Source organism: Balaenoptera physalus (assembly GCF_965194825.1).
Source record: "Balaenoptera physalus genome assembly, chromosome: 3".
Lineage (NCBI taxonomy): Eukaryota > Metazoa > Chordata > Mammalia > Artiodactyla > Balaenopteridae > Balaenoptera > Balaenoptera physalus.
In genome coordinates this window covers 13,286,404-13,401,770 of record NC_138890.1, presented here as the reverse complement: position 1 = coordinate 13,401,770, position 115,367 = coordinate 13,286,404, and the positions used below count along the sequence as shown (strand labels likewise).

Genomic DNA, 115,367 nt, shown 5'->3' with positions numbered 1-115,367 from the left:
AAGGACACACAGTATATGATTCCATTTGTACGAAATGTCTGAACAGGCAAATTCATAGACATAAAGCAGATTAATGGTTGCCAGGGGCTGGGGGAGGGGGACAGGGAGTGACTGCTTAGTGGGTACAGGGTTTCCTTTTGAGGTGTTGAGAATGTTCTGGAATGAGAAAGAGGTGATGGTTGCACACATAGTTAATGTACTAAGTGGCAGTTTAAAGGGGTAAATTTTTTGTTATATATTTTACTGCCAGAAAAAGAGAGAAAGAAAGGAAGGAAGGAAGGAAGGAAGGAAAGAAGGAAGGAAGGAAGGAAGGAAGGAAGGAAGGAAGGAAGGAAGGAAGAAAGAAAGAAAGAGAGAGAGAGAGAGAGAGAGAGAAAGAAAGAAAGAAAGAAAGAAAGAAAGAAAGAAAGAAAGAAAGAAAGAAAGGAAGGAAGAAAGAAAGAAAGAAAGAAAAAGAAAGAAAGAAAGAAAGAAAAGAAAAGAAAGAAAAGAAAGAAAGAAGGAAAGGAAGGAAGGAAGGAGGGGGAAAGGGATAGGAAAGGGAAGGAAAAAAGAAGAGAAGAGAGAAGTAAATAGTTCCTTGAGGGGTCAATGGACACCTGGGTGCAGGGCCACTTGCAGGGTCAAATGTGTGACTGCAAAACACTGCTCAGATGTGCCCAGAAGATGGGCACAGTATAAAACCCACCAGACCAACTGAAACGGAATCATCACAGATGAGTTAGAGGACACTGCATGAGGTTCCTGCAGCTGCTGTAACAAAGTATCACAAACTAGGGGGTTTAAAACAACAGAAATTTATTCTCTTGCAGTGCTGGAGGCCAGAAGTCCTAAATCAAAGTGTCGGCATAGTCACACTCTATTTGAGGGCTCTAGGGGAGGATCCTTCCTTGTCAATTCCAGCTGCTGGGGGCTCCAGGCGTCCTTGGCCTGTGGCCGCATCACTCTAGTCTCTGTCTTTACATCACCTCCTCCTCTTCATCTGTCTCTTTTTTTTTTTTTTTTTTTTTATTTATTTATGGCTGTGTTGGGTCTTCGTTTCTGTGCGAGGGCTTTCTCTAGTTGTGGCAAGTGGGGGCCACTCTTCATCGCAGTGCACGGGCCTCTCACTATCGCGGCCTCTCTTGTTGCAGAGCACAGGCTCCAGACACACAGGCTCAGTAATTGTGGCCCACGGGCCCAGCTGCTCCGCGGCATGTGGGATCTTCCCAGACCAGGGCTCGAACCCGCGTCCCCTGCATTGGCAGGCAGACTCTCAACCACTGCGCCACCAGGGAAGCCCCCATCTGTCTCTTATAAGGACACTTGTCATTGGATTTAAGGGCCACCCAGATAATCCAGGATGATCTCATCTTGAGATCTTCAACTAAATGACACCTCCAAAGACCCTTTTTCCAAATAAGTTCATGTTCACAGTTTCCGAGAAGACATATCTTTGGGGGACCACCATTCTACCCATTGAACTATCGCTTACACTTGCAGAGGGGTATCTAAGACTCCGAGGAGCGAAGCCACTTCCTCAGGGCCCCTCTGGCAGCTTCTCACTCAGACCTGGGCAACACTGAAGTCCCCAGGAGGTGAAGTCAAGGCCCAGTGACATTCACAAGGCCAGCACGGCCCGCTAGGCCTGCACACCGAGGCTTGAGGCCCAGGAGATCAGAGGGGTTTGTGGACACCAGCAGCCCAGCATCCCCGAGTGAAGGGGTGCAGACTGCCTGGCATCAGCTGCCAGTGCGTGTTCTCTGAGCACCTCTGCGTGCTGGGTGCCCTCAGCCCAGGCTGGGCAGAGTCTGTGCACAGAATGCTCAGATGGGCCTGGGGCAGCAGCATTGTGGGTGGTTTAAGGCTGGGGCTTCTGGGTTTGAGTCCTGACCCAGCCTCTTCCTGATTTAGGAGGCTGTCTGCACTCTTTCCTCACCCATCAAATGGGGCAAAATCAAATCCTTCATGTATGAGTCAAGATTCCCCAGAGAAACAGAACCAGTCGGTTACATATAGATGTATAGAAAGAGATTTATCATGAGGCTGACGTGATTATGGAAACTAAGAAGTCCCACAATCTTCCATGGGCAAGCTGGAGCCCAGGAAAGCCAGTGGTGTAGTTCAGTCCAAACCCAGAGACCAGGGGAGCTGATGGTGGAAGTTCCAGCTGAGTCCCAAAGCTTGAAAACCAAGGTGTTGATGTCTGGGGGCAGGAGAAGATGGAGAGCCCAGCTTAACAGAGAGAGAGCAAATTCACCCTTGCTCCAAGTTCTTGCTTTATTCAGGTCCTTACTGGAGTGGGTGATGCCCACCCACACTGGTGAGGGTAAACTTCCTTACTCAGTCCTCTGATTCAAATGCGAAGCTCTTTGGAAATGCCCTCACAGATGCAGCTAGAAATAATGTTTTCCCACCTCTCTAGGGACCCCTTAGCCCAGCCAGATTGACACCTGAAATTAACCATCAAGAGCTAAAGGAGAGGGCTTCCCTGGTGGCGCAGTGGTTAAGAATCCGCCTGCCAATGCAGGGGACACGGGTTCGAGCCCTGGTCCGGGAAGATCCCACCTGCCGCGGAGCGACTAAGCCCGTGTGCCACAACCACTGAGCCTGCGCTCTAGAGCCCGCGAGCCACAACTACTGAGCCCACGTGCCACAGCTACTGAAACCTGCACGCCTAGAGTCCGTGCTCTGCAACAAGAGAAGCCACCGCAGATGAGAAGCCCATGCACTGCAACCAAGAGTAGCCCCCGCTCGCCGCAACTAGAAAAAGCCTGTGCACAGCCACGAAGACACAGTGCAGCCAAAAATAAACAAATTTAATAAATAAATTAAAAGAAAAAAAAGAGCTAAAGGAGAGGGACTTTCCTAGTGGTGCAGTGGTTAAGAATCCACCTACCAATGCAGGGGCCACGGGTTTGATCCCTGGTCCAGTAAGATTCCACATGCCGCAGAGCAACTAAACCCGTGCACCACAACTACTGAGCCTGCGCTCTAGAGCCCCCGAGCCACAACTACTGAGCCCGCACGTCTAGAGCCTGTGCTCTGCAACAAGAGAAGCCACCACAATGAGAAGCCCGTGCACTGCAGTGAAGAGTAGCCCCTGCTCACCGCAACTAGAGAAAGCCCGCGTGCAGGAAAGAAGACCCAATGCAGCCAAAAATAAATAAATAAATTTTTTTTTTTAAAAAAAGAAAAAATTTTCAGCTCATAAAAAATAATAAAAAAACAAACAAACATGGATATCTGTGGAAGAAGTGTACTCCAGGTGCACCTAGGAGGGGTTAGATGTGCTAGAGCAGTGGTCCCCAACCTTTTTGGCACCAGGGACCGGTTTTGTGGAAGACAATTTTTCCACAGAAGGCAGGGGGATGGTTCAGGCTGTAATGCGAGCGATGCGGAGCGGCTGTAAACACAGATGAAGCTTCGCTCGCTCGCCCGCCGCTCACCTCCTGCTGTGCAGCCCGGTTCCTAACAGACTGTGGACTGGTATCAGCCCGCAGCCCAGGGGTTGGGGGCTCCTGTGCTGGAGGTTTATTTTGGAGCCAATGGAGGCCAGCAGGGCCATCCAGACAATGCGGGTGTCACTCTGAGAAGAAGAGAGGGAAGGAAGGAGGATGCGGAGAGGCTCAGGTGGGAGCAAGGAGAAGATTCCTGCCAGGTCAAAGGACTCTTCCTGATTAGGTCCTGCCTGATGTCAGCATTGGTCTCTGTTGCTGATAAGCTGGACCTTTCCAGAAGTAGTGGTAGCTGAATCATCATGGTAAATGGGGGTTCCTGCTGATGGCCTACATGTCACCCCTTCTCTGCCCCGTGGCCCCTCTGTTCACATGCCCATCACGTGACAAATGACAAATGTGGCTGACATCGCTTGGCTGAGTCATGTGGTCTCTGTGGTTGTTCCAAGCCTTTGTGGTGGATGAGTTCTGGAGGATGTTGATGCTGATACAGAAATCCTCGTGTTTCAGGCCACTCCTGATTGTCCGCTGATGCCTCTACCCCAGACCTCCTTGTCTTTGATCTTCCAGATCTTTTTAAAAAATTAATTAATTAATTAATTAGTCTGTTTATTTATTTATTTATTTTTGGCTGCATTGGGTCTTTGTTGCTGCACACGGCTTCCTCTAGTTGCGGCGAGAGGGGACTATTCTTCGTTGTGGTGTGTGGGCTTCTCATTGTTGTGGAGCACGGGTTCTAGGCACACGGGCTTCAGTAGTTGTGGCACATGGGCTCAGTAGTCGTGGCACACGGGCTTAGTTGCTCTGCGGCATGTGGGATCTTCCCGGACCAGGGCTCGAACCCGTGTCCCCTGCATTGGCAGGTGGATTCTTAACCACTCCGCCACCAGGGAAGTCCTCATTGTGGTTTTGATTTGCATTTCCTCATGTTGAGCAGCAAATAAATTTTTTTTAATTAATTTATTTTATTTATTTATTTATTTATTTTTGGCTGTGTTGGGTCTTCGTTTCTGTGCAAGGGCTTTCTCTAGTTGCAGCAAGCGGGGGCCACTCTTCATCGCGGTGTGCGGGCCTCTCACTATCGTGGCCTCTCTTGTTGCGGAGCACAGGCTCCAGACGCGCAGGCTCAGTAGTTGTGGCTCATGGGCCTAGTTGTTCTGCGGCATGTGGGATCTTCCCAGACCAGGGCTCGAATCCGTGTCCCCTGCATTAGCAGGCAGATTCTCAACCACTGCGCCACCAGGGAAGCCCCGCAAATAAATTTTTAGGATAAGTATTTTCCATGTAATATTTCGGACATACTTATCCTAAAAAATTATTCATTGTTGATCTGAATTCAAATTCAAAGGTGCATCCTATATTTTTGTTTGTTTGTTTGTTTTAAATAAATTTATTTATTTTATTTTTGGCTGTATTGGGTCCTCGTTGCTGTGCACAGGCTTTCCCTAGTTGTGGCGAGCAGGGACTACTCTTCTCGGGGTGCACAGGCTTTTCACTGCGGTGGCTTCTTTTGTTGTGGAGCACAGGCTCTAGGCGTGTGGGCTCAGTAGTTGTGGCTCGTGGGCTCTAGACCACACGCTCAGTAGTTGTGGCGCACGGGCTTAGTTGCTTAGTTGCAACAATGTGGGATCTTCCTGGACCAGGGCTTGAACCCATGTCCCCTGCATTGGCAGGTGGATTCTTAACCACTGCGCCACCAGGGAAGTCCTGTTTATTTTTTAATTGCAGTAAAATATACATAAAGTTACCGTTTCAACCACTTTTAAGTGTGCAAATTCATTGCCATTTAGTACATTCACCATGTTGTGTAACCACCATCACTATTTAGTTCCAGAACTTTTTCATCACCTCCCCAAACAGAATGGGCATCTGTAGCTTTTCGGGCAATCCTAGCCCTGGGGCAAAACTATAAATGCATATCCTGTCTATCTTGTGGGAATGTGAACTGTTTCTGGTCCTTCTTTCTAATCAGAATAGAAAAGAATGCATCCAACAAACCAGTGGCCACAGGCAACATAGCTGAAGCCTCAGGAATAAGCTCTGTCAGAGCCACCCCCTCTACACAGCAGCTGGATGGGGCACCCACTTGGTCAGGCCTGAGGAAGTCCATGGTCATTCTCCAGGGCCCATCTGGTATCCTCAGAGGCTGACTGGAGAATTTGACTGGAGAATTAAACAGAGATGTGATAGGGACCCTCCCCTGTGTCCTTTGATGGTGACGGATCTCTATGGATGTGATATTGTTTGTGTTTTACTACTTGGCTGCAGGTGGGGACAGATTTAGAGGTTTCTTGTGGCCTTCCCCACTCTTATCCTTCAGGCCTCAACAGTGAGAGGAAGTTCCTCCAACTTCCAAGTATATCTGTTCTCATCAGCTCTACTTATACACTCAGGGACCGCTGAGCTGGTCCACCATGAGCTAGACTTTCTCCAGGACTTTGTTCATTACCTGGCCCCCCCAGCCCTCTGTCTGCAGGCAGCCATGGTGACTCACTGGTTTCTGAGTATCAGTGTCAGCTCAGACCCTGTGTCTGATAGTCCTCAAAATGTCTGGGCATCCAGGTTCTGCAGTGGACGGCCACTTGAGTACAGGACCACAGGTCGCTGTGAGAAAGGACTGAGGATTTGTCAAGGAAAGAACTTCCCAGAGTCCTCCCTCCTCGCACCTGACCAGCTCTTCAGGCCGGCTCAGGTCTGGGAACTGGGCAAAGGGATTGAGACTCAGCATCCCGCTTTAGTAACCATAAGTTTGTCCTGACCACTTTAACTAGGGTCTGGTTTTTTTTTTTTTTAATTTATTTATTTATGGCTGTGTTGGGTCTTCGTTTCTGTGCGAGGGCTTTCTCTAGTTGCGGCGAGCGGGGGGCCACTCTTCATCACGGTGCGCGGGCCTCTCACTATCGCGGCCTCTCTTGTTGCGGAGCACAGGCTCCAGACGCGCAGGCTCAGTAGTTGTGGCTCACGGGCCTAGTTGCTCCGCGGCATGTGGGATCTTCCCAGACCAGGGCTCGAACCCGTGTCCCCTGCATTGGCAGGCAGATTCTCAACCACTGGGCCACCAGGGAAGCCCTAGGGTCTGGCTTTGTTCTTGTGTTTTCAGATCGTGGTTGTTAATTATGCGGTATCCTTGGTAGCTGCCCACCCATCTCACCCCAGGGATATTCTATTAGCCTTATTAATCATCTCCACAGCTTGCTGGGGTCAAGCCCCCTTCCACCTTGCCTGTCTGTATCAGCCAGTTTCTCCCAGAGATGGAGCTATTAGGACATGTATACATCAAAAGACTTACGGCGAGGAATTGGCTTATGCAATCATGGGGGCTGGTGAGTTCGAAATCCAGACTGGCAGACTGGGGATTCAGGCAGGAGCCCACAAATTGGTCTCCTTGACCAAACTCAAGCCAAACTCCTCTGAGCCCGCTTCTCAACTAGGCTCCAATCTTGGCTGATAAAGACTTGAACGAAAAACTAACATGGTATCCAATGGCTCAAGGTCCCTTCCCTAGAATGACCCTAGCCCCTCTTTTTTTTTTTTTTCCTTTTTTTAATATTTATTTATTTATTTGGCTGTGCCGGGTCTTAGTTGCCGTGTGCAGGATCTTTAGTTGCGGCATGCAGACTCTTTGTTTCCCGACCAGGGATCGAACCCGGGCCCCCTGCATTGGGAGCGCAGAGTCTTAACCACTGGAAGCCCCGACCCCAGCCCCTCTTAAAGTGCCTGCCTGAGAAAACTCAGGGCTGCCAAAGGAGTTGACCATTTGTTCCAGTCAGCTCTCGGAGATGGCACCCGGGTCTCTCGGCCTCGGTGGGAGGGTGGAGGCCAAACTTTGAGAAGCACCAGTTGGCAAACCTAGATGGGTCTCACGTGGAACAACCCTTCCTTCCTGCTTTTTGTCATTTTCACTTCCCTGCCTCTACAGAGCCCCCCTTCACCCCCACTTCCATTCCCTCATTCTCCCTTTAAAAAGCCAAATCAAAGTTGAGTTCACGCCACATTGAACCTTTTTCCTTATGGCAATAGTATGTTATGGATTAAAATCTCCCCTGACCGCTTTATTTTATTTATTTTTTTATTGAAGTATAGTCGATTTACAATGTCGTGTTAGTTTCAGGCATACAGCATAGTGATTCAGGGTGTTTTGTTGGCTTTTCTTTTTTTTTTTTTGCAAATTATATTACATTACAGGTTATTGCAAGATATTGGGTGTAATTTCCTGTGACATCCAGTACATCCTGCTGCTTATCTATTTTATGTGTAGTAGTTAGTATCTGTTAACCTCATACCCCTAATTTGCCCCCCGCCCTGCACCTTTGGTAACCATAAGTTTGTCCTGACCACTTTAACTAGGGTCTGGCTTTGTTTATCTTGGACAAAGTGGAGTTTCTCTGTCCTTGGGGAAAACTTAGGTTTGCTCCTAAATCATCTCAGCTGACTGGATAAGACCCACCCTGATTACTTAGGGTCAACTGGATATGGAAGTGAACCACATCTACGAAATACTCCACTGCAACCCCTAGACTGGGGCTTAAGGGATGACTGCGCACAGTCTAGCCAAGCTGACGTGTGAAACTAAACAAGCTGACGTGTAAAACCATGGTACTGTCTTAGAATAATTGCGGGTTCTGGCTCTTGGCGGTGAAGTGCCCACCCAACCTCGTACTTGGAGCATCATGCCCACGGCTCTGTGACCACCTGCAGAAGACACCACTACCCAGCTCCCTCTTGGCGCTGGCATCTCTCTCTGACAGCCTTGGGAGATGGCGTGCCCTCTGGGCCCTCCCATGGGACACCATCCTCTGGGATGCTTCCATATATGCTTCCATTGCCCTCAGCCGCTGCCAGGGCAGCTCACCCAGGTAATTCCACTCCTCTCAGCCTGGGCCAGCACTTTCTCCAGGCTTCTAAGAGCCAATTCAGCAACCCAGCTGGCCCGTCATCCTCTGAGTGCTTGCCAGGATGTTAAATCCTGTGTCCCAAGAAGGTGCCCCCAAGCCAGTGCACTCTCGTTCCTCTGGTCTTACATTCTGGCTCCCGGACAAAACACCTTCAACAAGAAGTGAAAGCAGGGACTTGAACGGATGCTTGCACACCTGCTCTCACCGCAACAACATTCACAGAAGGCAAAAGGTAGAAACAACCCAAATGTCCATCGACAGATGAGTGGATAAGCAAAATGTGGTGTATCCACACAATGGAATATTATTTAGCCTTAAAGAGAAGGAAATTCTGACACCTGCTACAATGTGGTTGAACCTTGAGGACATAATGGCGAGTGAAATAAGCCAGTCATAAAAGGACAATACTGTATGATTCCACTTATATGAGGTCCCTAGAGCAGTCAGATCCATAGAGAAAGAAAGCAGAATTATGGTTTTCAGGGGGCGGTGTGGGGGAGGGGAAATGAGAAGTTAGTGTTTAATGGGGACAGAGTTTCAGTTTTGCAAGATGAAAAAATTTCTGTGGGAAGATGGTGATGACGGTAGCACCACATGTGAATGTACTTACTACCACAGAAATGGACACTTAAAAATGGTTAAGATGGGGACTTCCCTGGCGGTCCAGTGGTTAGGACTCCACGCTTCCACTGCAGGGGGCCCAGGTTCAATCCCTGATCGGGGAACTAAGATCCTGCAAGCCGCGTGGCACTGCCAAAAAATTTTTAAAAAGAAATGGTTAAGATGTTAAATTTTATGTTATTTTACCACAATTAAAAAAAAGAGAGAGGGGATAAAAAGAGACTTAAGGGAGACGACAACCAAATACGGACTTTGTTTGGAACCTGATTCTAATACACCAACTGTAAAAAGTCATCTTTTGAGACAGCTGGGGAAATTGGGAGATGCATGATGCATCGTGGGTGCCTATGAAAATCCCCATCATTTCTGGAGCCAAGTGGCAGAGAAAGAGAAATGACTCGAGGCCTGGGAGTGCTTTAAAATATTTCAGCAAAATAAAGTAAAAATAAATTGAAAATAGAGTAACCTTGAAAACATCATGCTGACTGGAGGAAACCAGCCACAAAACCCCTCATAATGTAAGGATCCATTTATATGAAATGTCCACCACAGACAAATCCATAGAGACAGAAAGCAGATTAGTGGTTGCCAGGGGCTGGGAGAGGAGAATGGGAGTGACTGCTCATGGGCACTGGGTTTCCTCTGGGGGTGATGGAAATGTTCTGGGATTAAACAGAGGTGGTGGCCGCATAACACTGTGAATATACTAAAAACCACTGAATTGTGCACTTTAAAAAGGGTGCATTAGGGGCTTCCTTGGTGGAGCAGTGGTTAAGAATCTGCCTGCCAATGCAGGGGACACGGGTTCAAGCTCTGGTCTGGGAGGATCCCACATGCTGTGGAGCAACTAAGCCCATGCGCCACAACTACTGAGCCTGCGCTCTAGAGCCCATGAGCCACAACTACTGAGCCCACGTGCCACAACTACTGAAGCCTGTGCGCCTAGAGCCCGGCTCCGCAACAAGAGAAGCCACCGCAGTGAGAAGCCCACGCACTGCAACCAAGAGTGGCCCCTGCTCGTCACAACTAGAGAAAGCCCGCAAGTAGCAACGAAGACCCAACACAGCTAAAAATAAATAAATAAAATTTATTTTTTAAAAAGGGTGCATTAAATCAAAACTACAATGAGGTAACACCTCACACTGGTCAGGATGGCCATCATTAAAATGTTTACAAATAACAAATGCTGGAGAGGGTGTGGAGAAAAGGGAACCCTCCTACACCACAGATGGAAAGGTAAGTGGTGCAGCCACTATGGAAAACAGTATGGAGTTTCCTCAGAAAGCTAAAAATAGAGTTGCCATATGATCCTGCAATCCCACTCCTGGGCATATATCCAGACAAAACTCTAATTTAAAAAGATACATACACCCCAATGTTCATTGCAGCACTATTCAAAATAGCCAACACATGGAAGCAATGTGATGTCCATAGACAGATGAATGGATAAAGAAGATGTGGTACACATATACAATGGAATACTACTCAGTCATGAAAAAGAATGAAATAATGCCATTTGCAGCAACATGGATGGACCTAGAGATTATCATACTAAGTGAAGTAAGTCAGACAGAGAAAGACAAATACCATATGATATCACTTATACGTGGAATCTAAAATACGACACAAATGAACTTATTTACAAAACAGAAATGGACTCACAGACATAGAGAACAGACTTGTGGTTGCCAAGGGGGAGGGGGTGGGGGAGGTGTGGATTGGGAGTTTGTAGTTAGCAGATGCAAACTATTGTATATACAATGAACAGACAACAAGGTCCCACTGTATAGCACAGGGAACTATATTCAATATCCTGTGATAAACCGTAATAGAAAAGAATATATTAAAAAAAGACTGTATATATATATATATATATATATATATATATATATATATATATATATATGTATGTATAACTGAATCACTTTGCTGTACAGCAGAAATTAGCACAACATTGTAAACCAACTATACTTCAATAAAAAAGCGAGGGGGCATTGCAGGCTGTGTGAACTCTATCTCAAGAAAGCTGTCTAAAAATAGTGAAGAGAGTCAAGGAAGCCAGTGAGGCCAACGCTTGATAATTTAGAGTCTGAGAAATGGGTCCATGGCAGGCGTAATGTATGATTCTCTCGATTTGGGGGTATGTGTGAACATATTTATAATGAACAATGGGAGTACTTCGTGGAGGAAGATGGGAATTATTAAACCAGAGGTTCGTGCCTGCCCTGCCGGAGCAAGACCCGAGTAGCTGGTGCTCTCCCAGTGAGGTGTCCAGGTGGGAGGTGAACCAAGGGCTCGCTCTCGGCCTCAGGATGGGCTGACTGCAGGCCCCAGGCTGATCGTGGATCCGGCTTTCCCCCCAGCCTTCTGAAGCTGGGATGTAGACTCCAGTCAGTAGGACGGGCCGGCAATCACCCAGGCCTGAGAGCTCCCTGTGCCAACGGGGTTTCAGCAGAATGTTTGCTGAGATGTGGAGGGAATTACTGCGGACACATCCCAGGCATGCCGTCCTGGGGCATGTCAGCCAATTTCCTGGACAACTGGTTCTGTGTGGGTCAAGGTGGCTTCTAGGGTCTGGACTGTCCAAAGAAAGGTCCGTGTGCTCCTGGTATACCAAACACAGCACACTGAACCTGGCTTTGCTGCGGAAAACTGGTTTGAGGTTTCTCAAAGAGTTCCACGTGGAATTTCCACATGATCCAGCAATTTCACTCACAGGTGTAGACCCAAGAGAACTGGAAACAGCTGTTCAAACCAAAACTTGTACACGCATGTTCAGAGCAGCACTAGCGTGGAGACGAAACAACAGGCTACTAAAAAACCAATGGGTTGGGACTTCCCTGGTGGCGCAGTGGTTAAGAATCCACCTGCCAATGCAGGGGACACGGGTTCAAGCCCTGGTCCGGGAAGATCCCACATGCCGCGGAACAACTAAGCCCGTGCACCACAACTACTGAGCCTGTGCTCTAGAGTCCGCGAGCCACAACTACTGAAGCCCGTGCGCTTAGAGCCCGTGCTCCGCCAAGGAGAAGCCCGTGTACCGCAATGAAGAGTAGCCCCCGCTCGCCGCAACTAGAGAAAGCCCACAAGCAGCAACGAAGACCCAATGCGACCAAAAATAAAATTAATTAATTAATCATTTTTTAAAAAATGTCTAAGGGACATTAAAAAAAAAAACCAGTGGGTCAACAATGAAATTAAAGAGGATATTAAAAATATCTGGAGACAAATGACAATGAAATCACAACCATACAAAATCCACAGGATGAAGCAAAAGCAGTTCTTATAGCAAAGTTCATAGTGAACAGGCCTTCCTCAAAAAACAAGAAAAATCTCAAATAAAAAAATTAACCTACCACCTAAAACAATTAGAAAAAGAAGAACAAACAAAACCTAAAGTCAGCAGAAAGAAGGAAATAATGAAGATCAAGAGGAAATAAATAAAATAGAAATTAAAAAATAGAAGAAAATAGATAAAACCAAGAGCTAGTTCTTTGAAAGGGTAAAGAAAATTGACAAACTTCTGGCCAGGCTCACCAAGAAGAAAAGAGAGAGGCCCCAAATAAACAAAATAAGAAATGAAAAAGGAGAAATAACAACCGATACCACAGAAATACAAAAAAAATAAGAGAATGCTATGCCAACAAATTCGACAACCTAGAAGAAATGGACAAGTTTCTAGAAACATACAGGCCACCAAAACTGAATCAAGAAGCAACAGATAGGGGTCTTCCCTGGTGGCGCAGTGGTTGAGAATCTGCCTGCTAATGCAGGGGACACGGGTTCGAGCCCTGGTCTGGGAAGATCCCACATGCCACGGAACAACTAAGCCCGTGAGCCACAACTACTGAGCCTGCGCGTCTGGAGCCTGTGCTCCGCAACAAGAGAGGCCACGATAGTGAGAGACCCGCGCACCGCAATGAAGAGTGGCCCCTGCTTGCCACAACTAGAGAAAGCCCTCGCACAGAAACGAAGACCCAACACAGCCAAAAATAAATAAATTAATTAATTAATTTAAAAAAAAAAAAAAAGAAGCAACAGATAATTTGAACAGACCGATCACTAGCAGTGAAATAGAATCTGTAATTTGAAAAACTCCCTACAGGGACTTCCCTGGTGGTCCAGTGGTTAAGAATCCATCTTCCAATGCAGGGGACGCAGGTTGCATCCCTGGTCGGGGAACTAAGATTCCACATGCCATGGGGCAACTAAGCCTGCATGTGCTACAACTAGAGAGAAGCCCGCACGCTGCAAAAAAGAGATCCTGCGTGCCGCAACTAACACCCAACTCAGCCAAAAATAAATAAATGAATAAAATATCTTTAAATATAAAAAATTTAAAACTCCCTACAAACAAAAGTCCAGGACCAGAGCAACACTAGTCACAGTTGCCAAAAGTGGAAACAACCCAAATGTCCACTAACAAAACATGGTACAACTGTACAGTGGAATATTACACAACTGTAAAAGGGGATGAAGCCCTGACACACCCTACATCGCGGATGAACTTAGAAACCATTATGCTAAGTGAAAGACGCCAGACACAAAGGCCACATATTGTATGACCCTATTTACGTGAAATGTCCAAACAGGCAAATCCACAGAGGCAGAAAGCAGATCAGTTGTTGCCAGGGGCTGGAGAGTGGGGTGGGAGTGACTGTCAATGGATAAAGGTTTCTCTCTGGGATGATGAAAAAGTTCTGGAATGAGACAAAGGTGATGGTTGCACAACATTGTGAATGTACTAAATTCCACTGAATTGTTCACTTTAAAGTGGTGATTTCTACATTTTGGGAATTTCACCTCAGTTAGACAAAAGAAAGGCGTCTTTGGAACTGCTCTGCCTATGTTGGTCTCTGCCCCTCTGCTTATTCCCTGCAATGTCTGCCACCTTCCCTGCCCTCCTTTATAGACCTGTGACCTGGGGGTACTCTAGTGCCCCTTCCCACCTGATTCTGGTCCCCACTCTAGGGCAGGACAGGTCCCACTTGTTCCTGCTGTGTCCCCAGCACCCGAAGGAGACCACACAGTAGGAGCACAGCAGGCGTTTGTTGAATGAATAAATGTTGGAAAATACATTAGCTCCAGGCTTTATCCTGAGCCTCTATTTTGCTGGAGAATTTCTCCCCAGTCCGGGGGAAGGGGGCGAGGGGGACTTTGCTTGGCTAGGAAATCCCTGCAGAACCCAGGCCTCTAAGGAGGGCACAGGAGGCAAGCAGGATCGAAGCCGCTCTGCAGAAGGAACAGCGTTGTGACGAGGCCTTTCCACTGTGCGGTCAGACTCCCAGCCCCGAGAAGCATAAAACAGCCCTGCTCGGACTGGAAACATTTTCTTTTAATATATTCCTTGAGGCGTTGGCAGGGCCTGTGAGGAAAATTCCAGGGGAATAAGGAGAGAGGTCTTTGGCATCCACCAAGGGCCTGGAAGGGGTAGCCAGGGCTAGGGCCCTGGGGGGACCTTGCTGTTCTTGGGGGAGGCTGAGGGGCCCAGGCAGGGCCAGGTGGCTGTCAGCACGTTATCTGGGTCTGGGAGGCTCCTGCAGACCGACAGACCTCCCTGAGTCCTGTGGTGACGGATGTGGTGCGTGGCCCCACCAGTCGGAGACAGTTCTCCACAGGAATTTGTATAAAGCTGCTTCGAGATGTTCCCAGCAAACATGAGCAACCCACAGGGTGCTGACGTCTGAGGAAGGAGGCTCCCGGTGCCCAGCACAGGGCAATGGGGTCCACACACCTCCCATGGCTCCCTATTGTCCCAGGATGGAATCCAGACCTCATTGTCTGGCCTGTCTAGTTGTATCGCCCTGTGTCCCCTGCCCCCATGTGAGCCGGGCCCCACCACAGCCAGGTCCAGGAACACTGCCTTGTTCTTGTCCCCTCCGGCCTTTGCCCACACTGGCATGTATTGAGGGTGAAATTCTTGATTATAAATCCTGGGGCATTGCTGGGGGAGGTCAGGGGGACTCAGAGGAGTAGATGTTTCTCAAACCTTGTCATTGGGGCTCATATGTCCCTTTGTCCCCTAGAAGATAGGACCCCACCTACTATGGGCTGGGCGTGATGGTACATGCTGGAGGTAAAATACAGTTTGTATTTGTATGAACATACACACAAAGAAGATAATTTCAAAGAGTGAAGAGTGTTTGGAAGAAAGTTGAGTGAAGGTATTTTTGCTCAGGGGTTGGGGAGGCCTCCTGAGGTTGGTGATATTTAAGCTGAGATCTGAAGGACAGGAAAGTACTGTGTAAATATGGAGAATGAGAATTTCAGACAGAAAGGATGGCTTGTGCAAAGGCCCTGGGGTGGGAAAGGACGTGGCTGTTGGCAGAACAGTGAGGAAGCCAGTGTGACTGGAGCAGAGTGAGGGAAGGAGGAGACAGGCAGGAGGGATGGGATGAAGTCAGATTGTTTGGGGCCTTGCAGGCCACAGAGAGGAGGTGGAATTTATTCTGAGAGTAATAGGGAGCCATGGAGGGTGTGTGAGCCAGAGAGGAACATGATCTGATTTATGAATTTGAGACATTCCCTGTGGCTACCCTGGGGAATGTGGGGCAGTGTCCAGACAGGAGTCAGCGGGGTGGAAACCCGGGCTGGGCTGCTGGGAGGGGCAAAGCGTTTGGATTTGTATGTTTTGGAGGCCGAGGGGACAAGAGCTGCTGACAAACTGAACATGGCGACGGGGGGCGGGGTGGGGGGGAGAGAGGAGTCTCAGATGCTGCCCAGGTCTCAGGCCCAGCACGGAATGGATGGTGGGACCATTGCCTGAGACAGAAAGCCTTGGAGAGATGACATCAGGGTACCAACGGCTGTGCCTTGGCCGTGCAGTCAAGGTGTCTGGTTGGAACCACATGCCTGGGCCAGGCTGGTCAAGCTCCAGATGGAACTGTGGACCTTGTGGGCGAAGAGTGGCCTTTGACATCCAAGCCTGGACCAGGTCCACCAGGGAGAGGCAGGCAGGGGCGTGACCCGAGCCCTAAAACCCCAAGCTCTGTGTAAGCAGTCAGGGCCCAAGTTTTCCCCATCCGGGTTCTTTTGTTTCCAGCTGGAAACTGGGACCAAGTGGAGAAATCCAGATGTGGAGTTGGATGCAGCCCCAAGACCATGCGGTCTGGGGAGGCCCAGCATCCAGGCGTCCAGTGGGTCAGGCCTCCGTGTGGCCTCTCTGGCCATGGCCCGGCCAGGTGTCGGGGGCAGGACGGTTTCAGCTTTGTGTCTCTGGCTGCAACTGCAAAGTTTAAAAAAATAATCCCAGCACCGAGGCCTCACCCTTCCCGGTGTCAACCCAAGCTCCGGGTGGAAAAACAGGCCCCGGGCCCCCCGCCAACCCACAGATCTGAGACCCGCCCAGGGACCTGTTTAGGAGCAGAGGCAGGGGTCAGGAGGGCAAAAGACTGGCTCCCAGCATTTCTCTAGACATGAAAGTTGACTCAGTTTTCCATCTGGAAAAGGGGGCATTGCTCTGGACTCGCATCCACATTCAAGGTCTCCTGAAGCACCAGCTGTGTGCTCAGCCGAGGGCCACGCACTGGAGACCAACCCCTCAGACAAGCCATGGCCAGCCCTGCCCAGAGGGCCTCCCAGTCCAGCGGGACGCGGTGTGGGTTCGCTAGACAACAGCTGTCACGTTCCTGGGCCTCAGTTTTCCATCTCTGCAATGGGGAGAAAAACAGCCCCACCTCAGGGAGTCAGCATTATCCCCAAGACAACTTCCTCATTTCGGACCATTCATGACCCAGCTTGGGGCCCCATGGACAAGATCTCAGCGGTCTCAAATCTTCTAGATCAGGGGCACAAGTCAGCTGTTTAAAGTCAGCTGGGGTGGGAACTGGCTTGAATCACTTTCAGGTCTTCTTTTTTTTTTTTTTTTTTTAAGAATCTATATCTTGACACATATGGGGGCCCAAATACTTCCTTTTTTATCTATTTATTTTTATATTTATTTTTGGCTGTGTTGGGTCTTCGTTTCTGTGTGAGGGCTTTCTCTAGTTGCGGCGAGCGGGGGCCACTCTTCATCGCAGTGCGCGGGCCTCTCACTGTCACGGCCTCTCTTGTTGCGGAGCACAGGCTCCAGACGCGCAGGCTCAGTAGTTGTGGCTCACGGGCCCAGTTGCTCCGCGGCATGTGGGATCTTCCCAGACCAGGGCTCGAACCCGTGTCCCCCGCATTGGCAGGCGGACTCTCAACCACTGCGCCACCAGGGAAGCACACTTTCAGGTCTCCTGATCCCAGTCACTAGGAGGAAGTGGTTCAAGTGTGGCCTAAGAAGTGGGGACAGGTGGCAGGGCCGGGGAGAGGGCTGGGGTGCTGCTTAATGGGGACAGGGTTTCAATTTTTCGAGCTGAAAGTATTCTGGAGATGGATGGTGGGGATGGTTGCCCAACAATGTGGACACACTTCACGCCACCAAACTGTGCACTGATTAAGATGGAAAGTTTTATGTTATGTGTTTTTACCACAATAAAACATAATTTTTAAGAAAGAAAAAAAAAAAGATGAAGACAAATCAAATCTGCCTCTCATGTACTGCATGGCCTGAGCGAATGTTTTGCCCTCTCTGGGCTCCTATTTGCTCCCTCCCTCCCTTCCAGCTCTGGATCATATAATTCCCTGTTATTGTGCATTTCCCCCATTTCAACCCTTTGGGGCTTGAAGCAGGGCTGGGGAGCAAGAGAGATGAACGTCAGTTGAGCAGCCTTGAAATGAGTGATGGGGTGAGAAATTAGTGAGTGTGGGCTCCTCTTGCCACCTGCCAGCCATTTGGAAATAACACATTGGCGATGGCAGCCGTCCCGGGCAAAGCCTGTTTCCTTGTGATGCTCAAGGTTGCCTGGTACCCAGGGGAGGTCAAGAGGCCAGCAGACTAAGGAAGGGCCTTGGCTGGGCCTGGAGCTTCCTCCAGCGGCAGCCTTCCAGGGAAAGCCTGGGCCAGAGCTGGGACCACCACCATTCCTGCAGGCAGAAGGTAACAAGAGGGGCCTTGAATGTAGCGTTTGGAGATGGAGGCAGACGATGGAGGCTTGGCGTACTGCCAGGGTCACCTCCATTAAAGCAGGTGGTGTCCGACAACCTGTAATCCAGAATGCTCACTAAGGCAGGAGGCAGGTGGCTGATCCAGTCTCCATCATTTGCATCTGGTGGCATCCAGCTGGGGCTTACCCCCTTCCCCACCCCGAGAGGATGACTTAAGCCCCTGGCCTGTCCAATCAAAACCTTCCATCTACAGACCACAGTGACTGCTTCCGGGAAGGGCATGGAACCTGAGCTGGGCCAGTGAGCCTCAACCCTGAGATCTCTACTGGGCCTAGCAGGGGGAAAGGGGCTCTGCTTCCGCTGGACCATGGGGCTGGAGAAATGTAAGCCTGGCCCATCTTTGCCACTCCAAGAAGCAGGAAGAGGGCTGATCAGGGAGATGCAAATCAGAACCACAAAGAGACATCACCTCACACCCACTAGGATAGCCATAATCAAAAAAAAAATCTAAAAAACGGCATTGGCAACGGTGCAGAGAAACTGAAACCCTTGTGCATTGCTGGTGGGAGTGTCAAATGTCGCAGCCGCTGTGGAAAACAATGTGGTGGTTCCTCAGAAAGTGAAACATAGTTCATCATCATATGATCACAAGATCCAGCAATTTCACTCTAGGTATGCACCCAATTGAAAACAGGTGTTCAAACAAAAACTTGTACACACATGTTCATAGGGTTCTTTATTCACAATAGTTAAAAGGTGGAAACAACCCAAATGTCCATCAGCTGGTGAATGGATAAACAAAATGATGAACCCTGTAGACATACTGAGTGAGAGAAGCCAGACACAAAAGGACACATGGTGTATGATTCCATTTATATGAAATGTCTAGAACAGGCAAATCCATAGAGACAGAAAGCAGATGAATGGTTGCCAGGGGCTGGGGGAAGGGGGAACGGGAGTGACTGATAAGGGGAACGGGGTTTCCTTTTGGGAGAAGATGAAAATGTTTTCGAACTAGATAGAGGTGATGATTGCATGACATCACAAATGTACTAAAAACTACTGAATTGTACACTTTAAAATTGTTGAACTTATAAATTTTATGTAATGTGTATTTTATCACAATTTTTGTTTAGAAAAGGGAGAAGACAGCTGACAGAGAGACACAGATCCTGAAGGCATCATTTGGGGTTCTGGATCCAGCCATAGCTGAAGGTAACCCTGACGCTAAGGTAAGGCAGCAAGGGATGGGCTTTCCCTCCCTGTAACCTGGTATTTCAGAAAATCAGCTGCTTTTGTTCATACCCACGTCCCCATCATGATGAGAAGAGCCCTGACTGAAGGTGCCGGGGGCCTCAGGAGGCTGGAATCCCCTCCCTGACCCTCTGCTTTCCCATCTATAAAATGGGAGGAAGGGAAAGTTCCTCCATGCCAGCAATACAAGGTCCCAGTGTGCACTCATGTTTGATCATGTAAGATCATGTTTCGTCCCCATGGCAGCTCTGTGAACAAGGTGTTCTGAGTTCAGCAAAGGGAAGAAATTGCCGAAGCCCACGCTCCTGCCTTCGACGCTGTGTCACATCTGGAAGCAAATAGCTGTGGCCCCAGGAGGAGGGGGGTTAGGGCTCCCAAGAGGAGGCTCAGCTGGGTGGTGACAAGCTCCCTCTTAGCATCCAACAGCCCTGAGTTCGAGTCTCAGCTCTGGCCCTCTGTGATCCCGGGCCAGTGGTCTTCACCTCTGGGCCTCGGTTTCCCCTCTCCAAAACAGACTGGTTATTCTGGGCGTCAGGTGCCGGGTCTGCTGGGTGAACAGTTGCTGTCCTGGGAGAGCTCATTAATACACGGATGTGTCTGGTGGAATCCGAGCTGGGCTATGACTCCTGGTGTTGGGCAGAGGCCAGCGCTGGGGGGCAGCTTACCAGTTTACTGCCATCCGGAGGCGACACAGCCAGGATACAGCCTCCCCTCCATGCCGTGTTGCTGTTGGCTTTTAAGAGGATATGGATGTAGAGGGAACTTGTTGATCCTTTTTCCACTTGCTGCTGAGCACTCGGCGTCCCGGCGCGCCTGGCCGGAGGCTGGCACTGTTTCCCGGCACTTGGACAGCCTCGCTTGGCCCTGGCAACAGGGACTCGCTGAGTGTTTGGCGGCTGGCTGGCTCCAGGCATTGGCGATGGCGTGGTCCTTCTCTCCTGTGGCTGCCCCAGAGAGCACCTCAGAGCTCCCGTGGCCTCTGGGAGCCTCCCTGGACAGCCAACAGGTGAGGGTGGAGCAGAGAGGGTGATTCTGATGGGATCACCTCTGAGACTCCATCCTGTGGCATCTCATACGTGGGGCTCACCAGTGTTGTGTCTCAGGCTCCCTGGACTCCTGTGGCTTCCACCATCCCATGGTTCTGTGCTTCTGTTGACTGGTGACCATATCACCTGCGTCTGTGGTTTTTAGCACTGCGATCCCATGGCCCTAGGATCCCACAGTGCCATGGCTTTAGCATGTTGTGGTCCCATGTCTCCATCAACCCATAATGCTATGACTCTGTCATTCCTTAGTTCTGTGGCTCCTTGTTCTGTGGTCTTGTGACTCTTGGATTCATTGGAACTTCCTGACTTTACTTTTTTTTAATAAATTTATTTATTTGTTTGTTTTTAGTTTTGGCTGCGCTGGGTCGTCATTTCTGTGCGCAGGCTTTCTCTAGTTGCGGCGAGCGGGGGCTACTCTCAATTGTGGTGCGTGGGCTTCTCATTGCGGTGCCTTCTCTTGTTGCGGAGCATGGGCTCTAGGCGTGCAGGCTTCAGTAGTTGTGGCACGTGGGCTCAGTAGTTGTGGCTCGCGGGCTTAGTTGCTCCACAGCATGTGGGATCTTCCCGGACCAGGGCTCGAACCCGTGTCCCCTGCATTGGCAGGCGGATTCTTAACCACTGCACCACCAGAGAAGCCCCACTTCCTGACTTTAGAAAAGGGTAAATCATCTAACCCAGCGGGAAACAGAGTCAAGAAAACTCATGGGGTGGGTGTTGCAATGACCCCCCCCTCCACCAGCACCATGTGGGCCAGCGGCAACAGTGGCATCACTCCTTTTCCAGAGGGTTCCATGTGGCTGTCATCGTCCCATAGCTCTCTCACAGACGATCCCAACAGCTGCTGTAGTTTGGCCATTCCTGGGAGGGTTTGAATGAACACCTCAGTCTCCTTCTGTGGGGTGAGAATAGGGACACACAGGCCAGCCAGCCTGGTCCGGCCTGAGGGAGTGAGCTTTAAGTTAGGGTAAATAGGGGTCAGCCAGGTAAAGAGCAGAAGGAAGAGTGCTCCAGGTGGAGGGCACCGCCTGTGCAAAGGTCCTAGGGTGGGGAGAAGCCTGAGAGTAGGAGGCACAGGGAGAGGCAGCCAGTGTGGCTAGAGTGAGCCAGGCCAGTTCACTTCCCTTTGTCTCATGTAAGGTAAGGGAGACAGAGACTGGACAGAGGCACCTGCTATGTGCTTCACCTTCACTGTCTGACTGACTTCTCACATGACCTTTGAACGGGCTTGTCACATAGCTAGAGAGGCCCCAAGGGGGCGTCCATTCATTCATCCATCCATCCTACCATCTGTCTATGATACACCCATCCACCTATCATCATCCACCCAGCCACCCACCCAGCCACCTATCCACCAACCCATCCATCCACCTCCCCACCCATCTGCCTGTATATCAGTCCACTCATTTAGCCATCCCATCTATTCATCCCTCCATCCACCCATCCATCCATCCATCCCCTGATCCAGCCAGCCAGCTATCATCTATCCAACCATTCATTCATTTGTCCATCCATCCATCTGCCTTCCTTTCTGTGAGTCCGTACATCCACTCACCCGTTTACCCATCCACCCACCCACCTACCCACTCACTCATCTATCTGTCCATCAATCCACTCATCCATCCATCTACTCACCCATTATCCATCCATCCATCCATCATTCACTTACTCTAACATGTGTATGATGCTGGAGATATGGTGGGACTCAGTGTGATGAAGGATGCAGCCACATAGCCATGTAATCCATCTGTGCCCATTCAGTATGGTCAGAGCTGTGACAGATGATACTCAGGGCACTTTGGAGGCCAGAGGTTGCTACTAACCCAGCTGGGACGAGGAGGAGTGAGCGATGTTAAAGGGGAAGGTGGACCAGGGAGAATCACAGCCCAACTAAGGGCCCGGAGGGCAGAAAGAGATGGGGCTGGAGAGGCCCGTGAAGCCCAAAATGGTTCATGGCTCTGTCCCGTCCAGCCCTCTCCCCTTCCATCACACCCTCACCCCCCTGCTCCAGCCACACCTGCCTCCTTGCTGAACCTCCCATACATCAGGCACATCCTCCCCCCAGGCCTTCACCCTTGCTGTGCCCTCTGCCCGGGATACCCCTCATCAGCTGGAACCCATTCACCTGTTCAGGTCTCGATACTAACATCCCACTGCAGAGTGGCCTCCCTGACCCCTGGGCTCTGTTTCCACAGCCCAGCCAGCCCCTACTTCCATGAAGCTTGTGTGCATTTGTCCACCTTTGAGGCTACCTACCTACAGGGCTGAGGGGCCGAGACCACCTCCTTCCCATCCGCTGTGCAGCAAGGGGTCAATGCTTGTGCAGTGGATGGAGTTATTTAGTTTTATCCTATTGATTGCTAAGCATTTATTTGGCACATATTGTATGCAGCCCTCCCAGTTCAGGGCTGGGGCTCTCCCCTGCCTGGTAGCCTCCCTCCCCCACTGGCCCATTGAGCCTGGGCCTCTGCCTGCCAGGCGGCCAGTGGGTAAACACACCCCGCCCTCGCCCTCGGCCTCCCGCCCGTCACTGGCTTGAACAAGGGCCTCCTGTTAATGAGCTGCGGTGGGGGCTGGAGAAGGGGGGAGGAGGAATTGGGGGCAGGGCTCTGGTTCCTGTGATCTCTCCTGCCTACCCACCCGCAGAAATCTGAGTGGGGGCACTTCTCCCCACGGCAAGGCTGTGTGTCTTCCCTCTCTGAGCATCCAGTTCCCAAATCGAGGAGGCACGACGAGCCTGCCACACTGAGCCTCAGTTTGCCCATCTGTAGAGTGGGGAACGTTGGCAACCACCAGCATCAAAAAGTGCCGAATGCGCTTTTCATGGACTAATGTATTCGGGTCTCATGATGAGCCTAAGAAGTTGGGGCTCTCATTGTCCCCATTTCACCTGGGTTTTTAGTGCTGCTGGTATAGGGCAAAAAAACTTTAAGAATTTCCAATTTTCACTTCATTAGACAGAGAGGCAGACCGACAGACAGACAGACAGACTGAGGGAGAGAAGGAAACCACTTTAGTGAGACCACAGGCAGTCTCTCTCCGCGTAACACAGACACAGGTTTGTTTTGCTGTTACCTACAAAACTCTCACTAAATGCGAGAGGAAAGGAGAAAAGAGCAGGGCAGTCATTTGTCCTGGCACAGTTATCCCTGGAAAATTATGAAGATAATGGTGGTGTAAAATCATTCTCAGAAATCAGTGCCCATACAATGCCACATTGTTAAATTCCAGTCACTTCCTAGTGAAGTCCTTTCTCCCCTAAGGCAACTCCATAGTCCATTCTCTAAACTGGAGAAGTAAAAATTTACATTATAATAAACTTTTGAAGGTGTCCTCCCCCACCCTGTCCAAAGAAAAGAAAAGAACACACACACACACACACACACACACACACACACACACACACACACACACACACTGCGAGGCACAGCGATGTTAAGCAACTTGTCTCAAGTTGCACAGCAGAGCTGGGACATGAAACTCAGGGTCCTGGTGCCAGAGACCAAGACCTTCATGGCGGTGTCCTGCTGCCTCCCATGATGATGAGTTCCTGCCTCCTGAGGCTGCGGGGAGAGTGGGCAAAAAAGGAAAACCCACAAAAGTGATGTGGCAAGGTTTCGAGCATTTGGCACTTGCTCAATAAAATTGTAGTCACTATATTTATTGTTATTTTCTTCTTTCTTTATCATACCTTTTGGAGAGCCTGAGACAGAATGACAATAGAGCCGGGGCAAATGGAGAGTGGGAGGGGAGGCAGGGCTTGCTGAAATTCACAGAGCAAGTCAGGGTGGGTCTGCCAGACCCCAGTGCCCAGATGGCACCCTATCTGTCCCCCTGCCCCTCTTCCCATCACTTGGTCCTTCTGGAGAGATGGGTCCAGTCGGGCCATCCAAGGCAGGCTGGGTCAGGCTCCTCAGCTGCGGATGCAGCAGTGGCTAAGTGGCCTCCCTTGCTGCTCTAATGAATTCCCCAGACCCTGGGCCTGTGGCCGGGCCCGCCCAGGGCAGGGCGGCTGCCTTCCCGACATACTTTCTCTCTGGATTCACAAGGAGAGGCGGCTGGGGGAGCTGGGGGCACCCACATGTCTCCTGGCCCAGCAGGACTCTGCCAGGAAGGGCTCAGGGGCCCCTTCACACAGGCATTAGCCCCTCTGCCCCAGCCTGGCCAGGTTCCTGGAACCACTGGGTCCAGCATCATGGGAAGGGGGGCTGTTTGGGGCTCCAGCCAAGGGCTCAGGCCAGGAGGTCCCAGGAGGCTCCAGGCCAGAGTCTTCACAGCTAATGATGGGCCTGGGCTAGCATTTCTCGTCTGGAATCTGTGGCCAAGGGCAGACAGTGGGTGGTATGAAGGCCTTAGGGGTCCTGCCTTCTCCTGTTTTAATGCTGGCTGTGTGACCTTGAGCTGTCTCATGCCCACTCTGAGGGAAATGTGAATAAGAACGATCTGAGGTATAAGTGGACATAGTGTATAAATTACAGATTATATAATGAGGCTAACACAGGAGGCAGACATGGGGCACGGGTTAGCTCATTCAATCCTCTCAACAGTGATCACTCCCACTTTCGAGGTGAGGAAACCGAGGCACAGAGAAGTCAAGCAACTTGCCTTAGGTCACACAGCAAGGCTATGCCCGGCTGACATTCGAACCCAGGCCATGTGGCTCCTGAGTCTGTCCTAAAGTACAGTGGTAGCAGGGGTTACTATTATTAATAGTAATTACGTTACATTAATTATAAGGAATAATAACAATGTTACACTAATCATGGCAGGTGCTCTTTGCAGGCCCAGTGGCCCCCAGGGTAGGAGGAACAGAACAAAACACAGACATTTCCAGTCCCCCTGGTGAGGCCATCCCAACTTTCTCTGCCAGAAATATTCTGTCAGGCATCCTAGAAGAATGTCACACAGGCACCAGCCCCTAAGCCCTGCCCAAGAAGAGCAGGGAGGTCTTCCTGAAGGAGGGGGCACCAGAGCCAGACCTTGGACGATGGAGGAAGGTGTTCAGGATGGTGGGGGGCAGCAGGTACAAAGGCCGGAAGGACACTCAGAGTGAGTTATTGTGTAATGTGAGGCTGCCGAGGTGTGCATGGGAGGAGGGGGTTGCTGCCTGGAAGGGGGATTTCAGGGCCGACAGGATCCAGGAGGCAGGAGCATGAAACCAGATTGCCCATGTCTCCAGGCCTCTGTTGTCTGATCTGCAGACTGGGGCATCTTAAGGGCCTCTGCCTTTGCCATTCCCTCTGCCTAGAATGTCCTTCCCCGCATCTCCTCATAGCCGGGCCGTGAACAAGGCCACGTGTGTCCAAGCCGCAGCCCCATGCCAAGCCTGTGGTGGGGGCCTGGCTTCCATGTGCCCTTGTCCCAGCTGCATGAGGCACACGCAAGCCCACAGCCCTTGCTGGAGCCGTGGTTTTCCCAAGAATTCCAGCACCAGCCGGGAGTGGCCCCCAGGTGTGCTGGACGCCAAGGAAAACAGGAGGTGAGCTCATGGCCCTGCCACAGGCATCAGGGCACGGGCCTGTGGCACTTCACTGGAAGTGCCCAGGCTGGGATCGGCTGTTCCTACCCAGCCTCCCCACCAGACCCACCACTCCTCACTCACCCTCTGTGGCTCCCCATTGCCCTCAGAAGACAGTAAAAGCCCTGCCCCACTGGTATTGCTTCTCCTGAGCCCCAAGATTTCTCTACCCTGAAATCAAACTGTCCATCAGACCAGGCTCATTTTTGCCTCAGGGCCTTTGCACATGCTGTTCCTCTACCTGGAATGCCTTTCCACCATCTCTTTATCTGGCCACGGCCTCCTCACCTTCCTGGTCCTAGCTCGGTGTTCCCTCCTCCTCTAAGAAGCCTGCCCAGATTCCCCCTGCCACCCCAAGCTGGGTCAGGCACCTTCTTGGAGCTCCCACTGCTGCCTGTGCATCCCCCACCACAGTCCTGGCCCCTTGGGATGATTACATGTAGCTGCTTCCCCACCAACCTGGGTTCCCCACGAGGGAGGGGCCCAGTCTGGCTTGTTCACTCTGTGTCCCCAGCGTCCTGCACAGGACATGGCACACAGTAGGTTCTCAATGCATGTTTGAGAGTAATGAATGTGCCTGAAATTTCCCCACCTCCAAGCTCCACATGCTTCCCTCTGCCAGAACTGTCCTCACCTTTTTGTCTCTGCTGATCTGAGTCCTCCTTTCCTTTAGGTTTCCTTGCCACCTCCTCCAGGAAGCCCTCAGTGACTTCTCTGCAACCTCCCATGAGAACAAATCTGGCAATGAACCTACCTTGGCTTCATCCTTGCCCCTCGCAGTGGCCCTAGGCTAGTCACTTCCCCTCTCTGGTCCTCAGTTTCCCTGCCTATAGAATAGAGGCTGCAAACGCTGGAGGGTAGGGGCAAAGAGGGTTAACTCCAGAAAACAGAGGTGTTTTGTAGCTTAAGAGCATGGCTGGGCTGGGAGGATTTTCCTGATTAGCAGTAATTTCTATTTTTATTACAGGCTGTTCCCACAGAGCTGGACCGGAGCTCGGATGGTACGGCAAAGTCTCGACAAACAGAAGCACAGGGCCTCCTCCGCTCAGCTCTCCTCCAGCCAGAGCCCTTTAATTTGCTCACCCTCCTGCTGGGGAGGGACACACACACAGCCCAGTGCACAGATTGGGAGACTGAGTGGGCTCCGGTCCCTGGGCGACCAGGCTGCCCCCCTCCCCTACTCACCAGCCAGAGAACCGCAGAGAGAGATCAGAAAGGGGCTGGGGGAGGAGGTGAGTCCTAATCTTTAGCCACTCTTGACTCAGTTTCCCCAAGTGTGAGCTGAGGGGAGCCACTGTGGGGGGATCACTTCGTTCCCAGCTATGCCCGAGTCTTGGCACGCAACCATCACTCAGATAAGCGAATGAGAAGGCTGGAGGGCGGTCCCGCTTGATTCCCCGCCCCACCAACCCCGGCACAAGCCCCCCCGTGACTCAGTTTCCCCGCCGGATCCGGGTTCAGCCGCGCTGGGCGGGGCCTTGAACGCGGAGGCCAGCGCCGTCTGTTTACCTTGAGGCTGGACGCTGGGCAGGGCCGCCGAGGGCCGTCCCCGGGGCCGGCCGCGCCGCCGGCATAAATAGGCAGCGCGAGCCTCGTGGGCGGCAGAGAGCGAGACGCTGTCCAGCTCCCCGCCGCCGTCATGGTCCTCACCGCCGCCCGCGTTCTCTTGCTCACCTTGGCTGCCCTCGGCGCATCGGGCCAGGGGCAGATCCCGCTGGGTAAGCCGCCCCTGACCCCCAAACGGACAGGACTCGCGGGAGGCCTGGGGTCGCGGCTTCTTGGGAGTCGGGGACTGTTCGCCGGGGCGTACGGGGCGGAGAAAGCAGGCAGCGGGGCAGAGGCTCAAGAAATGGGGTGGGCGTCAGGGGTCCCTGCGGCGGCGGTGTGAGGGGTGTTGATGGGGGTCTCCGGTCCCCGACGCCCCACCAGCGCCCCCTGTCAGCGCAGGTGCAGACCTGGGGCCGCAGATGCTCCGCCAACTGCAGGAGACCAACGCGGCGCTGCAGGATGTGCGGGAACTGCTGCGGCAGCAGGTGCCTGCCGGGGTTGGGGGGACGGGGGTGCCGGGTTGGCACTGAGAGGCTTGGAAGAGGGGAAGGGGGTCTCGGAGGTGGGGAAGTGTGGGGGAGTGGGAGGAGGACCGGAGAAGGGGATCCTGGTGGAGGTGAAGAGAGCCCAGAGTTACGGAAAAGAGGAAAAAGAGGGGTCCCAGGGACAGGGGGTTCCGCGGGAGAGGGGTAGGGATCCGTGAGGGGGGAAGGGAATCCCAGGGAAGGAAGAGAGGGGCTGGGAGAGTAGGGATCTCGGGGTAGGGAGTCCGTGGGGAGGGGGCCCGGGCCGAGTGGGTGGGTCTGAGGGAAGGGAGTTTTGAGAGAGGGAGACGGGAGACCCGACGGGGGAGGAGAGGGATGGACCCGCTGACCACACCCCATCCCCCTTGCACCAAAGGTCAAGGAGATGACGTTTCTGAAAAACACGGTGATGGAGTGTGACGCGTGCGGTGAGCGCAGCTGGGGCGGCAGAGACTGGGAGGCGGGGGGAGCGAGAAGAGATGGGGAGACAGAGAGAGAGAGCGAAGGACAGACCGGGAGGAAAAGAGGCAGAGGAGAAGATGGAGGCTGACAGAGATGGAGAGATTGGATGAGGGATGGAGAGAGAGAAACAGGAAGGGGAGACAGAGACTATGGGAGGGGGAGACCCCCAAAGGGCCAGAAACCATGCGAGAGATGCTGGGAGGTGGAGAGTCGAGGAGGGAGAAGCAAAAAACGGCCGGGCGCAGAGATCCAGATACTGGAGAGACCTGGCGGGCAGAGCGCTCAGTACGAGGCGGGGTCGCAGAACAGCCAGGATCTCACCACGCCCTCAGGGGGCCAACCCCCCCACCCCGGCTCCACCCCTGGGCGTGACCCTAACCATTCCCGCCCCACCCCCCGCAGGGATGCAACCCGCGCGCACCCACAGCCTGAGCGTGAGGCCCCTAAGCCAGTGCGCGCCCGGCTTCTGCTTCCCCGGCGTGGCTTGTACCGAGACAGCAAGCGGTGCGCGCTGCGGACCCTGCCCCGCAGGCTTCACCGGCAACGGCTCGCACTGCGCCGATGTCAACGAGGTGCGTCCGCCACCACCGCCCCGACGATCCCCCAACGCGTGACCCCACAGCTCCCCACCGCCCCGACGAACTCCTCATCCGCTGGGGGTGCTCTCCCGGAGAGCCCCCTCATCTCCAGGGGCGCAGGTGCAGACGACCTCCCCACCGCCGGGGGACACCCACCGCTACCACGCCCCTCTCCACCTGGGACGCCCATCCCGATGACTTCCTCCGTAGCCGGCGACGTCCGCCCCGACGACTCCCCTACCGCCGGGAGTGGTCCGCCTCAACGAGCCCCCTCACGGCCGGGAGCCGCCGACCCCAGCCACCCTTCCACCACCGGGGGGCTTCCGCCCCGACAGCCTCCTCACCGCCGGGCACGCATGCCCCGACGACCACTTCCCGCCTCCTCTGGGGACACCCGCCCTCAAAATGTCTTCCCCCGCCCATGAGCACCCAGCCCACCGGGTCCCAGGAACAGATCCCCTCAGGCACGCCCTGTTCCCCGCCTGGTCTTGCCCCTTCCCACGTCAAGGCTAAGCCGCCTGTGACCCCTGGGACAGTGGCCTCTGCCCCACATGGCACTCCCCAGCCCCCAAGAGCTAGCTGATCGCCCTTGCCTTGAACTTTACAAGTACAAGCCCAATAAGCCCTGAGGCGCCTCTCTCGGGGAGGCCCAGCTACACCTCCGTCCTCTGACCCTCCGGGGCCCTTCCTCCCCCAGTGCAACGCCCATCCCTGCTTCCCCCACGTCCGCTGCATCAACACCAGTCCGGGCTTCCGCTGCGAGGCTTGCCCGCCGGGGTACAGCGGCCCCACCCACGAGGGCGTGGGGCTGGCCTTCGCCAAGGCCAACAAGCAGGTGAGGGCCGTGGGGGGTTGGGGTGGGGAGCCAAGAGGAGCATTTTGGGGTGGGGGGCATTCTGTTGAGTAAACTCGACCTCCAGCCTCGCAGCCTTTTCCTGCCTCGCTCCAGCGGGAGGGCATAGGGACCGGAGTCTGGGGAATAGAGGAAGTTAAGGGTCCACGTCAGGGATGGTCGGGGTTGGAGGCAAGATGTAGGGGAGAGGAAGGATTCAGAGGAGACGTGAACCGGGTGGGAGGTCTGGGGGTATCTGCGTGCGAGCAGTGACCTCTGCCCTCCCTCCCACCCAGGTTTGCACGGACATTAACGAGTGTGAGACCGGGCAGCATAACTGCGTCCCCAACTCCGTATGCGTCAATACCCCGGTAAGGCCTGGGAGGAGAGGGGAAGGGCTGAGAGATGGAGGATGGGACGCGAAGTGCCGGGCGGCGGGGGCTGACCTCCTGTGGCCCGGGCTCAGGGCTCCTTCCAGTGCGGCCCGTGCCAGCCCGGCTTCGTGGGAGACCAGGCATCAGGCTGCCGTCGGCGCGCACAGCGCTTCTGCCCCGACGGCACGCCCAGCCCGTGCCACGAGAAGGCCGACTGCGTCCTGGAGCGTGATGGGTCGCGATCTTGCGTGGTGAGTGCGAGCGGGCCAAGGAGGGGCGTACGATGAGGGTCCGGGGGTGGGGCCGCGCCGGAGCACCCACTCACTCCCCCCACCCGCAGTGCGGCGTCGGCTGGGCTGGCAACGGGCTCTTCTGCGGCAGCGACACAGACTTGGACGGCTTTCCCGACGAGAAGCTGCGCTGCTCAGAGCGCCAGTGCCGAAAGGTGGGCGGGGTCTGGAGGGCGTAGCCTGGTATGAGGGTGGGCGGGGCTCCCTGGCAGCGCCCCTCATGCCCGCCGCGCCCACCCCTAGGACAACTGCGTGACGGTGCCCAACTCAGGGCAGGAGGACGTGGATCGCGACGGCATCGGAGACGCCTGCGACCCGGATGCCGACGGGGACGGCGTCCTCAACGAGAAGGTGGGGCAAAAGCGGGGGCCTAGGCGAGACTAGATGGGGTCTTGGCTCGAGTGAGGGGTGTGGCCTTAGAGGCTGATCCCGCGGGTCCCAGAGGGTTAGGGGGTTCCCTGCAGAGGAGGCGGGGCCTCGGAGATGGACAGTCTGGGGAGTGACATTTGCCTCTCTAGGCCTGACTACTCCCAACCGGCCCTGACCTCTAGGACAACTGCCCGCTGGTGCGGAACCCAGACCAGCGCAATGCGGACGGCGACAAGTGGGGCGATGCGTGCGACAACTGCCGGTCCCAGAAGAACGACGATCAGAAGGACACAGATAACGACGGCCGAGGCGACGCCTGCGACGACGACACAGACGGCGACCGTGAGCTCTGTGGCAGGGGGGCGGGGAGAGGGAAGGGCTGGCACCAAGGGGCGAGGCTTGGCTGGGGGCGGGGCTCGGCCTCCCTTGGAAGCCGGAGCGGGTATGCTCGCCTAGGCCTCCAGGGACCGTGGACCATGCTCCGGCGGGCAGCAAAATGCAAGCTGGGATATGATGCCGAGGAGAAAAGGAAGGAACTTTTGGAGGAGGGGAAGGTGGTCCCTGTGTTAGATGCTGCAGGGAGGAAATAAGTGGACAGAGACGTGAGCCTGGGGTTTAGGGCCGAGGAGGTACCATTTTTACATCTGGGCAGAGACTCGAGGTGGTGCATTCGCAGAGCTAGTCCCCTCACCGCCGTCCATTCATTTAGTCTCTAGGAGGCTGGCGGCTGGGCACGAATACTTGGTTTAACTTTGTAGTTATTGGGAGCCAAAGTTGCGGTGGGACTCTGTCCCAAGCTAGCCCCAGGTCTGCACCTGCCCTGCTGAAGTCAGCCTGGCCCCGTGCCAATCTTGGGATCCCGTTCTGTCCTTCTGCTTCCCGCAGGGATCCGCAACACGGTAGACAACTGCCCCAGGGTGCCCAACTCAGACCAGAAGGACAGTGATGGCGATGGTGTAGGGGATGCCTGTGACAACTGTCCTCAGAAGAGCAACGCAGACCAGGTGAGGGCAGGCCAGACCCCAGCTGGGTCAGACCCCTGGGGGGAGCCCCAGGCTGATTAACAAGACTCCAGACCAGTCCGAGCAGCCTGGGGGGCGGGGGTGTTCCTCCGCGTCAGGAAGGACCTTGGCTCTGGAACTGGGGGTGGGCGGGAGGCTTCTGAATTCTTCTGCCCTGATTATGGACACCTACATCCTTCCCCCGCCCCCAGAGGGATGTGGACCACGACTTTGTGGGAGATGCTTGTGACAGCGACCAAGACCAGTAAGGAGGACATCTGGGGCTGAGGTGGGGACCCAGGGTGGGCAGCCCTTGATCCAGCTTTCTGGGGTCTCATTGTCTCTGCCCCACCCACCCACTCTAGGGATGGGGATGGGCACCAGGACTCGCGGGACAACTGCCCCACAGTGCCCAACAGCGCCCAGCAGGACTCAGACCACGATGGCCAGGGTGACGCCTGCGACGACGATGATGACAACGATGGGGTCCCCGACAGTCGGGACAACTGCCGCCTGGTGCCCAACCCGGGCCAGGAAGACGTGGACCGTAAGGCAGGGTGCAGGGCCTGTGGTGGGGGCGGGGCTAGTGTGGAGCCACTAGGGTGAGATTTGGGGTGGGCATGGTGGGGCCAGTGGCATGTGTGAGCGGAGCTGGAGACACGGTGTGGGCAGGGCTGGTAGCCTGTGTGGGCGTGGCCAGGCCTGGGGCGGGGCCTGGAGCTGATTCTACTACGGTGGGGGGGCCTCCCATCTCCTCTCAGGGGACGGCGTGGGCGACGTGTGCCAGGGGGACTTTGATGCAGACAAGGTGGTGGACAAGATCGATGTGTGTCCGGAGAACGCTGAGGTCACCCTCACCGACTTCCGGGCCTTCCAGACGGTCGTGCTGGACCCCGAAGGCGACGCGCAGATAGACCCTAACTGGGTGGTGCTCAACCAGGTGGGGGCGGGGCCCAGGCGGGAGGTGGGGGGAGCCCAGGACCGCCACAGCGGGTCCTAAGCTAGGGGCGGGGAGCCGAGGGCACACACGGCTGGCCTGAGGCCTTTCTTCCTTTGAACCCCACCAGGGGATGGAGATTGTGCAGACGATGAACAGCGACCCTGGCCTGGGTGTGGGTGAGACATGGGGAGGGGCCAGGCCGTGCAGGGGGCGGGGCTAGAGGAGAGGTGGGGCGGGGCGGGCCTGGACTCAGGAAAGGCGGGGCCAGGTTGGGTGGTCTGGGCTCAGGGGTCGGGCGTTCTGGACTCTGGAGGGGCGGGGCCGGGGGCGGATCTGGGCCCTGGTGCGGCAGGGGCTAGCGTCCCTTCCTCTCCCCAGGTTACACGGCCTTCAATGGCGTGGACTTTGAAGGCACGTTCCACGTGAACACGGTCACGGATGACGACTATGCGGGTTTCATCTTTGGCTACCAGGACAGCTCCAGCTTCTACGTGGTCATGTGGAAGCAGATGGAGCAGACATACTGGCAGGCAAACCCCTTCCGTGCAGTGGCGGAGCCTGGCATCCAGCTCAAGGTGCTGGGCCCGACCTGAACTCTGGGTCTGAGTGCCAACTCGGAGGCCCCAAACCCTCCCACAAATCCCCAAAGCCTTACAGCCCCCAGCCTCATTCTATGGACCTCGAAGTCTTTCTACCTAGTTCCTCCCACAGGCCCTCAAACACTCCCCCGGGATCCCCCAATCTTTCTGTGGGCCCCAAAGCCCTCTCACAGAGCCCCAAACTTTCCCTCAGGTTCCAAATCCTCCTGCAGGCCCCATAGACCCCAGTATTTCACTGAAACCCTAGAATTCCCCAAGTCCTCTAGACTCGAGTTTATCCCACAAACCATTGCTGCCCCTACAGCCTGCCTGCAAAGCTCCACGTGGCCCCCAAGGCTTCCTCGTGGGTCTCCCATCCAGGCATACTGGGGGCCCCCACCACTCCTCTATGACTCACAGCTCCTTGCCTGTCTGGGGGCTCTGGTGGCCTGTGTGGTCTCTGACCCCCGCTCCCCTGTTCTCCGGCGTGGCAGGCCGTGAAGTCCTCCACAGGCCCTGGGGAGCAGCTTCGGAATGCACTGTGGCACACGGGGGACACAGAGTCACAGGTGCGGCTGCTGTGGAAGGACCCCCGCAACGTGGGCTGGAAGGACAAGACGTCCTACCGCTGGTTCCTGCAGCACCGGCCCCAAGTGGGCTACATCAGGTGGGAACCCGCCCTCTGCCAGGGGGCCCGGAGGCCCTGCTCTATCCTGGCTCTTGAGGGAAGGGGGGAGTGCTTCAGGGGGCCTCGGTCCCCTTATCTGTAAAATGGGAATAATACAGGCAGTTAGAAATACTGTCTGGCCCTGGGGCATGATACCCAACCCAGGACAGGGGGAAGGGCCAGGCCGTGCAGGGAGCTGCTCAGGGGGCAGGGCCAGAGGAGAGGTGGGACAAGGGGGGAGCCTGGACTCAGGAAAGGCGGGGCCAGCTTGGGTGGTCTGGGCTCAAGGGTCCGGTGGTTCTGGACTCTGCACACAGCAGTAGGTGGGGTCTCACTCACTCCCGGTTTCTCAGTCCCCACTCTGCGCTGCCAGGAAGTCCAGGCACTATGCTTAGCACCTACTGTGTGCAGGGCCCTAGATGTCCATCCTCTCACACAGGGAAACTGAGGCTCAGGTCAGGAGCCCCCTCTGCCCTGAGCATGGCCCAGGCAGGGAGACATATGGCCCCCTCTCCTAGAGAGGAGGGGGCCTAGCTCATGGGGCAGGACGCTGAAGCTCTGAGAGGGGAGGCGGCACCTGGCCCAGGGCCCCGAATCACAGTCCCTTCCTTCCCCGCAGAGTGAGGTTCTACGAGGGCCCGGAGCTGGTGGCGGACAGCAATGTGGTCCTGGACACGACCATGCGGGGAGGCCGCTTGGGAGTCTTCTGCTTCTCCCAGGAGAACATCATCTGGGCCAACCTGCGCTACCGCTGCAATGGTAAGAGGACCCTGTTGGGGAAGGTGGGGAGTCCTTACCGCCCAGCCTCACCCCCCTCTCACCTGCTCACCCTCTCTCCACAGACACCATCCCCGAGGACTACGAGGTCCAGAGGCTGCTGCAGGCCTAGGGACACAGGTGGGGACCCGCCACTGGATGACGGCCACCCTCACAGCTGCCCTCACTGTGGAAGGCCATCAGCACCCGGCCCCAAGAGGCAGCTGGCCTGGTGGGGAGGGAGAGGGGCTCAGAGAGGACCAAATAAAGTGTGTGTGTGGCGGAGCAGCTGGTTGTGGTCTCTGCCGCGGGGAGGTGGCAGGGTCGAGCCTCTGAGGGGAGGCCAGGGGCCCCAAACTCAGGCCTTGGGAGAGTTGGGGGCGTGCCACTAACTCCCCCCGTGACTGGCTGGGGCCCTAGGAGCCTGACTAGGAGTGTCCGGCCCTGCTGCATCCCACTCACTCGCCTGGGGCGTCTGCCCCAGGATCCTGGGGTGTGTGTGTGAGGGGCTCACGCCTGCGTGTCCATGTGTGTGTGTTTGTGTGTGTGTGTGTGGCCCCTGTGTGGCTTCTGCCTGGTGCACCTGCAACACCCACAGTTCATCCTCCAGAGGGGAGAAGAGGGCAGGAAAAAAGGAGAGGAGGCAGAGATGAAAACATTGGATTTTTATTATGTTTCATTACAAAGGATGCAAAGGTACACAGACGATAGCGTCCACGCCAGAAAGGATGGGCAGGGGCCAGCCGAGTGCACCCTGAGCGCCCGCCCCCACCCGCCGTGGGCACCCACGCGTGCGGCCCACGGGACATCTACAGCACAATGTACATGCTGGGGGTGGGGGCAGAGCCAGCCTGAGGGAAAGAGGGACATGAGTGGGACAGGGCTTGGACTGGCGGGTTTGCATATATCAGTGGTACCGCCCAGTTCCTGGAGGGGCAGGGGCAGTTTCCAACGGAGGGCATGGCGGGGCCAGTGGACCTTGACTGCCAAAGCCCTCCCTTCCGGAGTCTGGTGGCAAATGCCACAGCTGTGTCCCCTTGTCCCCGGTTGGCAGGAGGTCAGAAATGACAGGCTGGGCATCGATTACCCCCAAATTCCACAACCCTGCAAGATGGGGGCAACCCAAGTGTCACTGGCTCCTCGGGACAGGGTGCTGGGCACTGGCCAGGAGGGCAGAAGGCAGAGGGAGCTGTCTGGAACCAGCCCCTGACGTCCAGCCCCTGCCTGGGATGAGCCTGGGGCCCTGAGACCCGTGGGCCTGAGCTAATGACAAGAGGGAACTGAGGCCCGGGTCACAAGGGTCTTGTCTGCCCCCCGGCGCCTTCAGGAGTACCCCAGTGCCCAGGCCTGGGGGTGCAGGTCACCCCACCTCCATTGGGGAAGAACTCTTGTCTGTGGCCAGCCACCTGTGGCACACCAACAGTTATGAGAGGTGCCTGAGCCCCACACAGCCAGGACCCCCAAAAGCCGAGGAAGCCAAAAAGAGTTGGTTCAGGCCAAGCTGGCCGGGCAGGGCCTGACAAAGGAATGTCCCAAGGACCCCTGTCATATGCTGTGAGACCCCCAGGGGATAGGGGCTCAGGGTCCACGGAGAACTCGGGCAGAAACAGACCTGGCTGCCCACTCACCCCAGGCAGGCCTCCCAGGGTAGGCGAGGTGCCAAATCCTCCCCCCAGCTCTTCAGGTCACGTGGCGGGGGGGGGCGGAGCTCAGGTGGCCACAGCTCCCTCACCTGAAGCGTCACCTGCAGGGGTGGTAGGCCAGGCCCAAGAGCAGCAGGTACCCTTGACCTTGCACCCCTGTGCCCCAACACCACGCCAAGGGCACCCTGAGGACTCTGACTACAGCTCCCTCAGAACCCAGTGAGGGTGATGGGTGCTGCTACTGCTGTGTCAGGGCTGGGGGCGGGGGCAGGGGAGGTGGAGGGTCTCCTGACCCCACCAGGCCTCACCACACCCAGCGTGCACCCTGGGGTGGGGATGCCTTCTTTGGAAATGCAGAAGACTCAGAATTCAGTTGGGGGCAGGAGTTTGGCAGCAAGTTTGGTTATGAACTAGCTCAGGGTCAGCTGAAATGTGGAGGTCTGGGGAGGGGTGCACCATCCCAGGCATTCTCAGCTGCCTGGAGGCCTCCAGGTCAACAAAGTCTTCGCTAGGAGCAGGTGATGAGGGGGGCTCATTAGGCCCAGGAGGCTGGACAGAGGGGGGTTGCCCCTGCTTCTTGAGTCCCACCCAGCACCTCCATGGGCCTCGTACCTACTCCCGTCCCCCGAGAGCAGGCCGCAGCCAGCACCCGGCATGCACGCGGTCCCCAAACTGGACACCCACCCCAGCAGGATGGATGGACGACACGGGACGTCTCGCCCTCCATGCAGGAGTTTCACAGCATCTGATGGACGGACAGATGGACAGCTGTCCTTGCCCGCCCCACTGTGACATACAGGCCTCACGACGGGCCCACTTGGCTGGCCGCCCTCCTGGGAGGTCGGCCGCCTGAAGAAATCAGGCCAAGCACACCTACGACGTCAGAACCCTCCTGCCCAGCCCTCAAAACCCACAAGGAGATAACAGCACACAGGCCGCAAAGGCCGGCCAAGCACCCCCAGTGCATACCCCCTGGGCGGGCAGGCAGGTGGCCCTGAAGCCAGTGGGGAGGCTGGAGGTGAGCATGGGGGCGTTGCTGGGGAAAGGGCTGCAAACACACACACCTGCCCTTGCCTTCCAGCCTCGCAGGCCTGGTCCCAGGGAACTCCGTGGACTGCAGTGGGGTTGGGGGCTGGACCCAATGCAATTAGGGTCCCTTCTGCTGTGTACTTGTCCCCACAGGGAAGCCTGACTGGTTTTTGGATACCGCTGGCCGTGGGCCTCCAAATTTTGCTGAAGGGTCGACCTGCCCCCTGAGCTTTCCACTGAGGGTCTCAGGGCCCCCTGCCCCAAGGGACTGGCCCCTACCCTTCTTGCCCGGAAGAGCGCTGGGGGGAAGCAAGGCGTGCAAGGAAAGCGGGGAGGGGGCGGCAGGGTACCCCAAACAGTGCTGCCTGTCTTCCCTCTGCTAAGGGCACGGTGTGGGTGGAGGTCCTCACGGGTACCTGTGACAGGGACGTGATCCCCATGAGACTCCTCCTTCTCCTTCCCCAAGTCAACCCCGGGCACTGCAGGGGTGATGCTGACAGGTGGGGGGTGGGGACCAGGGGCATGAACTCTCTTCTCTGGGGGACACAGAGACAGGCTGACCCCAGGTCTCATCCTCGGCCCATGGAGCCTCATGGGGGAACAAATTTACCACCCTGGGGGCTCAGAGGACAGAGGGTAAACTGAGGCAGGTGGGGACACGCTGGTTGGCTCACGCTCCCGGAGGAAAGGTTTGCACAGCTGAGGGGGGCTCGGCCACAGCGAGCGGGTCTATATACACGATGCAGGGGCCCCGGCTCACCCCTCATGGCGCAGCTCGCCTGAAATCACAGTATTTTCACATCACAAGTCAAAGGGCTGATTCCCTTAAGCTGTCCTGTTTCTAAAAGTCTTGGCAATTCATATTCAACATTTAGTAGAGAAATGATACTTAAGAAAAAAACCAAAATCCCCTGTTGTAGACCCCCAGAGGCCTGCCCAGGCCCAGGACGGGGCAGTGAACCCTTTGAGGACACCTGGCCGCTGGCTCCTGGCTGGATCCCCTCCCCGGGAAAGCTCTGCACCTACGCCCCTCACGGGCTGAGGCTGCCGTGTTAATACAGTATCACCTGTGCTCCTGGCCGAGGGATGCTAGAAACGGGCCATGGGGCTGGACAGCCCCTCCTTCCCTACCCATCTGCACCAAGAACCCAGTGCTGGGCAGATGGGAAGTGTGGGCTGACGGGGCTCCCTCACGGGGTCCCCAACTCCTTGTTTGAAACTGGCATCCAGGAAGGTTGCTTGTAATTTTATTAAGGCCATTTTTTTAAAAAAGTTCTACATACAAGTCTAATGGTAATCAAACCCTTCTATGTACATACATGTAGTTTTTCTTTAAAAAAAGAAAAAGAGTCCTCACTCTTTGCCCCCAGCCCTGGAAAGAAGATGGGCCCTTGACCTGGATGGACTGACACTAACCCTAACTCCAGTCCAGACAACAGTGGCGGAGGCCAAGTGACCGAGGACAGCGGGCTTCCCGACTGTGGGGCCACGCGGCCACTTGGCCACGTGCTAAGAGCCCGGCCAGGGAACAAGAGAGAGGGATGGTCACTAGGATCAAATCTGGCTCCCACAGAGAAGAGGCGGGAGCTCCCAAGACCCCGACGAAGGTGGAAACGCACCAGGCAGGAGGTGCCAGCCCTGCTGGCAGGCGGAGGAGCGAGTAAGAACTCGAGATGTGATGTTGGAGAGAATGAAACGGACGTTCCTATTCCAAAGCAACTGACAGAACACAAAGCCAGCCCTGTCGCCCCCCTCGCAGGGCCTGTAGGGCAGAGGGATGGCCTCTGGTGCGCCAGTGAGCCCCGATGGATGGTCACCTGGGCCTCCTGAGGCACTTTGAGAAGCACCTGGAAACCAGCCGCTAAAATGCACACTGCTCTTTGCCTCCAAATCCAGCCCTGCCAGGAAGGGCTACGAAAGAGATGGCGGGATGGTGGGAGGGGATGAATGTTGGCTGGTCCTTGGGATGGGGGTGCTGAGGACAGGCTCATCTCCGGGGCATCTCAGGACAGAGGGGCCGCAGCTGCTGCCGCCAGCCACGGGGTCTAGGACAGGCCTGCCCTGAGGACTGGCTGGCACCTTTGGGAAGGCCGGGCAGAGCTGGGTCTTCACGAGACCCCTGATGGAAGCTGGGGCTCCTTCCCAGAAGTCTGTTAGGGATCAGAGCGGAGGTCCCTCTGGCCGCTTCTGCCAGCTTCTGCCAGAGTGCCCACCCAGCCCAGCGAGCCCAGCCCAACCTCATGTCCTTCTGTTTTGGGATAACGGAGTAAAAGTAAAAAGGCCGGAGATGCAGCTCAGACCCGGGCAGGCAGCAGACAGCTTCCAGTTAGCTTACAAATATTGTAACGTTGGATTTCTAGAATAAAAACATGCTCTCAGCAAGTGTTGGCTTGAAGGAGTCAGTTATTCATCTACAACCCAAATGTAAATACAAACCGAAAGAAACAAACCAAAAAATGCCCCGCCGCCTCCACCACCCCACCCCCGGCCATTCTTTAAATAATAGTAACAGTGACCACGGTACAGAGAAAGAAAGATGGAAACAAGTCACAAAACCCCCTAGAAATAATCCCCGCCTCCACGTGCATCCCCGACAGGCCTGGGTGGGGATTTCACAGCAAAGGTGGCCACCGAGGGGCCTAGCTGCGGGTGGCGAGGGGGGGGCGTGGGCTTCCCTACTGGGCCCCGGGGGAGATGTAGCTGTTTCGCATGCTCCGTTCACATGTTCGCATCCCACCTCCGTGGGATGGAGTCTAGTGTTCTATGTGTGCTCAGAAATATAAAAGACGGCAGTCCAAATAGTGTTTATTTCCACTTCATGTCTGCCCACCCCCTGCCCCCGGCGCCTTCTCCTTTTGGCAGGGTGGGGCTGGCTCGCTACCTAACCAAGGGCTGGGGGCGCGGGCGGGTGGGGGGACCGGGGACAAAGGAAGGCAGTGAGAGCTGGACAACAGTCGCAAGGTGCACCTCAGCCCACCACCGTCGCAGAGCACGGCGCCCCCCGAGGCCGGCGGCCCTGCCCAGCACGCTTTCCGCATCTTACAGGGGGACGAGAGAGCAGGGAGGGTCCGCGGGGGCGACGACACGCGGCCTCACGCGGGAGGTGGACGACCGGGGTGGGCAGGCGGGTGGGCTGGGGCGCTTGGCGGCATTGCAAGCTCAGAATCACAAGCTCGGCCGTTTGCGAGGGACGGAGCGCCGCCGTCCCCAGGCTTGGGGGGACGCCGTGGGGACCACTGACCGGTGGGGTGACGGAGCCGGGGGCTGGGCGGCCGTGTGCCGGGCGTGCGGCTCACAGACGGTCCATCCGGAAGGTGTCCTCGGTGGCCGGGTCGGCCAGGACCATGTCTGGGTCATTGAGCATGTGCAGTCCGTCCAGGGTCAGGGGGTCAATCTTGAGTTCGTCCAAGGGGAACTGGTTGTCAGAATCGAAGCTGACGTCACCGACCCCGGCCAGCGTGCTGGTCAGTTCTTTAGAGAGGCTGGGAGGGGACTCTCCTGTCACTGGGGGTGGGGGGTACACACAAGAGGCTCAGCTTGGCCCTGGCTCCCCGCACCCCGACTCTGCGCCTCCACGGCCCCCATCAATGCTCAGGCCATACCAGGGAGCTCACCTGAGCGGTCTGTCCCCCAAAGGACATTTGCGATGTCTGGGGACATTTTTAGTTGTCACGACTGGAGGGAATGCTACTGGTATCAGGTGGGTGGAGGCCAGGGACGCTGCTCAACACCCCACAGCACACGGGACGGTCCCGACCCAGATGTCGGGGTACCAAGGCCGGAAAGCCCTGGGATGAGGGCTGCGACACAGACTTCAGTGTGACGTGGAGGGAGCAGGGGGCTCTCAGGCTCTGCCAGGTTCTGCCAGGCAGTCTGCTCCGTGTGCATCAGGGGCCTCCCTGTGGGTTGGAGGGAAGCCCGGGTTTCCCTGCAGAGACCCAGGTTCACACCTGGGCTCCTTCCTCTACTTGTGGTGAGACCCTGGGCCTCAGTTTCCCAATCTGGGAAACGGATATGAAAGTTTTGTTCTTTCTGGGCCGTTGGACAATCACAGAGGCCTGATCCTTCTCACACAACCTCCAAGGCCTAGGCTTCTGCACTCAGAGCATCTCCTGCAGACCCTTGGGGCGGGGAGGAGGCACTGGGTCTGCACTCCGGCCGTGGGGAGCTCTGGGCAGGAACCCCTTCCATCCTAGAGATGTCAGTGGGGACTGCTGAGAGGGTCTCACCCTCAATTCCACGACAGCCCTGGCTTATGAGGAAACCGCCTCCTTCTTTGATAAAACCTAGAACCTTCAGGGGCATGACGAGGGGTGGGGGTGGGGGACTGCAGGGTCGGAGCTCTGCTGGGAGAAGACTCACTCAACATGCGCGTGCGCAAGCCTGGGTGCCTGGGCACTGTGCTCAGGCCGCTCGGGGAGGCCCGACGCAGCATGCGCGAGCTCTTACGTGTCTGTCAGCTGCACGGGACAAGCCCCAGCAGGCAGGGCCCGCCCCACAGTCACGTGCATCCCCGGCACGCTCAGCTACTGGGGTTCAGGGGACTGGGCAGGAGGTGAAGGGCTGAGGGACTGGTTTCACCCTGTTCTCACTCTTGAGCCTGGGACACCGGACACCTGGTCCAGGGTCCAGTGTGCGTCCCCCCAGCCTGTGTCCTGTAAGCCCAGCGGTGAGTCAAGGTTGGCGGGTTCTGGCCTCCGTGGGCAGGGACACCTGGGCCCCGTCGCGCCTCACCCTGCAGGGCTGGGACTCCATCTCCCGCGGCCTCTCACCTGTGAGGATGATGTTGGGTATGCTGCTGTGGCTGGGGAAGCTGAGCTGCTGTGTGTCCGGCAGGCTCCCGTGGCTGCCCGTGAGGCCCATCATGGCCGCCTGGGAGTAGTTGAGTGTCGAGCCCGGGCTGTACAGGCTGCTGGAGCTGATGGCATTCTCTATCATGTTGAACTGCTCCAGCTGGGAGAAGAAGCATACAGGTGTGAGGCCAGCCCCCCGAGCTGGCCGCCCTGGGACTGCGGCCGTGGTTGGCTGGCCGGCCTGCCTGAGACCGCCAGCACCTCCTCCCCTAAGGGACGCCCAGCACCCGTGCCAAGGTACACTTGGCGCTGCCAAGCATGAGTCCCTCTGCCTTGGGGTCTCCCCGTCTCCGAACCTGCCTGGGCCTGCCGGCACATGGCCCCCTCAGAGCTTGCTGGATGGATGGATGGATGGATGGATGAGTGAGTGAACAGCTCCAGGCAGCAGCCAACCCTTCCCGTGCCCACACGCCCCCAGTCCCGGCCTTCACGCACTGCCACTGCAACCTCCCGGCAAACCCACGTGCACGGCCCACACCAAGGCACCGCTGTAACAGCCACTGCCCGTCCCCACCAGCGTTCACCACCCACCCTTCCTCCCCCTCCGCTGGCGGCCTCTTTCTGCGGGCAGGGTGCAAACGCCAGGAGAGGCCAAGCCAAGCCACCCCCTCCAGGGCCTGGGCCTCTGCAGCCTGGAGACTGGAGAGGCTGAGAAGCTCATGCAGAGGAGCGGGCCGGGTCTGGCGAGCATCTGCGGTGGGTGCCCGCTCACCTGGTGGGACAGAGCATTGGCCTGCCTGGCCGCCATCTGCTGCTCATAGAATGAGTCCCCAAACACGCCGCCCAGGGTGGAAGAGTGCTGCAGACAGAAGAGAGGCCCACTGTCGTCAGGGTTCCCAAAACCAGGCAGGGGGTGCGGCTGCTATGGGGTGGGAGGTGCTCCCACGGGCTGGCTGCACCCATACCCTTCTCCCAGGACCTCACCACCGGCCTGGGCTGGGAGAGGAGGGAGGCCTCTGGAACTTCCTGGAAGATGCTCAGGACGTGAGAGGCTGATGACGTCTACCTCAGGGCTCCTGGGAGAGCCCACACCCGCTGGGGTGGAGGGGTGCACCCCTAATCTCGGGATGATGGCTCCTTTCCACCGCCTGCTCCTGGGGGAGGGGGGCCTCTGCCGCCCAACTTCCCCCAAAGTGCCATCCCATCTCCTCTCCTTAAGCTCAGGTGTGGGTGAACCCGCTGTCATCAGGTGGAAGACGAGGGGCCACAGGGACCGGGAACCCCACCTGACAGGCCCCAGAGGAAAGTGTGTGAGTGGGGCAAGGCGGGAGACACTCTGGGTGTTCAGGGTGGGATGCGTACCTTGTCAGACACGGGAGACGCGGGACAGGCAGCAGGCCACACACACGTGGGCAGGAAGGGTGCACAGAGCGAGCACGGGACAGGTACACGGAAAGCCCCTGCCCACCTGTCCAGCCGTGGCTGCCTGCCTGCCCGCGAGGCCCTGGGGCCTGGGCGATGGCAGGCAGCCCCACTCCTGTTTGCCCAATGCCAGTTGGGGCAGAGGGACGGGGGCTGCCCCTGGGAGAGGAGCAGGGGGCTGGGGATCCTCTGAGGCAGTGGAGATGCCAAGAATAGGAGTGTGGAGCTCCTGCCCATTCTTGAGATGCTGCCAGGGAGATGGCAGGACAGAGTCTGGCGGGATGTGGAGGGGAGGAAAGGGATGGCCGTGTGTGTGGCCAGGTCACACAGGAGACAACAGACCTTGGGAGACAGATGCCCCGCCCAGGGCCCTCGGCGTCCCCGAGGCTGGGAGCTCTGGCCTGTTTCCTCCTCTGTAGAACAGGGTGGCCTGCAGAAGTCGCTCCCCTGCGGCCGTTTCCAGGTCAGAGTCTTCACGGACCACAGGCCCTGGACCTCCCCCCTTTGAGCTCTCTATTCTACAAAGGTCCCCGTGTTCTCTGACAACTGCCAAAGCTTGACACTCAGGCCTCCATCCCAGAGAGGAGTTGGCCACGAAGCCCCCAGCCACTCTGGGTGTTCAGTGGACTGACCGTAGAAAGGGACAGCCACTCCGGCCGGTGCGGTGGCTCCTGGGGATGGACATTCCATTCAAACACCAGGAAAGAGTTAAAAATGTGAAAGGAGTAAGAAGGAAAAAAGACAATGTGGCAAAAAGGCCACATTTGCCCTAAAAATCTCCAGCTTCAGGTTTGGAAAAGGGAGCTGTGAGGTTGCTGGGTTTACCTGTGAAGGAGGCAGATGATGGCCTTCACTGAGGCCGGGGGCAGGCTGTTCTGGGGCACCTGACCCTGTCCCCATGGCCTTGGCCCCAGAGAGGCCTGGCACACACAGGAGACCCCAGATATGGTTTCTCTTGTGAAGCTACCATGAGGGTTTGCCAGAAAGGTCTGCCCAGAATGGAAGGGCTGGGGCGGGAGGGGGCAGCACAAAGGAGCCAATTCCAGCTGCCTAAGGTTCAGGGTGCAGCTGGACACACGCGACATCCACTTGAGGCCAAGTGGGGCAAGGCGGCTGCCTCGTGTGTCCAGGGGAGATGCTGGCTGGGCCGGGGAGGCGTGGGGTGACCCAGGCCCATGGGCTGATGAATGTGTCCCCAGAGATCCAGCTGTAGTGGGAAACCATGGTGTGCTCCCAAGCGAGCCCCTGGTTGGGGCCAAACAGCCTGCCGGCCCCGTCCTCACATCTGAGTGAGCAGCCTGCCTCCCTGGCCAGTGCCCAATTGACGGACGGACAAACCAACACACAGACACGGGCTTGATGAGACAGCAACACGCTTTCCGCTCAGAATGGCCCACTTTGGTTCAGGAGAACCTCTCCTGAGAGCGATCTGCTCCACCCTTAAATTCCTGTCCTGCCTCACGTACACCAGCCCCAGGCAGGGCTGCCCACCGCGGGCAGGCGCCCCCTATTGCTTCCCCTGCCTGGACCAACTTCTCCCACTCCCGCGTCCCCTCGGCACCAGGTGACGAGACCAGACGCGAGAGGTCAGAGCCAACAGGGATGGACGGAGAGCATGCAGACACCAGGCTGACCCCCGGCTGGCCCCGAGCTCACTGCACCTTCTCTGCCTTCTGCAGAGTGGGGGGCTGCACGCCGACAGTCCCAGCGGGACCCCTGGCTGCCGTGGGTGGTGGAGGGAGCGCCCTGGGAGAGCCCCTCGTGTATCAGTGAGCCATGAGAACAGCCTCAGGTCCCCTGAGGGCTAGGCCTACTGTCCTGACATACAGGGCCTGGCTCGGGGTGCATGGCTGCGAGCCTGGGAGACGGACAGCGGGGCATGTCGCCGGGGACAAAGGAGCCCACGTCCTGCCTGGAGGAACAGCTCTCCTCCCTCTGCTCTACCCGGGAAGTAAGGCCCTATCGTCCCTTGGCTGAGAAGGAGACTTCCCGGTCTTGGGCATTGCAGTAGCTCCTGAGGTTTCTCAGCTTGGTGACATTCTGGGGATGGGGTGGTGGGGTCCTGGGGAGGCTCTGCTGCTACAGCGAGAAGTCTGGGGCCTGGATGTCAGTTTTGCAGGAACCCCTTCTCCTCTGATGGAAGGTTCCGGACAGAATGCAGGCATGAGTGGAGCAGAGCCAAGAGGGATTCTGAGGAACCTGGAAGGGGTGTGTGTGTGTGTCTGTGTCAGAGATCGGGGTCCCGTGGTGCCCGGTATGGAGGGAAAACCTGAGTCTGATAGACATGATCTAGCCCTGCCTGTTGCCTGGGGCAAGCCTCAGTCTCCTCAACTGTGGGAAGAGGACGAGGACACTGGATGGGCTGCTTCCTGTGCTGGGGGTCTGAAGGCGAGAGACACGCCATCCTAAGGGGCGGAGGGGGCTGAAGAGTCAGAGCCCCCATCACAGGCTGGCCGTCACCTCAGCTGCACCCTGACGCAGGGGGAGCACGCCTCCACCTCCAGAAGCCTGGAAGCAGGAGGCCTCAGGGCGGGCAGACATGGGTGGGGACGGGGGCACGGGCTGCTCGATGCCTGCTCTGAGCTGCACACTGGGCTTGGCATCCCAGCCACGGGGTGAGGAGCTGGGGCGAAGCCGACACCAACATCGCCGATGTGAATGGGGGGCCCGCCAACCCCACTTGGGGCTTGGCGTGGACCACAGAGGCGCCGAGGGAGTGTGACAGCTCCGGGAGGGGGTGCCTTCTCCTTGGCCACTGCCCAGGGTGGCCGCCCCTCACCGGTCCCCACCCCGGTGGAGTGAACAAGATGGGGTGGAGTGAGACGGGAGGCACAGATGGTGGACAGACAGGTAGATGGGGGACACGTGGGGGGGGTGCCAGCTAGGCTGGAGTGGGGGAGGCCGGGGAGGGGAGGCGGCGTCCCTTACTTGTGGGGAGCTCCCGGGGGAGAAGCCTTGATTGGAGACGGGCGAGGTGGGAGACTGGTTGGCTGGGGAGCCGGCGCTAGTACGGTACTGCTGCAGAGCCGGCGCCTGTGACGACAGACAGGTCAGGATGCTCGCGGGGCCCCAGGCCTGGCTTCCCGGGACTAGCTGTTCGCTGCTGACACCCCCGGCAGGGGCCCCATCCCTCAGGTGAGCTGAATACCCAGGGCACCTGCAGGAGGGCACCGGAGCCCAGGGCCTCAAGGGGCCCTACCTCCAAACCCACCTCTGGGAGGGGTGGGGGCATTCGGTCAGAGAGCCTGGAAACCAGCCTCACAGAATCGCCCTGGGGGGCTGGGGAGGGGTGGAGGGATCAGCCTCTACTCAGCAGGTTTTAGAGCACTCACACGAATGCACACCACACCCACATACGTGCACACAGCTGCACACGTGTGAACACGCACACCCGCACGGGCAGGGAAGGCCCAGGGCCAGTCAGATGCCCTCGGGCTAACAGCCAAGGCCGTCTGGGGCACACTGCAGGGCTCCTGGCTCTGGGCAGTCACTATCACTGGTATTGCTTGGGACAAGTCCGCCGGGTTATGCTGTCCACAGACTTCCAAGGACGGCCACCTCCTCACTCGAATGACAAAGGGTCTTGGCTTCTTATCAGACTCCTGGGGGGCAGGATGGGCTAGGCCAGGACCTGGATTTAGACCCTGCTCTGGTCCTACCCAGTGAGCCCCTGCTGTGTGCCTCTGGGCAAGCTGCCTGACCTCTCTGAGCTTGTTCAATGAGACCCAGCTGGCCGGCCCAGGGCTCCCTAAGTGCTATGTCTCCTTCATTGCCTCAGCGGCCTGTTCTGAGCAGTTTGGGATGGCGGTTGAGCCCAGATGGGGCAGAGGGCTCGTGCAGCAGGGTGTGGGTGTCAGAGACACCAGCGTGGTCACTTGGCAATGACCAGCTCAGGCCTTCTTCGGGTTGGAAAGAGGAAAATGACCAGAGGGACATTCTCCTCGCTTGGGTGGATCTACAGAAATTCACAGAGGAGGCCACTGGAACCCGAGCCCCGCGGGAGCCACCACTCCCACGGAAGGGGAGGGGGTTGCCTGACAACAGCACCCTGACCCGAGAGCCTGGCCTGGATAGCCCATGTCTCCAATGTCCCCCCAGCTCCACAGCAAGGCACCGCCATGGCAGGGTGTCATGGAACTGGGTGCCCCAGGCAGCCCCACTGTCAGAGCCACCCCCATACCTGCTGTTTCTGCCCAAGGCAAGGCTTGGGTGCAGTCCCATCCAAGGGGAACCCTGAGGTCTGCCCTCTGAGGGATCAGAGCAGCCTGGAAATGTGGGTTTCTACCTGTTGGGTCACCTGCCCACCCTGGCCAGCTCGGGGGGAGCCTGTTCTTCGCAGAACACATGATGTTCTGATGACATTTATCCTGGGGCTGGCAGCCATGGGCCAAGTGAGTGGGGAGGGCTGGCTGGGCCCCAAACGTGGGTCCCTGTTCCTCTGGATGTGGCCAAAGGTAGCTGTGACCACTCCCTTCCCATCAGGGCAACCTGGGTGAAAGTCTGAACAGGCAGGAAGGTTTGGGGTGCAGGGGTCAAAACCTAGCACTTGTTACCCCAAGCCTGGCCCCAGGCAAGGGGTCCCATGGTCTGAGCTGCAGGCCCCCGGCCCAGGGCACTGTGCTGTATGAACCACAGAACTGGCTTCATCCCTTCTTCTCCTCCAAGTTCAGCTCCATCCCTCTGGCTCTCAGAAGTCCATTCCCTAGGCCCTGAGAGCTCCGTGTTCTCCCTGCCTCCGAGGAAGCCCTGTCTTGGGTGGGAAGGGCTGAGCGGGGCAACCGGGGCCATGGGGGAGGGCTTGGCAGCCAGACGTGGGGTGGCCCGTCCTGGGTGAAGTCTGGGGCACCTGACCCCTGCTTGTGCCTCAGTTTCCCCATCTATACCAGGGTGACAAACTTGGCTTGAGGATTCCAGGGAGAATCCCCCACTGAGCTCCCAGCCCCAGGCAGTGTTTGCCTCAGCCCCAACCCCTGGCCAAGTTGGCCTCAAAGTGGAGCCTCAAGGTGGCTGCACGTAAAGCCAGGCACCCTGACACTCCTCCTGCAGGTCCGATGGGGGTCTCCCACAGCCCCTGGGCTCCTCCTGCACAAGCCCCACCCCCACCCCCATCAGGCCCCGCCCCGGGCTTACCGAGGCAGTGTCGATCCCCATTGGCGGCTGGCCCGAGTTCTCTGGGGGGGACTGGGGGAGAGAGGACGGTACCGTGACCGCAAGCGGGGGCAGTTGGGGCCCCCGAGTCAGGCTGGCGCTCGGCATCAGGGAGCCGCCCTGGGGGAGGCCGACAGGCACCTGCGGGGGCGGCGGGGGTGGCTGCTGCTGGGACGCAGGCGGCGGCGGGGGCGGGGGCTGAGGCTGAGGCGGCGGCGGCTGCTGAGAGCCCGCCTGGGTGAAGAAGGCGTAGGGCAGCTGCTGCTCCAGAGACAGGGCGTCCATGGCCACGGCCTGAAGGGAGAGGAGGGCATCAGGCGGGACACATGCTCAAAGGAGTGGGCCGGGCAGGCTGTGAGCACCTGGCCCCCAGGGGACCCCCATGGCCTGGCGTGATTGACACTGAAGTGAGAGATGAACAGAGGGATGTCCAGACCCTGGACCAGGGAAGCGAAGCGGGCTTCCCCCAAGGCCCACGGAGGACTGGGCCGCAGCTCAGTAGGCCTGCCCCCCGTGAGCCTTTCTCACTGCACACCCTTCCACACTTGCAGAGACTCAGGATGCTCCACCCCCATCCCCCGCCTCTCTGAGCTGGAGTTTCCCCACTGTGGGCAGGCACAGGGCACCACACTCTGGCAGCCCAGCGGGGAGCCAGCACCTAGCCCCTGTGGGGTCCTGCCGGGGAGAAGGAACCCCCTCCCGCCACCCTGCAGCCTGGGCACCAAGGGGAGGCTGGAAACGCTGGGGCTGATGGAGGTCCCTGTGTGGTCACTCGGCAATGACCAGCTCAGGCCCCTCTTGGAGTTGGAAAGAGGAAAATAACCAGAGGCAAGTTTTCCAGGCTCACGAGTCTGCGCGGACAGTTCCTCAGGCAGGCAGGCAGGCAAGGGCTCCTGCCCTCTGAGGGAGGCTGGATGTGCCCAGGAGCTACAGGATGTAAACACTTAGCAGAACGCCGGAAAGGAGTTTCCGGAAAGGGAAGGCAGGCCTCAGGGGTGGGGCGTGGCGGGGAGGGAAGAAGAGGCTGGGGTCACGGATGAAGAGACTGAAGACACAGCCGCTAGGAGCCACGCATGGCTCTGTTTGGATCCTAATCTGAACAAGAACTGTACAAGAGACAGAGACACGGTGGGGAGCCGAGACCAGGCCGGGCAGTGGAAGGTATAGAAGAACTACTGTTAATTTCGTTGTGGGTGGATAAGACCATCGAGGTCATGTTAAAAGCCAAAGAAACAATATTATCTATCAGGGACTGAAAAGCAGACAAAATGGACAAATTCCTCAGAACACACAAACTACCGAAACGGACCCAAGAAGGAAAAGGACGTCTGAGTAGGACCAATATCGAGTAAGGCGTTGGGATCAGCCACCAAAAACTTTCCAGTGAAGATCCGCCAAGACCGCAGCACCTTCACTGAATTCTACCAAATGTTCAAAGAAGAATTAATACCAATGCTTCTCAAACTTTTCAAAAAAATAGAAGAGGAGGGAACACTTCCTAACTCGTTCTACGAGCCTGGATTGACTAAAAAAGAGAAGATTCCAATTATGGAAATCGGAAACGAAAGGGGCAATATTACTAACCACTTTACAGAAATAAAAACGATTATGAGGGTACTACGAACAATTGTATGCTGGCACGTGGAATAACTTTGATGAAACGGACCAACTCCTAGACACACACAAACTACCAAAGAAGCAGACGAAGCAAACATGGTAAATTGGGGAAAAAAAAAAAACACCTTCTCTAAACATTTTATTTTGGGAAATTGCAACTAGATCCTAAAGAAGAGAACAGCATAATAAAGAATGCCCGGTCACAGGGGCACAAGCTAACGGCCATGATGGGCACAGGGGAATCCAGGCCACTGATATCTGCATTCCCCGTGTGTTTGAAAATTTGACAACAAAAAGCAAAAAAAATGTTGGCAAGATTTTCAGGATTCTGCTCCCTGGAAGGAGCATGAGGCCTCCCAGAGAAGCAGAGCAGGGCCCCACCTCCCCCGCCCCCCTGAGCCCTCGCACCTGAGTGATGGGTGACAGTGGGGAGAGAGTGGGCGACACCTGCTGGGCCTGCTGCCGCCTTGCCTCCGTGCTCAGGGACAGCGGGCTGACGCCGGTCGGGCGGTGCTGTGGCGAGGAGCCAGGCGTGCTCATCCCTGAAAGGAAGGGAGGGTGGGCGTGATTCCAGCCACTGGGATCATGGCAGGGGGCACTCACACACCCAGGGTCATTGCTGAGGACAATCCAATCGCTAGGACAGACGCCAGTGGGCACATCCGGATCACCAAACCCGGGATGTCCCCTCTGAGGTCCCAATACCCTGGCCTCAGGGTCCCCCAGCTCTGCATGGGCTCCCACCTCCAGTGCTGACCAACACTCTCCCCACAGATCCTGCCATCCCTCCAGGAGGGGCGTGTCCCGCAGGTCCTGCCAATCAGCGCTTCCCCACCTCTGGGCTACCGCATGATTGGCCCCCAGATGGACACGTGACTAGGCTGGCCAAATGAGACCCTGCCCAGGGGCTTTTGATGGAACTCCAGGAAGGGAGGTCCAGAATTCTGTTGAGGAGGCATCCTGGTAACCACAAGGGAGCTGAGGGGGCAGAGATAGCACCTGAGCCCCAGACCCAGCACGCTGGCACTTCCCTGGTTTCAGAGACAGTCCCCCCCCCTTTTTTTTTTCCTAAAGTGGCTTGGGTTTTGGTTAGCTCCAACCAAATCGGTGCTGCCTGATGCTGCAGTTTCTTCTTGAGCCTCATCGTTCCCCTCACCCTCATTCCGTGAACGTGCCCCTTCCCATAACTGCTCCTTTGGCCAGATCTCCCCTTGGCCCCTGACCTCTGTATCTGGCAGCCCTTCCCCCAACACCACGCACCCACAACCTTCTCCTCCCACCTCGTGCACTCCCCATGCTGCAGCACCAACCCCACCAGGATGCCCGAGCAAGAAACTCAGTTATCTTCTTCCTGATGGAGTTCTTGCTGGGGGGGGGCTCCAAGTCACCCCTTCCCTCACCCTGGCCCCCTCCCCCAGCAATCTGATCCCTGGATGTGTCTGCTGTGAAGGAGCTAAGTGAGGTCAAGTTCAGTGTGTTGGGGCCTGCCAGATGATCCTGGGGCACTGTGCCAGGGAAGCAACGGGCCCCCTGATGCTGGGGGGGAAGGGAGCCCTGGGAGCCTGGCCTGATCACCCCAGACTCAGTTTCCTTGTCCTCTCCAGTTCACCGTGAGGAGAACTGAGAGGTCGTGAGCAGGCTCAGAAGAGAATCTGGCCCGCAGTCAAGGCCAGGTGAAGGTGCCTGACTCACCGGGGGAGCTGGGCCCACCCCGCGGAGGGCACCAGATCAACCTGGTTCCAGCGGGTGAGGTGGCCGGTTCCAGGGCTGGCAAGAACGCACCCAGCATACACTGAGGGGAGATGACAGGCAGCCTTCCCTCCACCCCAGGCAGCTGTTCGCTGGGGCTGTGTCATCTGTGCAAGGCGAGCCCGGTCACGCCTGCACTTCCCCTCAGATGCCCTGGCAGCTCCACTCGGCTGAGCACTGCTGGGGGGGCCTGGCACCGTCGACAGCTCCTGTAGCAGAGCCCCCGGGGGCCAGTTTCTGCACAGACCTTGGGCCCAGAATCAGGCTGCTGCAAACACAGCGACATCAAGGGAGCCATCGACAGAGGCCTAGTCAGGAGGAGTCCGGAAGATGCCTGCTGAGAGCACACTGGGAGTCGGGACCCTGCACTGCTCCCTCGTCTTCTCTGAGCATCCGACGCTTCATGTGTCCGGCGGGCCAAGGAACGCTCAACATGCACGTCGGGAGCAGATGTCGGGGCTCAGTAAGCAGCAGAGGCAGATGCCAAGAGAGAGGGGGACAGAGGGGCGACGGGGACGGGAGGGGCCCGCAGCAAACTGCAGTGCTCTAGCCCAGCTTGAGGCACACGACCTCGACCCACCATTGCTGGGCCTGACTCTTCAAGAGAAGCTGGAAACCCAGGTTTTTACATGCATATTTGAATGTCAATTCAAAGCATCACACACACAATCATAGGCCAGCCAAAATATACTGGGGGGCTGGATTTGGCCCTTCGGCTGCCGCCTCTGACGTCTGTCCTGAAGACAAGGGAGTTTTTAATCCTCTGCTAGCCTGTAACGTGAGCTCCTGGCCTCACATGGGGCGGCCACCACCCCCTGAGACACCAGTTGGGCCGGGAGGGCTGAGGGATGCCTTGCTGTTGAGTTCCTTTTGACAACCTGGATCAACTTCAGGAAAAGAAGCGGGGCCAGCTGGAAGGGAAGCCTAGCGTGGGCAGGGAGAGCTGCCAGGGGAGGGCAGCCCAGGTGGCAGGAGCCCGCCCCAGTGGCATGGAAGCCCTGTGCACGGGGCTAGCCGGCCACGGAGCTGTGCAGGAAAGGAGGACCTCAGCCTGCCCACTTCCCGCTTCCGGCGCGCAGCCAGGGAAACGACTTTGGCAAACTTGGAAGGAGATGAGAGGGGCCACTGTCTCCCTGGCGGCGGAGGCCTCCCTCTTGCTCCTCCACCGGCTCACGTCCTGACTGCAGGGTGGGCCGGGTGGCGTGGGGGGGCGATCTCCATGTGTGCCAGGGGCCAGCGGCTCTGCTTGATTTAAAACACGCCCGGAGAGTGAGGCCCCTGCCAGGCAAGCTGCTGGAGCGGCAGGTTCGCAAACAACCGAACACATGTCAGACATTACCGGGCCGAAGCTCTGAGCCAGGCAGGCTGGGGTCTGGGCCCCACGCTCGGGGTCTGCACTCGTTCCCGCATCTATGGTTTTCACATGTGTTGTGTTTTCCTGTACTTGTTTAGACTCGGCGTGGGCTGGAGGTGCGAGGCTCCCGGGCGGGCCCTGGGGGGCTGCCAAGGGCCCTCCAGCAGAGGGGGTGGTGCCCTGGAGGCTGCTGCCAAGGCGTGAGGAGAAAAACGGGGGCCGGGAAACAGCAACTCTCTGCTGGAGGGCCAGCAGCCCCAGGGCCGGCCTTCTGATTTCTTGCCTTGCACAGGCATCTGTGGACGCTGCCCACCCACTGGTGTCTTGGGAGGGCCACGGATCTGGGACTCCCCTGAATCTGCTCGTTTTGCCTTCTGGGCCTTCCCTGGAGGTGTGGGTGGGTGAGTGGGGTGCACACGGCCAGGGCCAGTATCCTCTGCCCGATGGCTGAGCCTCAGTGGGCACGGGGCCAGGTGCATGGGAAAAAGAACACAGCCTGAATGGCATCAGGCAGAATGTCACTCTCCTCTTCACCACTCTGGCCTCTATCTCCTCGCCTAAATACCTAGGGAACGTCTGCACCACCCTCAACAACCCTCACCTGGCCCTGGCCCGGTCAGCACCAAAGCCAGGAATGACTCCGGGCTCCTTGCTCTCCTTCACTCCCTGAATCAACCCGGCTCCAAGGCTGGCCAATTTCACCCTGAAATCTCTCTGCAAAGCCCCCAATGGGGCTCTGCCCTGGTCCAGGGGCTGCCGCCCATTCCTCACAGTCAGCTTCTCCCCGGGGCAGTCAGAGGAAGTGTGGCAAACACAAATTTGAGTGTGTGATTCTCTCTCAGAAAATGCTGCGCGGCGCTACCCACCATGCTCGGGGCGGAGGTGCCGTGGGCCTGTGGACGGGGTGAGCGCTGACCTGTGCTGTGGCTCCAGGACACAGTGAGGGCACAGCGAGGCAGTGCTCTCACCGACCGCCAAGTCCGGAGATTTGTGGCGACACACGTGAGTCCCCACGGCCCCTCCTGCCCGTCCCACCACCAGGCTGTTGGGGGCCCGTCCTGTCTCCTCCCTGGGCGCAAACCCATGCCTCCCACAGTCAACGTGGGTAGAGGGGTCAGAGCAAGGGTGTGGGAGATCAAGGCCCAGCCCAGAGGACAGACGAAAGAGCAAAATAGTGACTCAACAGCAACACGGTGAGTGCAGAAAAGCAACCCAGCGTGAGAGGGGGCAGGGGCATGGGCAGGGAGTCAGGAAGGCCTGCAGAGGGGAGGGGAGGCGGTCTGCGTAGGGAATGGGGTGAGGAGCCTGGAGGAGGAGCGCTGTGTGGGTGGGGTGGCATGTGCAAAGGCCCCACGGTGGTCAGCGGTAAGCCTGTTGGCTGGAGAGGAGTCGGCATGGGGAGCAGGAATTAGGGGGCCCTGGGGGTCTCAAGCTTTCACTAGGGAGGAAATTGAGGTGCTGTGCAAGGTCCTGACCAGAGGAGGGCCACGAGCTGATGGCCCTTCTGGGTGGAGAAGAGGCAGGGGCTGGGCGGGGAGCAAGCAGATGGAGGCCACGCAGGGGAGAGGGTCTGAGTGGAGGAGGACACCTCCAGGGTCCCTGCCTGAGTCATAGGAGGACGGTGCTGCCAGAAGTCCCGAGGAGGAACAGGGTTGGGGCAGCACCGGGGGATACTGGGACAGGCCAGGGGCCCATGAAACGCCCTCAGGGGAAGGGGCCGGGCTGGAGCATCCTAAGCAGGCAGCCATGGTCGGGGGATTGGGGGGTCGGGGTGGGGGGAGTGGGAGAGGTGGGGGAGAGGAACAGATCAGGCCTGTCCCTTGATGAGGGGCATGAGGAAAGCCTGGCCCACCCGAACTCTCTGAAGCTCCCAGCCCCCCCTAAGAACCATGGTCCCATCCCTGGGGGCATGAGCTTTCCCAGCCCTGGTCCTCTGCCCAGGCTGTGCCCTCTGCCCAGATGCCTTTCCCCTTGGGTCAGCCTGGCAACCCTGAACCCCCCTGGTGGACTCTGTGCTCCACCCCCATGCCTGGCATTTTGGACGTGACCCTGCTAAGTCATCATTCAAACACACTTGTCATTCTCACTAGACAGTGACCTCTGTCAGGGAAGGGAGTGTCCCCGCCACCCAGCCCGGCCTTACCCTGGCCGGCACCGCCGATGCCCAGGTGTGTCAGGTTGGCTGCGAGGTTGCCGGTGCTGCTGGAGCTGCTCAGCGCAGGGAAGGTGGGCTCCTCGGGGTCCAGCGGGGTCGGGAGGGGGGAGGGGAAGTGGATGTTGGTCAGGTCAGGCAAGGAGCCCCCCGTGTTGTGGGTGGCAGGGATCAGGGCTGTAGTGTTTTCCTGGTCAGCAGATGGAAAGATGCTGGGGGGAAAGGCCAGACAGAGGGGGCGGTGAGCTCTCGGGGTGGCGGCTGGCCTGTTCTCCCACGAAAGCTGTGGCAGGGGCAGGAGAAGGCTGGTGCAAAAAAATTCGCAGGCGCAAAATGACACCCCATAACTAGGCACTGCCCTGCTGGAGAAACGACTGTCAGCACCTCCAGTGGAACCTCAGGAAGCAGCCTATCCCTGTGGGATGGGGGCCGGGGTGAGGGTCCTCCCACTGCCCAGGAAAAGGGTGTGTCTGAGGGGTAAGTGTGCTGGGACTAGGACAGGGGCTCTGTCATCTCAGGGAAGGAGGGGAAGGAGTGTCCCCCTGCGGTGGGGCTTGCTGGGTGGCTGCCAGCGGCACAGTTCCCCTCTTGTCAGGATTTGTAGCCTCATGAGTGGAGGGGAAGCCCTAGCATCGTCCAAGCAGCCCAGGGTGGCCTTGGGCACACAGGGTGGGCCCTGCTGAGACTTACTTGATTCCAGGGACCTCGCAGGACTTGGGCCTGGACCCCGTCTGAAAGAGAAGACAGCAGAGGCTGAGCTGGCCTCCTCATGTGCGCTGCTCCTCCTCACAACATGGCTTCTCCCCACCAGGGCTAAGAAATGCTCAACAAGAATGGAGTTTACCTGCAGATGAAGAACACGTGGCCCCATGGGATTGGGGGGGCCTGCCCCAGACACACCCAGGGGCAAACCAAGAGTTGTGTGGAGATGGTCTTTCTACAGCCCCCTCCCAGCTTCGACTCTGTCTACCTGTGGGCACAGCCCAGGGGTGGTGTGGTCCCCCGTGAGAGCAGGCATTGGGGAAGAAGAGGAAGCTTGCCCACTCTTCACATCTGAACCCCCCAGGGCTGTACCATGGCTGTTAGCAGCCAGCCGGGGGGCAGGGCCACTGAAAACCCAGGGGCCTCCAGGCTAACACCCTGTGTCACTCCTGAATCAAGGCAGGCAGGGCTCCAGTGGCAGGGGCTGCCTCTGTTTTGTGCGCCTCTGTCCATGGCAAGGAAGGACACCACGTGGAGAAGCCTGAGGAGGCTCAAACCGCATGCCCTAAATCACACAGACGGTGCTCCCCACGCCCCCTGCTGACCCGCCTTCCAGCGGTGCGGTGCCCCAGAGCTGCGACTCCCACGGCGACCCTGGTGCTGACGTGCTCCCTGGCCCACGCGGCCCAAGGACAGAGACCGTGGCTGCCCTGGAGACCAGCCCCGGGGAGAGGGTCTCAGAGAAACCCTGTTTCCCCTTCTGTGAACCCGGGACACTATCGCCATCCAAGAACTGCAGGCTCCAGGCAGGGTCCCCAGACCTGTTCAAGGACAAAGGAGGAAACTCTCTTCCGATAGCAGCAGACATGACTGAACAGAACCTGGCATGCCAGTGGAGGGCTTGGCTGTGTCATGTTCCCTTATTCCTCTCTGCCTCTCGGGCCCTGGGGCAGATACTCCTGGCTGACGCGTTACAGGAGCGTGGACACACCGGCGGGGGGGCTAGGCCTGCCTCCCATGCACACACCCAGTGCGGTGGGGTTGGGGAGGCCCGACTGGCAGTGACTGGGGAGCCTAAGGGGCGACATGTGACCAGCAGGCATTTAGCCCCTGCAGGGAATGCCGGAGGAACGGGTTTCTACTTGGCCACAGGCTCCTTAATTCCGTGAGTAAACACTCGCTTCATTACCAGATTTTTTACAAAGCACTTTGACAATGACTTTTTCTAAAAAATCTTTTCAAAAGCATTCCACGAATGTTATGGGATCCTAATAGATTTCTAAACAGTATTAAAAATTCACCCATCACCCCCCACCCCACCCCCAACGAATCCACAGGAATTCCTTTACTGACATCCTCACAGATGCATCGTTTCGAGCAGCAGTTAAAGGAAGTCTCGCCAAGATGCTGGGCTCTGCCACCATCTTCTCACTCCCAGGATGCTGGGGCCGTCCCCCTCCCCAGAGTCACGACGCTGGCCATCTTCACTTTCTTTATGGCAGCACCACATTTGGGCATGTGTAGGGACCCTGCTGTCCTTACTGACGCACCTCTCTGCAACTAGACGTTTCAGTTACTTTTTGACTTTGTTTGGGTTGTTAGAATTTTTAAGTTTTTCCCCCCACGTCTGAAAATCATATGCGTTCCTTGTGCAAAACTGGAACATGCAGATGGCGATTAAAAGGCCAATAGTGCTGCTCAGAGCTGCACTCGGGTCTCCCCCAGAGCCTGGTCCTGCACACCCAGGGATCTGTGGGCATCTTTACATGTCTTGTGCCTTTCTAAACAGCTTTATCCTGCTCTTTCCACATACCAGTTTTATCACAAGTCTCTCATGCCTTTAAAATTCCTTCAAAGATCCCAACTCATACACACAGAGCTTTCCACACGAGGGACTGAGGACAATTTCCTTATAAATCCCCTACTGTCGAACATTCAGGTTGTTTCCTGTTGATTCCAAACGTTCTGAACACATGCCTTTGAGGAACATAGTGCTGTTTGCTCATTCATCATCTGCCTCCGAGTTCCTGACAGGGACGAGCAATTCTCGTTGCTGCCCCTTCACCGCAACTTGACCGGCAATGGGTTTCAATTTTTTTTAAAAAAACATTCAAAATCGCTTTAGTGTTAAATGCATTTTTGTTCTATTCAAATTCGTTGAAATCTGTATTCATGGCACGAATTCTATCTTATCACTAGACATTTTTGTAGGCTGAACTTGAGAAATTTGTTTCTGGACCTGGAAATAACACAGAAATCCCAATCCAATTGGGAATTCCAAGCAGACTCTGTACTCGAATAAAAGCTGCAATTATTGTGCAAGTGAATGGAAGTTTATGTTTAAGAATGACGACAGGGAATTCCCTGGAGGTCCAGTGGTTCGGATTCCGTGCTTCTACTGCAGGGGGCACAATTTTAATCCCTGGTTGGGGAAATAAGATCCCGCGTGCTGTGCGGTGCAACAGAAAAAAAAAAAAAAGAATGACGATAAACGATGATAATTACCCAATACTGTGGGTTAGTAGAACGATCACAGGCTAAAAATTAGGAGGTATACGTTCTAAACCCTAAGTATCTTCACAGCCTCGGGCAAATCACTTAACTTCCCTGGCTTCAATTTCTTTCTTTCTTTTTTCATTGAGGTATAATTGGCATATAATATTAGTTTCAGGTGTACAACATCATAATCCGATATTTGTATATACTGCAGTGATCACCACAGTAAGTCTAGTTAATAGTTAACATCCATCACTACACATAAAAATATGGAACGTTGTGTGAATCTGCACGTCATCCTTGTACAGGGGCCATGTTAATCTTCCCTGCACTGTTCCAATTTTAGTATACATGCTGCCAAAGTGAACATAGATTTTAATTCTTTACATGGTTTTCACCAGCATAACAGGCCTGCCATTAGTATTCAAGGCTTATGCGACTGGTCAAAACTGAATGAGGTTTAGGCAATTCCCTGGTGGTCCAGTGCTTAGGACTCCGAGCACTCACTGCCAAGGGCCCAGGTTCAATCCCGGGTTGGGGAACTAAGATCCCGCATGCTGTGCAGCAAAGCCAAAAAAAAAAATTGAATGAGGTTCACACTTCAGGGAAGGCGACGCTCCCCCAATGTGCTATTCCACCATCTTCACGTGGGTTGTGCTATTAAAAAAAAAGATCAAGAAGGAAAACCACTTCCGAAAACCCTTAGGCTCTTACCTTCTTGGTGTCCCATGCTTGCTTGGAAAGGTTCTTGTCCATCTCTGATGTGGTCTCCTCCATTCCAGGGACTGTTAATAGTAAGACTGGGGTGGGGTGGGGTTGGAGAAGAAGGAGAAGCAGAAAAGGAATCTTTGCAGCTGCGTGGGGGCACCAGGAGGGCACTTCCCTGACCTATAGAGTCACGACCGTGATATGAATGTAACTGCCCCAACAGTAACTTCTGGGGATTGTACTAAAGTAAAAAAGAGTTTCCTTAAAAAAAAAAAAAAAAGAAGGAAAGAAAGAAAAAGAAAAGTTAAAAAAAAAAAAAAAGTCAGAGAACCTGTGACTTAAAAAGAAATGAAAATGAAAGCTCTGGAGCTAAGGATGTGTGTCGACTCTGCCTCTCACAGGACCCACTCGGGCCTCGGGCTGCAGAGAACAGCCAAGAATCTCTCCCCGTCTCCCATGACTGGTCGCCTCACCCCGTGCACACCACCTACAGCCCTGTGGACACCTGCCTCCCCCTCTGGGCTGTCAGCACCCAGAGGCCGGGCCCCTCTTGGGCTTTTGGCACCAAGCCACGTAGCTCAACGTAGTCTGAGGTCGATCCAACCATGGTAGCTACGGCTCCGTGAGTTAGCTGCAATGCCAACCAGTCCCAGAGGAGGAAAGGAGGAGAGAGAAGGTCTGAGGGACTGGATGGGCATCGTTCGAGGCCCTGGAACCAGCTGTGCCTGAAGGCCCCTTTCCTTACAACTTTCAGTTAAGGTGAGATTAAACACTTTCTTTATGAGATCCAATTTCTTTATGCCTGTTGGAGGTTCAGTTTTTCACCTGCAATAGCACCACTACGAACACAATTAGAAGGACGAGGTTAATTCCTCCTTCTAGAAACCTGGACTGGGGGATGGGAGGACAGCCAGGCTAACACCAGACTTCATTACTGCCTGGGCCCCTCCTAGAGGAACGGGGAGAGGTGATGTGTTCCCCCCCCCCCCCCACCAAGGACAACTGGACTCTGAGCTGCCAGGGGTCCTTTCACGGTCACAAAGAGTCCCTGGGGAGGGCAAAGCCCACTCACCCACTCCCAAAGTCCCAAGTTCCTGGAGGACCCCCCTCAGGATAGACAGCACCCTCTGAATTGCCCCCAGCATCAGGAACAGGAAGGAAGTGCCAGGTCCATTCTCGTCACCCCTAGGCATTTGGAACCCTCGCCTTTATTATGGAGACATTCCCTTCTGCAATCTCGCCTTTGATGCCCAATGAGCTGGAAAGATCACATGAGGAGAGCCCCTGCCCACCAAGGGGTGAAGTTCTGGTTGACCATCCTTCTTCTATCAGCAAAATCTCCCCGGTATGTTTACATACTCGCACAGTGAAATGCTACCAAAAAAGTGGTAAACGTTTGGACCTGCAGTGTAAATGATTAACTGTCTGGTTTCAGTGTCTTGGAGCAGATCAGGCCCACATGGGTTTCTAGGGCTGGCCTCACAGCGTCACACTCCCCTCTCTGGGTGACACTGCCCCAGTTTTTAAGATGCCATGTACCTTCCTGGAAGGTCCCAGGGATGCTGCCTCCATACCTGGCTCCAAGGAGGAACTGAGGCCTGGGCACAGATCTGCCCCAACTGCAGGGGTGTGTGCATGACCCAGTTGGAAAGGAGGCTCTGGACAAGAGTTAGGGAACAGTTAGTCTCTTTTCCACCCACTGTTGCCAGGACAGACCCTGTGAACCAAGAGGTTCTGAGCATCAGAGCCGGGAAACAATCCAGTGTGAAGCCCTGGATCAAACGGTACCTGAAGCTGCACATCTAGTTCCGACTGTTGGTCACGAGCTGATAAATGCCCCTTTTCCCCGGGGTTGCTGCTCCCAACATTTGAAAGAATCTGCAAGGCCCCCAGACTGCACGGCCATACCCTGAATCCATAATCAGAAGCCAATCTGAGTTTGCAGGGACTGTTTTCTCTGCCTAGAAAACTTCTACCCACTCCTCAAAATCCAACTCAAATAGCGCCATCTCAAAGTTTCCCTGAACCCCTCCCCTTGACCCACAGCACCTGCCGAGTCTTCCTTCTCAGGTCTGTCCACCTACATATTTGTGACCTCTGGGAGCACAGCGGTCACCCACTGGACTTGCCTGACCCCAGGAAAGACACCCATGGGCCCTGTTGATACCTTTTTTCTGGTGTGCGTCCTGGGACCCACCCGTAAAAGGCTCTGGCTGGGCGGGCGTCATTGTGCTCTGGTGCAGGGCAGAGTCAGAATTGGTCCTGGGGAGAGGAGAGAGACAGTGAGCCTTGGCCCCAAAGGGGACAAAGGGACAGTCCTGACTCCACTCTATCTGGGACCCACCCGATGGAACAGGGTGGCAGTCATGGGTCATTTTTGTGAGCTGCATACCTGAGCAAAAACCCTGAAGAACCACAACAGTGACTGTGGTTTTCGTCTGCAAAGGCTGCAGCACAGCTGTCCCTCCGTTCCTAACCAGCCCCTGCCCATACCTGCCCCTTCGATGGCCTTTGCGGCTTTAGGGAAAGGGTAGTGCTTTCCTGTTGAAACCCTGAAGAGAGGGGGCCTGACAGTCCCACAGTGGCCCAGCCTTGGGGGTATGAACCCATCATTGAGTCCCCTACTGGTGACCAACGGCCAAGGGGGGTCTTGCTCCAACCAGCCCAGTGCTCCCAGGAGTCTGGGAGAGGCTCCACTCTCTGCCCCAATAACACAATCTGCCCCCAGCTGCAGGTGCCTGGAGGGAGGGTCCCCAGAAAAACCCCTCAGCTGCCTAGGAAACCAGGCGCAGCCATGGGGAGCTGGGCAGACACGCAAAGGGCAGGTCCAGCTGCATAGCCAATTTGGGGAAAGAGCCACACACACTCAACGGGGATGTCCCAGACACTGAGAGTGACGCGGAGGAAACTTGGTTCAAGGACAACAGCAGGTTACAGAGGACCGGGCTGTCTCTGACCCTGGGGCCAGCTGAGCTGTGAGGAGGCAGGGGGATCCTGGCTCCCCACCAGCTGTCTGTCCCTGAGCAAGTGTTCTGACCTCTCTGTGCACTTTCTTATGCCTAAAATGGGGAGGATAACAGCACCAACTCCACAGACGTCTGTGCGTCTTACATCAGTTGATGTATGTGATGGTTGAAATAGGACCTGGTATATGAACACGTGCTTGGTGGGCACTTAATTACATTATTTTTAAAATTTATTTATTTATTTATTTATTTATTTTTGGCTGCATTGGGTCTTCGTTGTTGGGTCTTAGTTGCTACGCGTGGGCTTTCTCTAGTTGCGGCGAGCGAGGGCTGCTCTTCGTTGCGGTGCGTGGGCTTCTCACTGCAGTGGCTTCTCTTGTTGCAGAGCTTGGGCTCTAGGCACGCGGGCTTCAGTAGTTGTGGCACGCAGGCTCAGTAGTTGTGGCTGACGGGCTCTAGAGCACAGGCTCAACAGTTGTGGCTCATGGGCTTAGCTGCTCCGCGTCATGTGGGATCTTCCCGGACCAGGGCTCAAACCCGTGTCCCCTGCATTGGCAGGCAGATTCTCAACCACTGCGCCACCAGGGAAGTCCCTAATTACGGAAGTCCCTAATTGAATGATATATTTTGTGCTGTGTTTTTTTTTAACAGCTTGCTTACTTTGGGTCTTTGTTTACTGAAGTCACCTACATATGTTTTTTTGTGTATGTGTGGTAAAATAAATACAAAATTTGTCTTTTTAACCATTTTTAAGTATACACTTCTATGTCATTAAGTACATTCACACTGGTGTGCAACTATCACCTGTGTTATTGTAGGTATTTATATTAACTATATTATTGTTGTTATCTTAGATCTTCCTAGACGATCGCATTATGGACTTTTTTTTTTATCTTCTAGATGCATTCATGTATTTTCCTAATCTTCTAGTAATAAATATATAATACTTTTCCAATCAAATTTTCTGTGGCTTTTCAGGAATGTGGGAAACAATCATAACAGAGCATTAAATTAAATAAAGCAAGTGACAACACTGAATATTCACTACAATCCCAACTTTGTTTAAAAAAGAAAAGGAAAAAAAAAGTCATAAATAGAGGGGAAAAAAAAATCCCTGGAAGACCCCAAAACTGTGACCTCATTGTTTACAGGGATAGAGCTGATTTCTAGAAACTTCTGGATGCTTCTAAGTTTTGTCATTTTTAAGTGACTGCGTATTGGTTTTCCAAGCACGGCCACGATGAAAGTATAGTTTTGTTTCCAATGAGAGGGCTGGGGGTTGGCTCTGGGTCACTGACCTTCTCCAGCTGGTGTCTGCAGGTGGCGAGAGGTACACGGTGCCATATGGGCAGCTGTCCGCGTGAGTATGAGTTAAGGGGATGGTGCTGTCGTCTGAGGCCCTGCCCTGAGCCCCAAGAACCCTGCGCTGGCCAGCCCGAGTAGCCAGGCTGCTGGGAGCCGGCAAACAGCTGGGGCCTCGGGGCGGGGGCCTTTCCTGCCTGGCTGCGAGCAGCCCCCAGGGTGCAGCCCCATCCACCTAGCACTCAGCACTCACCCCCTGCAAGCGCACGTGCAGGCTGCACCCCTTCCAAGAGGGGCCTCAGCTATGAAACGGGGGCCCGCAGGGGGGGCTGCAGGGAGTCTAGTTCAGCTGACCCCAGTCTTGACTCTTTGGGCTGACGGGGTGACTCCCAGGGCCCAAGGGCTTGGTCTGGCGCCCAGTTGCTCAGGCTCCCCTAGCCCATGGAAACGAGAACCAGGAAAGAACAGACTTCTCTGTTCTAGAGAGCCGGGGTTCCCAGGAGCAGCCATTCAGACCCTAGTGGCGGGGGAGCCTGGCTGGTTAAGTACCAAGGGGCAGCCAAGTCAGTGGTGGCGGGGGGGCATTCCTGACAACCTCTCTGCTTGGCAGAGGTGCAAAGGCAAATTCTGTGTCTTCAGATCAAGCCTCCCTCTGATCTGTGTCTGGCTCAGATCCCCCTTGGCCCCACTGCCTTGGCTCCATATGGCCCCCAGAGGGGTCCACCACCATGGCCCTGACGTGTGGGTGCCCTGCTCACAGCCTTCCTGGGCCCCACTGCCCAGTCAGGCATCTGAGCGTACCCTCCTAACTCTCATCTCAAGCTGTGTGCTCCAGTGGCCTCCTCTGTGTCATTGTTCCCTGTGATCCCCTAGCCCCCGCCTGGCTAAAGGCTCCTCAGCTTGCACTGCCTCCTCCAGGAAGTCTTCCAGGGTTGCCATGCAATGGCACCCCCTCTTGGTGGGGCCCGGTAGCCCTGGAGGACTGGAGAGGCCCTGATTCTATCACAGAGCTGGCAGCAGTCAGGTCCATCAGCTGGATGAAGTGGTCCCCGCCCCCCCCACCCCCATCCTCTGGGAAAAGGATATCTGCCTTCCATGTTTGTCCACTGACAGGGGCCGGCGATGTGGGGAGCCAAGGCGGCCACGCTCCCGGTACACTCTGTCCACTAGCCCATGGTGCCGGGTAGTTCGGCTGGTGTCCAGGCCTGAGGACTGGAAGGGTGTCTGGGGGTGGGGAGGGAGGAGAGGAAGAGATGGAAAAAAAGAGAGGAAACCCAAACCACGGTTACCAGCTGTGGTCCAAGATCCGACCCCAGCTCTGCCCCCAGGATCTGACCTCAGGGTCCCTCCACAACCCCCCTGCCCAGTTCTGGAGGCACCCTCGGCTACTCCAGACGGGCTTCCTTTCCTCCTCGGCCCCTGCCCCCAGCCTCCGAGCACTGTAGGGGTGGCGGCGAGCTGGGGTTCCAGGTGCCGGGGCGGCAGGCGTGCAGTGCAGCTGGCATGCACGGGCCAGGCAGAGCGGCGCAAGCTCGGGGCCCGGAGCCGGCCAGGGTGCCAGGGGTGCAGACGGCCCGAGCACCCCCTCCCAGCCTCGCCAGGTGCAGACAGGCCTCCGCCCTCTCTCTCCGGGCCTGGCCGGCCTCCTCTCCCCACCTACGTCATCCCTGGAGGGGCCTGCCAAGAGACAGCCCCAGGGCTTCCAGCCCAGGACGTCAGGGGCCCACCTGGCCAAGTGCTGGCTCCCTGGAGGCTCCTCGTGGAGCCTGGGGCTGGTCCTGATTGAAACTCGGCCCCCACGCACTCTCCCCCACGGCCTTGTCCCAGCACCACCAGCAGCCAAGTGCAGGCACTTTCCGGAGCCCTGGCCCACAGCTTGGCTGGACGGGGCTCCCTTCCAGCACCTGGGGCTGGCATGAGGCCCCCCAGTCACGGCCAGTTCCCGCTCCTGGCTCCATGCTCCTGAGGCCCCCAGGAGCCTGCTCTCCGCCAGCCCTGGTGCCATGGGCCCCTCACCATCTGACTGGGGCAAGACTGGCAGCCTTAGCTAGCTCTGGATGCAGCTACCAGCCTCCTACCTGGCCATCTGGCCCTCGGGCCCTTCTGTCTTCTCTGGGCAGCCAGGCAAAAAGCAATTTCCTCCGGAAGACTGCCACTGGCTGGCTCACTGCTCTTCTCCACCTGTCCGAACACCTCGGCTAGCATTCAGGGCTGACTTCTCTCCCTGGCGTCCGGGGACCCCTGGCGTCCGGGGACCCCGTCTTTCTCTGACCCAGCAAGGACGCTGCCAGCTTGGGTCTTTCTGTGCTTCTGCCTCCAAAAGGCTGTGGGGCCCGGGAGATGGCAGTGACCGAGGGAGGGTAGGAACCTTACTGTCCAGGCACAGACACCAGAGGACAGGGGCCGTTCATCTCCTCCCAGAGATGCCTGAAAGCCCAGAGGGGAAACCAAGGCGGCTGAAGCAGAGCCAGAGGCACAGAGAAGCTCGGGCCCAGCCACAGCCCAGCTCGCCAGGCCGAGTCTAGGATCCACGCACACGCGTGTGTGCATGTGTCACAGGAACGAACCATGCAGCGTTGGCACGCATGCTAGGATCCCCCGGGGAAGGGGTCTCTCGACGCGACCATACGCACTTCCCCAGACAAGGGGGTGCAGAGCGAATCTGCTTCCGTTTGGCAGACGGGACGCCTCCCGCTGGGCCACGGGGGCGGCCGCACAGGAATACCCAGCGCCCACACACGTGCCGGGGATGCCGAGGCCTCAGCCCAGGGGCTCATTTACCAGAGAGACAGGAGCCGCTGCCAGAGCCTCCCCCAGATATCCGCTGGGCTGAAAATGCAAAGAACCAAGACTTTGAGACACTCCTGCCTCGCCTGGCCCCCCAGTGGGAAGCCCAACAGGCCCCCATGCACCCTCGGCCCTCGGGGGCTCTACAGTGGCCTCAGGCAGGGCCAAGCTTGGGGATGCCCAGAGAGACACTGTCCTTGACGGAGGAGGGGATGGGGAAACGGAGGAAGAGGGGAGCCAGGGAGGAGAGGAGAAAACCCAAACTAGAAAGGGCCCTGACAAAGAGGTGAGGCTTTTGGAGCATGTCAAGATCAGCATGACAGCCCCATGCATCTATCTGCTCTGATGTGGAGGCCATCTGAGGAGGGCCGTGCTCCAAGAGGCCCTGGGGATTCAGAGCTGAGCCAGCCGGACCCCAAGCCAGCCTGCGGGACCCTGGGCTGGTGCCCTGCCACATCCCAGCAGCAGTGTGGGAGGACTACAAGCAGGGGAATGACTGCGGGGTGGGTGGGGACTGAGCTCCCTGTGGGACCGACCCAGCGCCACCTGGCCTGTCAACATGCTAGCGGACGTGGCTGTTTCTGGGGCTCTGTCCCAGCAACGGGACAAGTGCGTGGCTGTTTGGTGGACCTGTCCCTGCAGAGTCCAGACATCGTGCTGGAGGGGGGGACCCAGCTATCGGCCCAGTTCCTGGGCCCACCGTGCCCCCACTTCCACCTGCAGACCAGGGTCGAGGGACATGGCCTGGGAGAAGAGGCCGGCCCTGCACCAGGCAGGCGGTGGACCTTATCTGTTCTTATATTTATGATAAGGACGTGCGCGGCAGCTATGCGGCCTGCGGGAGCCGTGCTGTGTGGGTCTCTGCCAGAAAACGTTTGCAGACAAGTGGGGTCAGGCTGAGGGGCCTCCTTCTGAGAATTGCTGGGCTTGCGGATTAGTGAAGCGGGACGGAGCCAAGCCCCAGAGGCCCTGAGCGGTTCCCGCTGCCGCACAGCCGGCCAACAGGTGTAGCGGCTGCCGAAACACTCACAGCCAGACCTCGGCCTCGCTGTGGGCTCTGCTGACAGGGGATGGGAAGGAGGGATCCGGGTGAGGCCTGGCCAGGCCATCCCAGGGGAAGGAGTAGGCGGGGGCCGGGTGGGCGGCGGCAATTGTCCGGTGACCCCAGCTGTTCACAGGCTGTCATGCACGCTCTCTTGCTCTGTGGCCAGGGCCCAGACTGCAACACACTCCAGGTGGGAGGTGGTGTGGGAGAGGAATGGGGGCTCACCTGGAAGGGCAGATCTACGGTGCCGCTCCCAATCTGGTTCACGTTGGGCAGGGATCCACCATAGTACTGGCCACGGCTTGGGCCCAGCTGCAGGTACTGGGACTTTTGGAGCTGGAGCTGCAAGAGAGAAACCGACAGCTATAGCGTGGGGGGAGCGGGGGGGTGGTTCCTGAGCACACCCTGCGGAGCGCCATTCCCGAGGGCCCCAAGTAGTGGAGTCAGTGGCACCAGGCACAGAGGGTGTGGCACCCCATGACTCAGATTCTCAAAGGAGCCATGAATCTCTCCACCAAAACCAGCAGAATCAGAGACCCGAGACGCCCAGGTGGCCCTCCCCAGGCAGGGAAACTCGCCCTGGGGGCGCTGCCTGAGGGGGCGTGACCAGCTGATTCAGACAATTTGTGAATAAGCAAGAGTATCAAGTGGACCTGGAGCCTGGAGCCTGTACAGGAGGCCCCTCACCCACCCGGGGGAACCATTTCTTATCACGCCAAAGGCTGCGTTCCTGGGGTGCGGGCCAGAGGCTGCGAATTTACGCCCGGACACAGGAGGAATTGTCTTTCCACTGGCCTGAATCAGAGAGGCCAGCTCAGAAGTGCAGTGCTGGCTTTCAAAGTGCAGCATGTACAATCCCTCTGACAGCACACACAGGGCGAGAGGGTCTGCCAGACCCCGCCTGAGTTCTAAGGAGTCCTGCCCAAGCCCCCAGGCTCCTTCTGCCTGTCCCGCCAGCCTCACGCATTACAGAGCCTTCGTCTGGGGCGGCTGCATCCCTGCACAGTCCTCTGCCCATCACTCGCGTGGGGATTCGTCCCGCTGGGCCCGGCCTCAGAACCAGGAGTCCAGGGCTCCCTGACCAGCCACGGCTGCCTTGGAGCAGGGCTGGAACCTGGCCTTTGCTCGCTGGAGCATCGATTCCACTTTGCCAGGAATAGCAGATGCTCGTGACCTGGTTGACACCACCGGTGGCCCTAGGCCCTCAGCCAGGTCCCCAAAGCCCGTCAATCTGCCCTGGCTGGGATGCAGGTGCTGTGACGGAGGGGTGGCAGCTGGGCACCCGGGGAGGGGTGGGTGTCCGCTCCAGCCGGCTGGGGCGGTTGCTAGGGTCGACACTGTGTACACAACAAGACCGGCTCACGTTCCCTCACAAACAGCTCCTGGCAGCGCTCCGTTTGCTGTCCGCCCACACCGCCCCGCTCTCCCACGCCAGTCCCGGCTTCCTGGGGGGCCTCCGACACCGGAGGGGGAAGTGAAGCTCGGGAACTGGCTGCTCGCCCAGCCGAGCACCTCACCCAGGTAAACAGCTGTTTCCTGCGAGCCGCGGTGGAGCCGGGAGGGAGATTGACCTTGCTCCGTTCCTCCACGGGTGGTTCTCAGGCATCTGCAGGGTCCGGCCCAGGCTCTGTCTCCAGTGGCTGGAGACGCTCACCGTGAACACCCCACTGTGTCCCTCCCTGCGGTTGCATGAGATGAAATAGGCCAACCCCCGGTCAGGAGGGAGGGGGAGGCCAAGCAGGATGGGCGATGGGCATGGGTTACCTTGGACCTGAGACCCGCCCCCCCGCCCCTTCTTGTGTCTGAGCCACGTGGCAGGAACTCGCCTTACAGCCACCTCTCAAGAACCACCTCTCAAGTACCATGTGGCCTTGGGGGGCTACAGCACCCTTCTGGGCCTCAGTTTCCCCCTCTCTAGAGTGGGTGGTCCAGGTGAGCATGTGTGCACAAATGACAGGTGTGTGATACAGGAAGTGCTTATACCACACATGCTTCTGTCACAGGCTGAACTGCCAGCTCTGGAAACCCCGGCATCCAGGAAAGTACTCTGCAAAGCTGTCACGTTCCGGGCCAGAGGGAGCCCAGACTGGGGACAGGCTGCTCACGGCTTGTGCGCTGCTGCAACACCAGCCCTCCGGTGGAGCCTTTCTTTCCCTCAATGGTTCCCAACCCCCATCCACTGTGCTTTGGGAATGTCAGGCTTTGTGGTGCGGCCTCTGGAGTGGACACAGTGCGGGGCTCCACTCGTCCTTTGGGGGACCCCTGTGCTCACCCTCGGTTGTATGTGGGGCTGTGCAGGAGAGTTAACCTGGCCCAGGGCAGTTTGACCTTTGCCCCCAGCTCCTGGGAATTGAAAGCCCTGCCTGATAAGAGTGTTTCTGTTTGCCTAGGTCCTCGGGCCACTCTGGGTATCTATGCCAACAGTGTGACTTCGGGTGGAGGTCTCAGGCCAATGCAATACCAGCTCACCCTCTGCAGCGGCTGGAGATAGCAGTCAGCAGAGTCTGCGTGGCGAACCCCAATAAAAACCCTGGACACCAAGGCTTGGGGTGCATCCCTGGTTGACAACCCCCATGTATGTCATCACAGACTGGTGCTGGGAGAAGCAAGCACTGTCCATGTGATTCCACGGGAAGGGACAACCTGCAGCTCTGTGTTTGGAAGTCTCCTGGCCACCGCCCCATGCCAACTGTGATCTGTGTCCTTTCACTGTAATAGACCGTGACCATGAGTATGATGGTTTTCAGTGACTTCTGAGTCCTTCCAGTGAACTGCCGAGCTGAATGCAGTCTTGGGAACCCTCAAATTCTGCAGTTGGTGTCAGATGTGAAGGTGGTCTTAGGGACCCCCTTAACTTTTGCAGGGGCTGACTGCCATCCCAGGCCTGGCCAGGAAACCCCAGGAGTAAGGTCCTGGGATGAGGAGGTGCCAGCCTGGGCTCCACCCATGGACCTGATGCCTCAGAGGGTCCACAAGGAGGACAGCAGAGTGACACCACCAGTCAGGGTCTAACAAGCTGCCTGACGTTGAAGCTCATGCCTCTTCCCGCTGTCAAGCCACAGTCCCTCATGCATCCCTCCGCCCAGTGGTCCTCACTCTGTACCCCCTCGATGGCACTTCCTACCCTACCCTACCCCCAACCTTGACATAAACCTGGCATCCAAGCCAGGGTCTAGCACTCAGCAGCACCTGCTGGTGGAACAAAGGAACATAGAACACATGAGTGAATGAATGAATCAATGAATGAACACCACTGTTCCCACTCTCAGGAGCTGACTTTCACCAGCCAGGTGACAGTCCCATTTGGAGGCCACATAAGAACCTTTCAGGACACCAACGTAACTCCCGATGCCCTCAGGAGGCTTAGGCCGCCCCTTCCCCTCACCCCACCCTCATGGGTTTTGGCAGAGGCGGGTGCAGGCAGGGCAGTGAAGCCTGGACAAGACCCACCGGCTCAAAGGAGCTGTGACTCCCAGGCTCCCCCTTGCTTTTCGCCTGTGGGTCAGACAGCCTGGGGTCCAAGTCCAGGCTCCCCGACTGTGAGGGTGGACCCCACTCCAGATGCTGAGGGCAGGCAGATGGTCCATCACCCACGCTTTCACTGTGGCCTCCTTGCCCTCTGCTCTCCCCACTCTTCCTCTGGCCACCTGACCCCAAAGCACCCCAAGTTTGTGACCCCCCCCCAGGGCCTCAGCCTGTGACAGCTCCCCCTCCACACCCATCCTGGAGGGGCCTCCCTGACACCCCACCCAAGCAGCAGGCCCCCCCAAGCCACCTTCACACTGGCCTCTGGCTTTGTTGTTGTTTTTAATAAAGTTTTTGGTTCACAGAAAAACTGCAAAGATGGCACAGGGAGTTCCTGAATCACCCTGCCCAGCTTCCCCTAAAGCTACCCTCTTCCTTTACTGGGTCAAAAGGAAGAAAAATGACAGCACCACTGACTGACCCAGGCCTTTTCCATATGCCTCTTGGTTTCTCTAGCCACGTTTGCCTCATCCAAAACGCCTGGCCCATGAACCCTACCCACCATCCCCATCCTGTACCCACCAGGTGGCGGGCTCCCGACATTCACGGTCTACTGGTCACAACGTGTCTGGTGCCAGCACTGTATGGGGCCACGCCGGACCCCCAGGAAGTGCTGCTGCATGTCTGGCCTCGCCTCCCACCAGCATCCTGCAGCCCCAGATCTTTCCAGAACAGTCCAGTTCGTGTCTCTCAAATCCTCTTGCTCTCAGGTGTGAACCAACCAACCAACGACACGGTGCCACACCCTAGGGGTCAGAGGTGTTTCAGGGTTGAGGCCGATGGGGACACAACAGATGACCAGGAAGCACAGCATAGACCTTAGGCACCCTCTGAGCCACCCTCCCACCCCAAGTGTTGCAGACGGCACCCCTGAGCCCCCGCCATGGGCCACAGAACCCTTCTCAAGTCTCAGCACATGTAAGCATCACAACTGCCCTGTCTCAAGTGTCCTGAGGCGACCATAACAAATTACCACAGACTGGGGGGCTTATAACAACAGGAATTCACTCCCTCACAGTTCAAGAGGTGGAAGTCCAAGATCAAGGTGTGGACAGCGTTGGTTCTTTCCAGAGGCTCTGAGGGAGGATCCGTCCCAGGCCCCTCCTGGCTTCGGGGGGCTCCAGGCGTCCTTGGCTCACAGCTGCCTCGCTCCGATCTCCGCCTCTGTCTCTACACGGCCTTTCCCTCTGTGTCTGTGTCTCAAATCCCCCTCTCCTTTCTCTTAGAATAATACCTGTCATTGGATTCAGAGCCCATCCTAATTTAGAATTAATCTCATCTTGGGACCCTTAATTACACCTGCAAAGACCCTCTTGCCAAGTAAGGTCACATTCCCAGGTTCCAGGGGTGAGCACGTGGACATATCTTTTTTTGGGGGGTGGGGGGGCGCCATGAGGCATGGGAGATCTTGGTTCCCCCACCAGGGATCAAACCTGTGGCCCCTGCAGTGGAAGTGTGAAGTCTTTTGTTTTTTTTTTTTTTTTTTAAGTTTCCTTGTGCATCTTTGTAATCTCTTTTTTAAAATTAATTAATTAATTTATTTATTTTTATTTTTGGCTGTGTTGGGTCTTCGTTTCTGTGCGAGGGCTTTCTCTAGTTGCGGCAAGCGGGGGTCACTCTTTATCGCAGTGCGCGGGCCCCTCACTATCGTGGCCTCTCTTGTTGCGGAGCACAGGCTCCAGACGCGCAGGCTCAGTAGTTGTGGCTCACGGGCTTAGTTGCTCCGCGGCATGTGGGATCTTCCCAGACCAGGGCTCGAACCCGTGTCCCCTGCATTAACAGGCAGATTCTCAACCACTGCGCCACCAGGGAAGCCCGGAAGTGTGAAGTCTTAACCACTGGATCACCAGGGAAGTCCCCAGGACACATCTTTTGAGGGGACACAATTCAACCTAAGACAGGCCCTTTGGGAGTTCCCTGGTGGCCTAGTGGTTAGGATTCCAGGCTTTCACTGCGGTGGCCCAGGTTCAATTCCTGGTCGGGGAAGATCCCACAAGCCATGCAGCGAGGCCAAAAAAAAAAAAAAAGAAAAAAGAAAAAAAATAGTAATAAGACAGGCCCTTTGAGGAGGTTACTAGCACACTCCACTTTCCAGATGGGAAAACTGAGACTCAGCAGGCAAGGGAATTGCCCAGGGCCATCGAGCTCAGAAGTGGCCAAGTGGGCCATGGACTCCACTCCTGGAACCTGACTCTCGCATAACCCTGTGGACCAGCGGGTGGCTGGGACCGCAGAGTGTCGCAGAGGCCACATCACATCACAGATCAGAGCACGCCAGCTCTTCTGGGAGCTTACAGTCAGAGCATCAACCCAACCACTTCGGCTCTGTCAAGGGGGACCCAGCACAAGTCTCACTATAAAAAGCCACTTCAGGTCCTGCTTTCACCCTGGGCCCCTCGTTTCCACACAGGGTTCCCCTGCCCCGGCCCCTGACACAGCCTGAGCGAGGACCGGCCCTCCCACCCCCATACAAAGTCCTTCTCCCCCACCCGACCCCCGCTCCTCCTACAGAACCGTGTATAAATGGGTAGCTTCTCCAGCCTCTCCCAATCCCCTTGCTGACAGGACCCCACAGGGACAGAGTTGCCCAGCACAGTGTGCATCCGCAGTCTGTGTCCACATCCCTACTGGGCACACACCCCCCGATCCTGGCAGCGTCCAAGGGACTGGGAGGAGTAGGGGTCACAAGGCCGGGAAAGAACGGGGGCCCGTGGCCCTGGGAAGGCATAGCATGGCAGATGCAGTCACTTCTCCAGGGCAGCCCCCATCCTCTGGGAGCCCCACAGGATACAGCAAATTCCCATCTGCCAACCCCTCCCAGGCCTCGCTGTCTAGAAGGAGCCGGCCTCGGTCAGGCCCATCAGCAGCCACCATGGCAATTGGCCAAGTTTCTAATGAAATTAAGGGGAGTAGCTGAAGGCTGAGCTCTGTCTTGCAAAGCCAGGGCAGGCATGGGGGCCGCAGCAGAGCGCCAGAGAGGAGCTGTGAGCTCTCAGCAGACCTGTTTCCCCCTCTCACCACGAAGGCCTGCACTGTCTGGCTCTCTGCTCTCCCCCAACCACTGTGCTCTACCAGCTGAGGTAACTGCCTCAGGGCCTTTGCACTGGCCCTCCCTCCTCCAGAAGGCTCTTCCCACTGGGCCAGCCCAACACTGCGCACCTCTCCCCCATGGGGTCACCTCCTTCCACGGCTCACTATCCAAAACCACCTGACCAAGGTCCATCTCCTCCCATTAGACTGTCAGCCCTGCAAGGACCCTGGCACAATGGAGTAGCTTGGCACTCACATGGGGACTGAGAGACCAGATAACAGCTGAACATGTGAATGCAGGAACAACTAACTGTTCGATGTGCTCAGAATCCCAGGCAGGGACAATGTTTCTCCTGCGCCCACGTGGGACAGCCCACCCCCCGACTCTGGGGAAACTGAGGCCCAAGGAAGAACAGACAGCTTCCCAAGTACACAGGCAAAGAGCTGCTCGTGAGAGGGAGGTGGAGAGTAAATCCCATCTCAAGTGCAGGATCCTCCTGGGACCTGAGTGCTGAGCAGGACCCCAGGGGATTCGCACACCCTGGCCCAAGCACTGCCCCTCAGGGCTCCCCTAGGTGGAGTCCTCAGGAGGCTGCCAACAGCAGAGGGGTCACCTTTGGGTGTTATTCCCTGGGAGGGAGAGACCAGGGCTTCATCAGGTTCTCCAAGTATTCCAGCAGCGGTAGGGGCCTGTGGAGGGAGCCCCGCAGAGCCCCTGAAAGGGTCTGATTCTGAGTCACGTGGAGCTGCCAGTACATTTTCCGGGGCCAGCAGTCCCTGAGAGGTGTGTGCACCCCAGTCAGTTTGGCTGTGTCCCTCCAGGTTCCTTCCAAGGCCTGGCCCCAAGAGGCTACCTGGTCTTAGCTCGTGCACCAGACGTGTTTGAGGAGGGGAGACGGCCCCTCCCGGGCTCCATTCACAACATCTGTGGGCCGTGCCATCTCTCCCCACACCTCTCCTGCCCGCTCTGGAAAGGATCGGAAACCTGGGGCTCTGGGGGAGACGGCTGTGCCTGCACAGGTGCCCAACCAGGAAGGCCCGGGACCACTCTTCTCCCTTTTTAAACTTTTTTTTTCTTTGTTATCAAAATAAAAGTCACACAACATAAAATGAACCCTTTGAAATTGTACAATTCAGTACCATCTAGTACATTCACAGTGTCGTGGGATCATCACCTCTAGCTAGGTCCAGAGCATTCCCATCACCCCGAAAGAGACCCAGCGCTCATTAGCAGTTGCTCCGCATCCCCCCACCCAGAGCCCCGGCAACCACTAATCTGCTTTCTGTTTCTATGGATTTGCCTGTTATTGATATTTCATATAAATGGGATCGCACACTATTTGTCCCTCTGCGTCTGGCTTCTTTCTCTCAGCATGGTGTTTTTAGAGTTCGTCCACACGGCAGCACATGTCAGAGGTTCATTCCTTTTTATGTCTGAATAATATTCCACCGCAAGGATGGAGCACATTTTGTCCATTCATCTATGAACGCACGTGTGTTGTCCCACTTTTTGGCGACTGTGACTAGTGCTGCCGTGGATGTGCATGGACAAGTATCTGAGTCCCTGTTTTCAAATCTCTCAGGTATGTACCTCCAAGTAGAACTGCTGGATCACATGGTAACTCCGTATTTCTCTTGTTGAGGAACTGTCAGACTGTTTCCCACAGCTACTGCACCATTTTCCATTCCTACCAGCAGGGCACGAGGGTCCCAATTTCCCCACATCCTCATCAACACTTGTTAGTGTCTGTTGCTTTGACAGTAGCCATCCTGATGGGTGGGAGGTGGTATCTCATTTCGGTTCTGATTTTCGTTTCCCTGATGACTAGTGATGCTGAGCATCTTCTCATGTGCTTATTGGTCACTGTACATCTTCCTTGGAGAAAGGTCTATTCAAGTTCTTTGCCTTTTAAAAAAATTGGGTTGTATGTCTTTTTCTTGTTGAGTTATAAGAGTCCTTTATATATTCTGGATCTTAATCCCTTATCAGCTATATGGTTTGCAAATATTTCATTTTCTTGACAGTCTTTTGATGCATCGAAGTTTTTAATGTTGATATGCTCCAATTAATCTATTTTTCTTTGCTTGTGCTTTTAGTGTCACATCTAAAACTCCATCACCTAACCCAAGTCCAGGAAGATTTACACCTATGCTTCCTTCTAGGAATTTTACAGATTGAGCTCTTACATTTAGGCTTTTGGTACATTTTTAATTCACTGTTGTTGGGAATTCCCTGGTGGTCCAGTGGTTAGGACTCTGTGCTTTCATTGCCAAGGGCCCGGGTTCAATCTCTGGTCGGGGAACTAAGATCCTGCAAGCCGTGCGGTGCGGCCAAAAATAGTAATAATTCACTGTTGTTAACTTTGTTGCTGCCCCAGTCCCACCTCACCATGGGCCCCCACGCCAACTGACGGCTCCACAGTGAGGAGAGCCAGGCTGCCCCCCCAAAGCGTGCCCGGTACACTGGAGTTTCTCATTACACGTCTACCGAGCACGGGAAGGAATAATGAATGAACCTGGGAATGAATGAAAGCATCACAGGCATGTGGCCGAGCGTGGATTCCAGGCTGAGTCACCCCGGCCCCCGGCCCCCTGGCCGACTGAGACACTCCCCAGCTGCCTCCTCACTCGTTCCCAAAGTGTAAATACAGAACCAGATACACAAACACCGAGTGCGCCTCGGAATGCCTTTAATCAGGCTCTGCTGCCGCTGCCAAATCCCCAACCCCGGCTGAATCAGAGGGTCCGCTCTGAGCATGTTTTGTTTCCCTCGTTGGTGGCAGTTGTTGAGCACAGACGGTCGGGCTGGGATGTAGGAAGGGTCCCTTGGGGTCTGAGTGCAGCACAGCTGGCTCCTGGGGGGCCTCTCTCCCCTGCCTGCCAGCCAGGCACCCACTCTGGGTGGGGCCTTGAAGCAGCCCTGAGATGGGGAGACATGGCTTCACCTCCGTTTTACAAGGGGGGAAACTGAGGCCCGGGGGGAATGACTGGCTTGCCCTGAGGTCACCTGGGAAACGGGACGGGGCCTCGGTTACAATCCAGGCTCTTTTCCTGGCAAACCTCAATTTCCCGGTGGCCCACAAGGCCCTCCCCTGCCTCCTGCCTCTGGACCCTTGCACCCACCTCACCCTTTTCTGGAACCTTCCATGGAGCTCCTTCTCATCCTTTGGGTTTCAGCTCAAACATGACAAGAAGCCTACCCTGACCCCTTACTTCCAAAATAACCCTCTGTATTAACTCGGGCCGCTGCAACAAAATACCACAGACTAGGCGGCTTAAGCAGCAGACGTGTACTTCTCAGAGTTTCGGAGGTTGGAGGCCGAGATCAGGGTGCCGGCACAGCCCCTGGTGAGAGCCCTGTTGTTGGCCTGCAGAACGCTGCCTTTTCCCAGTGTCCTCACGTGGCCTTTCCTTGGGGTGTGTTCAGCGAGAAGTCTCTCTCTCCCTCTTATAAGGACACCTGTCCTATGGGATCAGAAACCTTCCCTTATGACCTCAGTTCACCTCAATCACCTCTTGCACGCCCCATCTCCACATATGGTCACACTGGAGGCTAGGGCTTCCACACAGGAATCTGGGGAACACAGTTCGGTCCGCAGCACCCTCTCACGGGTAAGCTGCCGGCCTGTGTCTGTCTGGTGGGCCAACAGGCCCTGACAGCTGGGGCCCTGCTTGCCTGGCCTCCGTAGGTGCCTCAGGGACCAGCTCCCATCCTGAGGAAGCAACCGTCAACAGCTGTATCTGTTGTTGTTGTGTTTTGTAATATTTATTTATTTATTTATGTGGCTGCGTCGGGTCTTAGCCACAGCGCGTAGGCTCTTCGTTGCAGTACGCGGGCTTCTCTCTAGTTGTGGCGCTCCAGAGCGCATGGGCTCAGTAGTTGCGGCTCGCAGGCTTAGTTGCCCCGCATGGCATGTGGGATCTTAGTTCCCCGACCAGGGATCGAACCCGCATCCCCTGAATTGGAAGGTGGATCGCTAACCACTGGACCACCAGGGAAGTCCTGTGTTTTGTTTCATTTCGCTGCACTGCACAGCATGCGGGATCTCAGTTCCCTGACCAGGGATGGAACCCACACCCCCTGCAGTGGAAGCACGGAGTCCTAACCACCAGACCACCAGGGAATTCCCAACAGCTGTATCTGGAATTGGGAAGCCCAGAACCGCTCCACACCCTGAGTCCTCTGGGAACACCCACAGCTAGCCAGGCCCAGGCGAAGCCCAGGGACCCCAGGACTCTCCCAGCAGGAGCCCCCAGGGTGCAAGGTGGGGTGGCCTGCGAGGAAAGGTCTTCTCTGGACCTGTCCCGGGAGTCAGTGAGGCGGAGGTGACAAGTGGTGCGTGCTGCCCCGGGGATGCTGAAGACAGAGATGTGATGGGTGGACAATCACGCCTGGTGTTTCCAGAATCAGTGGCCCAAATGTAAAGTCATGTGCCTGTTCACCAGGGTCACGGGTGGGGGGCCGGGTGGGGGCACGTGCAAGGCAGCACGGAGGAGCAGGAACAGTCCAGGGTGAATCAGCTCAGCCACTATACGGGGGCTGCATGTCCACCCAGAACCTCAGGATATGACCTTGTTTGAAAATAGTTTTTGCAGCTGTGATTAGTTCAGGCTCTTGAGATGAGGTCATCCTGGATTTCGGGAGATCCCTAAATCCAATGACTAGTGCTCCTCGAAGACGAGAACACAGAGACAGACAGGGAGAAGGCCGTGTGAAGGTGAAGGCAGAGATCGGAGGGTGCAGCTACAGCCAAGGGTTACGAGAAGCCACCAGAGCTGGGAGAGGGGCCTGGGACAGATTCCCCCTGAGAGCCCCCAGATGGATCCAACCCTGCACACACCTTGATCTGGGACTGCTCGTCTCCAGAACTATGAGGGAATAGATTTCCGGGTTTTGTTTTGTTTTTCTTCTGTTTGTTTTTGGTTTTGTTTTGAATCTCTGGTATTTTTTGATCCTTATATTGTTATTAAATTCTTTTTTTTTCCAAAACAACTTTTTTATTGAAGTAGAGTTGATTTACAATGTTGTGTCAGTTTCAGGTGTATAGCGAAGTGATTCAGTTACACAAATATATATATAGCTGTTCTTTTTCAGATTCTTTTCCATTGTAGGTTATTACAAGATACTGAATATAGTTCCCTGTGCTGTATAGTAGGTCCTTGTTGTTTATTTATTTTTTTTATTTTTTATTTTTTGGCTGCGTTGGGTCTTCGTTGCTGCGCGTGGGCTTTCTCTAGTCGCGGCGAGCGGGGGCTACTCTTCATCGAGGTGCGCTGGCTTCTCATTGTGGTGGCCTCTGCAGAGCACGGGCTCTAGGCGTGCAGGCTTCAGTAGTTGTGGCTCGTGGGCTCCAGAGCGCAGGCTCAGTAGCTGTGGCGCACGGGATTAGCTGCTCCGCGGCATGTGGGATCTTCCCGGACCAGGGCTCAAACCTGTGTCCCCTGCATTGGCAGGCGGATTCTTAACCACTGCGCCACCAGGGAAGTCCCTGTTTATCTATTTTATATATAGTAGTGTGTATCTGTTAATCCCAAACTCCTAATTTATCCCTCCCCCTCCCCTCTGGCAACCAGAAGTTTGTTTTCTATATCTGTGAGTCTATTTCTGCTTTGTAAATTCATGTGTATTATTTTTTTAGACTCCACATATAAGTGATGTCATATGGTATTTGTCTTTTTCTGGCTTACTTCACTTAGTATGATAATCTCTAGGTCCATCCACGTTGCTGCAAATGGCATTATTTCATTCTTTTCTATGGCTGAGTAGTATTCCATTGTATAAATATACCACATCTTCTTAATCCAATCATCTGTTAATGGGTACGTGGGTTGCTTCTGTATCTTGGCTATTGTAAATAGTGCTGCTTTGAACATTGGGGTGCACGTATCTTTTCAAATTAGAGTTTTCATCTTTTCTGGATATATGCCCAGGAGAGACTTGTTGTTTTAAGCCTCCCAGCTTAAGGTACTTTGCTACAGGAGCCCTAGGAAACTAACTCTGGGGACCTAGAGAGGAGGCAGGGCCACTCAGAGCCAAGCTTGGGGGAGGTGGGGACCCTGCGAATGGATGATCGGGGAAGGCCGATGATGGGGACCCTCAAGGTGATACTCCAGGGTGAAGAAGTAAGGGTCTAGGCAGAGGGAACATTAGGGGCAGAAGTGGAAGCCCAGGAAGAGAGGCAAGACAAGGTCAGGCCAGCTCTGATGGGCAGTTACGGCAGAGTGGTGGGGAGGGAAGCACAGGTGCCCAGTCCGTGACAGCACAGGGAGGCAGTGAACGCCCAGCTGGAGACCCAGGGGCTGGTGACACCATAGTGGACTCGCCAGGCGGGGCGGTCTCGGCACACTGGGAGCTGAAGAAGGGCCCCCCCCCAAGACACGCCCCTGGAAGGTCCTCAAGGCACCCCTCCCCAAAACTGCCAATCCCACCCCAAGGTCCTGGGGGCTGTACTAGGTGGGACAACAGGGACATAGGGTCTTACTGGGCACAGAGTTCCGCTGGAGCTGCACACCTCCCTCTGGCCTGCACCTCGGCACCGCATCCCAGCGGGCTGGGGTGGGATCAAGTGAGCAGGGGCCTCAGCAACGTGACTGCCCCCAGCCCCTTCACCACATACTGACTGCAGGGCCACAGCCCGTCACCGTCAGGTTCACGGGGTGGGAGTCGGCGGGGAGGGTGTGTGCAGCAGGCCAGGAGGGCCCAGTGTTTGCTCTCCTACCCCTGCCCTATACAAGCCCTGACAGGTCCTAAAGAGGTGTGAGGGGCCCCAAGTGGGAAGCAGGGGAGCCATGCTTTGCAGGCCCAAAGGCAAAGCCCAGTGCTGCCAGCAGGGCCAACTGGAGACGCTGCTCCCCTGGTTCCACAGCTTGGCGAGGAGAGGAGGCCGGCTGCCCCACAGGCACAGGACGGCCTGGGCACGAGCGCCAGCCCCGACCCCTTCTGTTTGGGCAGCAGGTCCCCACAGCGTGGCTGAGCCTCCCCCAAGGCAGGCGGCCGAGCCTAGCACACAGTGAGGCCCCTTCCAAATGGCCAAACGCACCTGGTTTCACCTGTGACCTCAGGAAGCTCTCCCGGCCTCCACAGGGGCTACTCAGCCCGGGCCCAGCAGGAGGCTCTGGGGGGAGGCCCCGGGGCTGGGGGGCTCGAGGCCAGAGGGGCTTCCAAGAGTGAGGCCAACAGAATAATCGAGTGAACTTCGAAAGCAGATCAGGCTTGAAGAAGTTACTTGGAGCTGCCCATTTCTACTACGTTACTTGATTTCTGGAGCTGATAAGATCTAGATCTCTGATATGTTTAAGTCCAAACCCCTTAGACACTGCAGTTCTTTCCCGGTTTTGCTTATCCACAATTCATTCTGTGCAGCTAATTAAGCTGGAGAAGCCTGGGAATAAAGTTTGGAACCAGGTTAATAAAGTTCCCTGCCTAGTAACAAAAAAAAAAAGAAAGAAAAGAAAAGAAAGAGTGGGGTGGTGGTTCAGGACAGTGCACACTCCTGACCCCTGGCAGCCTCGCCACGTGGCGAGGTACAGCGGGAAAGGTGCTTCTGTGGGAGCAGGAACCCTGACCCCAGGGCCCTCTATGTCCACCCCCCACTCTGGGGCACTATACAAGTTTCCTGGGGCTGCCGTAACAAATGATCAAAAACTGGGTGGCTTAAAAAACAGGAATTTATTCCCTCACCGTTCTGGAAGCCAGAAGTCTGAAATCAAGGTGTGAGCAGGATCGGACCCTTCAGGAGGCTCTGAGGGAGAATCTGTCCCAGGCCTCTCTCCTGACTGCAGGTGGCTTTCGGCAGTCCATGGTGTTCCTGGGCTTGTAGATGTGTCACCCCAATCTCTGCCTCTGTCTTCACATGGCCTTCTCCCTATGTGACTCTGTTCTGTCTTCTTGTAAGGACCCCAGGCACTGGATTCAGGGCCCACCCTATTCCAGGATGACCTCACGGTGACTTGATGAGATCTGCAAAGACCCTATTTCCAAATAAGGTCCCATTCGCAGGTTCTGGTAAAACATGAACTTGGGGGAGAGGGGACACTCTTCAACCCATCAGAGTCACCCAATCCTGTGTCCCCTCGAGTCCCACACTAAGAACCAGCCCATAATGGCAACACCTCAAAGCTCAAGCCCCAACCCTGCTCCTGCAGCCCCTGGGCCCCCCGGGCCGTGCTCTCTCCTTCATTTCCTCCACTGTCACCCAGGGGCTGAGGGGTGAAGCCAGGTCGGCACACAGACCCGCCCAGCACACGTCAGCTGCAGAGGAAATGACCCAGACCCTGAGAGGCAGGTGGCCGGCAGCGTCTGCAGAGCCATTTGGCTGCACCCATTGGGAGCCTGAACGATGTTCCTGCCCTATGACCTGTAATCCCACTTCTGGGAAGCTCTCTTGAGGAAGATGGTCCAAAAGGCAGATTTATGCACAAGGATGTTCCTGCCGCGTCGATAAGCAGAGCGAGGAGCCCGAGCCGCACGGCAGGATCCTCCAGAGGAGAGCAGGGGACACACGCCCCCCCCAGGGCTGGAGGTAGATGATGGGGAACCCGCCTTCTGCTGCAATTTCTGGACCGTCTCTGTGGCTGGTCCGTGTAGGCAAAGGCTGACCCGGGAGAAGGCTGGGCTACCTCCTTTCCAAGGACATCCCCAAGTGGAAACAGGAGCTGGAGTGTGCAGGCTGCAGGGTGGCCGGCAGCCCCAGAAATGCCCCATGGGACATGGGAGGAACTCCAGGTCAAAGGAAGGGCCATGGCAAACCGCATAACCAGGGTGACTGGGGCCACCTGGGCTCGAGTGGGGACCCAACACTCCACGTTCGTCCTCTACAGGCCAGAGACTGACATGAACCCGAAAACAGGCCAACACAATGATCCTGACAGTGAGGGGTTCTGTGAGGGTTGGGGGCTCCCTGGAGGCCATGGGGAGAGACGCCCCAGCTGCATGGAGCCAGGGAAGGGGAGGCTGCTTGAGGTGCAGAGGCCCCGCAGAGGTCAGAGGTCAGAGAGGAGGCTCCCCCCACTCAGGCCAAGGGGCTTGGGGAGTGATGGGAGCGTGATCTCACATGCAGACAGTGAGTCACAGATGTCTACCCAGTGTACCTGGGGGATGCAGAGAGGCATCCCCAGCTCCGGGCAGGCCCACCAAAAGGGCATGGGAGGTAGGAGGGACAGAGCAGGCGTGCTGGGGTGACACAAGGCAGGGCTGGGTGGGCGACAGGGTCAGAAGCCCCTAACTGACAAGGGCAACGAAGATGGTGACAGCAAGACCTAAATGGCACCTTCCCACGCCCCACCAGGTGCCGACCAAGCACCTGATGTGGCTCAGCTCAGGCACATGCAGTGGGTTCACTTATGTCCCTAAAAACTCAAGTCTACATCCTCACCCCAGAAACCTGTGACTTTGACCTTATTTGGAAAGAGGGTCTTTACAGATGTAATTAAGGAAAGTATCTCAGGACGGAGAAATCTTCCTGCATTATCCAGGTGGGCCCTAAATCCAATGACAAGTATCCTTATAAGAGACAGAAGAGGAGACACACACAGGGAGAAGGCCATGTGGAGATGAGGCAGAGACTGAGGTGATGCAGTCACACACTAAGGAACGGGGGAGCCCCCAGAAGCTGGAAGAAGCAAGGAAGGCTCTGCCCCCAGACTTTCAAAGGGAGCCATCGCCCTGCTGACACCTTGATTTCAGACTTCTGGCCTCCAAAGCTGTGAGAGAATAAACTCCTGCTGTTTGAAGCCCCCCAGTCAGTAGTACTTGTTACAGCAGCCCCAAGACACTCATACCCACAGATCGCCCAAGCCAGGACAGATGCAGCTGTCTCCCCTTCCCAGGGGAAGCTGAGGCTGGTGGGTGGGCCCTGAACCCCTCCCCCACGCACAGATGGTGCCCTATTACCTCTCTCTTTTAACTTGAAAACGAAGTTGAACTCCAGCAAGCACAAAGAACTACATACCACATATCCACTCCCCCAGTCTAAGACCTAATAGCTGTCACTGCTCCGTCATCTTGGCCTCTCACTCTGCAAAGTGGACAACGGAGCCTTGAGGAGGCCACCAGGGCACCCACATTACTGCCATGCTTCCCACCGGGTGACACTGGATGCCATCACCCTTGACGCACTGACTCACGATCTGCCTTCTGGGGGCTCTGAGAGCACCAGGGCCTCTGAGGGGACAGAGGCTACTTGGGGACCATCTAGTTCCATCAGGGCCCCACACCCCTCTCACTAACAGGCCCCTCTGAGCATCCAGGTCACACGGCCCTCTTAGGCACCCCCCGCCCCCAAACAAAGGGCCCAGAGGCAAAAGACACCAAACAGATGAGCACATGCCCCGGCCTTCCAGAGTTCCCCCCACAAGGTCCTCCGCCCAGCAGGTACCAAGCCCACTACTGGAAACACTGCCCCAAACCCACCACAGGCATGAACTTCTGACACTTTAAACCTCACGGTGGTGCCACCACATGTCCCCAGAGGTCGGACAATCCTACGGCTAGAACCGGCAGAGAGACAGAAGTGGGGAGACTGAAGGTCATATGTAAACACATTTACAAACCGCGGATGGGCTGTTCACAACTGCCAAAAGGCGGAAACAACTAAACGGACGAAGGGATAGAAAAAAATGTGGTCCGGCTATACCATGGAATATTACTCAGTCATAAAAAGGAAAGAAGCACTGACACAGGATACGACGTGGATGAACCTCGAAAACATCAGGCTGAGTGAAAGAAGCCAGACACAAAAGGCCACACAGTGTAGGATTCCACTTATATGAAAATCCATAGAGACAGCAGATTAGGAGTCACCAGGGGCTGCAGGGGGGGTGTAGGGAGTGACTGTTAATGGGGACGGGGTTTCCCTTGGGGATGATAAAAATGTTCCGGAGCTAGACAGACATGACACTTGTCCAACACTGTGAATGCACTAAATGTCACTGAATTACTCACTTAAAAACGGTGGATTCTATGTTATGTGAATTTCACCTCAATTTAAAAATTGGTGGCTGCTGGTAATCCTTGGTGTTCCTTGTCTTATAGCTCCATCACGCCAATCTCTGCTTCTACCCTCACACGGCCTTCTTAGAAGGACGCCAATTACTGGATTCAGGGCCCACCCAACTCCAGGACGATCTCATCTCAAGATCTTTGACTTAGTCACACCTCCAAAGACCCTTTTTCCAAAGGTCACAGTCACATGTTCCAGGGGTTAGGACTTGGACATACATGTTTGGGGGACACCATTCAACCTACTCCACCAGGGTTGCTGTAAGGCTGACAGCCTGTGTCTGTGCCCACCCTCCTACTCCCCAAACCCCTGGACTGCTGCTTTCCAGCTAAGGGACCATAGGCAAATCTGTAACCTCTTGGCCTCAATTTTCTCATCTGCAGCATGGGGCTGGGAGTGCCTCCCCGGCCGGATGGAGGAGGGGTCGGGATGATTCTCACAGGGAAGCACTTGCGGGGTGCCTGGGATGCAGCGAGCCTAGGCAGGGACACCAGGGGGCCGCAGTGCACGTCCACAAACCCCCGGCTCTGTGCCCAAACAGTGAAGACCCCACTCACACGAGGCTGCGCCCCCATGTGCTTGAGTGAAGGCAGGGCAAACCACTGCACCTCTCGGGGAGCTGGCGCCTCACTGAGGGCCAGTGGACCTGCTTGGTGGAGGGTCTGCTGTGGGTTGAACTGTGTTCCCCTAAAATATACATCCACGTCCTAACCTCCGGTACCTGGGAATCTGACCTTATTTGGAGACGGTGTCTTTGCAGGTATCATTAGTTAAAGCGAGGTCGTACCGTAGTAGTGTGGGCCCCAGTCCAATGACTGGTGTCTTTAGAAGATGAGAAGCGACACAGACACACAAGGCAGAAGGCCACGTGGAGACAGAGGCAGAGACTGGGATGATGCGGCCACAATCCAAGGAACATCTGGAGGCACCAGAAGCTGGAAGAGGCCAGGAGGGATCCTCCCCTAGAGCCTTCGGAAGGAGCACAGCCCTGCCACACCTTGCTTGGGACTTCTGGCCTCCAGAACCATGAGAGGAGATGTATTTCTGCTGTTAAGTCACCCAGTTCATGGTCATTTGTTACAGCAGCCACAGGACACCAAGACGGGCCTGAGGTCTTACATGTGCGTGCGTACTGTACACGGGGAGAGACGGGGGACTCTGAAACTCATAGTTTTTCCACCTTTACTCCGAACACACACCACTTCTGGAACATGTGAGCACGTGTCTCTGTTTACAGCCGAAAGAATGGACCCTCTGCAGTTTAATTTTAAACCTCATCACCAACTGGAGAACACAAACCACCAGCTGGGATGCCGGCCACTGGAAACCGAGGCTGCCTCCCAGCAAGCAGCCCCTCGGCCCCGGCATGAAGAGGGAGCCGGACTCAGACGGGGCCATGATGGGTCCCGCACCTCCCTCTGCCCGGCCCACCTTGAAAACATCAGACTGAGTTTCTGACAGGTGCCAGATGCAGCAGGGAGCACAGCCTTCTGCACGCCGTGGGGGTCAGCACCTGCCGGCCTCCGGGATCCCCGGCGCCGCGGGGCAGTCTGCCAGCAGCTGCTTCGGGCCGATGCCAAACGAATGACTTTTAAAAACGGCCTCCACACAGAACTCAGATTCTGGGTTGAAACCGCCTCTCGCGAGTGGCTCCTTCAATGCTGCCTCCCCCTACGATGGCAGGGGCCATGGGAAGATAAGACAAAAGCGAGATGCCCTCATTACCACGGGCCCAAAATAGCTTTTATGCTCCATTTTTCAGACATAGCACAACTCTGGAGTTACATATTAACACTGCACGCTGGTTTGTGGTCTGGGAGGCAGGATCCCGGGCCTGCCCAGGCCCACCCTGTGCCCCTCGGGCGCTCTCACAGCCCTGCCTGAGCCCCTAAGACCGCCAGCCCCCAGCGGGGCCCTGGGTGGCACCTGCTCCGGGCATGGGGATGGGCAGGGTCAGCCCTAGGGCTGCCTCACTGCCCTCAGACCACAGTCGGCCTGGCAGGGTGGGCCCCACTTGGAATTGTGTCCAGTGGACATGTCCCAGGAACCGTCACCAGCCCGGGGCCGTGGTCCCCCCGCCCAGGGAAAAGAAAGCAAAGACAAGGGCTGAGAAAGGTGAACGCCAAGGGCTTGTAGGGACGAGCAGCTAGGCCGGGTGACATGGCGAGGAGACCATGAGAAGGTGAGGCCAGAGAGGAGGCTGGGCCGGGCTGGAGAGGGCCTGAGTGCAGGGCCGAGGAGGCGGGGGCAGGCAGGGGAGTATCCCATGGCTTCCCCTTTCCCTCTCCCCCTTGTTGTTTCTGTGAGCAAGTCCCAGTGGCTCCCCCTCCAGGGCCCCTGTGTGCCCCGTCCACAGTCCCAGCCTGGGTCATCTTGCACCAGGATGCCCGCACAACCTCCTCCCCGATCCCCCTGCCCAAAGCCCTCTATGCACACCGCTGCCAGGAAAGCCTTTCTTTCCTTCTTTAATTAAGTTCAAATTGTGTCACGCTCCTGTTTTAAACACACCAGTAGGTTGCTATCCTATTTAAAATCAAAGCCAACCCCAGTTTGGCAGTTCCTGAACAAGTTAAAAAGAGTTACCTCGGGATGTAGCGGTTCCACTCCTTGGTACGTGTCCCAGTGAAATGAAGACCTACGTGCACGCTGACACTTGCACGTGCGTATTCACAGCGGCCAAAAAGGTGGAGACAACCCAAGTGGCCATTGATGGGAAAATGGATAAACAAAACATGGTTCATCCACACAATGGAACATCACTCAGCCATAAAAGGAACAAAGCACTGACACACGCTACAATGTGGGTGAACCTCGAAAACATCATGCTGAGTGAAAGCGGCCAGACACCAAAGGCCACGTGCTGTATGACTCCATTTAAGTGAAATGTCCAGAACAAGTAAATCCACAGAGAGAGACAGCAGATTAGTGGTTGCCAGGGCCTGGGGGAGGGGGTGGGGAGTGACTGCTCACGGGGCTGGGGTTTCCTCTTGGCGGGGGTGGGAATATTTTGGAACCAGATAGTGGTGGTGGTCGCACAACATTGTAAATATACTAAATGCCATTCAACTGTTCTCTTTAAATGGTTACTTTTATGTTACATGAAATTCACCTCAGTAATCAATCAATCAGTGAAAACTGAACCCGACCCTGGGGGGCTGGCTTCTCCCTTGCCCCCCTGCCCGCCACCTGGGTCTTCTTCCTGCTCCCCGAGGTGGCCGAGTCCCTCTCCCCCCACAACCTCTGTCTGTCCATCCCCTTCTCCTGCCCACACTCCCCCCAATTCTGGGAGCAGCTGCATCCCGATCTGGGGGTCCCATGCTAAGCCCCCTCCTCCGAGAAGCCCTGATCTGCTCCCTGCCCAGCACTCGGCCCTGCCTCCTCCCCTGGGCCCGGGAGGATGGGAGCGGCGTCTGCAGGCCTCCGAGCCACCTGGGGTCAAGTGGGGCTGCCGATGAGGAGGGGAAGACCTGGCCACTGGGCTGTGGCAGCCCGCAGTGAATCCACCCCAGCATGCGGTGTGGGGTTGCAACCCTGATCCTCTTCACGGGCCTCCGAGAAGACGGAGCCGGGCTCCAGGGCGCACTTGACCCCAAGGGCCACCGCCCAGAGACCGATAAGGGGGAGGAGCCCTCCCCTTGGCTCCTGACTGAAGTCCACTTGGACCCTGACTCCCCAATCTAGCAGCCTCGTCTCAGCCCCCATCTCACGCTTGTCAGGATTCCCTCAAAGCTCTCCAGATTCTGACTTCCAACCCAGCGCCCGCCATCCTCACAGAGAGGCTGCACAGACATCACAGGCGAGACACGCACACACCTTGCTCACATATGTGTGCAGAGGCAGGCATGCATGTCTGGGCACACACACTCACACGAATGTGTTCACACACACCCAGTACTGAATGCACACACGTGCGCACACACTCACCCACACACTCGTGTGTGCACACCCATCCACACGTACGTGTGCTCACTCACTGGTGCACATGCTCACACCCCTTCCACCCGGAAGTGCATCTCTCAGAGACACCCTCAGAAGCTGAAAAGGCAAAGAAGGATCCTCCTCTAGAGCCCAAAGAAGGAACCAACCCTGGCAGCATCTTGATTTTGGACTTCTGGCCTCCAGAACTATGAAACAATAAATTCTTGTTGTTTTAAGCCACTAGGTTTGTGGTCATTTGTTGTGGCAGCCCCAGGAAACTAATAAACACAGTGCTTGAACTGTCCCTGAAGATTCTCAGGGGGCCCTCCCCAGAATCGCCCTCCAGGTGGGTGCAGTGGCACCAGAGCCCAGTGGTAGCAGGAAGGGCCCTGGAAAGGTGCTGAGGGAAGCATGGAGGTGCAGGCAACAGGATGCAGCCAGAGCGGGGAGGTCCCCGAGGTCACCTCCACCCCTCCAGATGTGGGAATAACATCCCAATCCCTAACCCACCATCCTGAAATACAAAAGCTCTGCAGAGACCCTTCTGGTGAGCGTGGTACAGGCCTACCAGCAGTGACACGACCAGTGGATGGGAGGCCATTCCTGTTTGTTCACAGAGCATCAGTTTTTCTGCGAACATGTTCCAGGTCCATACTGTGAGGCTGCCCAGACCCCACCGTGTCTGTACACGCACAATGCCATCTTCCTAGAAACAGAGCCAATATGATTCCCAGTGATTTCTGGGGCACCCTTGACCCCCTGCTCCTCACAGTCTTCCTGGGTGTGTGTCGCTTGCCTGGTGTCACAGTGCAGGCCAGTGGGGGGACTGCATGGGCCCCAGTGAGCACTGCCACTCTGCTGCCTCTGGGTGGGCCTGGGAGTGAGGGAAGGGGTCCAGCACAGGCTGCCCACAGGAGGCACGTGGCTGCTATTTTCAGGGTGGGTTTCCACACTCGCAGGCCAAGCCACCGGCACAGGGAGTGGACTGTGTGGGTACAGGGCACAGCAAGGCGGGGGACTTGCTGGCAGCCACTGCAGAGGCATCCAGGGGCACCTCCTTGGGCATGCAGTTAGGTGTGCACAAAGGAGTTCCCTGCTCTGGCCCACACCCTGGGGCTCTGTGCCTGGGCGTGTTATGCAACATCCCTGTGCCTTCACGTCTTTGCATATAAATGTAACATTCCAGATGGACCAGGGCAGGAATCCCAGCCTGCATCGAGCCCCCAGACACTGAGCTAGAAGCAACCAGCGGTGAGCCTCACGGTTACAGGACTGTGTGCAAACAACTCAAACCTCCACAATATAAAATAGGACAAGCCCAATAAAATTGGGAGTGAGTGGGGAGGGGAGGTGAAGGACCGGTAAGTGGGCACAAAGCCCCAGATCCCAAGCTGGGATGCAACAGAGAACATGGAAAGGGTGGTTTGCAAAACCAGTTGGCTCTTGGAAGATGGTCTGGTGGGTCCTCGAAAAATGAAACATAGAATTACCACATGACCCAGCAATTCCACTCCTAGGTTACAGACCCAAAGAACAGAGCTCAGGTGTTCCAACAAAAACCTGTACAGCCATGTTCATAGCAGCACAAGTCACAATCACCAAAAGGTGGAAACAACACCCATGTCCACTGACTAATGAATGGATAAACAAACTCAATCCATCCATACAATGGAATATTACTCAGCCATAAAAAGGGATGAAGCACTGATACATGCTACAACATGGATGAACCTTGAAAACGTCATGCTATGGTACTGGCAGAAAAACAGCTACAAAGTTCAATGGAACAGAATTGAGAGCCCAGAATTAAACCCTCGCATATATGAATAATTAATTTACGACAAAGGAGCAAAGAACATACAATGGAGAAAGGACAGTCTCTTCCATAAATGGTGCTGGGAAAACTGGACAGCCACGTGCAAAAAAATGAAACTAGACCACTGACTCACACCATATACAAAAATCAACTCAAAATGGATTAAAGACTTGACTGTAAGACCTGAAACCATAAAATTACTGGAAGAAAAGACAGGCAATACACTCTGTGACATCAGTCTTAGCAATATTTTTCTAGTATGTCTCTAGATAGGCAAGGAAAACAGAAGCAAAAATAAACAAAAGGGACTAGAGGAAACTAAAAAGCTTCTGCACAGCAAAGGAAACCATCCACAAAATGAAAAGACGACCTGCCGATGGGAGAAGATATTTGCAAAAAATATATCTGATAAGGGGTTAATATCCAAAATATATAAAGAACTCGTGTAGCTCAACAACAACAACAAAAAACCCCATTTAAAAATGGGCAGGGGAGCAGAATAGACATTTCTCCATTTCTCCACAATGAGATATCAACTCACGCCTGTTAGAATGGTTATTATCAAAAAGGCAAGAAATAACAAGTGTTGGTGAGGACGTGGGCAAAAGGGAACCCTCGTGCACTGCTGGTGGGAACGTAAGTTGGTGCAGCCACTATGGAAAGCAGTATGGAAGTTCCTAAAAAACATTAAGAATAGAGAGCTTCCCTGGTGGCACAGTGGTTAAGAATCCACCCGCCAATGCAGGGGACATGGGTTCGAGCCCTGGTCTGGGAAGATCCCACATGCCACAGAGCAACTAGGCCTGTGCTCCACAACTACTGAGCCCACGTGCCACAACTACTGAAGCCCACGTGCCTAGAGCCCATGCTCTGCAACAAGAGGCCTCCGCAACGAGAGGCCACCCCAACGAGAAGCCCGCGCACTGCAACAAAGAGCAGCCCCCGCTCGCCGCAACTAGAGAAAGCCCACGTGCCGCAACTAGAGGAAGCCCACGCGCAGCAACGAAGACCCAACACAGCCAAAAATAAATAAAATAAAATAAAATTAATTTTTAAAAAATTAAGAATAGAACTACCATATCAGCTATTCCATTTCTGGGTATTTATCCAAAGAATATGAAAACACTAATTCAAAAATATACATGCAATAATACTGAATCACTTTGCTGTACACCTGAAACTAACACAATATTGTAAATCAACTATACTTCAATTAAATAAAATATAAATATATATCAATATATGCACCCATTATGTTCATTGTGGCATTATTCACAATAGCCAAGATACAGAAACAACCTAAGTGCTCATCAATGAATGAATGAATAAAGAAGATGCAGTGGGGCTTCCCTGGTGGCGCAGTGGTTAAGAATCTGCCTGCCAATGCAGGGGACACAGGTTCAAGCCCTGGTCCGGGAAGATCCCACATGCCGCAGAGCAACTAAGCCCGTGCGCCACAACTACTGAGCCTGCACTCTAGAGTCTACGAGCCACAACTACTGAGCCCACGTGCTGCATCTACTGAAGCCTGCGTGCCTAGAGCCCGTGCTCCGCAACAAGAGAAGCCACCACAATGAGAAGCCCGTGCACTGCAACAAAGAGTAGCCCCAGCTCGCCGCAACTAGAGAAAGCCCACGCGCAGCAACGAAGACCCAACGCAGCCAAAAATAATAGGTAAATTAAAATAAATAAATTAAAAAACAAAAGAATCTGCCTGCCAATGCTAGGAACATGGGTTCGAGCCCTGGTAAGGGAAGATCCCACATGCCGCAGAGTAACTAAGCCCGTGTGCCACAACTACTGAGCCCACATGCCACAACCACTGAAGCCCACGTCCTACAGCCCATGCCCTGCAACAAGAGAAGCCACTGCAATGAGAAGCCCACACACCGCAGCGAAGAGTAGCCCCCACTTGCTGCAACTAGAGAAAGCCGACGTGCAGCAACGAAGACCCAATGAAGCCAAAAATAAATCAATGTTTTTAAAAAAAGAAGCTTTGTTTGGTTTAAAATAAATTAAATAATTTTTTTTTAAAGTCCCCTCTTAAAAAAAAAAAAAAAGAGGTGGTGCATGTATACAACAGAATACTACGCAGCCATAAAAAAGAATGAAATTTTGTCATTTGCAACAACATGGATGGAACTTGAGGATATTAGGCTAAGTGAAATAAGTCAGATGGAGAAAGACAAATACCCTATGATTTCACCTGTATGTGAAATAGTAAATAAATAAGTAAATAACCAAACCAAACAAAAACAAACATGTAGATACAGAGAACAGAGTAGTGGTTACCAGAGGGGAAGGAGTCGGGGGGTGGAGAGGGTGGAATGGGTAAAGGGGATCAACTGTCGGATGGTAACTAAATTTTTGACAGTGAGCACACTGTAGGGAAGGCGGAAGTAGTAACATAATGTTGTACACATTAAACTTATATAGTGTTATAAACCAATGTTACCTCAATAAAAAATAAATTAAAAAGAAAACATGACAGAAGCCAGACACAAAAGGCCACATAATGTGTGATCCCATTTATATGAAATGTCCAGAACAGGCAAATCCACAGAAACAGAAAGCAGACTAGTGGCTGCCACGGCATGAGGGGAAGGAGGGAGGTGGGGAGTGACTGCTCATGGGGACGGGTCTCCTTCTGGGGGATGGAAATGTTCTGGAATAGACAGAGGTAGCGGTTGCACAACATTGTGAATGTGCTAAATGCCACTGAACTGTGCACTTTGAAATGGTAGATTTTATGTTATGTGACTTTTACCACAATAAAACAATATGTAAGAGAAATGAAACACATTCCCAAGGTTCTGGCCAAGCGCAAAGTGCACGTCAGCATGGAGGTGAGCGGTGGGTGAGGCCCGGAGCGACCTGTCCCGAGCCCCCCGACGGCAGGACAATGGCGTGGGTGGGGGGATGGTCGCCAAGGACCACGCCCCTGCCCTCAGTGTTGTCTAACTGGGAAGCCACCACGGCCCCACATGTGTACGCAGAAGAGGAACACAGACTGCCGATCGGAGCCCCTAGGCCACGTGGCTTCTTGGCCATGGCACATCCCCTCTTGAGGCAGCCCAGGGTCAACCTGCCAGGCACCCACCCCAGGAGGGACACAGCCGCCCACGCACTGCCAACCCACAGCGCCTTGGGGGTCCATCGGTCCACGTCAGAGCCTGTGATCTGGCAGGCAGGAGCACCGAGGCCGCAGCTGTGGCCTTCTTGAGGTCTAAGAAGCATTTCGAAAAATGCAAACTAGTGGCCAACTTCTAAATTTTTTTTGAAATTAACTTAAACATCAGAATTGCTGGCTCCTCCTGTAACACTAAAAGTGCCAACAACTTGGGGCCTGGATTCCTGGCTCGTGATTTATTAACAGCCAGCGCAGGGCCACATTCCCCACACTGAGACAAGGGGGCTGCACAGGTCCCCTCACGCCCCATGTGCAAGTCTGGGTTCCAAGAGGGTCAGCAGGCCTGAGGTCACCCAGCTGGCTGCAGACCCAGGGCTGCCAAGCCCAGCTTGTCCCCGCTGCCCCTCCCTCCAGCTCAGCAGCTGTGTGGACTGACCCAAGGCCTGGAGGGAGGAAGCCCCCACCCCACCCCCAGAAGCAGGCCAAGTGGGACAAGAAGGTACCGAGCTAGGATGCTGCATGTGGGCCAAGCGAGGCCCAGAACGCAGGTCTCACCCTGAGCCAAACCCCAAAGAAATCCACTGCTGCCCGTCCAGCATTTAACTATGAGCAGCCCCAGGCAGAGTGGACACCAAGAGGTCTGCACAGCCCTGGGGAGGGGACAGAAGCAAAGGCAAGGGGTCAGCAGTCAGGCCCAGGCCCAGGCTGGCTCAAGAGCCAGGGGTTCCTTGGGGAGAGCCCACACTACACTGCCTCCCAGAGCCCCCACCTGAGGGAACCACTCAACACAGCCCAGAAGCCCCGCCACCCTCACTGGCTCCTGTCTTCACCCTCTAGCAGTCCCAGAAAACCCTGTATGTCTGGCCCAGCCGGCGGGGCTAGTGCCCTCCAGGGAGGGTCCACTAGGCATTGCCTGGGGCCAGAAGGACAGGAGGCCTGAGCAGGCAGTTGGAGACACGGGGAGCCCGTCGCCTGAGGGTGCTGGAAAGGAGGCCGGCAGGGAAGCCAGCAGGGCCAGGGACGAGCTCTGTGGCTCACGTGCTCACCCACCAGCAAAAAGAGGTCCTGGGGCGCTCCAGGTACCGGGCTGGGTGGAGGCTGAGGATTTCTGAGTGAGAGGGGCTGTGCAGAAAACAAGCAGGAAATGGGGTCGGGGCTGGGGGAGCAGGTGGCAAAGGAGGTGACACTGGAGCTGGGAAGAGCACTCCAGGCAGGCGGCCCAGTGAGTGCAAAGGCCCTGGGGTCAGAGTGAGCATGACAGGCGGAGGGGAACGTGGGGGCAGGCCAGGCCACCCATGAGTGAGGAAGGAGCTAGGGGGAGGAGGGCGCAGAGCCTCACGGGATATCACTCTGAGCGTGATGAGAAGCTACGAGAAGAATTAAAGCCAGTAACCTAGGCTGCCTTCCCTCCCACAGAGTTCCCATGCTCGGAGGAGGTGGACAGAGGAGCCAGTGTCGCGCTGGCAATGGGGGAGCAGACAGCCCATCCACGGCAGGCAGGGCACAGGGCAGGTGGAGACTAGGCCCCTGAACTCAGCCACCTTCCAGGATGGGGCCCAATGCGACACCTGGACAGATGAGTGGCTGTGCAGGCACAAGGAAAACCCCCCAGGGCAGACGGGACCTGGAGACTCACCTGTCCCAGGGACCAAGCGCTCCCAGGTGGCACCCCTGGGTGCACTTCCAGCTTTCCAGCAGGTCCCAGGAGGGTGCTGAAGGCACACCGGCTCACCCCAATTATCATCCATGGCCCCTGGCTGGTCCCCAGGCTCTATCTGTCCCTCTCTTGTCCCCACGAAGGTGCTGGCCAGCCTTCCTCCCAACGTCTCCCTCCTTCCCATCCAGACCCCAAGGCGGGGTCTGATCCCCTGCTCCAGCGGCTGTGCCCCTCACTGCAGGCTTCCTGCCATGACCCTCAGGATGAAGTCCCACGTGCCCGCAGGAGCATGAGGCCAGGACAGGCGCTCTCAGGATCCTGTCCCCTTGGTCCCCACCTTCTCACAGGCAACCCCCACCCCGTGACGCCAAGCCTCTGCAGCTGCTGTGCCCTCTGCCAGGTGCACCCTCGCCCGCACCCCCAGGCGAACCTCACTCGGGGCACCACAGGGCCCAACATGGCTCCCCCCATGCCCCATCGGGCACCCACTGCTCCAGACGCAGCTGTAGCCCTGCACCTCCAAGCACCATGAAGGCTCAGAGCAGGCACTGCTGGTCAGGCCTTTGTCGACCGGGGGTGCCTCTCCAGCCTGGTGCCCGTGGCTACCCTTGCGAGGGAACCCCCCTCTCTCCCCGTTACTTCGCTCCTCTCCCAGCCTCCGCCCTGTGGTCCCCTCCCAGCTCCCTCCAACACGGCTCTCTTAAGGACTCAGCCCTCTGCTTCTCACGTGTCACCCCTTCTAGGGCTGCCCCGGATGCCGAAGTCAGCCAGCAACTCCAGTGTGCCACCTGGCCTTGTGCTCGGAACGCTCTCTGTGATGCTCACAGGAACCTCCTCCATCTCAGCAGCCCCTCACGAGGCTCTTGTCCTCCTGAGTCCTCCACTCCACACCCCCACTCCTCCTGGCCCTGGCAGATGACACCATGCTCTTCCCCATGCGGCAGCCAGAAACCCGGGGGTGGCCCCGTTCTTCCCTCGGGCCTCCCCGCCGTGGCCGGCATGGCGGTCACCTCTCCTCCACAGCTCCTGAGCCCCCAGATTCCCCTCGCCCCACAGTCGTGCCCCAGACAATCCCCTGCCAGGTCTCTGTGCCGCAGGACATGCTGTTCCTCCTCCTCCCAAAGACGCTGTCACTCCCTACCCACCTCCTGTCCCACCGCAGAGCTCTCCGCCTCCAGGCAGCCCTCCCAGCTTGGCCCCACCCTCCAGTAACCTCTTCTCCCCTCTAAGTCAGTAGCTCCTCAGGGCAGTCAGCAGATGTGATTCCCTCCACAGGGCACCAACTGTGTGCAGGTACAGTCCTAAGGGTTGTTCACACACTGACATGGTTAACCCCCTCTACAGCACATCTTAGGAGCGGTGATGGGAAAACTGACAGGGGCCAGTTATGTGTTTGCCCAGGGTCACACAGCTGGCAGGAGAGGAACAGAACTTCATACTGTTAGGATGGCAACAATACCCAAAGCAACCTACAGAGACAATGCAATCCCTATCAAAATCCCAACAACAGGGGCTTCCCTGGCAGTCCAGTGGTTAAGACTCTGCGCTCCCACTGCAGGGGGCACAGGTTTAGATCCCTAATTGGGGTAAGATCCTGCATGCCGCACAGCGTGGCCAAAAAAAAAAAAAAAAAAAAAAATCCCAACAACATTTTTGGCAGAAATAGAAAAATCCACTGTAAAGTTCGTATGGAATCTCAAGGGATCCCAAATAGCCAAGACCATCTTTAAAAAGAACAAAGTTGGAGGACTCATACTTCCCGATCTCTAAACTTACCACAAAACTACAGCAACCAAGACAGTGTGGTACTGACATAAAGACATATAACACCAATGGAATAGAATAGAGAGCCCAGAAATAAACTTTCACATATATGGTCAAATGATTTTTGACAAGGGTGCCAAGACCATCCAAAAAGGAAAGGACACTCTTTTCAACAAATGGTGCTGGGAAAACTGGATCTCCACATGCAAAAGACTGAGGCTGAACCAATACCTTATACCATATATAGAAATTAACTCAACATGGATCCAGACCTAAAGCTAAAACTATAAAACTTTAACTATGTAACTAAAACTATAGAAGCTAAGACTATAAAACTCAGAAGAAAACAGAGGAAAAGCTTCAAAACATTAGATTTGGCAATGACTTCTTGGCTGTGACACCAAAAACACAGTCAACAACAGAAAAATATATATAAATTGGACTTTGTCAAAATTGAAAACATTTGTGTATCAAAGGACACCATCAACAGAGTGAAAAGGCCCCATTCCCATGGAACGTGAGAAAATATTTGCAGATCATGTATCTGATAAGGGATTAATATCCAGAATATATATGGAACTCCTAAACCTCAACAGCAAAAAACAACTCAATTCAAAAATGGGTAAAGTAACACAAAAAAACTAATTAGAAAACATATATGCATCCTTATGTTCATTTCCACACTATTTATAATAACCAAGATATTGGAACAAACTAAGTGCCCATCGATGGATGAATGGATAAAGAAAATGTTTTATACATATGTATTTATACATACACACACACACATACACACACACTGAGTACAACTCAGCCATAAAAAAGAATGAAGTCCTGCCATTTGAGACAACATAAATGGATATGAGAGTGTTATGCTATGTCAAATAAGTCAGATGGAAAAAAACAAATACCATATGATTTCGCTCATATGTGGAACCTAAAAATAAGAACAAACAAAATAAAATAAAAACTCATCGATACAGAGAATAGATTAGTGGTTACCAGAGGGAAAAGGGGTTGGGGGTGGACAAAATGGGTGAAGGGGTCAACTGTATGGTGATGGATGGTAACTAGACTTGTGTTGGTGATCACTCTGCAGTGTACACAGATGTTGAACTACAATGCTGTACGCTTGAAACTTACATTTAAAAAAAATAAAATGGGCAAAGGACCCAAACAGATATCTCTCCAAAGAAAACATACAAATGGCCAACATGTGCATGAAAAGATGTTCAACATCACTAATCATTAGGGAAATGCAAATCAAAACCACAATGAGATACCACCTCACACCCACAAGGATGGCTATAATCAAAAAGCCATAAAATAGAAAGTATTGGTGAGGATGTGAAAGAGTTGGAACCTTTGTGCACTGTTGGCGGGAATGTACAGCCGCTGTGGAAAACAGTGTGGCGGTTCCTCAAAAAATTAAACACAGGATGGCCACATGATTCAGCAATCCCACTTTTGGGTATACACCCCCCAAAAAAATGGGAGCAGGGATTCGAACAGATATTTGTACAGCCATGTTCAGAGCAGCATTATTCACAATGGCCAAAAGGTGGAAGCAACCCAAGTGTCCAATGAAGAATAAATGGATAAACAAATGTGGTCCATCCATACAATGAAATATTATTCAACCTTAAAAAGGAAGGAAATTCTGACATATGCTACACCACGGACAAACCTTGAGGACATTATGCTAAGCGAAATAAGCCAGTCACAAAAGGACAAATATTATGAGTCAGTCCATTTACATGAGGTCCCTAGAGCAGTCAAATTCATAGAGACAGAAAGTGTTTAATATGGGAACAGAGTTTCGGTTTTGCAAGATGAAAAGAGTTCCAGAGATGGATGGTAGGGACAGTAGCACCACAATGTGAATGTACTTAATGCCCCCGAACTGTACACTTAAAAATGGTTAAGATGGTAAACCATTACGTATATTTTCCCACTTCATTTATTTACTTATTTGGCCATGTCACGCGACTTGCGGGATCCTAGTTCCCTGACCAAGGATCTAACCCGGGTCCGGGCAGTGAAAGTGCTGAGTCCTAACCACTGGACCGCCAGGAAATTCCCTCCCACAATTTTTAAAAAGAAAAAATACAAAAAGAAAATTAGCATTTCACTCCTATGGAATTCCTGCCAAAAACACACCACCTTAACCCAATGGCAAGAAAACAGACAAACCGCCCTGAATGACATTCCACAAAAAGACTGAGCAGTTCTCTTCAAGAGGTGAAGGTCGTGGACGATGAGGAAACCCTGAGCATCATGGATTGGAGGAGACTGAGGTGACCCAACGACTAAGTGCAACGTGGGAGCCTGGACAGAACCTGGGCCCAAAAAAGGTCACTGAGGGACATCTGGGGACATCCAAACACAGACTCGAGTCTAGTTAATAGACCTGTGACAATACTGCTGTCCTGGTCCTGTGACACGTTCATGGTGAGAGGCTATGGAAACTGTACTGTCTTTGCAACTTCCCACTAAATCTAAAACTCTCTCAAAAGAAAAAGTGAAAAGAAATGAATATTCCCCCCCCAATAAAACTGAACAGACAATTCCTAAACTGTTTCTTGGCATCTGTCACATGTCAAGCCGGGGCACATGGGTGCAAAGTGTAAGACCCTGCCCCATGGGGCACCCTGATGCCCACCGGCATGAGGCTAAGCGCTTAGGGTGGGCATGTCATCTAATCTGTACAACTCTACACATGGGAAACTGAGGCACAGAGGAGGAGTCATTTGGGGGAAGCCGGCAGAGGCAGGGCTTTGAGCCCCAATAATAGCCACTTAGACTTGCAGGGTGGGAGGGTCGCCATGGGGCGGGCTCTTGGGCACAAGTGACCCCCAGAAGGCCCCTGCTATTGACCCTCAGGGCTCCTCCCTCTGCATCTGCTGAGCCAGCAGGGATGAAATTAGCATCTCCTTGGCACCTCGGCTGCTGGGCCCATAAATCACTCCTGAGGCTGTGCATTGATTCTGTGATGATTTAATGAGCTGCTCCCATCCTAATTACAGCTATCAAAGCCCTCCTGCTCGGGAGGACAGAAGGGATCAAGACAACACAATGCTCACGGGTACAAAAGGACCCATGGAGGAGGGCCGCAGGAGTTTGTCTCTTCTGAACTTGATCACTGAACTTGATCTCAATGTGAGAGAGGCTCTTTAGCCGGCAGGGCATGGACACAGCAGCCCCCTGGACGTTCCGGCAGGGCGGACAGATCTCGGTCTTTGTGGGGCACGCTCCACCTCCCCGTGTCCCCAGCCCGAGGACTGGCCAGCCCTGCAGAGCCAGCCCTGGGCACTCTGCCTGGCTGGGCTGACACTTCCTCCCTGAGATTTCCAGGCGAACGACCAGCTGGCATGCACCCACCCACCCTCCGCGCCCAGGTGAGCTGTTGTCAGATGCACGGAGGAAAAGGGAAGTGCTTTGGGTTTTCTGTTTTCAATTCTCATCAAAGTTTTGAGACATAAACAATTTCTTTTATTATTGAAAAAAAAAAAGTGTGGCAGAGTGCGTCCCTGCAACCCCAGCTGGCAGGGAAGGGCAGCCCTCAAAAGCTCTCACAGGGCTTCTCCCCTCATGAGCGTCCTTGCAGGAGCAGGGCAACTCAGGAGGGACCACCAAGCTCCCAGGCTGGATCCAGGAACAGAGGCTCAAACGCTCAACAGCCAACAAGGGAAATGATCTGTCCTTCACAACAGAGACTGACCCCTCTGGATAGAATGCTGTGCCCCGGCTTTGGGGTGAAACCCCCGTGACCAGTGGGGTGTCAGGATGGGACCACCTGACAGAGAAGGAAGTTCACATATGAAATTAGGACTCAAGGTCTCTTCTCTGCTGCAGAAATGCCTTTCCTCATTACGGGGGCCACCAGAGCATAAAGTGAAAGCTATTTAATATAAACCTCCCCCATCCCCACCCTGGGGAATCAGATTCCCGATTCTTGGGTGAAAGAACTTCTGCCAAGTCAGCAAGTCCTGGTCTGTAAGGAGTCAGCGTGCATTCCCTCAGCACCCACCACCCCTTGGGGATGCCTGCCCTGGTCCCCTCCCAGGGGACTAGTCCACCCCAGACCCCTGCATCCCCTGCCCTCACTCTCCCCAGGCCTGTGCCCATATGGTGGCTGGAGGGATCCTTGCTAAACCTACATCGCACATCACTGCCCTGCTCATAGCCTTTCTGGAGCACCCCACCACCCCAGAATCAGACTCCGACCCCTCACGGGGGCCCATGACACATCACCCACGGAGCTCGGCCAGGCCAGGCTCTCCCCAACAACAGGCCTCACATCCCCCAATCCCATGGCTCACCCTTGTGCCCCGGGGCTCAGCCCAAACACCACCTCCACCAAAGGGCCCCCCTACTCCCATCCCATTTCACTCTCTCAGAGCCATGACCTTGGGGCCAGGGACCAGCTGGCTGCTGGCATGGTGTCCCCCCTGGGGCAGGGGCTCCTGGTGACTTGTTCTGCAAGGTGTCCCCAGGGCCCAGCACAAAGTAGGCGCTCAATAAATACTGACTGAAGGACTAGACTTTCCAGTCCAAACCCTGGCCACTGCAGGGAGACCTCATTGGGGGACCCGGTGCTTCCTACATTGCCCAGCCCAGGGTACCTGCAGGGCCGAACAGGCACCACGCTGCGCCAGGCCCGCCCTCCGGAGCCCACAGGGCTCTGCCAGTCCACTCCAGACCCCTGCGTAGTCAACACAAACTCCAAGTTTCTCCCTAAAACTGTTCAGAAAACTGTAGCTCTGGGAAAATCCCACTACCCACCTGGCTCTGTAGCCACTCGGCACCTGGTACACATTCCCAGATGGAAAACGGGACCCCACGCCACATTCCCACTACTTAAGGGGAGAAGCCTGACTGTGTGGTGGGAAACTGGCCCTTTTAAAGGACACGTGCACCCAGAAGATCCTAAAATGAACTAGAGAGAGGCCTGCCCTCGGGGGGGCACAGTCCAGTATCTGCTTAGCGCCTGTCGAAAACCCACTCTGTGCCTGCTGAGTGTCTGCTGTGTCCACTCCATGTCTGCTGCCAAGTGCCTGCTGAGCACCTGCTGCGTACACCCTGTGTGCCTGCTGAATGCCTGCTGTGCACCCACCAATGGTCCGCTCTGTGTCTGCTGAGCACTTGCCGGGTATACTGTGTACCTGCTGAGCAGGAGCCGAGTGTCTGCTGAATGCCTGCCATTTGCCCACCCAGTGCCGCTGAGTGCCGCCGCGCGTTCACTGTGCACACGCCTCCAGAATCTTAGCAGCAGCAAGCACGCAGCGAGCATCTTTGTGCGAGCCCCATTCCGGACACGCTACCTGGGTTAACCCGTCTATGTCTCACCACAATCCTATGAGGCAGACACCACTGTGACCCCCGCTTCACGGAGAGGGAGAGGAGCCCAGAGGGGACTCCCAGGTCTAAACTCACTCAGGAGGAAGCAGGGAGAAGCCCAGCAGCATGGTCCCAAGCTGGGTACCAGGTGCTACAGAACCCCCTGACCCCGCCCCACCACCCCAAGCACTTTCTCCCCTCCATGCCCATCTGAGAACCCTGAGGAGGAAGCCCCAGCCGCGCCTCACTTCCATCTGGCAAATAATAAATATTGACTCTCTCTGAATCCTTGGCCCGAAGAGGCAAGCAGTGGCTTCCTTGTTTGCGCACCTGGACCCCCATCCGGCCAGCGGCACCAGAGCCACCCCTGGCCAGGGCAGGGCACACCCACCTCTGCTCTGGGGTAGAGCTGGACATGGTGGAGGGAGGGAGGTTAGGAGAGGGGGTCAGAGATGCCCCAGCCAGAAATGGGGGGCCAATCCATCCTACAGGCTCCAAGATGAGGTGAGACTCTCCCATCCCCACCCCTTTCTCACTGGTTCCCACACCTCGCTCTCCTTCCTGTTCACCTCTGAATAAACCCTGTCATTATTACCTCTGAAATGTCCCAAATCGGCCTTCCCTCTGTCCTCACCGTGGCCGAGCCCAAGGTGCTACAGTCCCCTCCCTGCTGCAGGGGGCTCAGAGACAGACACACAGGTGGGGCAGGCACAGAGAGGAACACAATGAACGCCTGATTTGCAAAACACCAGGGATGACCGCCATGGTCATCAACAGAGTATATGAATCTAAGCTCAGCCTCCAACAGGGTCCCTTATGGCTGCATTAAGAAAAATGTGGGCCCCAGATTCAGACACAGGGTTGATCCCAGCACCTCCACACACAGCAAACCACGTGACCCGTCATGCCTTGGTTTCTCATCTGTGAACCAGGGGAAGCAACAGGCTCTTTCTCGGGGTGACCGCCACAACTTGCCGGGTGTACGCACCTGGGCTCTAGCAAGTATGGCCCCTGCCACTCCCGCACCTTCGTGTCACTCACGTCACCATCCTGCTGGAACCTTCCATGACACCCCATGGCCCACAAACAGGGCCTGGCCTAGGGCCCTCCATCACCCGCCCCGCCTCCCTCCCCAGCCCTCTGCCCGTGCACAGTCTATGCTCCTCAAGCCCTTCCCTCCACGCACAGGGTTCCAGCAGCCTGGAAGGCTCTGCCCCACCCCGAGCAGCTGGCCAACTCCCAGAGCTGCATGAGACAGGGGAAAACGTGTGGTGGCCTGGGTCTGTCCAAAGGGGTCAAATCCCAGCTCTCCCACCTCGAATGTTCTGTGACATTTGCTCTCTGAGCCATGGTTTCCCCCTCAGTAAACCCAGGAGGATGCCATCAGCTGCCTGGGGTGTTGTCATGTCGTCAGGCTCAAGGTCTGCACCTCAAGGAACCGGGGGCCTCTACCGACCCCTTCTCGCCTGCACAATCCTGGCACGCGGGGGAGCACAGGAGCAGGGCTTCTCAGCCTCGGCACCCACCGACATCAGGGGCCTCGTGCACACTGCAGGGTGTTGAGCGGCATCCCTGGTCTCCGTTCACCAGATGCCAGGAACACCCACCGCGCTGAGTCATGACAACCCAAGATGTCCCCAGATGTTGCCAAATGCCCGCAGAGGCAGAACCGGCCGGGGTGAGCACCCTGCGGCACCCATTTCTGACACTTCCCCACCGCTGCCCTCGGGCCGGTCTCTCCCCAGGCCAGGCCCCACCCCTGGCACCCGCATGGCATCCTCCAGAGGGTCCCCGTTAAAAAAGAAATCCCCAGCACCAAGGACTCTGAATCCCAACCCCTGAGGCGCCGGTGCCCTGTCTCACGGAACAGCACGGAAGGGAGCCTGTACCACTGAGCTGAAACCAGAAGCTCCCGGCGCCGAGAGCGGCAGAGGAGGCCCAGCACTCAGCCTTCGGGACGCCCACAACGGCCCAATTCTGACCCAGAGTAACCTAAGTAACCCCGAGCAGGACCAGAAGACCCACTGCATGGCCAAGAGTCACCTGGCACTGTGCCCCCGGGCCAGCACTGGGGACAGGGACAGCAGAACCCTCCCTGGTGGTACGGACCAACAACGACCACCAGGCCACCAACCAAGGGCCAGACAGCCCACTCACCCCTCTGACGGAGGCCAACCCTATCCCTCCACCTGGCCACAGCCCTGGTGACCCCGGTGTCCGGGCCTCCCAGCAAGGCCCACATGGCAGGGTCCTCAGATCCCCACTCAGAACTCAGGTCCCCACCCAGACCTCCAGAAGCAGGATCTTGGGGGAGCCCAGAGTCTGCATCCTTTAGTTCCGAGGTGGTTCAGAGACCCCCAAGAGTGACAAAACCACTGCCCACCATCCTCCCAACCTTCCTTGTTGCTCTTGGTCAGTGGGGCTCAAACTGTGGGTGACAGCCATTGGCCCAGGGCCAGCAAACTCCTGTAAAGAGCCAGATGGTAGATATCTCCACCTCTTTATGCCATCAGATCTCTGTGGCAGTGACTCAACTGCCACAGACAAGGCATAAATGAATGGGCGTGGCTGTGTTCTAATAAAACTTTATTTACAAAAAACAGGTGTAGCTTACTGAGCCCTGGATTACTGGGTTATGAAACCAATTCAGTGGGTCCCTGGCATTTTATAATAAACAGAAGGGAACCAATTATATCAACTTTGCACACACACAGGGAGGGCTGGACTCCTTGGAGAAAACTGTTTCAATTGTATGTTTGTTGGTGGCTGCTGTTATGTCACGAAACACAAATTTCTAACAGTGGGTCACAGTCAAGGAAATGAGAAGGCGGCCTCGGAACTAAGCCCTCAGCTTCCATGCCTGTCCCTCAGCCAGTGACACCCTCCCCTCACCCAGCCATAGACACCCCTGGTTCCACACCTACTGCAGGTCCAGGAAGCCCCCCTGGATTCCCCAGAGCAGGTGGGCCCCAGCACCGCACACCCTGAGCACCGGCCACCACCTAGTGAATCAATATGCCCGGCAATTCCACTCCCGGGCATGTGCCCACAAGGTGAAATCAGGGGCTTGTGCAAACACCTGCACACACATGTTCACAGCAGCACCATTCATGACAGTGAGAAAGTGGAAACAGGCCATATACCCATCAACAGGTAACAGATAAACTAAATGTGGTCCATCCACACAACGGAATATTATTTGGCCACAAAAAGGAATGACACTCTGACACATGCTACAAAGTGGATGAACCTCACAAACGTCATGCTGAGTGAAAGAAGCCAAACACAAAAGGTCACATGTTGTATGGACCCATTTACATGAAATGTCCAGACACGCCAATCCATAGAGACAGAAAGTAGATTAGTGGTTGCCAGGAGATGGGGGAGGGGAGGATAGGGAGTGACTGCTAATGGGGATGGGATTTCCTTCTGGGGTGATGGAAATGTTCTGGAACTAGACAGAGGTGATGGTTGTACAACACTGTGAATGTGCTAAATGCCACCGAAATGTGTATTAAAATGGTTCATTTTATGTGAATTTCACGTCAATTTTTTAAAGGCTTTTTTCAAAAAAAGGTCACTCAGCATGGTTCTGAGGCCCGGGCTGGCCATGAGCTTTAGGAAGGTTCTCTACACAGGACCCCAGGCTGGCAGGGCCACGCAGCAGTTCCCTGTGGGAACAGAACCAGGGCTCTCCAAGAAAGCCTCTTTCCAAATGACAACTGGACCAATGAACCAAGAAGCGTGTCCCGTGCCAGCCACAGAGACTTCGGCACCCAGCCTGATCTAGACCATGGCTTTTATGGGGAAAAGAGCCATGGGCCATGCACAAAGGTGTGTGTGATGGTGTCCCAAGGCGGCCGCCTCCAAGACGAGGACAATTAGTGACAGGAAATATGGAGTCCAGGGCCCAAGTCATGGGAGAAACAGGGGCGTGGTTGGAGAAACTGAGTCACGGTTCGGAAAAACCAAGGCCCCCGTGAGGCCAAGCAGGCTCTGGCGAGCTACTGAAGGTTCTAGTTTGTGTTCTTACTTCCTTGTTTCGGACACAGCGCGTGTGCTCATCCCAGAGCTGAACGTCAGTTCTGCCTCTTCCCAGCTGGGATGCGGCTCTGGGCCTCAGCTTCCCCATCGGCACAATGGCAAAGACGACACCTCCTCTCCGGTGGGGGAGGGGTTGAGCAACAAGAATGGGGTTGAGTGAAAGCCACACGGTGCCCAGCAGGGAGCAGGACCCGAGAGTGCAAAGGACAAACTTTACCCCCCACCCCACTGTGACCGTACTCTGGGTCAGCTCCTGACAACAAGATGCCCCCTCCTGCCCCAGGGCCCTTGCTCTAGCTGCTGTTTCTCAGGCTTGTTCACCATCACCACCAGGCCCAGTACAGAGCGAGAGTCCCTACCTAGTTCCTGACAATGGGTGTGTGACGGGCCCACTCAAGGCCTCGAGGGGAACATGACCTGCCAGAGAAGGCCAGATGTGCACATCTGCAGACAACCCTCAGGCCCACCGCCCCGAAGCGGGTTCCGCATGGTACTTGGACTCTGCAGGCTCTGTCTCAGCCCAGGGGAGAGTGTCCCGGGGCTGCCATCACAAATGACCACCAAAGTGGGGGGGGGGGTGCATAAAACAACACAAATTTATTTTTGCACAGCTCGGGGGGCCAGACATCCAAAATCGAGGTGTCGGCAGGGCCACATTCCCTCTGGAGGCCCTAGGGGAGGATCCTCCCTTGCCTCTTCCAGCTTCTGGGGGCTCCACGCATCCCTGGCTCGTGGCTGCAACACTCCAATCTCTGCCTCCGTCATACACGGCCTCTCATATGTGAGTCCGGGTCTTCTCTTTTCGTGAGGACGCCAGTCATCTGACCACCCTAAATCCAGGACAACCTCATCTTGAGATCCTTGCCCTACTCACATCTGCAGAGACCTTTTTTCCAAATAAGGTCAGAGTCACAGGTTCTGGGAGTCAGGATGTGGGCATATCTTCTTCGGGGCCCCCATTCAACCTATTATTGGGTGTGACAGATCACAAGCTGGAGAACACTGAGACTGCTGGGGCTTTCTGGAGGTGGGGTATGGTGTACCCCATCCTCTCAACAGAGCAGCTCGGCGAGTCCTGCGTGCATGTGTGTGTGTCAAGGCTGCAGATGGCACCAGACACTTGAAGCAGCCGGCACAGAGGCAAATGGTGCCAAAGCCCAGGATGGAGGCCAGGACTGGGGGCGGCCTCCACGCTCAGCTAACCCGAGCCCCCGCTGCGCGGTGCCTGCGGCCCAGAGGCCTGTTTTCCAACAGCCTGTGCAGAGCCACCCCCGTCACAGGGTAGGGTCGGGAGAACACCCTCCTTCAGCGCAGCCAGAGCCGGCAGCCCTGGCTGGGCCACCGTGGACTGCTTTGCACACGGCCTTTTTCTGGCCCAGGTGCTGCTCCCTGAGATGCTCAGTGATCAGTTACAGGCAGAGCCTCCTGTGCCCTGAGCCCCTGGCAAGTGGGTGACACGCCCCCATCTCTTCCCCTCACCTCCCACATCCGATCCACCCACACGTCCAGTCACCTCTGCTGCCAAAATATCACCAAAATCCACCGCTCTGGTCACTGCCACGGCCACCTCCCTGCTCAAGCCACCTTCTCCATTCCCCAACCGGGATGCTACAGCGGCCTCGCACCATCTGCCTGCTTCCCTTCTCACCCCGTTGCCCACTCAGCTCACAGCCATCTTTGTAAGACACGAAGCGTCCTTGAATGATTAAATGGAGAGTTACCATTTGAGAGTTACCAGCAATTCCACTCCTCGGCATATACACCCAAGGGAAAGGAAGACCTGCATCCACACAAGCACTTGGACACAAACGTCCACGGCACCACTATTCACAGCAGCCAAAAAGGTGGAAACAACCCGAGTGTCCACGGATGAACAAATGGATACGCGAAATGCAATGTATCCACACCATGGAGTATTATTCAGCCTTAAAGAGTAATGAAGTAATGGACAGTGGTGGCTACACGACACTGTAAAAGTACTTAATACCACTGATCTGTACACTTATCAATGGTTAGGATGGTAAATTAGGGACTTCCCTGGTGGTCCAGGGTAAGACTCTGAGTTCCCAATGAAGGGGGCCTGGGTTTGATCCCTGGTCAGGGAACTAGATCCCGCATGCCGCAACTAAGAAGTCCTCATGCCGCAACTAAAGATCCCACATGTCGCAACAAAGATACTGAGTGCCGCATCTAAGACCTGGCACAGCCAAAATAAATAAAATACATAAATGTTAAAAAAAAAAAAGGTGGTAAACTGTATGTTTTGTATATTTTACCACAATTCTTAATAAAGAAAGGAAGGACTGATACACCCTACGATATGGATGAACCTCGGAAACATCACGCTGAGTAAAAAAAGTCAGACATAAAAAGCTACGTGTTATATGATTCCATTTATATGAAATGTCCAGAACAGGCAAATCCACAGGGACAGAAAGTAGATTAGTGGTTGCCAGGAGTGTGGGAGGGGGAATGGGGAGTGACTGCTAAGGGGACGGGGTTTCCTTCTGGGGTGATGGAAATGTTCTAAAATTGACTGGTGATGGTTGCACAACTCTGTGAATATGCTAAAAACCACTGGATGGTACACTTTATTTATTTTTATTGGCCGTGCCGCGCGGCTTGCGGGATCTTAGTTCCCCGACCAGGGATTGAACCTGTGCCCCCTGCAGTGGAAACTCAGAGTCTTAACCACTGGACCACCAGGGAAGTCCCTAGATGGTACACTTTTTTTTTTTTTTGGCTGCGTTGGGTCTTCGTTGCTGCATGCAGGCTTTCTCTCTAGTTGCGGTGAGTGGGGGCTACTCTTCACTGAGGCGCGCTGGCTTCTCTTGTTGCGGAGCACGGGCTCTAGGCACACGGGCTTCAGTAGTTGTGGTGCGTGGGCTCAGTAGTTGTGGCTCGCGGGCTCTAGAGTGCATGCTCAGTAGTTGTGGCGCACAGACTTAGTTGCTCCGCGGCGTGTGGGATCTTCCTGGGGCCAGGGCTGTCCCCTACATTGGCAGGCGGATTCTTAACCACTGTGCCACCAGGGAAGTCCCAGTACACTTTAAATGAGTGGTTTGAATGTATTGGGAATGATAGCTCAATAAAGCTATCACAAAAACAAGCAAAGGATCAGACCACTGACCATCACAAACCCCCCAGGGCCCCGCCCTCAGGGGCCAGCCGCATCTCTCCTCTCTCTCTCTCAATATGCCAGCCCCAACCTCGCCAAGCCCTTCCCACCTTGGGGCCTCTGCACCTGCCTCCCTCACAAGGGACACCCTTCCCTGGCATGGGGTGGGGGGGGGCCTCTGTCTCACTGTCCAGGCGTCAGCCTCCCGCCCTAGCCAGTCCTAGCACATTGCTTTGCTTCTTCTCTCTGAGAGCATCTGCCTCATTTATCTGTAGCAATTCTCTCCTGTCCCCGCTAAAACCATGCCGGCTCCCCAAGAGCATGGTCCTCACATGCCTCATATGCTGCTGGCTCCCCAGTACCTAATACAGTCCCTGGGACGTGCTGGGCAAATAAAAATGTCATTTTGTGGAATAAGCAAGCTACCCTTGCTCACAGATCAGGATTCTGAGGCCCAGAGAGGTTAAGAAACCTGCCCGAAGTCACACAGCAGAGCGCCACAGCCCTCTCTGCACATCAGGCTGCCCAAGTCTGAGGACGAGAAAGGAACATTCGTGCACTCACCTCTCTACTCTGCGACCCGAAAGTGGACGTCACACCCCATCCCCCACCCGAACTAGCCCTTGGGGTACCTGCCCCTGGGTGATGTGACAGCACGGATCTACTCATCAGGCTCAACATCTGCTGACCTTCACAAGGGAAGGCACCGCGGGTGCACCCATCACGACCGAGGACCGCGAGCAGACACACATCGACACGAGTGTCCCCGCTCGCTCCAGGAGTGGGCATGCTGACCTGTGGAATTCCCCTGAGAAGAGCAGGGACCAACTGGGCCACGTCCCACCTGTTCTCAGGTGAAACCCTGGTGTCTACCGCAGGCGGAGGCAGCGCGGAAGGCTGCAGCCACGGGAGGGTGAGCAGGAGGGGACCCTGCATCAGGCGGGTTCACTCACCTGCACCAAACACTGCTGATGTACCACGTGCCACGTGCAATAGCCGGAACAGGCTGGGAAAGAGCTTGCCCATCCTGGTCTCAGGTGCAGGCAAAGCCATCAGCCTGCCCACAGTGGCACAGCCGTACTGGTGGGTGCGGAGTTTTGAACGATCTGCCCGGGTGCAAAGCTCGCACCCCTGCCCACACAACGTTTCCTTCAAACTGAAGGTTTCTCGGCCTTGACACTGCTGACACCTGGGGCCGGATCACTGTCTATGGTGGGAGCCGTCTATGCATCGTGGGGTGTTGAGCAGCATCCCTGCTCTCTACTCACTAGATGCCAGTAGCAGCCCTTCCGCTAGTCGAGACAACCAAAAATGTCATTGCCAAATGTCCCCTGAGGACAGAATCACCCCCAATAGATAACACTGCTCTGTCTGTAAAAATCTAGTATAAGCGCACCTCCGCCCAGGGCCCAAGCCCACCCTACCTCCCCAATTCCCCAAGTAAAGGAAGGCAACCGGGAGAGGGAGGAAAGAGATGGGAAGCGGTTACCAGGGGCCAAGAGAACTGCTGTCTGTGAATCTTAAAAATCTTTTCTACACCCATCAACCAATGAATGGATAAGCAAATGTGGTCCAGCCATACAAAGGAATACTACTCAGCCATAAAAAGGAAAGAAGCTTCCTGATACACGCTACAATGTAGATGAACCTTTAAGACATTAGGCTGAGCGAAAGAAGCCAGACACAAAAGGCCACATCTTGTATGATTCCATTTATATGAACTGTCCAGAACAGGTAAATCCATAAAGACAGAAAAATTGGTGGCTGCCAGGGGCTGGGGGGAGGGGCAAATGAGAAGTGATTGCTAATGGGTGCGGAGTTTCTTTGAGGAATGATGAAAACATTCTGGAATTAGACCATGGTGATGGTTGCACAACTCTGTAAATGTACTAAAAACCACTGAATTGTACACTTTAAACAAGTGAATCATATGGTACTATCTCAATAAAGTTGTTACTTTAAAGATATCTTTCCAACAACAATTCAAAAACAAACAAACAAAAAAAGCCAATAATTCATTTCCAACCCTAAAGCAGAAACCAGGCCTCCGATCATGAAGAACTGTCATGAACCAGTGTGACCCCTTCTTCTTGTCATACCACATACATTTGACACCTACTGCATGCTAGCACACGCTACATGCTGGAGACAAGATGAAGTGGACACTCCTGCACTCAGAAGCCCTGACGTATGGGCAACACTCAAGCTACCATTCATTCATTCATTCACCAACCACATCCTGAGCGAGGCCGCAAGCTGCTGGAGCAGGGATAAGCAGCACCTGGCCGACAGTGACCACCCGACTGATACAGCTGAACAAATGCATGGAAATGAAGACACACACTCTAGTCTTAAGGTCATGATCTCAAAGAGAAACAAGCAACTAATTAAAAAATGTCACCCCAAAAGCCCACCTGAGGAATCAGAAACTGAGGCTCACAACATGGGAGGTAGATCTGCCTAGGACAGTCAGATCGGACGCCAAATCCAGAAACCAGCGAGGTGGGTGTCTGCAGCTCCCACTCAACCCCTCCCCGAGGCCCCAGGGTACAGCACAGGGGTCCCATCGCTCTGCAGGATGGAAGCAGAGATTTACTGCCACCTGTGCTAAGCATGCTCCCCTCCCTGACCCACAAGTAAGGGCTTGCTAGACACGCTCCACAAGGGAGGACACCGAGACCCAAGGAGCTTGGCACCTCATGGTGGTCGCCAGAGAACTGGGGCCCAGAAGAAGAGCCAGGACCCCCGACCCCAGCCACAACCAAGCCCCTGCTCCAGGTCTACAGCGGCTTCCCAGGTGAGGTTAGCAGGTAACCGGGCCTGCCCCTGCACACCAAAAGCACCCAGCCATCTGAAGAACTGTCCCTCCATCCTGGTCCTGAGGGGCCAGGGGCCATCTGTGGCCAGCTGTACCTTGTCCTAGTGGGAGGAACATCACCTGGTCCCCACCATATGGGCTGCATGGGGAAGGGGCAGCTGTCTGCACTTCAAGCTCCAAGACAGCCCAATCTGCCTTCCTGATCCCGCCCAGGTCCCCACAGTGGAGGCCAGACCTTTCCCTCAGGTATCCAAAAGGGAGAGATACCTATCCCATCTCAGCTCTGCAAGTGGGGGTACCTGTCCTTCCCCCAACACTCAGGCAGTGAGTGCACAGGTGACAATGATGGAGAGACACCTGTTCCTTCAGGTAGCAATGGTGTGGGGGCAGCTGTCCCCCTCAGGTACCAATGATATAGGAGCACCTATCCCCCCTCCCCAGGTAACAGTGATGCTTGCAAGCAGCACCCAGTTCACACACCTCAGTATCACTGCCCTAGGTAGCAGTGATATAAAGGCACCTATCCTCCTCAGGTAGCAGTGTGGGGACACCTTTCCCCTCTCAGGTACCAATGATGTAATGGCACCTGTTCCCTCCATGTAGTAATGATGTAGAGACCCCTGCCCCTACAGGTAACAATGATGTAATGACACCTGTCCCCCACTTCAGATAGCAATGATGCAGGGACACCTTCACCCCTTCAGGTATCGATGATGTGGGGGCACCTGTCCCGCCCACGACGCCCGGGGCGTGGGGACACCTGTCCCCTTGGGCCGAGCCAAGTCCCGCCCCCGCCGCGCGCGCCCCGCCCCCGCCGCGCGCCCCCCACCCCGTGCACGCGCCAGACACGCGCCCCCTGCCTCCCTCTCCGGCCCAGAGGGGTCGGCGCGGGCAGCCCCCTTACCCGCGCGGCCCGCGTCAGGCTCAGGTCCTTCATGACCTCCTCGAAAGCCGCCGTCTCCTCCGCTTGCTTCTGGTTGTGCAGAGCGATCTTCTCGCTGAATTTCCGCGGATTGTTCGAAGTCGCCATCTTCTCGCCGCCTCCTCCTCCTCCTCCTCCTCCACCTCCTCGCCCCCCCCACTCGCCGGTGCCACCACGCAAGCGCCGGCCGGACCCGCGGGCGGCGGGCAGTGCGCAGGCGCGCCGGCTGTAGTGAGAGCGGCACATGCGCACAAGAGTGGCGTGCGGCGCGGGGGCGACGGCGCATGCGCGCGCCTCGGCGGCGCGCTCAGAGGCCAGAAGGGGAGGTGGGAGAGGGAGGGTGGAGATTTCGGCGCAGTCGCAGTGAGCCGCCTCCTGGCCCGCTGGACAGCGGCCGCCTGGCTGTTGGGCAAGGGACAGGCTGGGGCGCTGGAGCTCCCAAGAGAGAGACTCCTGGACGCAAACCCTTCCAGGTCACCAAGATGGAGCCAGCACCCATCCCAAGGACAGGTAGCACTCGAGGCTGAGCCTGGGATCGGACCAGTTCAGCTTAGAGACCAGTTCAGGGCGTTGCTCATCCATGCATGCATTCATTCATTTATAGAGCGCCTATGTGTGCCAAGCGTACTGGGGGAACGGCGTGAGCAAGCAGACGTGGTCCCTGCCCTCATGGGATGCACAGTCGGGGCGGGGGGATGGAACGTAACCCACCAACAAATGACCCGAGAACTTTTCAGATGGAGAGAAATGTGATGTGGAAAATAAAACCAGTGATGGGCCAGGAGGAGAGTGATGTTAGGAAGGGAGGCTCCTGTGGCCAACATGGTTTTGGGGGTGCGATCAGTCCCCAGCCCAAATCCCAGTGTCGTCCTTAACACCTTTCTTTCCCTGTTCCTATTCCCTATCCAGTTCCTATTTTCTGGATCCTTAAGCTCGGAGAACTGGAACTACAGAGCTTCAGCCTCCTCTCTGTGAATTCCTCCAGTCCAGTTTTGCTCAAGGAAGCCAGCTTTGCCATGGGGTGCTAAAGGACAGGTCTAGAAATCCCACCCAGACCCAGCAGTGAAAGGGACAGCAGAGTCTCCCCAATGATGAGGTGGGGGGGGCAGGTGACCTAGGGAGGCAAGAGGGATTCTGACATCTAGTTGTCCCTCCCCAGACAGAGGGATCCCCAACCACCAATGTCAAAAGTTTGTATTCAGGAGGCTCCAGGGATTTCGGGGCATGGGCAGGGCAGAAGCCAGGAGGGGCAGCCAGGGGAATTGGGGGCATCTCTAATTGCACAACAAGCACACTTTTTTACCAGGGCAAGGGATAGCTGGAGGGGACACTGATGGAGATCATAGGGGGACACCAACATTTTCCAAACATGCTTTCATTTACATTTTACAACAGTTTAATGAAAAGTCCACATTAAATACATACACATACATAGATTTTAATTTGGAGTGTCCTGGGCACTGCCACTGCTCTATTTTATCCTTCTTGTTCATATGGTTTTGAGCACTTTCTTGGACTTCTAGCCTTTTTGCCTAGCAAGTATCTGCCCCCTGTCTGGGGTGTCAACAACCAACTACCTTTCAGGGAACCCTTTCCAACTTTCAGTCCCTGGTTTGTGGTAGAGCTGGTCTCACCACTCGCTCTCCCCACAAAGTCTCCCCTTCAAATTGGAAGGCTTGGCCAATCAGCAGAGCCATTGCTCTGACCAGCACGAT

The 115,367-nt window shown here is 55.8% G+C and overlaps 2 protein-coding genes across 12 annotated transcripts; one reads left to right on the top strand and one right to left on the bottom strand.

Annotated features, from left to right (window-relative positions):
* The first annotated feature begins 26,868 nt into the window (after nucleotides 1-26,868).
* COMP (cartilage oligomeric matrix protein) lies at nucleotides 26,869-35,122 on the top strand. Of its 2 annotated transcripts, none has more exons than XM_082455449.1 (19): nucleotides 26,869-27,456; nucleotides 27,686-27,771; nucleotides 28,187-28,238; nucleotides 28,675-28,844; nucleotides 29,548-29,685; nucleotides 29,979-30,053; nucleotides 30,149-30,307; nucleotides 30,397-30,501; nucleotides 30,590-30,697; nucleotides 30,898-31,057; nucleotides 31,601-31,719; nucleotides 31,929-31,981; nucleotides 32,082-32,263; nucleotides 32,478-32,656; nucleotides 32,784-32,832; nucleotides 33,035-33,231; nucleotides 33,729-33,901; nucleotides 34,521-34,660; nucleotides 34,744-35,122. In XM_082455449.1, the coding sequence occupies exons 1-19, from the start codon at nucleotides 27,378-27,380 to the stop codon at nucleotides 34,788-34,790; spliced, it is 2,271 nt and encodes a 756-aa protein (XP_082311575.1). In that variant the 5' UTR covers nucleotides 26,869-27,377; the 3' UTR covers nucleotides 34,791-35,122. The 2 variants fall into 2 exon arrangements, with proteins under 2 accessions (XP_082311575.1, XP_082311576.1); XM_082455450.1 differs by having other exon boundaries at nucleotides 26,907-26,970.
* A 185-nt stretch (nucleotides 35,123-35,307) lies between these two features.
* On the bottom strand, nucleotides 35,308-113,809 carry CRTC1 (CREB regulated transcription coactivator 1). Of its 10 annotated transcripts, XM_082455458.1 has the most exons (16): nucleotides 113,635-113,808; nucleotides 67,796-67,912; nucleotides 66,520-66,567; nucleotides 64,825-64,962; nucleotides 63,735-63,796; nucleotides 61,638-61,732; nucleotides 59,477-59,562; nucleotides 56,255-56,295; nucleotides 55,556-55,776; nucleotides 50,718-50,851; nucleotides 48,834-48,986; nucleotides 48,675-48,725; nucleotides 46,473-46,577; nucleotides 42,895-42,981; nucleotides 42,102-42,282; nucleotides 35,308-40,833 (listed from the first exon to the last, which is right to left on the bottom strand). In XM_082455458.1, exons 1-16 carry the CDS (start codon nucleotides 113,758-113,760, stop codon nucleotides 40,622-40,624), a joined length of 1,857 nt encoding a protein of 618 aa, XP_082311584.1. In that variant the 5' UTR covers nucleotides 113,761-113,808; the 3' UTR covers nucleotides 35,308-40,621. The 10 variants fall into 10 exon arrangements, with proteins under 10 accessions (XP_082311584.1, XP_082311586.1, XP_082311587.1 ...); XM_082455460.1 differs by having other exon boundaries at nucleotides 35,308-40,744; nucleotides 48,675-48,986; nucleotides 113,635-113,809; XM_082455461.1 differs by lacking the exon at nucleotides 46,473-46,577 and having other exon boundaries at nucleotides 113,635-113,809.
* Nucleotides 113,810-115,367: the final 1,558 nt, after the last annotated feature.

What these genes read in the sequence shown, in the direction of transcription:
- COMP (XM_082455449.1), top strand. Translation starts at nt 27,378, where the DNA reads ATGGTCCTCACCGCCGCCCGCGTTCTCTTGCTCACCTTGGCTGCCCTC. An exon ending in GGGCCAGGAAGACGTGGACC is followed by an intron (nt 32,264 to 32,477) that starts GTAAGGCAGGGT and finishes ATCTCCTCTCAG; the next exon opens with GGGACGGCGTGGGCGACGTG. An exon ending in CCCCAAGTGGGCTACATCAG is followed by an intron (nt 33,902 to 34,520) that starts GTGGGAACCCGC and finishes CCTTCCCCGCAG; the next exon opens with AGTGAGGTTCTACGAGGGCC.
- CRTC1 (XM_082455453.1), bottom strand. Translation starts at nt 113,760, where the DNA reads ATGGCGACTTCGAACAATCCGCGGAAATTCAGCGAGAAGATCGCTCTG. An exon ending in AAGCATGGGACACCAAGAAG is followed by an intron (nt 56,296 to 59,476) that starts GTAAGAGCCTAA and finishes CTTCTCTTTCAG; the next exon opens with ACGGGGTCCAGGCCCAAGTC. An exon ending in ACCCAACATCATCCTCACAG is followed by an intron (nt 40,834 to 42,101) that starts GTGAGAGGCCGC and finishes CCCCACCCCCAG; the next exon opens with TGACAGGAGAGTCCCCTCCC.